Here is a 122,504-nt window from a genome sequence, read left to right on the forward strand (position 1 = left end):
CATCCTGGGCATTAACAATTGACAAGAGCTGACGCCTCGTCTATTTTTGGCTCCACCGAAGCTACCTGATTACACAACTAGGTCTCCCGGCATAGTTTGTGTCTTCTAAAAACAGCTCTCTCGTTTTTGCAGATGGCTGGAGAACGAGGAGGGGTATTAAAGGGACATTTAAACCATTTTCAACTTCATTTTCATCATCTCCAGCACCACCCCAACATCAACATAATGTGAAAATGTTGTGTTTCTAGGTTTTGTGGTAAAAGAAAGATAGAGGAAGATGAGTGTTTCCAATGACATCATCGGTGTGCATTTTGTGATTTTAAGCCAATTATGAGTAGGCATTGCCTCCTAATGTCATGTTTTGTCATTTATTATCATGTCTTGTCCCTGTGCTTCCCATTCTATTCGTTTCCCTCTGCTGGTCTTATTAGGTTCTTTCCCTCTTTCTATCCCTCTCTCTCCCCCTCCCTCTCTCACTCTCTCGCTCTCTCTTCTCTCTATCGTTCCGTTCCTGCTCCCAGCTGTTCCTATTCCCCTAATCATCATTTAGTCTTCCCACACCTGTTCCCGATCCTTTTCCCTGATTAGAGTCCCTATTTCTCTCCTTGTTTCCCGTACCTGCCCTGTCGGATCCTCATATATAATTCACCGTGCTGTGTCTATGTTTTGCCCTGTCGTGTCGTGTTTCCCTCAGATGCTGCGTGGTGAGCAGGTGTCTGAGTCTGCTAGGTTCAAGTGCCTTCCCGAGGCAACCTGCAGTTCTCGATCAAGTCTCCAGTCTGTTCTCGTCTTTACGTGTAGTATTATGCTTTTTGTTTTGTAAAGTTTATTCTGGATTAAATACTCTGTTTTCGCCAAGTCGCTTTTGGGTCCTCATTCACCTGCATGACACCTAATTGTCTGCTAATTGGTTGATGATGTAATTGGAAACACTTTTTTTTACTACAAAACATAGAAATGCACCATTTTCACTTGTGTTGATGTTGGGGTGGTGCTAGAGGATGAATATGAAGTTTTTTTTAAATAGAAATTTCCCTTTCTGTGCTAAAAGGCTTTGGAAGAAGTCCCTCTGTGCCATGGCGAGGCTTTACTCTGGGTCCAGGGATCCTTTCAAATTAGCATGCCGACCAACAGGGGAACCGCTAGGGATTTATGTTTATGTTAGAACTCCTTATGGATAAAGTGAAGACCTTGATTGTAATGTACTGCAGTGTATTTGAGGCGCACCCCCCGACCGAGAAACAAACCCAAGTCCAGTGATTGGTCAATCCAGCACCTTAGCTGTTACGCCAAAAGTATTAAACCTCTTGATAATGTTGCTATACGTGATGGATTAAGGTTGCTATAGTATGTGGTTTTGATCCCCAAACTTGCCCCCAAGATACAAGGAGTCCCCATGAAGGTTCCTGTCTTTGTTTCTTTTGTTCTCTATCACGACCTCGGGTCCTATACTCTGCTAGACGTGCTACTTAGGTCTGGTGGGTTAGGACAGATCTAGGATACTCTTCGACCTCCCACAAACCTGTGCGAGTGTCGCCAAGTTAGTTGTGTTTTGGGGGATGGTTAATACGCGCTGACATCCAATAAATGTCATTTCATCCAGCAGAGAATATGTCATGCAAGCAGCATGTAAACCAACAGGGCGTCAAACATTTTATTCTTAGCTTCAGCCTCTGGTGCTCTCGCTCTCGCTCTCTGACACAGACAGAGACACACACCGTAACTAGCACACAAGCATGCACACGCACACACGCGCACATTCTATCTATCTGTAGAACACATACAGTGAACACAAACACATGCATGCACACGCGAACAACACACACACACACACACACACACACACACACACACACGCTATCTTGCTATCTCTCCTCCCTTGTTCTCTCTGCCTCCATCTATTTAAATAACATGGAAAACATACAGTAGGTTATCTGCTTGATTGCCCTGATACGAATTCATGCGATGCCTCTCATGCATTGTACAAATATGTTCGGTCTGTCACCTCCACAGAAAGCACTGGGATGAGAAATGCATTGGAATCTGTCAGATAAACAAGTCCTACTATGTGTGGTTGTCAAATCTCTATTTCTCATGGATCTCAGCAATGTGCATTGTATTTATATATGTGTGTTTCTCTCTCTCTCTCTGTCTCTCTCTCTCTCTCTCTCTCTCTCTCTCTCTCTCTCTCTCTCTCTCTCTCTCTCTCTCTCTCGCTCTCTCGCTCTCTCTCTGTCTCTCCTAATAACACTACAAGATTGAATCCACAGGGCCAGTCACAGGGATTTTCCATGTGTGGATCCATACAGTGCACTATACAGCTGAGCTACACGAGCAGTAGTCGCCCATCAATGGTAAATCGCCTGCCTCAAGGAGAAACTGCCGCTCGTCTCGCCCGTAGTCTTGTTATGTGTATGTCATGACGCTAGCCCTCTAGCAGAGATGTGACCCCCCCCCCCCTCTCGCTCTTTAACAACCAACTGACATTTCAGTCTGAGGTACTGACCTGTTCCGCCCTCTACAACCACTGTGGTTATTATCTGACCCTGCTGGTCATCTATTAACATTTGAACATCTTGAAGAACTTTCTGGCCTTTAATGGCCATGTACTCTTAAAATCTCCACCCGGCACTGCCAGAAGAGGACTGGAACTCCTCAGAGCCTGGTTCCTCTCTAGGTTTCTTCCTAGGTTCCAGCCTTTCTAGGGAGTTTTCCCTTGCCACCGTGCTTTTAAATCGGCATTGCTTGCTGTTTGGGGTTTTAGGCTGGGTTTCTGTACAAACACTTTGTGACATCTGCTGATGTAAAAAGGGATTTATAAACAGGTCCTTCTATATGCTTAATTTTGAGTTATTTATGAAACTTTAGTTGTGATACAAATGTTAGGCTATATGTCTCTCAGGTATATCAACCCTTATTACATGGAACACAAACCGGCTGCGCGTGTGCTCCATCGTGCATAAATTTATTTTGTCCCCGTACACCAAACGCGATCACAACACGCAGGTTCAAATATCAAAACAAACTCTGAACCAATTACATTAATTTGGAGACAGATTGAAAAGCATTAAACATTTATGGCAATTTAGCTAGTTAGCTTTGTAACGGTTCTCTTGTGGTGAAGGAGAGTCGGACCAAAATGCAGCGTGTAGATTGCTATCCATGTTTAATAAACAAACGTAAAACACGAATCAATACAAACACTACAAAACAAAGAACGTAATGAACGTAACGAAAACCGAAACAGCCTATACTTGTGTAAACTAACACAGAGACAGGAACAAGGACACTAAGGACAATCACCCACGAAACACTCAAAGAATATGGCTGCCTAAATATGGTTCCCAATCAGAGACAACGATAAACACCTGCCTCTGATTGAGAACCACTCCAGACAGCCATAGACTTTGCTAGATACCTCCACTAAGCCACACACCCAATAACTTTTAAAAAACCAAGACAAAACACACCACATTAAACCCATGTCACACCCCGGCCTAACCAAATAAATAAAGACAAACACAAAATACTTCGACCAGGGCGTGACAAGCTTGCACTTCCTAGCTAATTTGCCCTATTTAGCTAGCTTGATGTTGCTAGATAATTTTTCCTGGGATATAAACATTGAGTTGTTATTTTACCTGAAATGCACAAGGTCCTCTACTCCAACAATTAATCCACACATAAAACGGTCAACCGAATTGTTTCTAGTCATCTCTCCTCCTTCCAGGCTTTTTCAGCTTTGAACTTATATGGTGATTGGCCTCTAAACTTTCATACTATTACCACGACGACCGGCAAAACAGTTTGTCTTTCACTCACCCATGTGGGTATAACCAATGAGGAGATGGCACATGGGTACCTGCTTCTATAAACCAATGAGGAGATGGGAAAGGCAGGGCTTGCAGCGCGATCTGCTTCAGAAATAGAAAGGACTTCAATTTAGCCCTTGGCCACGCAGACACTCGTTGACGGGCGCGAGCAGTGTGGGTGCAATAATTGAATAACGTGCCTGCAACGCTCATGGATGTGACGAGAGCGGTGTAGTCAGGGTATTAGCCAATGCCCTTCACGTGATCGGGTCCTTTTCACAGGCATCGTGGGTCCTTCTCACAGGCTACAAGTGAAGACAGACACATCGGGGACGCAACTGTGTGCAAACTTATCGAATTCTGAGGCGCATATTGAAGATGTCAGAAGAACTGTCCACATTTACTTTTCGTTAGCCAAGAAGATGAGTAGGCCTAGCGAACAGCAAAACTACTAGCTTAGGTCAATCTACTATCCCCCATAGTACAAACGTTGACCTATTCTGTGCAAGAAATCAGTATTCCAGAACATAGTCTGGGACAGTTGTGGGATGCGATAGATTCCAAATGAATACAACCACTAGCATAAAACAATTTTTTTACACAATGTGGCTGATGCAACAGATCAGAACATTTAGCTTAAAATGTTGATAGACTATTAAGCTATTTCTTCACATTATAAGCACAGCATTGTGCACACAGCAGTAGGATATATGCGCGACTGTTCCAAAATGCAATTAATTAGCGGGAAAACACCATTCTCAAAAGCAACCACAAATGTGATTATGCATGTGATGCTTATGGTGGAAATTACAAGCTTATGTTATAATACTTTTATTGCATCAAATGGTTGTTTAATGCAACAGAATATAGGGTTCTTATAACGCTCTATTGTGTCTGTGTGAAGTGAAAGTTGACCTCTGGGAGATAACACTGACAGGAGATTTACGATGTCTTTGGGGATACCACATTCCAGAGCATGGGTTAATGTTTCTGGTCTATCTGATACTAGGGAGACATGGCTCTAGTATGGAGATGAGGGGGCCAGACATTGGTCTCTACACAATGAAAACTGTTGTTACAGTAGATACTGTCTGCTGTGAGTTATAAGTATCTTTCATACAAATCATAACCGTGTGACCCATTCCATACATCTGTTGTGTTATATAGACTGAATGAGGATGGACTTTGCTATAAAATGCTGTGGCTCAAACCAAGCTCGCCGAGTTCGCCATGATAACCCCCAGGGGTGGTTACCGACTAGCTCCATTACTGCAGTAATGAAAGAATAAAGTTTGATTGTTTGGAAGACATCTCAAGGTCTCTCCTGTCGATTGCAATCATTTAACCACATGCTTTATTATGATGGTACATTTCTATGGTGAAAATGATCTTCCCCAAACTTGAAACTCACGCGCCGCCTATGTGTGTTCCAGTTAGATTCCACACCGGTTGTAAAGCAGATTAATGTGCTTCATTTGAAGACGTTATTTGGCCACTTTAGTTGTGCTACAAACCTTATCAGAACATAGGCCTATGGGCTATGCTACACGAGGTGTGCGACTATGACTTGAAACAGTAGAGAGAGAGAGAGAGAAAAAAGGCATGCGCTATTTCTTGCCTTATTGCACATGAGTGTTGCATCGTTCACAAGTGATAACATTGACATTTCATAGGCTAATATTGGCACCCGTCAGACTATTCTTGTTTTAATCTTGCCTTTACATATATAAAATAATATGTGTGTGATTTTTGTTTAGATTTAGAATGGACCATTATCATGCACTCGTCTCGAAACAGAGGCAGGGGGAAACAAATACATGTCATCTATGTACTTAAATAGTGAATGGAGGATGCCTTTCCCACGGCTCATTTTCATGCCAGCCAAGTAGGTTATACTCTCGTTGTAAAGAGACACAATGTGCTTAATATTAGGAAAGTTGAGAAATAAATATAGTAGGCCTAGCCTTTAGAAAGCTGATGGGATCCTCCTCTTTTTAATAGAGGCCATTGAAAAACTTTTCTTACATATTTGCATAGCCTATAGAAATGTTGTGCAACATGAGCTCATGGATTCTTATGAAGTGTATGATTAGATTTTCGATCGCATTGATGCCAGAGTGATTTGAGGGACAATAGAGTGCTGAGTACCAGGCAGTTAGCAAGTTTGGTAGGCTACTAATGACCATCAGCAGCATCAGAGCTTGGAGAAGCCTAGCTACCATGACAAATAGGTCGCGTGGCATTTGACTGTAGTCATGACTCGTGATCGCTGGCGTGGCGGTAATACGGTCACCATAACTGACCCACATACCCACACACACACAAACATACACACACACAGGCTACTGTAGCTATGGTCTGATCTGGTCGCCTGCAGCGGTTACACTGCCTTCTGACCTCTGTGTCTGTCTGTATCTGTAATGACAGCCCCAGGGACATATATGCCCACTGCTGTTAAGGGGACACAACTTTACATAATCGATGCTTGTCTTCTATGACATGGGCCGGAGCAGAGGCTGGGGGTGTGTGTGTGTGCACCAATAAAATAATGTTTGTGTGCAGAGGTACAGTACAATTCTGTATGTAGTAACACATACACCCCCCCCCACACACACACACACACACGCATACACACTAGAGGTCGACCGATTATGATTTTTCATCGCCGATACGATTATTGGAGGACAAAATAAGCCGATACCGATTTAATCGGACGATTTTTAAAATGTATTTGTAATAATGACAATTACAACAATACTGAATGAACACTTATTTTAACTTAATATAATACATCAATAAAATCAATTTAGCCTCAAATAAATAATGAAACATGTTCAATTTGGTTTAAATAATGCAAAAACAACGTTTTGGTGAAGAAAGTAAAAGTGCAATATATGCCATGTAAGAAAGCTAACGTTTCAGTTCCTTGCTCAGAACATGAGATCATATGAAAGCTGGTTGTTCCTTTTAACATGAGTCTTCAATATTCCCAGGTAAGAAGTTTTAGGTTGTAGTTATTATAGGAATTATAGGACTATTTCTCTCTATACCATTTGCATTTCATATACCTTTGACTATTGGATGTTCTTATAGGCACTTTAGTATTGCCAGTGTAACAGTATAGCTTCTGTACCTCTCCTCGCTCCTACCTGGGCTCAAACCAGGAACACAACGACAACAGCCACCCTCGAAGCTGCGTTACCCATGCAGAGCAAGGGGAACAACCACTCCAAGTCTCAGAGTCTCAGAGCGAGTGACGTGCACGAAAGTGCTGTTTGAATGAATGCTTATGAGCCTGCTGGTGCCTACCATCGCTCAGTCAGACTGCTCTATCAAATCATATACTTAATTATAACATAATAACACACAGAAATGCGAGCCTTAGGTCATTAATATGGTCGAATCCGGAAACTATTATTGTCATGTTTTGTCATTGATTGTCATGTCTTGTCCCTGTGCTTCCCCTTCTATTCGTTTCCCTCTGCTGATCTTATTAGGTTCTTTCCCTCTTTCTATCCCTCTCTCTCCCCCTCCCTCTCTCCCTCTCTCGCTCTCTCTCTGTATCGTTCAGTTCCTGCTCCCAGCTGTTCCTCATTCTCCTAACTACCTCATTTACTCTTTCACACCTGTTCCCTATTTTGCCCTCTGATTAGAGTCCCTATTTCTCCCTCTGTTTCCGCTTCTGTCCTTGTCGGATCCTTGTTTGATGTTTGCTGTTCTGTGTCCTTGTTCCGCCCTGTCGTGTTTTTGCCTTCTTCAGATGCTGCGTGTGAGCAGGTATCTATATCAGCTACGGCCTGCGCCTTCCCGAAGCGACCTGCAGTCTGTGGTCGCGTCTCCAGTTGTTCCCCTCTACTGCCTAGAGGATTTCAGTTTTCCTGTTTTGACTTTACCTGAGATTATATCCAGGATTATCGTTTTTGTTATAGACTGGAATAAAGACTCTGTTTCTGTTAAGTCGCTTTTGGGTCCTCATTCACCAGCATAAAAATTATCTCAAAACAAAACGTTTATTCTTTCAGTGAAATACGGAACCGTTCCATATTTTATCTAACGGGTGGCATCCATCAGTCTAAATATTCATGTTACATTGCACAACCTTCTATGTTATGTCATAATTACGTAAAATTCTGGCAAACTGTTGCATATACCCTGCATATTTTGCAAGATTGAATCCCTGAGCTGACAAGGTAAAAATCTGTCATTCTGCCCCTGAACAAGGCAGTTAACCCAACGTTCCTAGGCCGTCATTGAAAATAAGAATGTGTTCTTAACTGACTTGCCTAGTTAAATAAAGACTAAATAAAAAATAACAAAATATATTAAAAAATCGGTAAAAAAGGCGTCCAAAATTACCAATTTCCGATTGTTATGAAAAGTTTAAATCGGCCCTACTTAATCGGACATTCCGATTAATCGGTCGACCTCTAACACACACACACACACACACACACACACACACACACACACACACACACACACACACACACACACACACACACACACACACACACACACACACACACACACACACACACACACACACACACACACACACACACACACACACACACACACACAAAGAAGAGACTGTCTCTCCTCTTCATTATGTCTAATGAAAGGACCAGCCTATTGGCACACACACTGACAACTTAAATTTATCATTGTTCCTAATACGTCGCAATGGCCAGTGATGAATAGGAAATAGACATTTGAAGCACCTTGAGTTCTGAGGCGCCTATATCCATGGCTCCAACCACCATCTGTCATATGAAAGAGAAAATGAGCTCCTCTATCCCTCCTCTATCCCTCCCTAAGCCTTCCGATCCCTTACCCCGATTTTGGCATTAATCCCAAAGGAATATTGGACTTTTAGCGGAATCAGGGAATGGGAAAATATACACATGGCTTAAGTCTTCAAATCATTGTCTGCCCACCAGCAAAGTCTAGAGGTGTCAAAGGATTGTTGTCAGAAGAGAAGAGAGTTTACATTCAGGGATTCAATTTAATTGCAATTCTTTTGAAGGATTGGGGGATTTTGTGGGAATGAGTCTTGAAATTCTCGTAAGTGTTGTTATTCGTATTGCTTTTTTACAGGGTCAGAAATTCACAAGGAGGCGTTATGGGAAATATTGACGTAATTAAAGGGTTTGTTGCTTTTGATTTCAAATATCTTTATCTTTTGAGGCATATTTTATCCCTGTAAAATCAGTTTCTTTCCATGCCTTATATAGCCTACTTTGCTGCATAGAGGAAGAAACTCCAGTACGACAATACTCTTCTATTCTCCATAATCTATTGAACAGACCTTCCACAAACCATTTCAGTCCATAGACCTTCAACGTGATATTAGGACATAGCTTTGAGAGCTTGTTGCAGCGAGTGTGTGTGTGTGTGTGTGTGTGTGTGTGTGTGTGTGTGTGTGTGTGTGTGTGTGTGTGTGTGTGTGTGTGTGTGTGTGTGTGTGTGTGTGTGTGTGTGTGTGTGTGTGTGTGTGTGTGTGTGTGTGTGTGTGTGTGTGTGTGTGTGTGTGTGTGTGTGTGTGTGTGTGTGTGTGACAGACCACACTGTCATCTAAGCACTCTGTCTATAACATTATTACTGCCTACCCAGTGAGCCACATGCTCCTCCAGCCTTGTTAGGGTAAAAGAAAAACACACGCACACATACATACGAAAAACTCAGAGGCCGGAATGGCCACCTAGGACCTTACTCCGGCTAGGGGCATCCCTCTGGCTCCCTCCATCGTTCCTTGTGTGTTTCCACCCATCATTTTCATTTCGTCCCGGCCTTGTGGTGCAGTCTGCTTTTTATGGCAGTCATTAAATGTAGAAAGCTCACAAAGAGGACGCCACTGCACACGCTAATTCCGCATTCAGATGACATCATCCGTGATGTCGCCGGAATAGATTATTGGGCAGTCTGAATATGCCACTTTATAATGAAAAGCTCTAATAAATAAACCGGCACTAGCAGCCTCATCTCTTAATAGAGTGCTTTAGCCATTTTGGAAACCCTGCCTGTGTCCTAAATGGCGCCCTATTCCCTAGTGCACTACTTTTGAACCAAGGGCTGTAGGGCTCTGGTCAAAAGTAATGGACAAAGTAGGGAATAGGGTGCTATCTGGGACTCGAACACCTTTAGTGGGGTCTTTGGTCTGTTACGCTTTGAGAGGTCAATGCGAAGTCCACGGCTACTTAGCGAAAGGTTCGCCACAGACGACTAGATATGCGTCTCAATGACACTTTTGAAGGGAAAAATAAGTTATGTTGGGTTTGCTTTGGGAGGGAGACATTGAGTCCATATTGAAGAGGTGGTGGTGCGACAGTTATGTGACATTTGTGTTAATTAACTAGTACCCTTTTCAAACTAGTGAGCTGAACTGAATTGCAAATGAAAACTATGAAAAACAAAACAAAAAAATGTTTTACAGTCTAGTCGGTCATTGGAAATGACCAAGAAGAATTAGCCGCCTTTATTCTTCACATTTCTCACTGATCTGTCACATATTTCACTGCTTGCTCACTTAGCAGTCAGTCACGTTTTGGGCGGATTACAGCTTTTCTGTTCATTAAAATCACATCTACAAATCTGCCAGTAAAACGTGAGGTATCAAAATGCAATGTGTGGGAATAAGTGTCGGCCAAATTCAGTTGGATGCAAAACATGCGCACACACACACACACTCACACACACACCCACGCACGTGCACACGCCCACTCTCATGCATTGATGCACACACGCTCGCGCATATGCACACATGCTCTCACACACACATGCACGCACACACATACGCATGGACAAACACACACACACCGTGCAGCTCCAATGCAGGCTTGACATTGGTCGTGACCTAATTAACCGCTCGTGTGCAAGCACACTCTTTCTTATCTCCTGACAGAGGTTCTAAAAAATATCCCCACGTGCTCAATGAAATATGACTGCACTTCAGTCTAAACAATGTAAAGGACTGGTTAAAGGTAGATGCCTAGAAGATTGTACACAGCCCTGGCCAACACCTCATGTCCACCAGATGCATGAAACTCTTCGCTTTCCGGCGGACGTCGTGCATTGTCACTGGAACAGTCCGCAACGCTGCGTTGAGGGTGCCGCACGAGGCTGCAGTGCGTTCCGCGTGCTGCATGCTTTCGATATGTTCAACTTGTCCGTTGCTTTACGATGCTTTCTAATTACTTCCATGTGTGAGGGTATTTCCCCGTTCAAAACCATATGTTTCTTGAAGCTCGAAGGGCACATATGGTTCTCAGAATGGTATGTGCTAGCTGGAAAAGCATCGGGGCACAAATGATTGAGTACTAATCTACCAAGGTAGTGATGAAGGGTAAGGACCACTTCTCACAATATTCAAGTGGATGAAAAGTGCATAAACAATACAACTGGTTATATAGTGGGGAGAACAAGTATTTGAAACGCTGGTGATTTTTCAGGTTTTCCTACTTACAAAGCATGTCGAGGTCTGTCGGAATCTAAAACAAAAATCCAGAAAATCACATTGTATGATTTTTAAGTAATTTTGTTGAAGTAAAAAGGTCTGTAATTAAAAATTACAGACCTCTACATGCTTTGTAAGTAGGAAAACCTGCAAAATCGGCAGTGTATCAAATACTTGTTCTACCCACTGTAGTTATTTCAGACCCACTTGCTTTTTTCCTCCTTACTGCTGAAACTGCAAGATTACCGTTGTATGTAGTATGGCCAGTAGTGGTATAGGGAAACTGGACTAGTGGGAACAAAGATTCCAAAATGAAATAAAAAAATGATTTAATGGTGGGTGAGTTCCTAGAGAGATTTTCCCCCCGGAATTAGGGAAGCTAGAAAAGTATGCGTGGAATGAAACTTGTAACAAACTTGGATGAAACACGAACTTGCAAGAAGTTGGGGAACTTGGTGAGTGCAATAATAGTTTATTGATAGGAAAAACCATAGGGATTCAACATAAGTCACACAACTAATTATTTAATAATAAAACTAATAAAACGTTAGTCTTACCAGAACCCCAGGTTGAGTCCTGAAGGGAACTCAAAGTTCAAATCCAAGGAAATAAACCCCCAAAAAAGACATAGGTAATACCAATGATCCAACATCAATCCAAAACGTCCAATGGAAACCGATGACTTTGAACCATTCAGTGTCTATTTTCAACCAAAGCAGTGTGCATGAATTCATGTTAGTTGACAACTCAACCAAAGGTGATGTCTGTGCCCAGTGGAAAGCTTCATTGGAATGTGTGTTGCAACGGTAGCTCAGAAGGTAGGTTGGAAAATATGACACACTCGGAGACGAGTGAAAGAGTAAGGTTGAAAAAGAGTAAAGAGTAAGGTTGAATCCAGGCAAAGCCACACTTTTTTTGTATTGTTTTGAAACAACACATCTGCGCATTGTTGTTCTAATAATTTGTATCATTTAGTAGGCTATACTATAAGCTTTTGCTGCATACTAAATCATGGTTTAGAAAAATAGTGAACTTGGAGGCAAAGATGAGAACTAACCTAGGATGTGAGCTGCAACCTTGTATTCTACCCGAGGGGTTAAAAACCCATGACTAACCTCTGCGCCACAGAGATTTTACAAATGATGGGAAGAAGTGTATATGAACAGCAAATGCTGTTGTTTGTCACTGACCTGCAGATGTCACTAATATGCATTGTGTTAATAGTAATTAACTGGTTTTTTTGGCACAATTTGGTGAAAGCCCCAAAGGCTTTAGAAAGCCTCGTTTTCCCATAACTACTAATTCAAGATGGCACTTTTGGGTTGGTCACACCTCCAACCACACCCATACCTGCAACCTTAAAGGCCTACTGCTTAATAGGCATGTATCAGTGTGTTAGTGACAAGACAGTCCACAGGGAGGAGGTGAGGGCCCTGGGAGAGTGGAAAATAACCTCTCACTCAACGTCAACAAAACAAAGGACCTGATCGTGGACTTCTGGAAACAGCAGAGGGAGCACCCCCCTATCCACAGCGACGGGACAGCAGTGGACAGAAGGCTGAAGAATTTGGCTTGGCCCCAAAAACCCTCACTAACTTTTACAGATGTAAAATTGAGAGCATCCTGTCGGCTGTATCACCGCCTGGTACGGCAACTGCACCACTGGTACCCACAGGGCTCTCCAGAGGTCTGTGTGGTCTGCTCAACGCATCACTGGGGGCAAAACACCTGCCCTCCAGGACACCTACAACAACCAATGTCACAGGACGGCCAACAAGATCATCAAGGACCACCCAAGCCACAGCCTGTTCACCCCGCTATCATCCAGAAGATGAGGTCATTACTGGTGTATCAAAACTGGGACAGAGAGACTGAAAAACATCACCTATCTTAAGACCATCAGACTGTTAAACAGACATCACTAGCTGGCTACCACCCGATTAAACAACCCTCCACCTTAGAAGCTTATGCACTTTATACATAGACTTAGAATCACTGGCCACTTTAACAATGCAACAGTAGTCACTTTAATAATGTTTAAATAATGTTCACATCCTACTTTACTCATCTCAAATGTACAGTTGAAGTCGGAAGTTTACATACACTTAGGTTGGAGTCATTAAAACTAGTTTTTCAACCACTCCACAAATGTATTGTTAACAAACTATAGTTTTGGCAAGTCAGTTAGGACATCTACTTTGTGCATGACACAAGTCTTTTTTTCCAACAATTGTTTACAGACAGATTATTTCACTTATAATTCAATGTTTCACAATTCCAGTGGGTCAGAAGTTTACATACACTAAGTTGACTGTGCCTTTAAAAGGCTTGGAAAATTCCAGATAATTATGGCTTTAGAAACTTCTGATAGGCTAATTGACATCATTTGAGTCAATTGTAGGTGTACCTGTAGATGTATTTCAAGGCCCACCTTCAAACTCAGTTCCTCTTTGCTTGACCTCATGGGAAAATCAAAAGAAATCAGCCAAGATTTCATCCTTGGGAGCAATTTCCAAACACCTGAAGGTACCACATTCATTTGTACAAACAATAGTACGCAAGTATAAACACCATGGGACCACGCAGCCGTCATACCGCTCAGGAAGAAGATGTGTTCTGTCTCCTAGAGATGAATGTACTTTGGTGCTTTGGTGCTAAAAGTGCAAATTATCCCAGAACAACAGCAAAGGACCTTGTGAAGATGCTTGAGGAAACAGTTACTAAGTCGCTCTGGATAAGAGCGTCTGCTAAATGACTTAAATGTAAATGTAATGTATCTATATCCACAGTAAAACATCGACATAACATGAAAGGCCACTCAGCAAGGAAGAAGCACCTGCTCCAAAACCGCCATAAAAAAGCCAGATTATGGGTTGCAACTGCACATGGGGACAGTTATTGTGCTGACATTGCTTCCAGAGGCAATCTGGAACTCAGTAGTGAGTGTTGCAACCAAGGAATTTTATGCACTACGCGCTTCAGCACTCGGCTGCCCCATTCTGTGAGCTTGTGCGGCCTACCACTTCGCGGCTGAGCCATTGTTGCTCCTAGACGTTTCCAGTTCACAAGAACATCACTTACAGTTGACGGCGGCAGCTCTAGCAGGGCAACAAAAATGGACAAACTGACTTGTTGGAAAGTCACTGAGCTCTTCAGTAAGGCCATTCGACTGCCAATGTTTGTCTATGGAGATTGCATGGCTGTGTGCTCGATTTTACACACCTTTCAGCAACGGGTGTGGCTGAAACGGCCAAATCCACAGATGTTAAGGGGTGTCCACATACTTTTGTATATTAACTGTATATTTACACATTATTTTCCTAATTTCCTTTTTTAAGGACTAGATATTCACGTTATGCGTTCACGGTAGTGTGTGTTACAAACTCTATGGATCTCCAGAGGATGAAGTTCGTCACCAGTGGCAGACACGTCACTTCACTCTCTTCCCATATCTGGAGTGTTTCCAGATGATCCGTCCTCACTCGTGATTTATGTCAAGTGATTCATGAAGTCTATGTTCTCCTGATACATGTCTGAGTGGTTGATAGCGACATCTCCTCCTCTCCTCTTTTTTTTTTAATGGTCGGCTAAGGAGTGACCCATTCGGCCCAGACGGAGTGGTGAGAAATGCTTCCAGAGTCAAATTCCCCAGGTCTCAAATCACCTTATTCCTTCCTCCCTTCTCCTTTCACATCACTTATGCCTCTATCATCCTAGGTGAATACATAAAACATTAAAATATTTTTTTCTATAAACCAGCTTAGATAAGGAGCCACTGCTTAACGATGGTAGGAATACTAATAATAATTTCTTATCTACAGCGGTGTGGATGAAAAGGGGTGGGGGACATTTGATCCTAAGCTCTCGAAGGTAATGATGGTGGGTGAATAGCGATAGCAGGAGCCCCTTATTACGCTGGTGTGTTTTTGTGCTTCATGTTCCTTCAACTCCTGCTATGATGAAGGTCAAAATGGCCGCCAGATTGGCATTCACGGCGGGATGAAAAATGACTCATCATTCATTTGATGTAACTCAAAAGCTCATTGCCATTCCGTGCCACTTCTTGCAGCACTTTTTAAAGAAGATACCTGTTTAATTAAACATTATGTTTAATCACTTGAGTTGGTGTAACTAGTTAATTATCATACCGGCTGTATTAGTTATGAAAGATTGGGTGGTAATTGTTTTTGAACTCGTTTTGATCCACAGTCAGGATTCATTATTCTGCCTCTATGTGTAAAGAAAGTTCCAAAACTTTAACGGTGGTTGGTAGACATACATTTTCCAAAGATCTAAGTCGGCCATGACATAGTAGTGTCACACCCTGATTTGTTTCACCTTTCTTGGTGGTTGTCTCCACCCCCCTACGGGTGTCGCCCATCTTCCCCATTATCCCCTGTGTATTTGTACCGGTGTTCTCTGTTTGTCTGTTGCCAGTTCGTCTTGTTTGTTCAAGTCAACCAGCGTTTTTGTGTCTAAGCTCCTGCCTTTTCCAGTCTCTCTTTTTCTCGCCCTTCTGGTTTTGACCCTTGCCTGTCCTGACTCTGAGCCCGCCTGTTTGACCACTCTGCCTGCTCCTGACTCTGAGCCCTCCTGCCTGACCACCTGCCTGCCCCTGACCAGCCCTCCTGCCTGCCTGCCCTGACTCTGAGCCCGCCTGCCTGACCACTCTGCCTGCCCCTGACTCTGAGCCCGCCTGCCTGACCACTCTGCCTGCTCCTGACTCTGAGCCCGCCTGCCTGACCACTCTGCCTGCCCCTGACTCTGAGCCCTCCTGCCTGACCACTCTGCCTGCTCCTGACTCTGAGCCCGCCTGCCTGACCACTCTGCCTGCCCCTGACTCTGAGCCCGCCTGCCTGACCACTCTGCCTGCCCCTGACTCTGAGCTTGCCTGCCGACCTGTGCCTTTGCCCCACCTATGAATTATTGACCTCTGCCTACCCTGACCCTGAGCCTGCCTGCCGTCCGGTACCGTTGCCCCACCTCTGGTTTACTGACCCCTGCCTGCCTTGACCTGTCTATTGCCTGCCCCTGTTGGATAATTAAACCATTGTTAATTCGACATTGTCTGCATCTGGGTCTTACCTTCATACCTGACAGTAGTCTTTACTTGTGGAATTTTTTATTTTATTTTTTATTTCACCTTTATTTAATCCAGGTAGGCTAGTTGAGAACAAGTTCTCATTTGCAACTGTGACCTGGCCAAAATAAAGCATAGCAGTGTGAACAGACAACACAGAGTTACACATGGAGTAAACAATTAACAAGTCAATAACATGGTCAGGTGTGTGTCAGACATGGCCAAAGCCTGGGCTGTGTTCATTGGGCACTAGGCGAAAGAAAAAGTTCTGAAACATGCAGGGACCACCTGTACTTGTCCAATAGCAAACATTCACTTTCATTAAAAAATGTTGTCAAATGTTACCCATTGTGTGCATTAATGAACATAACCCAGGCACTGTCATGGAAATTGTAGTCAAGGACAAGGCAGACAAATCGCTTTTCAAACCCCATTCACAGCCACTTGCATGGCTCTTTTAGGCCCTCATCCCTCTCTGTCACTGTCGCACAGATATCGTCAGGAGGGGGGAAGATGTCTATGAAAAACGTATCCGGTATCATTGATATTGGTATGAATGACGAATTGTGTCAGTTGATTCCTTCCCCCTACTGGGATGCTATTATGAAAACAAGAAAGGAGGGCTGGAGAGATGGGAGAGCAGAGAGTGGGGGAGGAGGTGGCTGTGAGAGGCTTTTGAATGCAAACACCTTTATTAATACACATATATTGATTTGGCTCATCTCGAAAATCACATTACTGTTCCGGGGCTTGTGACGCACAAGTCTGCCCGACGAAAATAGCCAAAGCTGGAAAGCTGCAAAAAAATATTACCAGAATGGATAATGCAAAAGAGGCTGATTTAGACTGCAGGTTTAGGCCTTTACACAGACAATGGATTCAAGCACTCAGCTCTGCATGCACTGACCAAAGCTTATAGATCCACTTTCCTACTCATTCATTACTGCTGCACTGCTTGTTGTAGCGTTGAGTGGAAATGGGAAGAATGCACATTTTATGGCTTATAAAAGTGTTGAATAAAAAGTTTTGACAGTGCTGAGTAAGAACTTAAATATGAACTCACTCGTTGCTGTATTTGTTGACAGTCTCTCTCATGGTTTTAAACGTTTTGAAATCTCACAGTATCACTTTTGCCATAGCTTTCTTTTACGCCTGCTATGTTACTGCAGACTCGGTCATCTGAGCAATCTGATTGGCCAGAGGTTGCACGGTGCACTTGATTTCCTCTCCAGGCCCACCGAGAAGGCAGAGTTTGTACCTTCAGACACATGAAATGGCAACAGTTTGCCTACCTGGTGCAGGGCAGCTGAATTGGACCTACCACCAACAGCCCGAAACGAATAAAAAAATAGGAACACAAGGCTGTATCGTTGTTGTTTTTACATAAATGCTTGGGATCGACTAGAAATGCCTTGTAGATCGACAAGTCGATAGTCAAGTCACTGTACTAAGAAATATGGAATTGTTTTAACACGGTCATAACAAGGATCATTTTGCTATTTGATATAGAATTCTAAGACCCCTTGAAGTACCAAAAAAAATATACTACAAAATGATTTGATCAAACATTTCATTCAGCCTTACTGCTCTGGGAGACGGGAAGCAAGTTCAGGGAGTGAAGAACTTAATAAATGAACGAAACATAATACAAAACAAGAACAGCGAACAATGCACAGACATGAAACTGAAACAGAAACCGTAAGCGACCGGTCACCTCTGCTGAGGCGCTGGAACCTGTCGATCCGGCTGAGGCGCGGGAGAATGGCGACCTAGAGAGCATATGTGACAAACAGATTCACTACATGGAACAATAGATAGCCCCCCCAAAAAAAGAAATCTAAAGGAAGTTTTTCTGAAGTGTAGTCCTATATCTGAGAGCTATAAGAAAGATCAGGAAGTATATATATAAAAATATATAAGTATTGAACCCATTATTTTTGGCACTAAACTAGTCTCCATACTATACTGTTGTCGTGTCTTTGTCTATGCCTGATTAAGTGATATGACATGCTATTCTATAAAATCCTTTCTCTGTAATTAATATCACCTGATTGAGCTAATCATGTAAATGTAAATAACTAGAAAGTCAGGGCACCACGAAATAATATTTATAGAGCTTTTATTTTCCGAATAAACTCTTAAAGACCTAGTAATATTTTAAATCAATAGCAGTCACTAATAATTCAGTCTCATCTGAAAGTTGTAAATTCTTGGTTATCTTCACGAACCCTGGCTAACAAGTTGAATCAGCAATACAGAATTGGGTTTAATTATTTATTTACTAAATACCTAACTAATTACACAGAATTACATATACACAGAATGAATCATTCATTGATTACAAATTACATCATAAAGGAAAACGTCCCTAGCAGGCGGAACAGATATGACAGCTGGTTACACAGAGAAAAGGGGGATTGGTTTGAGTGGAAGAGCGGGAAGACTGAAGAACAAAGGGTGAAACGATGTCTCTATCGTAAATGCAGTATCTTATGCATTGGAAAAGGAAAATGCAATCAATATTTACTCTGAGCTGCGCTTCGGTAGGTTGGTGGTAGATGGAAGGCCCTGTTGCCCACCTGAGTCCTTTGTCCTTTGAAGAATGTCTCTGGTGGTAAATTGAATACGTTGTAGTAACGTTGTTGTGTGGTAGACGGGATACTCTGTCTGTTCTTTCCTAGCCCACGTTTGCAGCTGCTGTTGCTAACTCAACAGCTTGGAGGTATCACTTATCTTATGAATAAGAGTTCAAAGTTCATACCATTCGCAACCAAAGCTCACGCTGAGGTTGGCTTAGTTCTGTAGTTGACATGTTAGTTATTTTAACGCAGAGGCCTCAGAACTCACATACTTGGAACAGGAGGTTACATTTTCGTCAAAGCTTTATATATTGTGGAGCGAGAAGGATGTGTTTGAAACGTTTTATAACCCATGTCCCTTCACAGGGGCGGGCCACTGATTGAGCAGAGCCCTAACCGTATGAAAACCCAAATCTCTCATTTGCAAGCTAAAATTACATTTAATCTCTTCACCAATTGTTTTATATTCAAACATGTAATTTGAACAACAATTCCATGTGAATCCAATAACTATAATGTGCATACTTTCCACTGTAGAATTTATGTCATCCTATCATTGATGAGAATGTCTCGGATGACAACCGAACTGACATCATATTCACCGCATATGTTCAATTGGTCGGATTACCAGTATATAGTTAATTTCCCCCTACCTTCTGATGTTCCCAGAATATAATGTTAACCTGGGGATTTTCAAATGTCACATCAGTAGGGTAGAGAGAGGAAAAGGGGGAGAAGAGGTATTTATGACTGTCATAAACCTACCCCCAGGCCAACGTCATGACACTGCACTTCCATAGTTTCTTTTCAACTGGTACCGGGTGACCTTCAGACGAGTCTTGTGAGGCCTGTGGCCGTACTAGAGCAAAACAACTGACATGTAGGTGTCCGTGAGAATCTCACCATTCCACAGAGGGGTTATCAGTGTGTAGCCCAAACTGTTCGGACACTACAGACAGAAGTTGGCAGATCAGCTGTACCGAATTCAGACAAGTCCCACGAGGCTTGCAGGGGTCGTAGAGCAAAACTGAGAACACCATCGTCTTCGCGAGAGTCTCATCGTTCCATAGAGGGGCCAAACCATTCAGACGCTACAGACCATTTTGTGAGAAGACCGACTTTCTGTATGTCTTATGGTCTGACAAACACCACTCTAGCGCTGTGGCCATTCACCACAGATGGTGCTGTGTGGCTCAGCTGGTAGAACATGGTAGAACATTAGTCGAGCATGGCGTTGCAACGCCAGGGTTGTGGGTTTGATTCCCAAAGGGTACCAGTGTGAAAATGTATGCACTCACTACTTACTGTATGTCGCTCTGGAAAAGAGTGCCTGCTAAAATGTGGAAGTGTGACGTTCGGTGGAATGAGACGCATCCAATGCACCAGATATCTCAAGCTTAAACTAAGAGATGTTTCATTAACCTAATAAGATTTTTGTGGGGGCGCGGACAACGACTCTATAGGTTAATTTGTCCATTTATGAATGTTTTCTCTGGATATGTTGTTGTTTTGTCACAGCATTATAATTGCCATGACACTGGGAATAACTATTTGGCCATTAACGGTTCCAACTTACCTCGCTGTACAATACCATAAAGGAGAGCCTTGGAGTGACATTGGTTGAAGTGACTAGGTTTTCCAACCAGTCCCAAGAAGCGAGTCAAAATTATAGGCAGTTGTATTGGAACATAACGCCTACCTTTACAGTTTTTTTTTTACAATCGCTAGGACCCATTTCTCAAAACTTAGGTCACTTTTTCAAAACTCTTCACACAGTGAGCACAACAGCAGTCTATGCAGGCGAAACTGTGGATCATTTTGTATTGCTTTAGCACAAAATGCATTCAATTACTACAATTTTCTAATTTTATCAATTATTTTCTCACTCAGACACTACCACCAAAACCCTATGTACCTACAGTCCAATTTGCACGTTTACATACTCGTTTCAAAACTTTTAAACTTAAGTTCAAAACCTAACATAACACTAAATTGAATAAGACAGCAAACTGCTACATTTCTACAGTAATACAGCATATTACAAATCTAAAAAATGAAATACTATCAAAACAATTAGACCAACCGCAGCTGATTCCCATTGTAGCTGAACACCTACCCAGGTGTTAGTCTTTCAATTGCATTACCATCTATATTACAGTTTTTCTCAGTCGCTTTGGTGCATTTCTTAGATCAAAAGTGCAATTGTTGATACTACTTCTACAAATTCCAAATCATCTAGTCACTTGTGCACATCATTAAAGCAAGTTCTTATTCCTTTGAACAAATTGCAATTGATAATTTACAAGTGTCAGCTTTTTTCCACATTATCAATTGCTCATGTCATGTTGAACAAAATATAGTCGATGGTTCTTTGTTGAATAGTCTTACCCCTCAAAACATCTAGGCATTAGTTCCTTGCATAAGCCATTACATGCACAATTGTTGAACTATTTGTCATAAACTGTCAGACATAATTTTACACATTTCTATTAGACCTTTTGTACAAAAACGTGAATTGATGAATCGTGCAGGTGAAATTGACCCTCACTCATGAAGGAATGTAAAGTGTTAGTTCAACCAACAATCAACCAGTTGTCTAAATTGCTCAAAGGTGCATCTCATGAAGAATCAATTGGCAAGCATATATAGACAGACAACAACACAGAGTTGCAATTTTCCAATAATGGATGGACCAGGAAACGAACAGGGTCAACCGCCAAGAGGAGGAAGAAGAGGAGCAAGGATGCGTGGTGGAAGGCAAAACAGAGGAAGAGGCAGAAGAGGACATAGGTGCATATCTGATGACAAAAGGGCCACTATTGTAGACCATGTTGTCAATCATGGCCTTACAATGGCTGAGGCGGGTTGAAGGGTGCAGCCGAATATTGGGAGATCAACCGTGTCCTCAATAGTTCAAACGTTTTGAAGAGAGAACAGGTATGTCCACCAATGTACAGTGCACTGTTACTGTATATAAGCAGTATACTGTATACTTCCTACAAATGCTTCATATTACAGTAGTCATTTTATAGTGATACATAGTACAGTAAGCATAAACTGCACACATTTCCATTGCTGTGGAAGGAACATGCAATATATGTACATTTTATGTCACTCTTCCTTACCAAAACAAATTCAACTGTGTGTTCTGGGATATAGCGTATAATGGAGTTGGAATCAAGTGAACCCTCTCAAAACGTTGTATACGTGGATGAGGCTGGCTTCAACCTGACCAAATGTAGAAGGCGGGGTCGGAATATCATCGGTCACAGAGCTACTGTGGATTTGCCAGGCCAAAGGGGAGGAAATATCACCATGTGTGCTGCTATTTCGGAGCATGGTGTCCTAACCCATATCCCCCTTATAGGGCCATACAACACCCAGCATCTACTCAACTTTTTAGATACTCTCTACAGGGCTCTCATCCCTAATGATGAGAGGGGTCTGTTTAGAGAGGATTTGCCAAAGTATGTGGTCATTTGTGATAATGTGAGTTTCCATCGATCAAACATCACAAGGCAATGGTTTGTGACCCACCCGAGGATGCTCATAGAATTCCTCCCACCTTATTCACCATTCCTTAACCCAATTGAGGAGTTCTTTTCAGCATGGATGTGGAAGGTGTACGATCGTCAGCCACACACACAGATGATGGATGAGACACACAATGGATGCAGCATGTGAGGACATCACAGTAGACGCCTGCAGAGGATGGATAAGGGATTCCAAAAGATTCTTTCCACGTTGGAAGGGAAAATATCCTGTGTAATGTGGATGAGAATATGTGGGCCGACAGACAGGAACGTCTGGAACAGTGCTACAGGCACTGTGCCCTGGGGGTGGTTTCCTGTGTTTCTTTCTAATTTTGTTTTTTTTCCTTTGTGCCCCTTGGGTTGTCCAGTCTCTTTCAATCAATAACCCACATACAGTAATATGTAAATAATACTGTTGAAATTGATATATGCCATAGAAGTGCAGCCTTCTGCATTTTCCATACAGTAACTGTCATCCAAACTGTAGCCTAAGTTTACATCAGGTAATACTGTCAAAGTACACAGTTACATTGACAACATGCCTAAACATTTTGACGACCTTGTTCGTGAACAATGACTCAATGACTTATCATTCTGATGACACTGACATGATCATTGGCATGAATATTTACTTTTGAGAGATGTACTAAGGATTTTTAGTGACTGACCAGCTTTAGAAACATACATATTGTATATTGCAGTTTGTACAAATTGTTCTGAGAAATGCACTTGTAATTTTGCACATGTTAGGGATGATGTGAAAAATGCACCAAAGCGACTGAGAAAAACTGTAAAGGGGACATCTTCGGAATAATGCTGTACTGTGAAGTGAACATGGACCCAGACAGAGATGGAGAAGCTGACAGATAGAATGATAGAAGAGTGACTGGGAGAGGAAGAGGAGTACGTACGCCTGGTGGAAGAAGACAGAGGAAGATCAAGGGCTGTAGTCTCAGATGAATTTAGGGCCACTATAATTGATCGCGTAATAAATCATGGGCTATCAATGAGAGAGGCTGGTCTGAGTACAGCCAAATCTGCCACGCTCATCGACAGTATCATCTACTGTTTCACATTTCCGGCAAAACAACAGGAAAGATGTGCATTCTGCAAGGGCATCTGACTGAAAGCAATTTAGGAACCAATATGTCCAGTTAAGATGACTATAACATACAGAACTGGTTCTGAACAAAACCAAACAGGGCCGAGGGCACACAATGGCATGTTTTTAGGTACAATGTAAACGACCGTAATAGCCTAACTCGTATGTTGCCTTAGAGAGTCATGGAGATTGAAGCCAGTCAAACACCCGATATATTCATCTATGTGGATGAGGTTAGTTTCATCTTGGCCAAAACACGGCGGCGGAGGAAGAAATGTGACTGGGAAAAGAGCCACAGTGGATGTCCCGGGCCAGAGGGGTGCCAACATCACAATGTGTGCGGCAATATCCTCTAATGGATTGCTGTTACACAAACGGCTAATTGGGCCACACAAGACAAGCGTCTCATTTCATTCCTGGGTGACCTCTATGGAAGGTGTTTGCCAGGTGAGGGAAGGGTTGCAAGTGAAGCGAAATCGACCAACGTTTGTAATTGTTTGGGACAATGCATTTCACCACTCCCGTGCAGCCACAGAGTGATTTTCAGCCCATCCCAGGATGGTGCCACTTTTCCTCCCACCTTACTCTCCATTCCTCAACCCCATAGAGGAATTATTTTCCTCGTGGAGGTGGAAGGCTTATGACCCCCCCTCCACATGATCAAATGTCCCTCCTGGACGCAATGAAGGCTGGATGCCTGGACATATCTGCAGATGAAATTTCTCGTTAACAAACTATAGTTTTGGCAAGTCGGTTAGGACATCTACTTTGTGCATGACACAAGTAATTTGTCCAACAATTGTTTACAGACAGATTATTTCACTTATAATTCACTGTATCACAAATCTAGTGGGTCAGAAGTTTACATACACTAAGTTGACTGTGCCTTTAAACCGCTTGGAAAATTCCAGAAAATAATGTCATGGCTTTAGAAGCTTCTGATAGGCTACATTACATTTTTTTGCGTCAATTGGAGGTGTACCTGTGGATGTATTTCAAGGCTCACCTTCAAACGCACTGCCTCTTTGCTGGACATCATGAGAAAATCAAAAGAAATCAGCCAAGACCTCAGGAAAAAATTGTAGACCACAAGTCTGGTTCATCCTTGGGAGCAATTTCCAAATGCCTGAATGTACCACGTTCATCTGTACAAACAATAGTACACAAGTATAAACACCATGGGACCACGCAGCCGTCATACCACTCAGGAAGGAGAAGCGTTCTGTCTCCAAGAGATGAACATACTTTGGTGGGAAAAGTGCAAATCAATCCCAGAACAACAGCAAAGGACATTGTGAAGATGCTGGAGGAAACCGGTACAAAAGTAACTATATCCACATTAAAATGAGTCCTATATTGACTTAACCTGAAAGGCCACACAGCAAGGAAGAAGCCACTACTCCAAAACTGCCGTAAAAAGCCAGACTACAGTTCGCAACTGCACATGTGGTCAAATATCCTACTTTATGGAGAAATGTCCTCTGGTCTGATTAAACAAAATGTAACTGTTTGGCCATAATTGTCATGCAGGTGAAAGAGGACCCAAAAGCGACTTGGCGAAAACAGAGTCTTTAATCCAGTAAAGTAAATACAAACAAAAAACACAACTTTCACTCGAAATGACGAGGACAAACTGGAGACTCGATCTTGAACAGCAGGTGAACAGCAGGTTGCCTCGGGAAGGCACTTGAACCAGACAGACTCAGACACCTGCTCACCACGCAGCATCTGAGGAAAACACGACACGACAGGGCGATACACAAACACAGCACGGTGAATTCTAGACAAGGAACCGACAGGACAGGAACGGAACACAAAGGAAGAAATAGGGACTCTAATCAGGGGAAAGGATCGGGAACAGGTGTGGGAAGACTAAATGATTGATTAGGGGAATAGGAACAGCTGGGAGCAGGAACGGAACGATAGAGAGAAGAGAGAGCGAGAGAGTGAGAGAGGGAGGGGGAGAGAGAGGGATAGAAAGAGGGAAAGAACCTAATAAGACCAGCAGAGGGAAACGAATAGAATGGGAAGCACAGGGACAAGACAAGATAATAAATGACAAAACATGACAGTACCCCCCACTCACCGAGCGCCTCCTGGCGCACTCGAGGAGGAATCCTGGCGGCAACGGAGGAAATCATCAATGAGTGAACGGTCCAGCACGTCCCGAGACGGAACCCAACTCCTCTCCTCAGGACCGTAACCCTCCCAATCCACTAAGTATTGGTGACCCCGTCCCGAGAACGCATGTCCATGATCCTATGTACCTTGTAAATAGGTGCGCTCTCGACAAGGACGGGAGGGGGAGGGAAGACGAACGGGGGTGCGAAGAAAGGGCTTAACACAGGAGACATGGAAGACAGGATGGACGCGACGAAGATGTCGCGGAAGAAGCAGTCGCACAGCGACAGGATTGACGACCTGGGAGACACGGAACGGACCAATGAACCGCGGAGTCAACTTACGAGAAGCTGTCGTAAGAGGAAGGTTGCGAGTGGAAAGCCACACTCTCTGGCCGCAACAATACCTTGGACTCTTAATCCTGCGTTTATTGGCGGCTCTCACAGTCTGTGCCCTGTAACGGCAAAGTGCAGACCTCACCCTCCTCCAGGTGCGCTCACAACGTTGGACAAACGCTTGAGCGGAGGGAACGCTGGACTCGGCAAGCTGGGATGAGAACAGAGGAGGCTGGTAACCCAGACTACTCTGAAACGGAGATAACCCGGTAGCAGACGAAGGAAGCGAATTGTGAGCGTATTCTGCCCAGGGGAGCTGTTCTGCCCAAGACGCAGGGTTTCTGAAAGAAAGGCTGCGTAGTATGCGACCAATCGTCTGATTGGCCCTCTCTGCTTGACCGTTAGACTGGGGATGAAACCCGGAAGAGAGACTGACGGACGCACCAATCAAACGACAGAACTCCCTCCAAAACTGTGACGTGAATTGCGGGCCTCTGTCTGAAACGGCGTCTAACGGGAGGCCATGAATTCTGAATACATTCTCGATAATGATTTGTGCCGTCTCCTTGGCGGAAGGAAGTTTAGCGAGGGGAATGAAATGTGCCGCCTTAGAGAACCTATCGACAACCGTAAGAATCACAGTCTTCCCCGCAGACAAAGGCAGACCGGTAATGAAGTCTAGGGCGATGTGAGACCATGGTCGAGAAGGAATGGGGAGCGGTCTGAGACGACCGGCAGGAGGAGAGTTACCAGGACAAGCGCGCGGCGACGCAGTGTGCGTGAGTGCTTGCTTAACCTGTCTTTCAATTCCCCAGACTGTTAACCCGACAACACGCCCATAAGGAAGAATCCCCTCGGGATCAGTAGAAGCCACAGAAGAACTAAACAGACGGGATAAGGCATCAGGCTTGGTGTTCTTGCTACCCGGACGGTAAGAAATCACAAACTCGAAACGAGCGAAAAACAACGCCCAACGAGCTTGACGGGCATTAAGTCGTTTGGCAGAACGGATGTACTCAAGGTTCTTATGGTCTGTCCAAACGACAAAAGGAACGGTCGCCCCCTCCAACCACTGTCGCCATTCGCCTAGGGCTAAGCGGATGGCGAGCAGTTCACGGTTACCCACATCATAGTTGCGCTCAGATGGCGACAGGCGATGAGAAAAATAAGCGCAAGGATGAACCTTATCGTCAGACTGGAAGCGCTGGGATAGAATGGCTCCCACGCCTACCTCTGAAGCGTCAACCTCGACAATGAATTGTCTAGTGACGTCAGGAGTAACGAGGATAGGAGCGGACGTAAAACGTTCTTTTAGAAGATCAAAAGCTCCCTGGGCGGAACCGGACCACTTAAAACACGTCTTGACAGAAGTAAGAGCTGTGAGAGGGGCAGCAACTTGACCGAAATTACGAATGAAACGCCGATAGAAATTAGCGAAACCTAAAAAGCGCTGCAACTCGACACGTGACCTTGGAACGGGCCAATCACTGACAGCTTGGACCTTAGCGGAATCCATCTGAATGCCTTCAGCGGAAATAACGGAACCGAGAAAAGTAACGGAGGAGACATGAAAAGAGCACTTCTCAGACTTTACGTAGAGACAATTCTCTAAAAGGCGCTGTAGAACACGTCGAACGTGCTGAACATGAATCTCGAGTGACGGAGAAAAAATCAGGATATCGTCAAGATAGACAAAAACAAAGATGTTCAGCATGTCTCTCAGAACATCATTAACTAATGCCTGAAAAACAGCTGGCGCATTGGCGAGACCAAACGGCAGAACCCGGTACTCAAAATGCCCTAACGGAGTGTTAAACGCCGTTTTCCACTCGTCCCCCTCTCTGATGCGCACGAGATGGTAAGCGTTACGAAGGTCCAACTTAGTAAAGCACCTGGCTCCCTGCAGAATCTCGAAGGCTGATGACATAAGGGGAAGCGGATAACGATTCTTAACCGTTATGTCATTCAGCCCTCGATAATCCACGCAGGGGCGCAGAGTACCGTCCTTCTTCTTAACAAAAAAGAACCCCGCCCCGGCCGGAGAGGAAGAAGGCACTATGGTACCGGCGTCAAGAGACACAGACAAATAATCCTCGAGAGCCTTACGTTCGGGAGCTGACAGAGAGTATAGTCTACCCCGAGGAGGAGTGGTCCCCGGAAGGAGATCAATACTACAATCATACGACCGGTGAGGAGGAAGGGAGTTGGCTCGGGACCGACTGAAGACCGTGCGCAGATCATGATATTCCTCCGGCACTCCTGTCAAATCGCCAGGTTCCTCCTGAGAAGTAGGGACAGAAGAAACGGGAGGGATGGCAGACATTAAACACTTCACATGACAAGAAACGTTCCAGGATAGGATAGAATTACTAGACCAATTAATAGAAGGATTATGACATACTAGCCAGGGATGACCCAAAACAACAGGTGTAAACGGTGAACGAAAAATCAAAAAAGAAATAGTCTCACTGTGGTTACCAGATACTGTGAGGGTTAAAGGTAGTGTCTCAAATCTGATACTGGGAAGATGACTACCATCTAAGGCGAACATGGGCGTAGGCTTCTCTAACTCTCTGAAAGGAATGTCATGTTTCCGAACCCATGCTTCGTCCATGAAACAACCCTCAGCCCCAGAGTCTATCAAGGCACTACATGTAGCACCCGAACCGGTCCAGCGTAGATGGACCGACAAAGTAGTACAGGATTTTGATGGAGAGACTTGAGTAGTTGCGCTCACCTGTAGCCCTCCGCTTACAGATGAGCTCTGGCTTTTACTGGACATGAATTAACAAAATGTCCAGCAACTCCGCAATAGAGGCACAGGCGGTTGGTGATCCTCCGTTCCCTCTCCTTAGTCGAGATGCGAATCCCTCCCAGCTGCATGGGCTCAGACTCTGAGCCAGAGGAGGGAGATGGTTGCGATGCGGAGCAGGGAAACACCGTTGATGCGAGCTCTCTTCCACGAGCCCGGTGACGAAGATCTACCCGTCGTTCTATACGGATGGCGAGAGCAATCAAAGAGTCCACATCTGAAGGAACCTCCCGGGAGAGAATCTCATCCTTAACCACTGCGTGGAGTCCCTCCAGAAAACGAGCGAGCAGCGCCGGCTCGTTCCACTCACTAGAGGCAGCAAGAGTGCGAAACTCAATAGAATAATCCGTTATGGACCGTTCACCTTGGCATAAGGAAGCCAGGGCCCTAGAAGCCTCCCTACCAAAAACTGAACGGTCAAAAACCCGAATCATCTCCTCTTTAAAGTTCTGGAACTTGTTAGAGCAATCAGCCCTTGCCTCCCAGATAGCTGTGCCCCATTCTCGAGCCCGGCCAGTAAGGAGTGAAATGACGTAAGCAACCCGAGCTCTCTCTCTAGAGTATGTGTTGGGTTGGAGAGAGAACACAATCTCACACTGCGTGAGAAAGGAGCGGCACTCAGTGGGCTGCCCGGAGTAGCAAGGTGGGTTATTAACCCTAGGTTCTGGAGGCTCGGCAGGCCAGGAAGTAACAGGTGGCACGAGACGTAGACTCTGGAACTGTCCAGAGAGGTCGGAAACCTGAGCGGCCAGGTTCTCCACGGCATGGCGAGCAGCAGACAATTCCTGCTCGTGTCTGCCGAGCATGGCTCCTTGGATCTCGACGGCAGTGTAACGAGCGTCTGAAGTCGCTGGGTCCATTCCTTGGTCGGTTCCTTCTGTCATGCAGGTGAAAGAGGACCCAAAAGCGACTTGGCGAAAACAGAGTCTTTAATCCAGTAAAGTAAATACAAACAAAAAACACAACTTTCACTCGAAATGACGAGGACAAACTGGAGACTCGATCTTGAACAGCAGGTGAACAGCAGGTTGCCTCGGGAAGGCACTTGAACCAGACAGACTCAGACACCTGCTCACCACGCAGCATCTGAGGAAAACACGACACGACAGGGCGATACACAAACACAGCACGGTGAATTCTAGACAAGGAACCGACAGGACAGGAACGGAACACAAAGGAAGAAATAGGGACTCTAATCAGGGGAAAGGATCGGGAACAGGTGTGGGAAGACTAAATGATTGATTAGGGGAATAGGAACAGCTGGGAGCAGGAACGGAACGATAGAGAGAAGAGAGAGCGAGAGAGTGAGAGAGGGAGGGGAGAGAGAGGGATAGAAAGAGGGAAAGAACCTAATAAGACCAGCAGAGGGAAACGAATAGAATGGGAAGCACAGGGACAAGACAAGATAATAAATGACAAAACATGACAATAATGACCATCGTTATGTGTGGAGGAAAAAGGGAGAGTCTTGCAAGCCGAAGAACAACATCCCAACCGTGAAGCACCAGGGTGGCAGCATCATGTTGTGGGGGTGCTTTGTTGCAGGAGGGACTGGTGCACTTCACAAAATAGATGGCATCATGAGGTAGGAAAATTATGTGGATATATTGAAGCAACATCTCAAGACATCAGTCATGAAGTTAAAGCTTGGTCACAAATGGGTCTTCCAAATGGACAATGACCCCAAGCGTACTTCCAAAGTTGTGGCAAAATGGCTTATGGACAACAAAGTCAAGGTATTGGAGTGACCATCACAATGCCCTGACCTCAATCCTATAGAAAATGTGTGGGCAGAACTGAAAAAGCGTGTGCGAGAAAGACGGCCTACAAACCTGACTCAGTTATAACAATTCTGTCAGGAGGAATGGGCCAAAATTCACTCAACTTACTGTGAGAAGCAGGTGGAAGGCTACCCGAAGTTAAACAATTTAAAGGTAATGCTACCAAATACTAATTGAGTGTATGTGAACTTCTGACCCACTGGGAATATGATGAAAGAAATCAAATCAGAAATAAATCATTCTCTGTACTATTATTCTGACATTTCACATTCTTAAAATAAAGTGCTGATCTTAACTGACCTAAGACAGGACATTTTTACTTGGATTAAATGTCAGGAATTGTGAAAAACTGTGTTTAAATGTATTTGGCTAAGGTGTATGTAGACCTCCGACTTCAACTGTATGTAGCCTTAGAAATAAGGTTTGTGAAATCAATAACTTGCTAACATCAGATACCATTCATATATTAGCCATTTCTGAGACTCACTTAGAGCATTCATTTGATGATACATCAGTAGCAATACAAGGATATAACATACAAATATAGAAGAGACAGGAAAGGTTATGGGAGAGTTGTTGATCTATATATTCAGAGCCATATCCCCGTAAGGCTTAGAGAATATCTTATGTCAAGTGTTATTGAAATGTTGTGGTTGCAGGTTCACCTGGAACTTGGTGTTGCTATAGGCCACCAAGTGCTAACAGTCAGTAACTAAGTAATATGTGTGAAATGCTTGATAGTGTATGTGATGTGAACAGAGAGGTCTACTTTCATGGGAAAACGGAATATGAACAGATTTTCCATCAAGCTGTCCCCTCAGGAGGAAGCTTCTCGCTGTAACCAAGTGCCTGTAATCTGATTCAGGTTATCAATCAACCTACCAGGGGGTTTCCAAACTCTACAGGAACAAGATCATCCACATGTATTGATCACACCTGAACTAATACTGTAGAACGTTGTTCTCAGGCTGTATCTGTACCCATTGGATGCAGTGATCACAGTGGTTCTTCCTAGAAGTGTTGAGCTCATGCCGCGACCGTTGTTGGTAGATTGCGGCATTCTGTTATTGCACCACACTATCACAAGGGGGGGGGGGGTTAGAACTCTGATCTTTCGGTAGTCTAAACTGTGGCACAAATTGACTATCTTTTCTTGAGTTAAGGGAGGTGTTTTCAGTCTGAGAGTCTCTCTTCTCTGGCACGAGAGTCCTGCGTCAGGCAACAACGACGAAAGACTGTCGGTGGTGTTGGAGTTAAGAGAGAACTTGGGTAAATACAATGGGGGAAGTACACTTGACATGTGGACTGACGATGTTCGAAAAATAGGCACGGTGGGCTTTTGGTTCCTCTCACTCTTAAAACAGAAATAAATCATTCTTAGTAAGAAATTGGTTTTATTTACCACAGTGTGAAAAAGCCCCTCTATATAAAGTGAGTTTCTGAAACCCAGAGTCCTTCTTTAATGACGTGAAGAAGAAACGTAATGAAATAGTCCAGCGAGGATTTGTCTGCATAAAGATGAGTGACTCTCTCATTCAATTTGCTTTCGATCAAAATAAATAAGTAGCAACCTTCTTTCTGATCCTCTTTAATAAGAAATGTTTTGACTGTTTTGTCCAAGTTAATTAGCTCACGTTGTGTTCAATTATTTGTGACATTGCGGTTACAATGAAGAATGTAAAGAAAATAAATCAAACAAATCCTATTCATGATAAATAATCAGATGCGTGATACAAGCTTGATTTATTTGTTCTTACTATATCACAAAATCCCCAAAAATATAACTTTTACATTACTGTGTAGTTTACCAATAAAATGGACTGACAGGGATGTGGACATACTCGGTATATATATTCCGAAAGGAAGAAATGAAATCACTCCAATACATTTTAATAGAAAGTTAGCAAAAATATTTAAGATCTTGCTACTATGGAAAGGAAAATAGCTGTCTGTTTATGGACAAAAAAACTAATTAAATCTTTAGTAATTTCACAGTTTACCAATCTGCTTATGGTTTTGCCTACACCTACCGATCTTGTGCAGGTTGTTCATTTATATTTTTTTTAAACCTGTTAAAATTGAATATTTTTTGATCATATAATTTAATGTGGAATTGCAAGCCAGACAAACTTAAAAGGGCCTATTTATATAATGAATATGAATTTGGAGGGCAGAAATGAGAAATTACTTGATCAATTGGAACCTTTATCAAGTGGAAGGGAGAAAAAGTAAGGAACTTGTCTGTCGGCCATGCATTAAAGACCAAAATTGGTTAAAGAAAATTGTGATAAATAAAAAGAAACTCAGCATAAAAAGAAACTTCCCTTTTTCAGGACCCTGTCTTTCAAAGATAATTCGTAAAAATCCAAATAACTTCACAGATCTTCGTTGTAAAGGGTTTAAACACTGTCTCCCATGCTTAAACAATTAACAATTACTGAACATGCACCTGTGGAACGGTGGTTAAGACACTAACAGCTTACAGACGGTAGGCAATTAAGGTCACAGTTCTGAAAAAGTAGGACACTAAAGAGGCCTTTCTACTGACTCTGAAAAACACCAACAGAAAAATGGCCAGGGTCCCTGCTCATCTGAATGAACGTACCTTAGGAAAGCTGCAAAGAGGCATGAGGACTGCAGATGTGGCCAGGGCAATAAATTACAATGTCCGTACTGTGAGACGCCTAAGACAGCGCTACAGGGAGACAGGACAGACAGCTGATCAGCCTCGCAGTGGCAGACCACATGTAACAGCACCTGCACACGATCGGTACATCCAAACATCACACCTGCGGGACAGGTACATGATGGCAACAACAACTGCCCGAGTTACCAGGAATGCCAGGAATGCACAATCCCTCCATCAGTGCTCAGACTGTCCACAATAGGCTGAGAGAGGCTAGACTGAGGGCATGTAGGCCTGTTGTAAGTGCTCTTCACTGACAGTCACGTTTTTGTCTCACCGGGGTGATGGTCGGATTCGCGTTTATCATCGAAGGAATCGGCATTACACCGAGGCCTGTACTCTGGAGCAGGATCGATTTGGAGGTGGAGGATCTTTCATGGTCTGAGGCGGTGTGTCACAGCATCATCGGACTGAGCTTGTCATTGTAGGCAATCTCAACGCTGTGTGTTACCGGCAAGACATCCTCCTCCCTCATGTGGTACCCTTCCTGCAGGCTCATCCTGACATGACCCTCCAGCATGACAATGCCACCAGCCACACTGCTCGTTCTGTGCATGATTTCCTGCAAGACAGGAATTTCAGTGTACTGCCATGACCAAACGAAGAGCCCGGATCTCAATCCCATTGAGCACGTCTGGGACCTGTTGGATCGGAGGGTGAGGGCTAGGGCCATTCCCCCCAGAAATGTGAGGGAACTTGCAGGTGCCGTGGAGGAAGAGTGGGGTAACATCTCACAGCAAGAACTGGCAAATCTGGTGCTGTCCATGAGGAGAAGATGCACTGCAGTACTTAATGCAGCTGGTGGCCACACCAGATACTGACTGTTACTTTTGATTTTGATACCCCCTTTGTTCAGGGACACATTATTTAATTTATGTTAGTCACATGTCTGTGGAACTTGTTCAGTTTATGTCTCCGTTGTTGAATCTTGTTATGTTCACACAAATATTTACACATGTTAAGTTTGCTGAAAATAAGCACAGATGACAGTGAGAGGATGTTTCTTTTTTTGCTGACTTTATATACCAGTTTCATTAAGGAACCAAAAAAATTGACAGCTGTGCCATATAGATTGCAAAATAGTTGCGAAGAGATTTTCGATGTACCGATTCCATAGCACATGGTTTATGAATTGACACACAATTTTCCGCTCCTCCTGAAAGCCCTAATCTGCTCACTTAAATTAATAGAGATCCTGGTCATGGTGCTACAGTATGTTGTTACAGCATAATCAAAGTGGGGACAATTGGCGATCAAATCAAAATCAAATCAAATTGTATTCGTCACATACACACGGTTAGCAGATGTTAATGCGAGCGTAGCGAAATGCTTGTGCTTCTAGTTCCGACAATGCAGTAATATCCAACGAGTAATCTAACCTAACAATTTCACAACAATTACCTTTTTACCCAATTCCTTTACACTTGTATGTATAAGAATATGTACATAAAAACACATATGTGATGGTATAGAACGGCATAGGCAAGATGCAGTGGATGGTATAGAGTACAGTATATACATATGAGATGAGTAATGTAGGGTATGTAAACATTATATGAAGTGGCATTGTTTAAAGTGGCTAGTGATACATGAATTACATCAATTTTCCATTATTAAAGTGGCTGGAGTCGAGTCAGTATGTTGGCAGCAGCCACTCAATGTTAGTGATGGCTGTTTAACAGTCTGATGGCCTTGAGATAGAAGCTGTTTTTCAGTCTCTCGGTCCCTGCTTTGATGCACCTGTACTGACCTCGCCCTATGGATGATAACGCGGTGAACAGGCAGTGGCTCGGGTGGTTGTTGTCCTTGATGATCTTTTTGGCCTTCCTGTGACATCGGGTGGTGTAGGTGTCCTAGGGGTCAGGTAGTTTGCACCCGGTGATGCGTTGTGCAGACCTCACTACCCTCTGGAGAGCCTTACGGTTGTGGGCGGAGCAGTTGCTGTACCATGCAGCCCAACAGGATGCTCTCGATTGTGCATCTGTAAAAGTTTGAGTGTTTTGGTGACAAGCCAAATTTCTTCAGCCTCCTGAGGTTGAAGAGGTGCTGCTGCGCTGTCTGTGTGGTTGGACCATTTCAGTTTGTCAGTGATGTGTGCGTGGTGAACTATTTCAGCACCGTTTCACACTGCTCTGAGACAAGCATGGGGACTAGTCTTGATAAATCAATGAGATTTTTATTTTCACTGAATCTCCGTTTGGGTATTGGTTAGCCTACAATTAGGGAAATGTTAGGAATATTTTGCTCTTCACTCACAGTCACTTAGCAGCCTACTCCCGACCAGTCACTTTATACAGCGTCACTTTGTACAGCGTCAACCCCTGAGGGTTTCGTTTTTCGTACATTTTTGGAATAGAAACACCATAGTATTAATCAAATGAATTAAGCTACATTTCTTAGCTTTTCTTAAAATTGACAAAAAAAGGCTTTAAATTCTCTAGTACGGCCAATATTAAAAACAGTCAAATGCTTATCAAAGACGCCCTCTGGTGGTCAAACTAGCACTAACTAGCATTAGTGGCAACATTGGCTGACAATTAAATAACGTACCATAGAATTCTGAGGCAGCCCGCAAGCTGTGCTGCAGTACGACGCAACTTTTAAAGGAAGAACCACTGGCTATAGCCAGGAAAGCCAAAAGCTGGCCCTGAAATAGTGTATAAGAGATAATACAAATTACATAGCAAAATACAAAATACAACATACAAGAGACATTACTGTGCAGCCGCATTCATTGACCTGGCCAAGGCTTTCGACTCTGTCAACACCACATTCTTATTGACAGACTCGACAGCCTTTTTTTTCTCAAATGATTGCCTCGCCTGGTTTACCAACTACTTCTCTGATAGAGTTCAGTGTGTCAAATCGGAGGACCTGTTGTCCAGACCTCTGGAAGTCTCTATGGGAATGTCACAGGGTTCAATTCTCGGCCGACTCTCTTCTCTGTGTACATCAATGATGTTCCTCTTGATGCTGGTGATTCTCTGATCCACCTCTACGCAGACGACACCATTCTGTATACTTCTGGCCACTCGTTGGACACTGTGTCAACAAACTTCCAGATGAGCTTCAGTGCCATACAACTCTCCTTCCGTGGCCTCCAACTGCTCTTAAATGCAAGTAAAACTAAGTGCTATTGCTATTCAATGCTAAAAGCTATTCAATCGATCACTGCCCGCACTCGCCCGCCTGTCCAGCATCACTACTCTGGACGGCTCTGACTTAGAATACGTGGAAACTACAAATACCTAGGTGTCTGGTTAGACTGTAAACTCTCCTTCCAGATTCACATTAGGCATCTCCAATCCTAAATTAAATATAAAATTAGCTTCCTATATCGCAACAAGGAATCCTTCACTCATGCTGCCAAACATACCCTCGTAAAACGGACTATCCTACCGATCATTGACTTCGACGATGTCATCTATAAAATAGCCTCCAACACTCTACTCAACAAATTGGATCCAGTCTATCACAATGACAACCGTTTTGTCACCAAAGCCCCATACACTACCCACCACTGCGACCTGTACACTCTCGTTGGTTGGCCCTCGCTTCATACTCGTCTCCAAACCCACTGGCAACAGGTTATCTACAAGTCTCTGCTAGGTAAAGCCCCGCCTTATCTCAGCTCACTGGTCACCATAGCAGCACCCACTCGTAGCACGTGCTCCAGCAGGTATATCTCACTGGTCACCCCCAAAGCCAATTCCTCCTTTGGTCGCCTTTCCTTTCAGTTCTCTGCTGCCAATAACTGGAACGAACTGCAAAAATCACTGAAGCTGGAGACTCATATCTCCCTCACTAGCTTTAAGCACCAGTTGTCAGAGCAGCTAACAGATCACTGCACCTGTACATAGCCCATCGGTAAATAGCATTTACATTTACATTTAAGTCATTTAGCAGACGCTCTTATCCAGAGCGACTTACAAATTGGTGCATTCACCTTATGACATCCAGTGGAACAGCCACTTTACAATAGTGCATCTAAATATTTTAAGGGGGGGGGGTGAGAAGGATTACTTTATCCTATCCTAGGTATTCCTTAAAGAGGTGGGGTTTCAGGTGTCTCCGGAAGGTGGTGATTGACTCCGCTGTCCTGGCGTCGTGAGAGAGTTTGTTCCACCATTGGGGAGCCAGAGCAGCGAACAGTTTTGACTGGGCTGAGCGGGAACTGTACTTCCTCAGTGGTAGGGAGGCGAGCAGGCCAGAGGTGGATGAACGCAGTGCCCTTATTTGGGTGTAGGGCCTGATCAGAGCCTGGAGATAATGAGGTGCCGTTCCCCTCACAGCTCCGTAGGCAAGCACCATGGTCTTGTAGCGGATGCGAGCTTCAACTGGAAGCCAGTGGAGAGAGCGGAGGAGCGGGGTGACTTGAGAGAACTTGGGAAGGTTGAACACTAGACGGGCTGCGGCGTTCTGGATGAGTTGTAGGGGTTTAATGGCACGGGCAGGGAGCCCAGCCAACAGCGAGTTGCAGTAATCCAGACGGGAGATGACAAGTGCCTGGATTAGGACCTGCGCCGCTTCCTGTGTGAGGCAGGGTCGTACTCTGCGGATGTTGTAGAGCATGAACCTACAGGAACGGGCCACCGCCTTGATGTTAGTTGAGAACGACAGGGTGTTGTCCAGGATCACGCCAAGATTCTTAGCGCTCTGGGAGGAGGACACAATGGAGTTGTCAACCGTGATGGCGAGATCATGGAACGGGCAGTCCTTCCCCGGGAGGAAGAGCAGCTCCGTCTTGCGAAGTTCAGCTTGAGGTGGTGATCCGTCATCCACACTGATATGTCTGCCAGACATGCAGAGATGCGATTCGCCACCTGGTCATCAGAAGGGGGAAAGGAGAAGATTAATTGTGTGTCGTCTGCATAGCAATGATAGGAGAGACCATGTGAGGTTATGACAGAGCCAAGTGACTTGGTGTATAGCGAGAATAGGAGAGGGCCTAGAACAGAGCCCTGGGGACACCAGTGGTGAGAGCGCGTGGTGAGGAGACAGATTCTCGCCACGCCACCTGGTAGGAGCGACCTGTCAGGTAGGACGCAATCCAAGCGTGGGCCGCGCCGGAGATGCCCAACTCGGAGAGGGTGGAGAGGAGGATCTGATGGTTCACAGTATCGAAGGCAGCCGATAGGTCTAGAAGGATGAGAGCAGAGGAGAGAGAGTTAGCTTTAGCGGTGCGGAGCGCCTCCGTGATACAGAGAAGAGCAGTCTCAGTTGAATGACTAGTCTTGAAACCTGACTGATTTGGATCAAGAAGGTCATTCTGAGAGAGATAGCGGGAGAGCTGACCAAGGACGGCACGTTCAAGAGTTTTGGAGAGAAAAGAAAGGGATACTGGTCTGTAGTTGTTGACATCGGAGGGATCGAGTGTAGATTTTTTCAGAAGGGGTGCAACTATCGCTCTCTTGAAGACGGAAGGGACGTAGCCAGCAGTCAGGGATAAGTTGATGAGCGAGGTGAGGTAAGGGAGAAGGTCTCCGGAAATGGTCTGGAGAAGAGAGGAGGGGATAGGGTCGAGCGGGCAGGTTGTTGGGCGGTCGGCCGTCACAAGACGCGAGATTTCATCTGGAGAGAGAGGGGAGAAAGAGGTCAGAGCACAGGGTAGGGCAGTGTGAGCAGAACCAGCGGTGTCGTTTGACTTAGCAAACGAGGATCGGATGTCGTCGACCTTTTCAAAATGGTTGACGAAGTCATCTGCAGAGAGGGAGGAGGGGGGAGGGGGAGGAGGATTCAGGAGGGAGGAGAAGGTGGCAAAGAGCTTCCTAGGGTTAGAGGCAGATGCTTGGAATTTAGAGTGGTAGAAAGTGGCTTTAGCAGCAGAGACAGAGGAGGAAAATGTAGAGAGGGAGTGAAAGGATGCCAGGTCCGCAGGGAGGAGAGTTTCTCCATTCCCGCTCGGCTGCCCGGAGCCCTGTTCTGTGAGCTCGCAATGAGTCGTCGAGCCACGGAGTGGGAGGGGAGGACCGAGCCGGCCTGGAAGATAGGGGACATAGAGAGTCAAAGGATGCAGAAAGGGAGGAGGAGGGTTGAGGAGGCAGAATCAGGAGATAGGTTGGAGAAGGTTTGAGCAGAGGGAAGAGATGATAGGATGGAAGAGGAGAGAGTAGTGGGAGAGAGAGCGAAGGTTGGGACGGCGCGATACCATCCGAGTAGGGGCAGTGTGGGAAGTGTTGGATGAGAGCGAGAGGGAAAAGGATACAAGGTAGTGGTCGGAGACTTGGAGGGGAGTTGCAATGAGGTTAGTGGAAGAACAGCATCTAGTAAAGATGAGGTCGAGCGTATTGCCTGCCTTGTGAGTAGGGGAGGAAGGTGAGAGGGTGAGGTCAAAAGAGGAGAGGAGTGGAAAGAAGGAGGCAGAGAGGAATGAGTCAAAGGTAGACGTGGAGAGGTTAAAGTCGCCCAGAACTGTGAGAGGTGAGCCGTCCTCAGGAAAGGAGCTTATCAAGGCATCAAGCTCATTGATGAACTCTCCGAGGGGACCTGGAGGGCGATAAATGACAAGGATGTTAAGCTTGAAAGGGCTGGTAACTGTGACAGCATGAAATTCAAAGGAGGCGATAGACAGATGGGTAAGGGGAGAAAGAGAGAATGACCACTTGGGAGAGATAAGGATCCCGATGCCGCCACCACCCCGCTGACCAGAAGCTCTCGGGGTGTGCGAGAACACGTGGGCGGACGAAGAGAGAGCAGTAGGAGTAGCAGTGTTATCTGTGGTGATCCATGTTTCTGTCAGTGCCAAGAAGTCGAGGCCATCCAACTACCTCATCTCCATACTGTATTTATTTCCCTGACAACCAAAAGTACTCGATACATTTTGAATGCTTAGAAGGACAGGAAAATTGTCAAATTCATGCACTTTCAAGAGAACACATTGTCATCCCTACTGCGTCTGGCCTGGCAGACTCACTAAACACAAATGCATCTTTTGTTAATAATGTGTTGGAGTGTGACCAGCTCACAGATCACTGCACATAGCCCATCTGGAAACAGCCCATCTATCTACCTCATCCCCATACTGTATTTATATATTTATCTTGCTCCTTTGCACCCCTGTATCTCTACTTGCACATTCATCTCCTGCATATCTACCATTCCAGTGTTTAATTGTTAAATTGTAATTACTTTGCCACCATGGCCAATTTATTGCCTTAACTCCCTTATCTTACCTCATTGCACTCACTGTATATAGACTTCTTGTTTTCTTTTTTTCTACTGTATTATTGACTGTATGTTTTGTTTATTCCATGTGTAACTGTGTTACTGTGTTATTAAATCAGATAGCTTATTCATCACCAAACCATTTGAATGATTATGTCATTAGCAAAGTGAGCAAACTTAGGAAGGAAATTCCTACAATGAAAAGTGTGCCATCATACTCATGCATTTAAAATAAATGAAAGAAAGAAAAGCATTGTAAGTTTGAATTTTGTAAAGTTAGAGTGGGTGATGTGGAAAAATTATTGTTATTGATCAATAATGACAAACCTCCTGAAAGCTACTGAGGATGGTAGCTGACTCTATGTCCACTCCCATCTGTCATGTCTTTAATCTGAGTCTAGAGGAAATTCTTTGTCCTCAGGCCTGGAGGGAAGCCATAGTCATTCTGTTACCCAAGAGTGGTAAAGCGGCCTTTACTGGTTTTAACAGCAGATCTATCAGTCTGCTGCTGGCTCTTAGCAAACTGTTGGAAAAAATGGTGTTTGACCAAATACAATGCTTTTTCTCTCTTATAGAGAAGGGCACTCAGCATGTGCTGCACTGACATAAATGACTGATGATTGGTTAAAAGAAATTGATAATAAGATTGTGGGCTTTTTACTGTTATATTTCAGTGCAGCCTTTGATATTATTGACCAAAACCTGTTTTTGAGAAAACGTACGTGTTATGGCTTGTCAACTTCTTCTATATTCTGGATCCAGAGCTATCTATCTAATATAACTCAGAGGGGTTTCTTTAATGGACGCTTCTCTAATGTCAAACATATAACGTGTGGTGTACTGCAAGCCAGCTCTCTAGGCCCTCTGCTCTTTTCTATTTTTACCAATGACCTGCCACTGGCATTAAACAAAGCATGTGTGTCCATGTATGCTGATGATTCAACCATATACGCATCAGCAACCACAGCTAATGAAGTCACTGAAAGTCTTTATTAACAAAGAGTTGCAGTCTGTTTTGGAATAGGTGGCCAGTAATTTACAAATATATATTTTTTATTTTACCTTTATTTAACTAGGCAAGTCAGTTAAGAAAAAAAACTCTTTTTTCGAAGAACAACAGATTTTGTATTTATATTTTACCTTGGGGATTTGATCTTGCAATCTTTCAGTTACTAGTCCAATGCTCCAACCACAAGGCTACCTGCCACACTAGTCCTGAACTAAGAGCATTGTAAACTCTCATGGTCAAAACATATACTGTAGATTCAATGGATGTGAAGATAGGGAGAGGTCTGTCTGTAATAAAAAATATATCCTCTACTTTTTTTGACACCACACTCCACAAAGCAAGTCCTACAGGCTCTAGTTTTATATTATCTTGATCATATGGTCAAGTGTTGCAAAGAAAGACCTAGTTAAGCTGCATCTGACCCAGAACAGAGCCGCATGTCTTGCTCTTCATTGTAATCAGAGGGCTAATATTCGTACTATGTATGCCAGTCTTGGCTAAGAAAGACTGTGTCACTTCTGACACACACACTTACCCCACCAGACATGCACCAGGGGTCTTTTTCACATTCCCCAGGTTCAGAACATAATCAAAGAAACATATACTGTAGTATTAAACAGAGCCATGAGTGCATGGAACTTGCTTCAATCTTATATAGTGCAAGTGAACAGCAAACCTGGTTTCAAAAAACAAATAAAGCAACCCCTCATGGCACAACACCTCTCACCCATGTGACCTACTTCTTGTGTGTATACAGTGCCTTGCAAAAGTACTCAACCCCCTTGGGGTTTTTCCTATTTTGTTGCATTAAAACCTGTCATTTTTTAGATTTTTAGGATTTCATGTAATGGACATACACAAAATAGTCCAAATTGGTGAAGTGAAATTAAAAAACAACTACATTTTATTTAAAAAAAGAAAAAAACAGAAAAGGGGTGTGTGCATATGTATTCACCCCCTTTGCTATGAAGCCCCTAAATAATATCTGGTGCAACCAGTTACCTTCAGAAGTCACATAATTAGTTAAATAAAGTCCACCTGTGTGCAATCTAAGTGTCACATGATCTGTCACATGATCTCAGTATATAATACAACTGTTCTGAAAGCCCCCAGAGTCTGCAACACCACTAAGCAAGGGGCCAAAGGACCAAAGAGCTCTCCAAACATGTCAGGGACAAATTTGTGGAGAAGTACAGATCAGGGTTGGGTTACAAAAAAATGTCCTAAACCCTGAACATCCCACGGAGCACCATTAAATCCATTATCAAAAGATTAAAGAATATGGCATCACAACAAACCTGCCAAGAGAGGGCCGCCCACCAAAACTCACAGACCTTGCAAGGAGGGCATTCATCAGAGAGGCAACAAAGAGACCAAAGTTAACCCTAAAGGAGCTGCTAAGCTCCACCGTGGAGATTGGAGTATCTGTCCATAGGACCACTTTAAGCCGTACACTCCCCAGAGCTGGGCTTTATGGAAGAGTGGCCAGAAAAAATGCCATTGCATAAGCAAACACATTTGGTGTTCGCAAAAAGGCATATGGGAGACTCACCAAACATATGAAAAAAGGTACTCTGGTCAGATGAGACTAAAATTGAGCTTTTTGGCCATCAAGGAAAATGCTATGTCTGGAGCAAACCTAACACCTCTCATCACCCCGAGAACAACATCCCCACAGTGAAGCATGGTGGTGGCAGCATCATGCTGTGGGGATGTTTTTCAACGACAGGGAAACTGATCAGAATTGAAGGAATGGTGGATGGTGCTAAATACAGGGACATTTTTGAGGGAAACCTGTTTCAGTCTTCCAGAGATTTGAGGCCGGGACGTAGGTTTACCTTCAAACTGGACAATTACCCTCAGCATACTGATAAAGCAACACTTGAGTGGTTTAAGGGGAAGCATTTAAATGTCTTGGAATGGCCTAGTCAAAGCCCAGACCTCAATCCAATTGAGAATCTGTGGTATGACTTAAAGATTGCTGTACACCAGAGGAACCCATCCCAATTGAAGGAGCTGGAGCAGTTTTGCCTTGACGAATGGGCAAAAATCCCAGCGGCTAGATGTACAAAGCTTATAGAGACATACCCTAAGAGACTTGCAGTTGTAATTTTCTGTTTTCTGTTTTTTTTTGTCTTATTTCTTGTTTGTTTCACAATAAAAAATATTTCGCATCTTCAAAGTGGTAAGCATGTTGTGTAAATCAAATGAAACAAACCCCCCAAAAAATATATTTTAAGGTTGTAATACATTTACATTTACATTACTTTCACAAGCCACTGTACATTGACATGCATGAGTGACAGATAGATGCGCACACACACACACAAACACACACAACATGTTAACGTTTTTAAATGTATGTAAATTGTAAAGTATTTTGTCTATAATGTTTTTTCCATTATTTGTCGAACCCCAGTAAGACTAGCTGTCTGGCGTCTGCGAATGGGGATCCTATTAAATCAAATAAAAAAAGGAATTAAACGGGCCGAGTCACACACAGTCGAGGAGCCTATGACATTTGTCCTTCAACAAAGGCAATACTCATCACTGTAAAACAAAGTAGCCTATAGCCGGCCCATGCAAAAAGGATTTGACATGCAAAAAAAGATTGATCAAAGTGGAATGATGACGGGATCGTCATCGAATGGCAATTGAAAGTGGGTATTCATTTCATGAATCCGCTTTGTTCAAGTTTAATTATCTGTAAATCTGTGTGTGACAGCAGGCTGTTCGAGGATGTGCAGACTGAAAATGCACCAGCCTGAATGCGCACGATGCGTTGTTCCAAGTTGTCAATGAGGTCATGAAAAGTCATGGAAATTAGTGTAATAATTTTTGCTAATGTAATTCATGAATGCACACCTTCAAATATTATCAATCCCAACAAATGAACATATCCATTATCGTAATGACCCTTTAGTTTGTGTCTGTGCCCAGCTAGCGCAGTGGATCAGGGCCGATTCCAGCTGAGAGTCAGGGCACTCGGCTGAGAGTCAGACTCAGACGACATCATGTGTTCCGATTCTGGGCCGCCTTCGGCAGTATTACTTATGGCTAGGATGTGGGGATGTGGTACACCTTAGCCAAATACATTTAAACTCATTATTTCACAATTCCTGACATTTAATCCTAATAACAATTCCTTTTCTTAGGTTAGTTAGGATCACCACTTTATTTTAAGAATGTTAAATGTCAGAATAGTAGTAGAGAGAATTATTTATTTCAGCTTTTTTTTATTTCATCACATTCCCAGTTGGTCAGAAGTTTACATTCACTCAATTAGTATTTGGTAGCATTGCCTTTAAATTGTTAAACTTGGGTCAAATGTTTCAGGTAGCCTACCACAAACTTCCCACAATAAGTTGGGTGAATTTTGTCCAATTCCTCCTGACAGAGCTGGTGTAACTGAGTCAGGTTTGTAGGCCTCCGCACATGCTTTTTCAGTTCTGGTCACACATTTTCTATGGTGTTCTTCGGCTTGCAAGCCTTCTCCTTTTTCCTCCAACATACGATGGTCAAGAAGTTCTATTTCTGTTTCATCAGACCAGAGGACATTTCTCCAAAAAGTTTGATCTTTGTCCCCGTATGCAGTTGCAAACTTGGAACCTTTAGGTTACTAGCTCAGTGCGCTAGTCACTATGCTACCCTGCCCCTCATTCCTGAGCTGTATAACGGCTGCATGCTCCCATGGTGTTTATACTTGTGCACTGTTGTTTGTACAGATGAACGTGGTACTGTCAGACATTTGTAAATTGCTCCCAAGGATGAACCAGACTTGTGAACCAACTTGGGTATGTAAACTTCTGACCCACTGGAATTGTGGTACAGTGAATTGTGGTCCTTCTATAGCTCAGTTGGTAGAGCATGGCGCTTGTAACGCCAAGTGGGTTGATCCCGGGACCACCCATGTAGAATGTATGCACACATGACTGTAAGTCGCTTTGGATAAAAGCGTCTGCTAAATGGCATATATTATATTATTATTATTATTATTAATTATAATTGAAATAATCTGTCTGTAAACAATTGTTGGAAAAATGACTTGTCTCATGCCCAAAGTAAATGTCCTAACCAACTTGACAAAACTATAGTTTGTTAACAAGCAATTTGTTGACTGGTTGAAAAACAAGTTTTAATGACTCCAACCTAAGTGTATGTAAACTTCTGACTTTATTTCATTATTTATTTTTTCCATATTTTCTAATTATTTCTTTGATCGAAAAATACAATTAACATTTAAATGAAATTGTTTAAGAGTCCTGTGTAGTAGTTGAGTATTTTGATAGTTTGTGCAAGGCAATTGATGAGCATTACAAACTTTGAGGATGGAGTCTCCCGAGTGGTGGAGAGGTCTAAGACACTGTATCGCAGTACAAACTGCGTTGCTACAGATGCTGGTTCGAGACACATGAGCCGACGCACAATTGGCCCAGCGTCGTCAGGGGAGGGTTTGGCTGGTCAGGATGTCCTTGTCCCATCATGCTGTAGTGACTCCTGTGGTGGGCCAGGTGTATGGTGTTTCCTCCGACACTATTTTTCTTTTGTGGATGGGTATAATGTGTATGTATAAAATTAATATTCTTAATATTTAAAATTACTAAATCGGGTAATTTTGTATACATTTATTTGAATTTGCATCGGCCCGCTTCTGGGTGGATTCTCGTACGATGCCGGTAGATGGAAACGGATTCTGGGCAGTCATTCATTTTGATTCCGGGCTGAGTCTGGCACACAATTCCGGGCCGATTCAATCAGTTCTGGCCCCCCAGAAGAGGGCCGCTTCTGGGCCGATTCCTCATTGCTAGCTGGGTGTGTGTTAGTGCGAATGGGCCGTTCCCCCAATAGAGAGAGTGCAACATTTTAGCAGCAGGTAACAGACTAACTAGATAACTACTACAAGTCATGTTTTGAATTGGCTATCTCTCTAGTTAACAATAGCTAACTAAGCATTAATGTCACTGTCGCCTTTCCATCAGCACTGTAGATAGCCTAAATAAATTGGCAACCGTTGGCTGGGATGACCCTCTATTAAACAGTAGCCATGTAATTGTGACAATGTAAAAAACGTATTCTAAGAATAGCCTAAATGACAAATAACTTGCTTTGCATAGATCTCCCCTCAAACACAAATATTTGAGACTGATATGAAAACATGTCTAGTTGGATACCTTGCTTAGAAGTAGCCTACCTTATCCATTTGATCTCTGATTCATTGAATGAGGGAATCGTTTTATAAAAGACAAAAGTATTTGATTGTAATGCTGCAATATTTTATATCAAGGGTGGCAACTATCCTCCAGGATAGTTACTGGGGGTGCAGGCTTTCCCTCAAGCCCAGGTCTAACCAAATTGTAGCCTAAACATCAGCTGCTCAACAGGACCTTGATAAGCAGCCTTGGGTGTTTCAGGGATGGATCAGAAGCCAAGCCTGCACACCCAGGAGCTCTCCAGATGGAGGGTTGACCACATGTTGACATCAAGGTTAAGTGCTTTGATCAAGGGCACAACGGCAGAAGACGGTAGACCTGCATGGGATCAGTAACAGCAGCTTCCCAGTGTCAATAATGCTTTAGTTTCTAATGTAGACTGTAATAGTAGTCATGGAAATGTGGTTAAAGGTAATGGAGATGTCATGAAAAAATGTGTATGAACCCTTAAAAGTGAATAGTCAAAGGTCTTTATAGCTTTATAGCATTTGTGAGTTGGTGAACTAGTCTAATGGACCGAATTGGAAAAGACAACTCTTTTATCCCAAGTCAAACACTATTTCCAGCTAGTTGTTACAGAGTCCTGGGCCCAGGAAGTGTATTCAAATGTTTGAAGGAAAAATCTTGTTTGTTAGAAATAGAATATCTGAAAGCTATCAAATTATATCATTAACAGTGGTAAACAAATGTACTTTTGCAATGAGAGATAGTGGTTTCAAATCGCCTGGAATCCAAACTGATATAGTCCATTTTATCATTAAAAAATGTGAATTCCAGCCAGGATAGATATCGAGTTGGTTTACAGCTAATGTTAGTGATTGAGCCTTTGCATGGGCCAGGTCGAATCACATATTACCTGAGCAGATTTGTAGCTTTGTAGCACTGTCGATCTCTGGTTCTGGGCACAAAAAAATAGGGTTGTGGAGCCAGGACATCAGCCAAGTCGGGGGACATCAATTAACGTTGCGCATCGATACAGCCCCAGCCTGAGAGAGATTGGTGTGTTTTCGAAGGCAATGAAAGTGTATTCAGTGGGTTTGAAAGTGTATTTATCTTAGTGAGCGTCGTCTGACAAAGGCTTTCATCAAATATGTCATAAGGAAACGGCTGAGAGGTGAAAATGTACTGGCTGATGGCAAGGTCGTCCATTTTACCCAACTGTCTTTACTAAGTATATTTCCTTATGTAACAATATAACAAAATAACTTTCCAAGAAAATATCTAAATAAAAAGATTACATTGGATTTGAACAAACTGAACTGCAATATGTGTGTGCGCTCGTGTTCTGTTGTGCTGTACTGAAATAGGAGCCCCCATGTCTACATCTGATCCTTTATTTTTCATATGAACGATTCCTCAGATCCATGCATACAAAGAGCTCACAGAGATATAGAGAGAAAAAGACAGAAAGGGATTGAGAAGTGAGTCAGAAAGAAATCCCATGCTTACAAAACATATTTATTCCACCGAACGATGGAAACAGTTCCGCAGGGCATTGTGAAACAAGCAGCAATCCAAACATGTTGCTTCCCCTTCCAAAAGGAAGGAGTGTAACAGTGTCACACCCCAACAAAAATGATCATTAACGTCGGTAAAATCTGTAAAACACTTTTGGTTATGTCTGTGACCAGACATTGCAGAAATGTTCTGGCTTTCATGGCATGATATATTTGTCATTTGTAGGTTTGCAAAATTCAGGGAACTCCACTAATGTTCCCAGTTTTCCATAAATCTTGGTTGGAAGGTTCCTGTTTATTCCCTCCTGATTCTGGGAATATTCCAACTGGAATTTCTGAAAAACCCAGGAACTTTTGAGTAATTACAGGAATTTTGCAACCTTAGTCATTTTCTTTCATCGGATTATCGATGTTGGTGAAATGAACCTGATATATATTCTTGTATATCTATATAACATATACTTCATACAAAATAAAAACATATATGTCTTACATAGAATCACTGTTATCATCACTGTAAACATGAAAACAAAGTACATTATATATTTTTTAGGTATCGAAAAAAACTAACAAAAGTGATTTTTGCAAAAGACAGATACATTTACCCCATTTCGCTCTGATTGTATAGAGGTGAAGATAGCACAGATCACGGACGGTCCGGAAAGTGGAAGGTTTTTTGTATTTGGTCATTTTTCTCCGTTCACTTATATTTTTTAAACTAATTTAACTCATTTATGTCACATTGGTTCCCTTAATCCCCCCTTCCCCTTTGTCCATGTGTGTTTCTATGTGTTAGTATCACCCAGTCCCAAATCGCTCCCTACCCCTTCCCCTGGGCTCCTTTACCCCTCCGATGTTTATAGATCTGCAGTGTACTTGATAGGTACAAGGAGCAAAGTGGTGAAGCTTGAGCTTACGCCATATTGCTGGTTTCCACTTTACAGATGTATAGACATCGATGGGTTCGCACCATGGGGGAGGGGTAGGGAGGGCACTGGGACCAGCTGGTCCTCTCACACCGACTCCACCTTGACTTGGTTGTTGTTGGTGATGAGCGGCGACGGCTTGCTCTTGAGCCGCTCGGCCGCGTCATTGGAGCTGCCGTGGAAGAAGATTCGCGCCGTGCACACCGACACCACGATGCGCTTGTACTCGCGCCGGAAGTTCTGGTTGAGCACCCCGTACACGATGGCATTAAGGCAGCTGTTGAAGTAGGCCATGAAGTAGCTCGCCACGAAGAGCCACTCGGGGATGAGAGGCACCACCACCTCTGGGTTGATGGCCACCGCCAGCCCGATGAAGTTGAGCGGTGCCCAGCACACGGCGAACAGCACAAACACCACAAACATAGTCACGAAGTTCCTCACGTCGTTTGGCGTCAGTTTTGGTCTATTGTCCGGTTTGACCCGTCGCCTAACTTGAATGACCAGGATCCAGATCCTCAGGTAGCAGTAGGTGACGATCATGATCGGTAGGATGAAGTGGAAGAAGACCACGGCGATAGTGTATGCCGAACTCGCCGACTGCTCGAACGTACACGAATACACCCTGGGGTCATACTGCAACGAACCCACGAAGAGATTCGGCACGATGGCCACAATGGTCAATGCCCAGATGAGTAGGACGTAACACACTGAGTTCTTGTCACTGTACAGCTTGTCGTACTTAAGGCTGTGACATATATAACAGTAGCGGTTGATGGCAATGCCGGTGATGTTGAAGATGGAGCCAATGACGCTGACGCCCATGAGAAAACCGCTGATCTGGCAGTGGACATAGCCCAGGTTCCAGCCTTTGTGGAAGATGGAGGTGAGGACCAGAGGGTAGGGGTAGATGGCCACCACCAGGTCGGCCACAGCCAGGCTTACCACAAAGATGTTGCCTGGAGACACACAGAGAGAGAGCGAGAGCATGGAGAGAGAGAGCATAGAGAGAGAGAGCATAGAAAGAGAGGATAGAGAGAGGGAGGGAGAGAGCATAGAGAAAGAGCATAGAGAGAGGGAGAGAGCATAGAGAGAGCATAGAGAGAGAACAGAGAGAGAGAGAGCATAGAGAGAGAGAAAGAACATATAGATAAGGAGAGAGAAAACAAAGACCATGGTTATTAGTAAATATTCTATCCTTTCACAATGAGCACAATCAAAGTCATCAAGACAAACACAATGTTAATGTCACTAAATAAGTGGCTGAATGGACGGACAGGTAATTGTGTTTCGGTTCTTTCAGCCAGCGATGGTTACATTTACCATTTTGCATACCTCACTACACAGCAATCTGCTTCAAGGCAACTACTTTGACAACTAGGTGCTTATGATGAGAGAAAAACAATGCCTTTGAATCTGCATATGCTTGTGTAAATGTGTATGTCAGTGTGTGAGTGTCATTGTGTTTGTGTGTGTGTTTGTTTGTTTCTTAGCTAGGGACTGTCAATAAATTACACAATGTCAATGAGACAATATTTTCATGTTGCACACCTTTAAATTATTTCAATATTTGTATAAGAATTTCTACAATTTATAGTTGTTTTTAGGTTTTTTAGTCATTGTAATTTAGAGCTACTGGAATTTTACCATATTCCTCAAGTATAATGTGTAATTTACTGATGGTCCCTGACTAGCCCCATAAGGATATCCAAAGTCAACCCAAATTTCCACAGACATTACGATTCGATCGCTTGCAGCAAAGATGGTGGATAAATTAAGATAGTTCACCCAGGCCGTTAGCTATTGAAAAAATAAATTACTTTCCTACTTAATTGGGTGTGTCTCCCATAGACACCAATGAAATAGCAGCTGGGTCTGGACGACTTAGTTAATTGACTTTCCTTGAACCAACATTTGACAAAATATACAGCAAGTGTGGTGTCTCACTTCATCTTAACAGGCAGTTAACAGCTTTACAGTACCTACAGTACTGTATGTGTGTCATAAACCTGGTCCTGTTAGTGACGAGTTCCTTGTGTGTCAGACGTGAGCTAAACATAAAGACAGCATAGTACCACGCTTCTACAACATCGCTACAACGACTCAGCAACATTGCAGTAGCGTTGAAGTATTGTCTTTCCACACACATCACTCCTTGACTTCCAGCCGAAGACCTTACCTGCAATAAATGAAGCTTCGTCCTCTTGGATCTGTCATCCAGGAGACCTCTGTAAGAGGATTATGTGCACCTGCTATTGTCACGATTAGGCTTCACAAAAGGTCTGGCGGCTAAAACAAAGAGATGTTTCTCAAGCTGTGTGGAGAGAACTTACGGGCGGAGACAGTAAGGGTCGAGGAGTTCGTCTTTAAAACCTATAAGACCAGGATTGCATTACCCCTCCTCAACGTGAGACTCGCTAAAGCAAAGCTGGGACCAGGGTTTAGACTATTTGAGCTGCTTGGAGTGTTCATACAGAGCCTGGACCTTGACAAGGTTGTGAGACAGAGCCCTTACAGGCTGCTCGGCTGGCTTTCAAGTGCCCTGAGGCCTGGCTTCTATCAGCTCTTGTCACCGTGGAGGCTAGACCCGGTGATTGACACACCCCTCAAAGTATTAATTTAGCTTAAGGGGAAATACAGCCCAGCTCTTCCAAGTTTTCATTTTCATTCACTTGCCACCAACTTTGATAAGGATTTATGCATGAGGGAATCTCCCCTGGTCTTTTTCTTTGGCAGGCAGTGGAGATACATTTTTTGCAATGGAGCAGCATGGAGAAGATACCTTCAATACCTCGAGCGGCGTGCCCTTTTTTAAGGACAGCAGGTAGAGCGAGTCGGAGTGAGTCCAAGCCCGTCAGCGGCGGCCAACTGTAGCCTCACGGTTACGCTCCGCTAATGAGGTGGGAATGTTAACACCTAGAGTCAAAGTGTAAACTACGCAACTTGCGGGTCAGCGAGGCACCAAGGTCGAAGTGTCAGTAAGCGGAGAAGGTTACAAGGGCCCTAACACTATTGCCCCTGGCACTGTGTTATGCATAGGCTAGCTAGCTGTTAAAAAGCCATCTATGATAATGTATGGCAGCAGTGTCAAGTGTGCCCCCTCTCCAGCCTCTAGGTCACCAGGATGCTCGTTATGGCCCACACCTGTCACCATCGGTACGCTCACTTGCACATCATTAGACTCACCTGGACTCCATCACCTCCCTGATTACCTTCCCTATATATGTCACTCCCTTTGGTTCCTTCCCTAGGCGTTATTGTTTCTGTTCCTGGGTCATGCCAGTGTGTTGTTTGTGTTATGTGTTGGTTTCATTTCATTATTAAAACACTCACTCCCTGAACTTGCTTCCCGACTCTCAGCACACATTGTTACAAGCGGTTCCCAAACTAGGCGAGATGAACAAATGAAAAAGGAACTCAGTTGGACTTTCAAATTACAGTGCACTTGAAAGTTGTAACGGTAAAATGCACAAGGTGCAATTTCAAAATTGGCTAGTGCATCAGCAGTTTTCCTCTTGTCATGTCAGTCATTGTAGAGAGAGCTATTTATAACTTGTCGGAAATACCCAGTTGATCAACTAGCCCATGTCATCTGTTGTTTTGCTTTTGTTGTGAACTTTGAGTCACTCCGATATCACATGAACATACATAAGACATAAATGTGTAAAATATTGCAGGGAATTAGCTTAAAAACAGCAAAACAAGAGGGGTGTGAACAGTGTCATGAACAGTGTCATGAACAGTGTCATGAACAGTGTCATGAACAGTGTCATGAACAGTGTCATGAGCAGATAAAACATAGATGTTGGTGAATGCATATCTGACATTCATGTAATTGTAACTTCACATTGAACGTTCACCTTCTGTACTTGGGCCATCGATAAAATGGTTAATAGTTCAAGTGTTTCTTTCACAAAAGTAACGTGGCGTATTAAGTCAATAAAATCGATATGTGTCACAGATGGGCATGGCGGGTATTTAGTAGGGACTAGTTGGAATTAACCCCAAATATCCCACCGCTGCCACCAGCACAACAAAGATAGAATATGATGGCTCCAAACAAACAAACAAAAAACGTTTGTAACATTATTGGATTTGCAGATATTGTGTTTATGAATGAGGGCTGGTGACAGGCATGAATGATGAGGCCCGCCTCTCCAGAGTTAATCTGTTCTCTCCTCGCTACTAAGGCTATTTCAAGAGCGGAGACCATAACACGAACGGCTTAGAAATGAAAATGGCCAGGCCTCAGAAAGCACGGTGAAACAATCTGTTAATGCAAGCAGTGTAGAGTATCAGCGGGATCACACCAGATATTACTTCAATATTCTGTCCAGGCCCCCAGGACGTCAGGAGGCGCCTTCGATACCATCCACTAGAGGCAACGTGAACGCGCATCAAGTAGGCACGTGGCTCCGAGGATCACAGGTTTAATCCTAGTGCTGTGCTCTGTTTTTTTCTTCTTCTGTTTTCACCTTAAACCAAACCTTAACCCTTGCCTTAACCAGTCGGAATAGTTTGGTAGATTTGGGCTTGCCTGCCTGGTTTGTTCTCTCGCTCTCTCGCTCTCTCGCTCTCTCTGGGCATAGGCAGATTCTGCAATTGCAATCAATACATAAAGCACCACAACCTTGTGGAACATATAAAACGCAGTAGGTTATCCTATATGCAATATGTAAACATTTGGCATTCCACCAATTCACACCAGCAGACATAACAAAGGAAAAGATGAAAGAATACAAAGCAACAACGGAATACACAAGACGACCACAAAAGACGAGACAGACAAAACAAATCCCACGATTCGAGACAGTATAAATGAAAGCTGATTCTGCGGTAAGCTACCGCACGTGAACTGTCATTGCCACCAGTTAATAAATCACAGGAGTCGAGAGCTGTCACACGGGGCGGACGAGTGCCAGAAGAGAGAAGAGAGAACCTGACTGCAGCCCCAAGAGATTCACATTACCACAGATATTTCAAGGCCCTTACCTAGCTCTTGACATTTCGGAGAGTGCTTTTGACTTGACTTGACTTTCCATCTGGGATTCTGTCTCTTCTTCTCTCAGACAAGGGTGCAGCTTTTGGCATAAGATGTCTTGCAGACAGACTGTCAGGGTCTTCCCTCTGTCTGTATTCAGAGACTCTTCAGACAAGAGTGAGTTTTTAATTCTGTGCAAATGTACATTTTGTTAAGTGAAACAAAGTACTTTTATGGGCGCTTGAAGACCTTTCAGGAAATGACTTTCACTGTTATATTCGTGGAAATCAGAAAGCAATCGTCAAGTTCTTCCAATTCCCTATTTATTTATCTTAGTGTTCGGCACAGCAGGACGAATCCGAGGGTGTGATAGCGCTGTGGTTTAACAATACTCAGATAAACTTGAGTCAACTGAATCCCACATTGCACCTACTCACAGAACATGCCACAAAAAAATTCCACCAAAGTTGCTCATCCTCCCTAGTTCCCGATCTCATTCTCAATTTGCCGGGCTGCTAGTCAATTTTTACGGACCGCTAGACCACAGCGTGTCAAGGCTTTGAGGATCATACGCTGTGCATGTACCTGTCCGGCGCACTCACTGTCTCTCCTCGGGAAGCTGAGGAAGCCGTGATGACAAAACACCATGGGTGGTGTCACACTGGATGTCAACATGGCCCACACAGCTGGTGGCAATGAAGCGAGATGACAGGACCAGCCATGTTGGTCGTGGAGCAAGACAGAACCCCCCGCCCCCCAACCCCTGGGCGGAGTTGTTCACTGTCATGTTGTCACTCCGATTACACCATCCTTCATTTGTGACATTTTGGCGTCTCCAATGTTAATTGCAACCTCTCCTCCGAAAACATAGACGGCAAACATCAAACCGGTGAACGGGCGCTACTTAAGGTATCGTATTTGCTCATACCTGAACGGCGTGACCAAGGCTGTTTGTGTCACCGTTCCAGATGTAGCACTGGCCTGCAGGTGTAACAACCCCAGGCAACATCTTCAGTGTGTCATTATGACAGAGAAATTACGGTTCAGTCCAACACGAGGATCTGAAAAGGTGCGTTTTAGGCTAGCTAGCTGTTAGGATGTACTGACTGCTACACAATAACATAGCTGCGTAATTGTCCCAAACACTCATCTTGCTTCAAGTTCTGAACGATTAGTGCTTTTTGAGGTCAGTTCAGTTTCTGTTCAATTATTATTTTCTATAATATTTTGATTATATGATTATATGGGTTGAAAACTGTAACAGGTCTTCAAAGTAAATAAGGCATATTTTTATGACTGCTGAATATCAGCTATCAATCTCGAACAAAATGGAAATCATTGAACAGGTGACGGTCAATTAGTTGTAAAAAAAAGAAAATCAACGACATTTCGGTTAATCGCTCAGCACTACTTGCTTCACATGGGGCCCTGACCTTTTGTGTAAGGGCTACTGTACTTGATGCCCTGAGGGGGGTGTGGGTTGGGTGAGCCATGTGGGTCACAGCTTGTCGTAGCCCAGGGCACCACTGCACCTTACCTCAGCTGCTCACAAAATCAAATCGTATTTGTCACATGCCCCGAATAAAACCTTACAGTGAAATGCTTACTTACAAGCCCTTAACCAACAATGCTTAAAGAAGTTTTAAGATGAAAAAAAGTGTTAAGTGAAAAAAAGATTAAACAGCAGCAGTAAAATAACAATAGCGAGACTATATAAGGGGAACCGGTACAGAGTCAATGTCTGGGGGCACCGGTTAGTCAAGGTAATTGAGGTAATATGTACATGTAGGTAGAGTTAAAGTGACTATGCATAAATAATAAACAGAGAGTAGCAGCAGCGTAAAAGACGGGTCTGGGTAGCCCTTTGATTAGCTGGTCAGGAGTCTTACGGCTTGCGGGTAGAAGCTGTTTAGAAGCCTCTTGTACCTAGACTTAGCGCTCCGATACCGCTTGCCGTGCGGAAGCAGAGAGAACATTCTATGACAAGGGTGGCTGGAGTCTTTGACTAACTTTAGGGCCTTCCTCTGACACTGCCTGGTATATAGGTCCTGGATGGCAGGAATCTTGGCCCCAGTGATGTACTGGGCCGTACACACTACACTCTGTCGTGCCTTGCAGTCGGAGGCCGAGCAGTTGCCATACCAGGCAGTGATACAACCAGTCAGGATTTTCTCGATTGTGCAGCTGTAGAACCTTTTGAGGAACTGAGGACCGAAGCCAAATCTTTCAGTCTCCTGGGGGGGAATAGGCTTTGTCGTGCCCTCTTCACGACTGTCTTAGTGTTTTTGGACCATGATTGTTTGATGATAGTTTGTTGGTGATGTGAACACCAAGGAACTTGAAGCTCTCAACCTGCTCCACTGCAGCCCCGTTGATGAGAATAGGGGAGTGCTCTGTTCTCCTTTTCCTGTATTCCCCAATCATCTCCTTTGTCTTGATCATGTTGAGGGAGAGGTTGTTGTCCTGGTACTACATGGCCAGGTCTCAGACCTCCTCCCTACAGGCTTTCTCATCGTTATTGATTATCAGGCCTACCACTGTTGTGTCATCTGCAATCTTGATGATGGTGTTGGAGTCATGCCTGGCCATGCAGTCATGAGTGAACAGGGAGTACAGGAGGGGACTGAGCGAGCACCCCTGAGGGCCCCTGTGTTGAGGATCAGCATGGCGGATGTGTTACTTACCCTCACCACTTGGGGGCAGCCTGTCAGGAAGTCCAAAGGGAGGTGTTTCGTCCCAGGGTCCTTAGCTTAGTGATGAGCTTTGCGGGTCCTATGGTGTTGATCGCTGAGCTGTAGTCAATGAATAGCATTCTCAAATAGTTCCTTTTGTCCAGGTGTGAAAGGGCAGAGTTGAGTGCAATAGAAATTGCATCATCTGTGGATCTGTTGGGGAGGTAGACAAATTGGAGTGGGTCTAGGGTTTCTGGGATAATGGTGTTGATGTGAGCCATGACAAGCCTTTCAAAGCACTTCATGGCTACAGACGTGAGTGCTACGGGTTGATAGTCATTTAGGCAGGTTACCTTAGTGTTCTTGGGCACAGAGACTACCGTGGTCTGCTTGAAACATGTTGGTATTACAGACTCAGTCAAGGACAGGTTGAAAATGTCAGTGAAGACACTTGCCAGTTGGTAAGCGCATGCTCGGAGTACACGTCCGGCTTATCCGTCTGGCCCTGCGGCCTTGTGAATGTTGACCTGTTTAAAGATCTTACTCACATTGGCTATGGAGAGCGTGATCACACAATCATCCGGAACAGCTGATGGCCTCATGTATGCTTCAGGGTTACTTGCCTCGAAGCAAGCATAGAAGTAATTTAGCTCATCTGGTAGGCTCGCGTGTACTGGGCAGCTCGCGGCTGTGCTTCCCTTTGTAGACTGTAATAGTTTACAAGCCCTGCAACATCCGACGAGTGTCGGAGCCGGTGTAGTATGATTCAATCTTAGTCCTGTATTGACGCTTTGCCTGTTTGATGGTTCGTCGGAGGGCATAGCAGGATTTCTTATAAGCTTCCGGGTTAGAGTCCAGCTCCTTGATGGAGGGCGAGGGAGAGCTTTGTACGTGTCTCTGTGTGTGGAGTAAAGGTGGTCTGGAGTTTTTTTCCCTCTGGTTGCACATTTAACATGCTAATAGAAATTAGGTAAAAACGGATTTGAGTTTCCCTTTATTAAAGTCCCTGGCCACTAGGAGTGCCACCTCTGGTTTGTTTGCTTATGACCGTATACAGGTCATTGAGTGCCGTCTTAGTGCCGGCATCGGTTTGTGGTGGTATAAAGACAGCGTTGAAAAATACAGATGGAAACTCTCTGGGGTAAATAGTCGAGCAAAACCTTGTATACCAGCTGTTGTTTACAAATATACATAGACCGCCACCCCTTGTCTTACCAGAGGCCGCTATCCTATTCTATCCTGACGAAAAAGCTTAAAACCTGCCAGCTGTATTTTATTCATGTCGTTGTTAAGCCTCTACTCGTGAAACATAAGATATTACAATTGTATATGTCCCGTTGGTAGGATATACGTGATCGTAGTTCATCTATTTTATTATCGATTGATTGAACGCTGGCTAATAGAACCAATGGTATAGCTAGATTACCCTCTCGTCGACGGATCCTTACAAGGCACCTGGACCTTCGTCCCCGATACCTCTGTCTCTTTCTCCTGCGAATGACCGGGATGAGGGCCTTGTCGGGCATCTGAAGTAAATCCTTCCCATTTGACTCGTTGAAGGAAAAGTATTCCTCCAGTACGGGGTGAGTAATCGCAGTCCTGATATCTAGAAGCTCTCGGCAGAAACATTATGTACAAAATAAGTTACAAATCACGTGAAAAAAACATACACAACAGCACAATTGGTTACAGGATTGTAAAATGGCAGCCATCCCCTTCGGCATCAATCTGTATTTTTTCAGAGATCCACCATCAGATACAGTCGTAAGAGAAAAATATATTCACAGAACCACGCCCCCAGTGCACCACAGCTGCAGTCCCTGATCTACTTCCTGGGCACTGTGAATGCAAAACTAGGACCCTACACTGGCACTGTGCTGGACTGTGCGCTAGAGAAGAGGATGTCAAATAGCAAGGCTGCCCGTTTCTGGATCCATACTGAGTGGGTTCACAAACACAACCCCATTCGGTCCTAAGTTCCAATCCCATCAACCCTTTTTCTGCCGTTAAATATCAGAGGATCAAAGTGATTTCCGTGTCCCATCAGAGGTCCACTGTAATGATGGTCACCAGATCAGGAATATCACAAGAGAGCTGGCACCTGCCCGGGTGCTTTGGGCAAGCCCCAGCGGCCAACTCCATTATTTTCAAAAGGGGCCCTTTGATTTTCAACTTTGTGGCATAAGGATACAGGCCAGGGATGGCCAAGCAGCAGGAATCAAAGTGTTGTCCATAGCCAACACAGTGCGATTATCACCTTCCCTCCACCTCCCATTAGACACCCAGGTGAATTTGTTTTGAGTGGGTGTGTGAGTTTTGATTTGGAGAGGCAAGCCTGGGCATGGCACAGTAGGGGACTGATGAGGTGACTCAGATAGTGGGGAAACAAACTGACACAAGGATTACAGGACATGAGCGTGGTAGAGGTCTTAGTTGTAAGTGATTCTGGGGCTATTCTCAATGTTTTTTTTCTCAAGGAACGCTAGGTGGCTAACAGGCTAACAAACCATATATTGCAGTCAAATCCCATTAGGTGGTGGAACGCGAACACTAATTAAGAAGAATGGACAGAAAACCCATAGCATCGTGATATACAGAGAAGAGGTTTTCCACTCCTTTTTTCTTCCTTCCCATATAAACTGGTTGAATCAACGTTGTTTCCATGTCATTTCAACAACAAAAATTCAACGATGACGTTGAATCAACGTGGAGAACTGATAGGATTTTTGAAAAAGGCATCAATGTAAGGGAATTTCATTTTTTTTCACCCAACTTTTGACCTAAATCCAATACAATGGTGAAATGTTTTGTTGAATTCACATTAGTTGACAACTCAAACAAATGTAAATCAAAACGTTGAACTTACATCTGTGCCCAATGGGTTTCCTGCATATAGGAAACCAATTATGCAGGGTTTGGGCTCCATTTTGCAACTACTAGCAAGGGTTGGAACCGGTTCAGGAAACAGAACCGAAAACCTCAAAATTATATTTTTTGAGAAACAGAACCAGAGCCGGGAATGAAAGTGATCTATAATGTGCCGGAATAGAACCGTTATTTTAAAGAGCACGGTAACCAGTTAATAAAGTTATTTTGCGCTCCAGGCATTTTTTTCCAGTCCCACTAAAAACGCACAAAGCACGTATGCAAAGCCCTCGCTCTGTCACTCAGAAACATATTCCGGTGTCTGCCTGCCAGCTGAAAATCTATTCCAGTGTGTGTGCCGTGCTTATGTAGGCTACCTACTCCTGCTCCACCCCAGCCCGGTCGGTCGATGGGAATGGGGGCGTGCTCAGTCCTCCTTTTTCTGTAGTCCACAATCATCTCCTTGATCACGTGTCTTGATCACGTGATCTTGATCATGTTGAGTGAGAGGTTGTTGTCCTGGCACCACACAGCCAGGTCTCTGACCTCCTCTAACCTCCAGGTCTCTGACCTCCTCTAACCTCCAGGTCTCTGACCTCCTCTAACTTCCAAGTCTCTGACCATGTTTATGCAACATGTTCACCATAGACGTGCCAATACCTTATCCGGAATTCTGAGCATTTAGTCACATTTATTAATCCCTATATTAAAAAACGATCCACTATCTTCAATTCAACATGAAAATGAATCCTATTTTCCACAACAGTGAGTAGATCCCATCCGTTCGCCTGCCTCCCACCACTCTCTCCCTCCATCCCAGACAGCTCAGATACTCCTGTAATTACTTCTCTGACAGCTCGGCGAGAGGCCCCAAAAATACATAAACTGTGTCTCTCTCTCTTTCTCTCTCTCTCACACACACGCACACATAAACACACCCTAAAACAGATTAAATCATAGCAACACACACAGATAGTAATACATCTACACACACACACTAGGGATGTGCATCTCTCCTTTGATGAACGATTCAATATGCATCTAGATGCATGGGCTCCGATATAATACAGAAACTATATGTTTTAGTTTCAAACGATTCGGTATGATTAGGGGAACGAATTGATGCGATACTGTTCGATGCAACTTTTTGTTGTTGTTGCATGAACACATACATTTTCCATTTTAAATTCATATCTGATTCTGATGGGAGCTCAGGAGCTGGGCCTGTCTGAGGTGACTTCTCTTCACTAATTGGACCTCTGGTGTGTGTGTCAGTTAAGAACAAATTCTTATTTACAATGATAGCCCAGCCAAACCCTAACCCGCTCAACTCTAGGACATTGTGCACCGCCCTAAGGGACAATCGCAGCCAGTTGTGATGCAGACTGGAATCAAACCTGGGTCTGTAGTGACACCTCTTGCACTGAGACGCAGTGCCTTAGACCACAGCGCCACTCAGGAGCTTGCAAAACAAACAAATGTGACTCTAGGTGAACATCAGGACTGTTTCTCTTAAGAGATTAAATTCGCTTCATGTTTTGTTTCCTTGCCACGATACTTACGAGTATCGCGACAACCCTAATAAGACACCCCTCCCACCCTGAAGAGCTGCCTCGCAGGAGACAGAGAAATACCGGGTCCAGGCCTAAATGTGGGGTTAGGCTTTCAGAAAGCCCCACTCATCACTATTCCATTGAATCCGGGCTCCCGGTATCAGGACAGTATTCATTTTTAAACACATTTGCCCGATTTGGTGGCACACCGTGTGTGGCACTTTTGATGCCACTTTTAGTTTCTATACTGCATCATGTGATCTCGCCTACTGTGGGATTGGGGGGAGCAAACACAGAGTTTTTTAAAAATGTCACCTTTATTTAAATAGGCATTAGTAGCGAAGTAATTACAATTTAGCAAATTTACACGGGAGTGATCGATGTGCAGATGATGATGTGCAAGTAGAAATGCTGGTGTGCAAAAGAGCAGAAAGGTAAATAAAAACAATATGGGAATGAGGTAGTTGGATGGGCTATTTATAGATGGGCTATGTACAGCTGCAGCGATCGGTTAGCTGCTCAGATAGCTGATGTTTAAAGTGAGGGAAATATAAGTGTCCAGCTGCAGTGATTTTTGTCATTTGTTCCAGTCATTGGCAGCAGAGAACTGGAAGGAAAGGCATCCAAAGGAGGTGTGGGCTTTGGGGATGACCAGTGAAATATACCTGATGGAACACGTGCTACGGGTGGGTGTTGTTATTGTGACCAGTGAGCTGAGATAAGGTGGAGATTTACCTAGCATAGACTTGTAGATGACCTGGAGCCAGTGGGTCTGGCGACGAATTGGTAGCGAGGGCCAGCCGACTAGAGCATAGAGTGGTGGGTGGTATATGGGGCTTTGGTGACAAAACGGATGGCACATGTGATAGACTGCATCCAGTTTGCTGAGTAGAGTGTTGGAGGCTATTTTATAAATGACATCGCCGAAGTCGAGGATCGGTAGGATAGTCAGTTTTACGAGGGTATGTTTGGTGGCGTGAGTAAAGGAGCCTTTGTAGCAAGAGCGACATCGTTGATATATACAGAGAAAAGAGTCGGCCCGAGAATTGAACCCTGTGGTACCCCTATAGAGACTGCCAGAGGTCCGGACAACAGGCCCTCCGATTTGACACACTGAACTCTGTCTGAGAAGTAGTTGGTGAACCAGGTGAGGCAGTCATTTGAGAAACCAAATGGCGGTGGATAATTTTAGAAAGAGAGGGTCCAGGTTGTCTAGCCCAGCTGATTTGTACGGGTACAGGTTTTGTAGCTCTTTCAGAACATCTGCTATCTGGATTTGGGTGAAGGAGAAGCTGGGGAGGCTTGGGCAAGTAGCTGCGTTGGGTGCAGAGCTGTTGGCCGGGGTTGGGGTAGCCAGGAGGAAAGCTTCTCCAGCCATGGTGAAATGCTTATTGAAATTCTCGATTATCGTGGATTTATCAGTGGTGACAGTGTTAACTAGCCTCAGTGCAGTGGGCAGCTGGGATGAGGTGCTCTTGTTCTCCATGGACTTTACAGTGTCCCAAAACCTTTTGGGAGCTTTTTGAAAAAGCATTGGTACCTGATTTCCCTGAAAAGTTGCATATCGCGGGGACTATTCAATGCTAGTGCAGTCCGCCGCAAGATGTTTTTGTGCTGGTCGAGGGCAGTCAGGTCTGGAGTGAACCAAGGGCTATATCTGTTCTTAGTTCGACATTTTTTGAAAGGGGAATGCTTATTTAAGATGGTGAGGAAATTACTTTTAAAGAACGACCAGGCATCCTCGACTGGCGGAATGAGGTGTCATGCAGGTGAAAGAGGACCCAAAAGCGACTTGGCGAAAACAGAGTCTTTAATCCAGTAAAGTAAATACAAACAAAAAACACAACTTTCACTCGAAATGACGAGGACAAACTGGAGACTCGATCTTGAACAGCAGGTGAACAGCAGGTTGCCTCGGGAAGGCACTTGAACCAGACAGACTCAGACACCTGCTCACCACGCAGCATCTGAGGAAAACACGACACGACAGGGCGATACACAAACACAGCACGGTGAATTCTAGACAAGGAACCGACAGGACAGGAACGGAACACAAAGGAAGAAATAGGGACTCTAATCAGGGGAAAGGATCGGGAACAGGTGTGGGAAGACTAAATGATTGATTAGGGGAATAGGAACAGCTGGGAGCAGGAACGGAACGATAGAGAGAAGAGAGAGCGAGAGAGACTTGACAGAAGTAAATGAGAGGGGCAGCAACTGAGAGAGGGAGGGGGAGAGAGAGGGATAGAAAGAGGGAAAGAACCTAATAAGACCAGCAGAGGGAAACGAATAGAATGGGAAGCACAGGGACAAGACAAGATAATAAATGACAAAACATGACATGAGGTCAATTTCCTTCCAGGATACCCAGGCCAGGTCGATTAGAAAGGCCTGCTGGCAGAAGTGTTTTAGGGAGTGTTTGACAGTGATGAGGGGTGGTCGTTTGACCGCGGACCCATAGCGGATGCAGGCAATGAGGCAATGATCGCTGAAATCATGATTGAAAACAGCAAAAGTGTATTTGGAGGGCAAGTTGGTCAGGATAATATCTATGAGGGTGCCCATGTTTATGGATTTAGGTTTGTACCTGGTGGGTTTGTTGATAATTTGTGTGAGATTGAGGGCATCTAGCTTCGATTGTAGGACTTTAGGTCACCTAATAGAACGAACTCTGAAGATAGATGGGGGGCAATCAATTCACATATGGTGTCCAGGGCACAGCTGGGAGCTGAGGGGGGTCTATAACAGGCAGCAACATTGAGAGACTTATTTCTGGAGAGATTCATTTTTAAAATTAGAAGCTCGAACTGTTTCGCCATAGACCTGGGAAGTATGACAGAACTTTGAAGGCTATCTCTGCAGTAGATTGCAACTCCCCTCCCTTCGACAGTTCTATCTTGACGGAAAATGTTGTAGAATTTTTGGTGGCCTTCCTAAGCCAGGATTCAGACACGGCAAGGACATCAGGGTTGGTAGAGTGTGCTAAAGCAGTGAGTAAGGGAGTAGGCTTCTGATGTTAACATACAAGAAACCAAGGCTTTTTCGGTTACGGAATAAAACAAATGAGAGTGCCTGGGGATACACAGGGCCTGGGTTAACCTCTACATCACCCGAGGAACAGAGGAGTAGGATGAGGGTACGGCTAAAGGCTATCAAAACTGGTCGTCTAATTCATTGGGGACAGAGAATAAAAGGAGCAGATTTCTGGGCGTGGTAGAATAGATTCAGAGCATAATGTACAGACAGAGGTATGGTGGGGTGCGGGTAAAGTGGAGGTAAACCCAGGCATTGATGTGATGATAAGAGAGGTTGCATCTCTGGAAGCGCTAGTAATGCTGGGTGATGTCACCGCACGTGTGGGAGATGGGACAAAGGAGGTATCTCAGGCATGTTGAATGGAACTAGGGGCTCCGCAGTAAAGTAAAACAATGATAACTCTCCTAAAAAACAGGATACAAGGCATGTTGACATTTGAGAGAGACATAAAGCGAGGCATAAAGGAATCACAGGTGTTGATTGAGAGAGCTAGCTAAGACAATAACGGGTAAGACAACAACAGCTAAGACAACAGGTAAAATGGTGATGAATGGGCAGAGATAGACAGTTAACTAAACACAGGGCCTGAGTTCGAGGCTGGGGCCCACAGATAAAAAATATTTAAAAAATATTTTTAAATAAATAAACAAAATGGAGTACCGTGATCAATGAACAGTCCAGCAGGCATCAGCTATATAGCCAAGTGATCATAGGGTCCAGTGAACAGCAGTAGATGAAACAAGGAAGCCGGGGTAGTTGTTACTACGCTAGCAACCAGGAGACACAGCGTTTAAAGTTAGCAGTCCGGGGCTAGTAAAAGTGCCTGCTCCGAATTCCGGTTGAGGACACAGTGGATGGAGTTACGTCGGCAGACCAGACGTGGTGGTTTGGCGGGGCGCCGTGTCGACAAAGGGTCCAGGCCAGTTGGCGAAAGAGGTATTGTAGTTCTAGTAATTTAGTTTGCTAGCCGGGAGATGCGCCTGGCTCGCGGCTAACAGGTGCTAGCTTCGGGACAGGGACATTAGCCGCTATAGCCACTCGGTAGCAGCTAGCTAGCAGTGATGATCCGTTGCAAAGGTCCAGAGCTTAAGGCAAGGATCCGGTGGAATAGTGGATTCTATCCATGTTGGGGTAGAGTCTGGGAGGCATCAGCTGTGTAACCGAGTGATCACTGAGCAGGCCGGGAGGTGGGCCTGGCTCAGAGCTAGATTCGGGGCTGGGACACTCAGTGGCAGAAGGTAATGGTCCAGGGCTTACGGCAGGAATCTGGTGTTGTAGTGGAGAAAACAGTCCGATACTGGCAGGCTGGCAAGTATTATCCAGGCTAAAAGCGGCTAGTGTCTGTGCAGAAGGTAAAGGCCGCTAGCAGTGGCTGACAATGACTAAATAGCTAGTTATCTATTAGCTGATTAGCTTCTGATGGCTAGCTCCTGATGGAGGTTCTGGCTATAAGGTCTAAAAATAGCGGATCCGTATCACATTGGGCGAGGCGGGTTACCGGAAGGTATATTTAATGTAAAAATAAAAAAGATTTTGAAAATACATTTTAAATATATACAAAAAAAAGATGAAAAATACAAAAATGTACAGAACATCAAACCATGTCTGCACTGCTACGCTATCTTGGAACTTTTGTGAACAATTTGAAACATTGAAGAGTGCTTAGACAAACACGGGAGAGAGCACACAAATACACACACACTGGAGAAAGAGATATACACACACACAGACGCACACTGGAGACAGAGATACACACACACAGTGGAGATACAGAGATACTCACACTGGAGAGATCCTGCATGCCACAACAGTGTTTTAGCCTGCTGAGCTATTACCTAAGAGACCTACAGCACAAGTCTTCAGGTCTTAGAGAGTTCAACGTTTTGAAAACACGGGCAACTCTTGGGTGGTGATTAGAAACATACCAGCAGGCAGAAACTTAGCAAACAGAATTGGGCAGAATGTTCCAGGGAAACCGCAGCCTCACACACACACACACACACACACACACACACACACACACACACACACACACACACACACACACACACACACACACACACACACACACACACACACACACACACACACACACACACACACACACACACACACACACACACACACACCACCAGGAGAGACTTGGGAGACAGAGCTGAGCGTTGCAGCTTGGGAGTGTGCAGAGAGAGCTAAACCAGATAAATGATGAATTAGTCATTCTCAGTCTGTAGATACAGCTCAACTGAGTCTGGGCTGAATACACACACATTCTATACTAGTGGAGCTCCACCCCCTTTGAATCGTCACATGACATGGTGTGAAGTCAAAAGGTGCCTCTAGATTCTAGATGAGCAGGGATTTTCAATCAAGGTCCTGGGGGGGAACCACAAGGTATGCGTTCTAGAACAGGACAGTACAAATACACCTGATGCAAGTAATTAACTACATACTCCGGTATAGAGGTCCAGGGCCTAGACAGGTCCAGGGCCTAGATTCACAAAACCTTCTTAAGACATTTCCTCTTAACTGCCATTTATTCCTTAACTATAGACTTTAGAATAAAGTTAAGCAAAGTTGCTATTCCTTAAAAAGTTTATTGGAAATTATCTTGTGCTATTTCTTATGTTTTTCCTTAAGCAAAAAGTTAAGAATACATTTGATTCTTGAAAATGAAGTTATTGGAAATGTTCTTAATTCCAAGATACCCTTTGTCTTAAACTCAGGGTAGTGAGAGAAAAAGCTCCAGAAAGCAATTGAACATGTTTAATTCACTCACAAACGTCATCTGAAATTTTCCGTATTGATTATTTTAAACCCAAGAACATGTTTTATAACAGTAATCTTAGTAAGAAATATGCTAACAAGATGGCTAGCTAGCTGTCATTGCTAGCTAGATAGCTAGCTAGCTAAAATGGTTGCCAAGAAAAAAACATCGTTGAGAAGTTCCTGAGAAAATCATTCAATTTTATGATATTGTTGGGGAATTGCACTTACGAACTAACTTATGAACTACTTATTTCTTAAGTTTTTGCGTAAGAAATGTTTTGTGAATCTGAGCCCAGGACTGAAATAAAGAGTATCATGTAGAACCGGTCAGCTACTAGGGAGTGAGGAAATTAAGTTAATTAAGAGCACATTCTCATTTACAAATACGACAGGAATAGAGAGGTTGAATGAGCCCATTGGAAACTGAGGGCCAGGTTTGGAATTTAGCCAGGACATTGAGATTAACATTCCAACTCATGCCACACGTGTGCAATGGGAACTTAAGAGCTCAGAACACTGAGACCCAGAACATGGATTGTACGTCAAAACAAATCTACGTTTATTGGACGTACACACCTTTTATATTAAGATAAGTAGGATAAGCCATGGCTAGAATACAGTATATACATCTAAAATGGGTAAAACAGTATGTAAACCTTATTAAACATTATTAAAGTACATAGGGCTGCAGTCTCTAAAGTGCAGGGTAGAGGTACCGGGTGGTAGATGGCTATTAACAGTGAATAAGGTTCAGGGCACTGTACTGGGCAAAGGCTGACTCGTGGTGACTGTTTAACAGTCTGATGGCCTGGAGATAGAAGCTGTTTATCAGTCTCTCGGTCCCAGGTTGATGCACCTGTACTGTTTCTGCCCTTTAGATGGTGGTGTGGTGAAGAGGCCGTGGCTCGGGTGGCCGAGGTCCTCGATGATCTTCTTGGCCTTCCTGTGACACCGGGTGTTGTAGATATCCTGGAGGGCAGTCAGTGTGCCCCCGATGATGTGTTGGGCTCTCGCCAGTAGGCTGTCTCATGTTGTTGGTAATCAGGCTTACCACTGTTGTGACGTCAGCAAACTGAATGATTGAGCTGGAGACGTGAGTGGCCGCACAGTCATGGTTGAACAGGGGCTACAGGAGGGGACTGAGCATTCACCCCTGAGGGGCCCCCGTGTTGAGGATCAGCGTGGCGGAGGCGTTGTTGCCTACCTTCACCATTTGGGGTCGGCCCGCCAGGAAGTCCAAGACCCAGTTGCACAGGGAGCGGTTCAGACTCAGGGCCTAGTATGCCAAATAGTGTTCCCCTGCCATAAAGTGTCCCTCCCCTCCCTGCATCACAATGGGATTCGATCAATTCTGGCTTCCATTGCAAGGGTTGTTGCTAGAACAAAATTTTGACCAGATTACGAGATGAATCAAAGCGTCCGTTGCTATGCTATGCTTGGATGCTTGGCTCTATTTTACCTCGTAGGGCTCACGAAGGAAGGAGGGTGGTGGAAGTTCTAGTAGAACACTCTTTCTTTACCATTTATTTGTCTTCATATAAGAGCGTCTGCTAAATGACTTAAATGTAATGTTAAATGTAAAATATTGTTAAATAGGAAGAAATCATTTAAGATGTTTTTAGATTGACATTGCTAGCAATTTATTTACCTCAGCCTGCCTTGTCAGGTAGCCAGCTAGCTAGCCAAACAGTTGTATTTAGCTAATGTTAGTTAGCTAGCTACTGTAACTGTTATTGTAGCTTTCTGTTTGAATGTAGCTTGGGTTTCAATGGCATCCCTCGAGGAGATTTTCTTTTATCTTTACAACTAGGCGAAGTACTATGAAGGCACCACTGATCTCGACAAGAGGCGCAACATTCAGACATTAAGCAGTTCACTTCTATTAGGTAACTGGACGGATTTAGCTATGTACAACCATTTTTTCAACAACCGTTTTCCATCTAGCTAATTGGTCATCTACATGTTGCTAGCTAAACATATAGTTCAGTGGAGGCTGCTGAGGGGAGGATGGCTCATAATAATGTCTGGAATGTAAATGGAATGGTATCAAACGTGACGAGGTTGATACCATTCCATTGATTCCAATTATATGTCTGTCATATTGAGGTGTCTAGCTACAAGTTAAACTTGATCAAGCAATTATGGTAATTCCAAACTAGGTGTCTTTGCTAGACAGACACAGAGAGAGGGGGAAGAGGAAGAAAGTGAGAAAGAAAGGATAAAAGTGAGAGAGGGTAGAGAGAAGTGGGAAGAGAGTGGAAGACAGAGCGAGGGAGAGAGATGAAGAAGAGAGAAAGAGAGAACGAAAGGCAGAAGTATAAATGTACTTAGACTATTTCTCTTCCAACTTGTTAGGCAATCACATGTACCTATGAGGGAAGGATGGCCAGCCATACAGGAGGGCGATTTTTAGTAAGGAGAAAGAGGCCGTACTGACCGAGATGCATTCTGGCCATTTCGGAGTGAAGAGCATGATTTCCAAAATCAACCTACGCTTCTTCTAATGGGGAATTGTCAAGGAGGTGGACAGCTGGGCAAGTGAAATAAGCTTTTGTTTATCAATCACATTCTATTATATCTGAAATGATTAGGATTTCAATAAATGTCATATCAGAGAGCCCACAATGTTTCAATTTGACACTTATTGCTTAAAGGTCAGTACCCTGTCTAGCCTGCCAGAAGTTTGAGAAGGCGAAGAATGTGGTGTCGGAGTTGAAGCTTATTTCACCTTGGCACATGATCAGTAGGTGTCCCAATTCAAATTCTGCACTGATCAGTTGTTTTGTAATGGTTGCTTTATTTGACCACAGCAGAGTTCAATATTATAGAATGTGTGTGTGAGTGTCAGTATCCTTACAAATATGAAAATCTGCACTAAATCTTAGGAGTGGACCTCATCGAACACATCACGAAATCCAGGAATGGCAACAGCTGGTGTCTGACGGCTACCGATCACTTTACCAAGTGGGTGGAGGCGATACCCATTAAGGTTAGTAAAGGAAGAGTACGTGATTAACTCTAAATTCCCTTCTGTAACCCATTTAAAAGGGTGCTTGGAACCAAAAATGTATTTCATTTTGTATGATACCCAACAAGGACGAGACTGGCGAGGCCATCTCCAAGGCAATGGTGGACATCTTCAACACCCACGGCTCTCCTGAGGTCATCTTGAGTGACCGAGGTCATGAATGCTGGAACAAGGTACGGAAGTTATATTCTGTCACCAATGGTTTGTATTATTTATTTTTTACAATTTGTTTTAGTTTTTCCATGGTACATAATCAGACGTATTTCAATATCTTACATTGTCAATAGATATCACTTTCCTACCCCCTCCTCCAGGTTTGGTGAATGGACCAACCAGACTTTCAAGACTGCCATGGGAAAATCTCTTGATTGGTACCAGGAAGGGTGGGAGAACAACCTGAAGGTAATTATCTTTGCACACAACAACAGTATCCAGGCCTCCACCGAGTACAGACGGGAGCCGCATCTGTTGCCTGAGGTAAACAATGCAATTTTATATACAATTATTGTATATACTGTAGTCTTTCAAATTTGTGATTGACTTAGTGTTGTTGTTTGTCTATTGCTATGTTTGTATAACGTACTTTCAGATCACTGAGACCCACCTGATGTGGTGGAAGTTGTCGAACCAGACCAGAATGCCTTCGAGGTCCACCTTCAGGCACTACCTTCAGGGACGGACTGAGAAGGATGTGGATGTTTTTAACCAGGTAAAAATGATTGTCTGCTGTTCATTTATTTTCTGGCCCTCCGAGAGATATGTAAGACATGTATTTGTAATATGAAATCAATTTTTTTAAATTCCTGTTATCAATCAAGGTAAACTGAACCTCGACAGGGTGCAGGAGAAATAAAAGGAGAGCTATCGGAGCAGAATCAAGAAGGAGCCCAAGTGCTATGACATCTGGGAGAATTACTTGGTTTGGAAGAACGACGAAATGAAGGCGAGAACTGGATAACCTCGCTGCTCTTTTGCTCCTAGCTGGGGTCACCATCTTTTAAGGTGAATATAAAAAATCTCAGATAATAACTATTTGCATTTGCACACAAAATAACCTGAAGATTTTAGCTTCCTTAAAACCTCTTGGGGATAGGGCAGAATACTGCCCCCTTTGGAGGAAGTGCGTGCCCATAGTAAACAGAAAAAAAATATGTCCAAAATTGCTAATATATGCATATAATAATAATTATTGAATAGAAAACACTCTAAAGCTTCTAAAACCATTCAAATTATGTCTGTATGTAAAGCAGAACTCTCAGGGCAGCCATTCTCCCAAACTCTCTCTTGTCATCAGAAAAGTTGGGCCAACTTTGACGTCATCGCCCCCACCCTTCCCAACCAGCTACGGATCTGGGAACAGTTTCTATCTCTTCAGCGCGATGTCTCCTTTCAATGGGGCGTTTCCTTGTGAGAATCGCATGCTCCCTCGCCCTTTGGCGGGCTAAAATCTTCGGGTCACGCGAAAATACATGTACTCTCTTGCGCGCATCTGGTCTGGAGCTCTCTTTTTTCCAGGTTTCACCAAACGATGTCGGTTTGTCTGTTCGAGCTGATAATTGTTATGCACGTTTATAACATCCTAAAGCTTGATTCTGCACTTAGTTTGACCAGTTTAGTCGACATATAATATGTAATTTTGAAGTTTTGATGCGCATCCACTAGAATTTTGGCTGCATTTCAACCGGTATTTGTCACGTTTGATAACCCAAAGACACAGACTTGAAAACCAAACGCAGTTTTTGGTAAGTATGACTCCTTCCACGTCTTCTGATCGAAGAACATCAAAGGTAAGGGAATATTTATGTGGTAATTTTGGGTTTCTGTGGACTCCAAACATAGAGGAGACATAATGCTCATTTCTGAGCGCCGTCTCATATTATAGCCTAGTGAACGAATTCTGTAACGTTAAAAATAAATGTAACACAGCGGCTGCATTAAGAAGTGTATCTTTCTATCTATATGTAGATCATGTATATTTAGTCAAAGTTTATGATGTGTATTGCTTGTTATCTGACGTTATCTGCCGGAGCTATCATCATTTCTCCGGACATTTGAGTAGCATTTTTTGAACATGGCGTCATTGTAAACAGAGATTTATGGATATAAATAGCATATTATTGAAAAAAAAACATAAATGTACTGTGTAACATGTCCTATTACTGTCATCTGATGAAGATTTTCAAAAGGTTAGTGAATTATTTTTCTTTTAATCCTGCGTTTGCTTATTGCATATTTTGTTCAACTTGGCTATTCAAATTAGCTGTGTCTTTGGTGGTGGTTTGACATAAATATGTGCTATGTTTTCGCCGTAAAACATTTTAGAAATCTCACTTGCTGGGTAGATGAACAAGGTGTTTATCTTTCATTTGAGCTATTGGACTTGTTAATGTGTGGAGGTTAAATATTTCTAAGAATATTTTTGCATTTTTGCGTTATGGTAATGAGCTTGAGGCTGTAGTCACGATACCGGATCCGGGATGGCTCGACGCAAGAAGTTAACACTGATGTTTTTCTCTTCCTAGGTTTATCTCGGTGGAAGCCAATAATCTTCTCCAGTTGGAGCAGTTTGATGGTCGACCATTAAAAGCACTGACGCCCTACACTTCGGTGAAGCCCAATAGACAAAGTATATTAAGCTTCGGTTGACATTTGAGGAAGCAAGAAACAGTAGTTATGCTGAGTTTATAAAAATATACCTCTTCAATTTACCTCTCCAAATGACTTTAAGACCATCGACTCCCCGAGCCCCCCCCCAGGGGGTATCCCATTCACCAGAAACAGTAAGTTCGGATCAGTCTGATTCCCTGTGCTTTGAGTCGGAGGGGGACCAGCTTGAGGTAGGCTATACCTTCCAAAAGTGTTGATATCTCCCATTTATAACACTGCACTAATCCATCATATTTTCTCACAGTAAAGTGTAACCTGTGTGTTTGCTTGTTTACGTCTCTGTCTCCTACCCTGTTCCCTTTAACTTTGCTCCTGTTCTCCAGGACCTAGTGGTTCTGCCATCCAACACCCAGTCATGGATCCACCAGATGTCCTCCATTACCAACCACCCTCCAACTTTCATTACATCATCTACAGCTACTGTTATTGTCATGTTGTCATTATCTGCTAAGAAAGTTTTCTTGCTCTCTGCACAAAATATGTGAGATACACAGATGAACTAAAAACACAACAACGAGAGCAGCAGTGCCTGGACTTTGCAGTCTCCCTCTTCAAATCCTCCTTCCCGAGACTGTCTGCCTGTGGAGAACAAGTGACAGCCAGAACCTCACACCCACACAGCAACCACCTACTCAATATTCCACAAACCAGAATTACGTATTTTAGTCTTTGATTGCCATGTGAGTGACCCAATTGTACAAAAAAAATACATATAAATGTTTGTATTAAAATCCAAAATATTGCCAGGTTAGTCTTGACCTCTGTTTCACAAGGTGTTCCTTATTGTAAGTTGTAAGGTATCCTTTGATGGTATTTATTTGTTCCACATGATTCATTGTTGTATACCAGGACCCGACAATAGATACATATATATTCAACCACAGGGGGGTGCTAATGAGCTATGTGAGATAGAACAACATGAATCACAATAGAGGACTACTGAAATTATCTAATTTCAGTGTCGATAAGGAAAAGGCAGGCTAAAATAAAAAACATGACAGCCAGACAAGCCAGTATATGAATCAAATGGATATGAATGGAGTGTAAATTAGCTGCCGTCGTGATCTGTAAGGTAAACAACTTGAATGTGTCAAGCAGATGACACGTTTCCTTTGCCATTTCCGAAACGTAGCAAAGTGTAAGACATGGATTTCATGTTGCAATGTTAACGAGGTACCCAAAAGCAGCTCAAAGTCACGTTGTCATTTGATTAGCTCGACTAAACTCTAAACAGCGAAATTATCACGGGAATCAGCCTTGTTGAAAGGAACGTCATTTACGCTGTCGTGATCTCCAAAATTCTTATCATTAGGTCATCACACCGTTGATATAGCAGAGGACGCTAAAAGTTTATCGAATACCATTGTGACGCAGAGGGTGACACTTTTTGGCAGGGGGACATGTTTTTGGCATGACAGGCTCTGAGCTTAGTGATGAGCTTGGAGGGCTCTATGGTGTTGAAGGTTGAGCTGCAGTCAGGTGGGATAGGGCAGTGTGCAGTGCAGTGGCAATTGTGGATCTGTTTTGGAGGTATCCCAATTTTAGTGGCTCTAGGATGTCGGGTACGGTGAAGGTGATATGATCCTTAACTAGACTCTCAAAGCACTACATGATGACAGAAGTGAGTGCTACGGGGAGTTAGTCATTTAGTTAAATTACGTTCGCTTCCTTAATTACAGGAAAAATGGTGGGCACCTTGAAGCAATTGGGGACAACAAACTGGTATATTGAGAGATTGAATATGTCCGTAAACACTCCAGCCATCTGGTCTGCAAATGCTCTGAGGACGTGGCTTGGGATGCCATCTGGGACTTCTCTTCCAAAGGAAGGCATCCCTTTGTAGGAAAGTGCTCCAAGGTGAAGTTTCCCAGGTACAGATCTAGAATCAGCTTCCCATCCCCCAATCCTAACCTTAACCATTAGTGGGTAAAATGTTAAACTAACCAAAGATCAGTGTCTCTGTGGCAAGAGAGACAAGGAAGATTTAGGGTATGGATAACCAGGGGTAGAAGTCTAAACTTACTTTGAGAACTAAACTATGTAAAATGACCGGGATTCTTTGTAAAAGAAAGAAGTAAAAATTATTTCAGTCTATTCTCACGCCTTCTGCCCCGACAATACTGGATAATTAATATTGTTATGACAGTTTGGACAGGGAATTAGAAACTGTTGACAGCATATGACAATGTAATGCTTAAATATATTATAAAGTAGGCTGGGAATTGCCAGGGACCTCACCGTACGATATTATCACGATAATTAGGTGCCGATATGAGATGAGTTATAAGACGACGCCGAGGAGGATGGCTGACGTTTTACATGTTCCTAACCAACTGTGCTATTTTGTTCGTTTTTGCGTTGTTTGTAACCTATTTTTTTAAACTTATTTTAGAAATAATGTTGCTGCTACCGTCGCTTATGTGATTAAGTGATTATTTTTCCTTTAACAAGTCTGACGAGAAGGATATACTGTTTTCCCGGGAACTTGCCCAAATCCCCATCATTTGCATGAAGAAAAGACAGAGGAAAAGAGGGCGCAGGTCGGGCTGCCTTCTGAGAATCCGTAGGCGAGCAAGAAAACTTCTACAGCCATCTGTTCTACTTGCTGACATGCAATCATTGGAAAATGAAAATTGATTACCTACGATGACGATTAATCTACCAATGCACCGGCAGAACAGAGAAGGAGCCACATCTGGTAAGATGAGGGGAGGGGTTATGTGTCTTTTTGTAAATAACAGCTTGTGCGCAATGTATAATATTAAAGAAGTCTAGAGGTATTGCTCGCCTGAAGAAGAGTACCTTATGATGAGCTGTAGACCACACTATCTACCAAGAGAGTTCTCATCTAAACTCAGCAAAAAAAGAAACGTCCCTGTCTTTCAAAGATAATTAGTAATAATCCAAATAACTTCACAGATCTTCATTGTAAAGGGTTTAAACATGTTTCCCATGCTTGTTCAATGAACCATAAACAATTAATGAACATGCACCTGTGGAATGGTCGTTAAGACACTAACAGCTTACAGATGGTAGGCAATTAAGGTCACAGTTATGAAAACTTAGGAAACTAAAGAGGTCTTTTTACTGACTCTGAAAAAAAAAGATGCCCAGGGTCCCTGCTCATCTGTGTGAACGTGCCTTAGGCATGCTGCAAGGAGGCATGAGGACTGCAGATGTGGCCAGGGCAATAAATTGCGATGTTCGTATTGTGAGACGCCTAAGACAGCGCTACAGAGAGACAGGATGGACAGCTGATCGTCCTCGCAGTGGCAGACCACGTGTAACAACACCTGCACAGGATCGATACATCTTAACATCACACCTGCGGGACAGGTACAGGATGGCAACAACAACTGCCCGAGTTACACCAGGAACACACAATCCCTCCATCAGTTCTGAGACTGTCCTCAATAGGCTGAGAGAGGCTGGACTGTGGGATTGTAGGCCTGTTGTAAAGCAGGTCCTGATCAGACATCGCCAGGCACAACATTGGCTATGAGCACAAACCCACCCTCGCTGTACCAGACAGGACTGGCAAAAAGTGCTCTTCACTGACAAGTCACGGTTTTGTCTCACTAGAGGTGATGGTCGGATTCGCGTTTATCCACGAAGGAATGAGCGTTACACCGAGGCCTGTCTCTGGAGCTGAATCGATTTGGAGGTGGAGGGTCCGTCATGGTCTGGGGCGGTGTGTCACAGCATCATCGGACTGAGCTTGTTGTCATTGCAGGCAACCTCAACGCTGTGCGTTACAGAGAAGGCATTCTCCTCCTTCAAGTGGTACCCTTCCTGCAGGCTCATCCTGACATGACCCTCCAGCATGACAATGCCACCAGCCATACTGCTCGTTCTGTGCGTGATTTCCTGCAACACAGGAATGTCAGTGTTCTGCCATGGCCAGCGAAGAGCCCGGATCTCAATCCCATTGAGCATGTCTGGGACCTGTTGGATCGAAGGCTGAGGGCTAGGGCCATTCCCCCCAGAAATGTGAGGGAACATGCAGGTGCCTTAGTGGAAGAGTGGGGTAACATCTCACAGCAAGAACTGGCAAATCTGGTGCAGTTCATGAGATTCAGGAGATGCACTGCAGTACTTAATGCAGCTGGTGGATACAGCAGATACGGACTGTTACTTTTAAATTTGATCCCCCCCTTTGTTCAGGGACACATTATTCCATTTATGTGAGTCACCTATCTGTGGAACTTGTTCAGTTTACGTCTCAATTCTTGAATCTTGTTATGTTCATACAAATATTTACATATGTCAAGTTTGCTGAAAATAAACGCATTTGACAGTGAGAGGACGTTTCTTTTTTGCTGAGTTTATATTATTCGTAGCCATCTATTTACCACCACAGACCTATGCTGGCACTAAGACCGCACTCAACCAACTGTATAAGGCCATAAGCTAACAAGAATATTATCATCCAGAAGCGGTGCTCCTGGTGGCCGGGGACTTTAATGTAATTTAATTAAATTTAATTGTAGCTTTGCTTGTTTGATGGTTCGTCTGAGGGCATAGCGGCATTTCTTATAAGCATCTGGATTAGTCTCCCGCTCCTTGAAAGCGGCAGCTCTAACATTTAACTTGATGCTGTTGTTGCCTGTAATCCATGGCTTCTGGTTGGGATAGGTACGTACGGTCACTTTGGGGACAATGTCGTCGATGCACTTATTGATGAAGCCGATGACTGAATGCATCCGCATCATCTGACCACTTCCGTATTGAGCGAGTCACAATTACTTCCGGCTGTCGTTTTTGCTTGTATGCAGGAATCAGGAGGATAGAATTATGGTCAGATTTGCCAAATGGAGGGTGGGGGAGAGCTTTGTGTATGGAGTAAAGGTGGTCTAGAGTTTTTTCCCCTCTGGTTGCACATGTGACATGCTGGTAGAAATAAGGTAAAATTAATTTAAGTTTGCCTGCGAACTTGTTAGGGAAGTGCTCCCGCTGTGGGAACATCAATCAGTGGAAATCAGTGGAAATTTCAAGTGCGCCACGTATAGTTTTTGATAAAACTCAAACTTTCATTAAAATTGACATACAATATACTGAATTAAAGCTACACTCGTTGTGAATCTATCCACCAAGTCAGATTTGTAAAATGCTTTTCGGCGAAAGCATGAGAAGCTATTATCTGATACCATGCACCCTCAAAATACTGCAACGTCACCTAACACGACAGATTTTGCGTTAGCCGTCGCAAACCAAAACGCTGAAATAAAATATAAAACATTCATTACCTTTGACGTGCTTCTTTCTTGACACTCCTAGATGTCCCATAAACATCATTTAGGGTCTTTTTTCGATTAAATCGGTCCATATATAGCCTAGATATCGATCTAAGAATACTGTGTGATAAACGGAAAAAAATAGCGTTTCATAACGTAACGTCATTTTTTTTAATTCAAAAAGTCGACGATAAACTTTCACAAAACACTTCGAAATACTGTTCTAATGCAACTTTAGGTATTAGTACACGTTAATAAGCGATAAAATTCATCAGGAGGCGATGTAATTTCTTTTGCTGTCCGTGTATAAAACTTGTCCGGAGAGAGCTCGATCAAAACATCCGGTCGGAGACCGGAGGGAAGGAGTTCCCTTGAACCGGTTAGACCAAAAATAAATTGCGAATCAAATGACAAGACTCTAGACAACGTGTGGAAGCTGTAGGCAGTGTAACCTCGGCCCTATTTAATTCGGTTCACTTTGAACAATTCCTTGAAGTCGCGGAAGGATATATTTTTCCATTTTCAGTAAACAGATTTCCCTGCACTTTTCGATGAAACGCACGTTCTGTTAAAGCCACAGCCGTGATTTAAACAGTTTTAGAAACGACTGAGTGTTTTCTATCCACACATACTAATCATATGCATATACTATATTCCTGGCATGAATAGCAGGGCGCTGAAATGTTGCGCGATTTTTAACAAAAAGCTGCGAAAAGCTGCCCGAATTCTCTACTTCCTTAACAGGATTATTAACTCTTCTTGAACTGCACTGTTGGTTAAGGGCTTATAAATAAGCATTTCATGGTAAGGTCTACAGTTGTTGTACTCGTCGCATGTGACAACTGAAGTTTGATTTGATATGTATTGCGAGTCTCACAATTATCACAATTCTATATGTGTTGCAATTCGATACTGTTATTTTATTGCAATTCAATGTTTCAAACATATTGCTCACAAGACAAGAGAGCTTATGAGAATTTTTTTTTTGCTCTGTCATGGAAATAGAAGTGCTGAAAACAAAATGGAGGTCCAGCCAACAAGGACAAAAACATAATATTGTTCAAACGATGAAATAAAACATATCATCAAAAATAATATCCTGACATGTGACTGTACAGATTTTTCCCCCGTCACTACAATAAACCCTGTTGCAACAAATTTTAAAAAGTTGAGATAAGATAAAGTTGCAATATAGTGGAACACGGACATTCTCTCTCTCTCTCTCTCTCTCTCTCTCTCTCTCTCTCTCTCTCTCTCTCTCTCTCTCTCTCTCACTCTCTCTGACCAGGTGGCGAATCGCATCTCTGCATGTCTGGCAGACATATCAGTGTGGATGACGGATCACCACCTCAAGCTGAACCTCGGCAAGACGGAGCTGCTCTTCCTCCCGGGGAAGGACTGCCCGTTCCATGATCTCGCCATCACGGTTGACAACTCCATTGTGTCCTCCTCCCAGAGCGCCAAGAACCTTGGCGTGATCCTGGACAACACCCTGTCGTTCTCAACCAACATCAAGGCGGTGGCCCGTTCCTGTAGGTTCATGCTCTACAACATCCGCAGAGTACGACCCTGCCTCACACAGGAAGCGGCGCAGGTCCTAATCCAGGCACTTGTCATCTCCCGTCTGGATTACTGCAACTCGCTGTTGGCTGGGCTCCCTGCCTGTGCCATTAAACCCTTCAACTCATCCAGAACGCCGCAGCCCGTCTGGTGTTCAACCTTCCCAAGTTCTCTCACGTCACCCCGCTCCTCCGTTCTCTCCACTGGCTTCCAGTTGAAGCTCGCATCCGCTACAAGACCATGGTGCTTGCCTACGGAGCTGTGAGGGGAATGGCACCTCAGTACCTCCAGGCTCTGATCAGGCCCTACACTCAAACAAGGGCACTGCGTTCATCCACCTCTGGCCTGCTCGCCTCCCTACCACTGAGGAAGTACAGCTCCCGCTCAGCCCAGTCAAAACTGTTCGCTGCCCTGGCCCCCCCAATGGTGGAACAAACTCCCTCACGACGCCAGGACAGCGGAGTCAATCACCACCTTCCGGAGACACCTGAAACCCCACCTCTTTAAGGAATACCTAGGATAGGATAAGTAATCCCTCTCACCCCCCCCCCCCTTAAGATTTATATGCACTATTGTAAAGTGACTGTTCCACTGGATGTCATAAGGTGAATGCACTAATTTGTAAGTCACTCTGGATAAGAGCGTCTGCTAAATGACTTAAATGTAAATGTAAATGTAAGACTTTCAATTCTTTAAGGAGAGAAATTACCATGCAGCAATGTTGAAATGGGATGTCTGGGCTAGAAACCGAGTCAACTGTGCACCACAAGACTGTTTTATCCCGCTGAGCTAAAGCCTAGGCATTAGCTCTGAGCGCTTATGCAAGTCTTCAAGTCTCAGGCAAGGTTACTTGTCACGTGAACATGGTTCACAGAACCAGCCCTTTAACACCTTCAGTGTTATAGGTGAATACTAGGATTCCAGGGTAAATTTATCCACAGACAGAAGGGTTGGAACCGGTTCAGGAAACAAAACAGAAAACCGGAAAATAACTACATTTTTCTAGGACCAGAATCTGAACCAAGAAAGAAAGTGAATCTATACCGTTCCGGAACAGAACCGTTATTTTAAAAGCATAGGAACCAGTTAATAACGTTCTGATGAACATATTCTCAGAAGCTTATTCTGGTGTCTGCCTGCTAGCTGAAAATCTTTACCAGTGTTCGTGCGTGTGTAGGCTACCTGCCCCTCTCCCTTCCGAAGCATAGGCTACTGCAGCCTACTGATGTTACAAGTGTGATTCAGAAATACGGGAGAAAGATTTTTATTAGAGAAGAATGGATTAACCTTTTCAATGCTAATTAAGGACACTATAGTCATCACGTTTCAAATTGGATTTATTAACTACAAAAAGGTAAGATGTGTTTTATTTTAATTATGGTGCCGATCTGCACCAGTGGTGAAAAGTACTTAAGTAAAAAATACTTTTACTTTTACTTCACTACATTCTTAAAGAAAATGGTGTACTTTTACTGCATACATTTTACCTGACACCCAAAAGTACTCGTTACATTTTCAAACGCTTAGCAGGACAGAAAAATTCACACACTTATCAAGAGAACATTCCTGGTCATCCCTACTGGCTATCCATAAATAAATTTTAAAAAACAAGAAAATGGTGGTTTGCTTAATATAAGGAATGTGAAATGATTTATACTTATACTTTTGATACTTAAGTATATTTAAAACCAAATACTTTTAGACTTTTAATCAAGTAGTATTTTACTGGGTGACTTTCACTTTTACTTGAGTCATTTTCTATTAAGGTATAGTAGCTGTGTAAGCTAGCTAGCTAGCTCTGGTCCAACATCAAACCAACCTTGGGAAGTTCAAAGACATTCAAAGATCCTTCATGGAAGCCACTCCTCCATAGGTATAATTCTGTGGGCCTAATTCAGATCATGCATGTCATAACAAGGTGCCCAGCGCTTCAAGCCAAGCCTCCTCCTCCACAGTCTCATGCTCTCTCCCCACCCACAAAATGTCAACCGCATCACACGCCCTATATTTGTCTGTCCAATGCATGTAAACAATAGCGTGCCTGCTCTATAGCAAGCTGCTCTATCTTCACTGATTGGTGAAGTAATTTAATGCCGAGCTAAACGTACAAAATTGATTTCAGAGGTTTAAATAAGAGGCTGTCTCCAATTTAAGACGTTTAAAAGGAACAGAAAGGAACAATATTAACCTTTTACTTTTTGGGGGTTCGAACCGGATCAGAACTTTATTTAGCTGGACGTAAGAGAGGAACGGAACCAAAATTATTATGGTTATTTTCAGAATGGAAAATAATTTTAGTTCCAAACCCTGCTGAAAATCCAGATACCGTAATTGATCCAAGCACAAGGAGAAAAAAACAATAGGTTAATTGTTTTAATCACATGGAAGGAGTCAACGCATCTCGCCTTGGGGTGGAACTGGCTTTCTTTCTATCCTGCTGAGCACAAATACCCATTTGATAAAAGTTTGTCTCTGTAATTACACTTTGAGCATCGTGATACTTTATAATTTCCAACAAATCTGTTGCCCAAAATAAAAAGAGGCACATCAGATACGATTTTTTCTTTAGGTTTTTTCTTCATATTTTGGCTTGTATTCCTCTCTTGCTCTTTTCCTCACAAAGACAACAGTGATGTTTCATCACCTCGTGTCAGTCATCCTTTGCTGGTTTCTGCATATATGTAATGCTGTTTTCCTTCCTTCCATCCCTCTCTCACTCTGTTTCTCTCCCCTTCTTTCTCTCTCTTTTTCTACCTCGCTGCTCTTCTTCATCCTCTCCCTCTCTCTCTACCTTTCCTTCTCTCTCTACCTCACTCTCTCCATCTTTCTACCTCTCTCCACCTCTCTCTCTCTTACTTATGTGAGTTCTGATTGTAATAAATGTAACTGCCAATCTAATAATAACAAGGAAACACCGAGGCAGCGTTCTGATAAAGCTTGAAGGGGACCAAGTGTTCACAGTGGATATTAAAGAAGAACATTAAAGTGCATATGTGTCTATCATCCACTATGGGTTTGTCCCAAAATGGCACCCTATTGTCTATAAAGTCCCTATGGGCGCTGGTCAAAAGAAGTTCACTAGAGAATAGTGTGCCATTTGGGATGTACATAGTGAATCAGTTAATCACTCTGAAGACGGGGGTGAGTGGAGAGTACCTTGTTCACGTTCATCTATGACACAGTTAAAGTCGGAAGTTTACATACACTTAGGTTGGAGTCATTAAAACGTGTTTTTCAACCACTCGTTTTTCAACCACACACAGTTTTGGCAAGTCGGTTAGGACATTTACTTTTCGCATGACACAAGTACATTTTCCAACAATTGTTTACAGACAGATTATTTCAATTATAATTCACTGTACCACAATTCCAGTGGGTCAGAAGTTTACATACACTAAGTTGACTGTGCCTTTAAACACTGGAAAATTTCTGAAAATTATGTCATGCTTTAGAAGCTTCTGATAGGCTAATTGACATAACTTGAGTCAATTGGAGGTGTACCTGTGGATGTATTGCAAGGCCTACCTTCAAACTCAGTGCCTCTTTGCTTGCCATCATTGGAAAATAAAATAAAATCAGCCAAGACATTAGAAAAAAAATTGTAGACCTCCACAAGTCTGGTTCATCCTTGGGAGCAATTTCCAAATGCCTGAAGGTACCACGTTCATCTGTACAAACAATAGTACGCAAGTATAAACACCATGGGACCACGCAGCCGTCATACCGCTCAGGAAGGAGACGCGTTCTGTCTCCTAGAGATGAATGTACTTTGGTGTGAAAAGTGCAAATCAATCCCAGAACAACAGCAAAGGACCTTGTGAAGATACTGGATGAAACAGGTACAAAAGTATCTATATCCACAGTAAAACGAGTTCTATATTGACATAACCAGAAAGGCTGCTCAGCAAGGAAGAAGCTACTGCTCTAAAACCACCATAAAAAAACCAGACTACGGTTTGCAACTGCACATGGGGACAAAGATCATACTTTTTGGAGAAATGTCCTCTGGGCTGATGAAACAAAAACATAACTGTTTGGCAATAATGACCATCGTTATGTTTGGAGTGAAGCACGGGGATGGCAGAATCATGTTGTGGGGCGGGGGTGCTTTGCTGCAGGAGGGACTGGTGCACTTCACAAAATAGATGGCCTCATGAGGCAGGAAATATATGTGTATATATTGAAGCAACATCTCAAGACATCAGTCAGGATGTTAAACCTTGGTCACAAATGGGTCTTCCAAATGGACAATGACTGCAAGGATCTGGGTGTAGCTGGTGCAGAGGAGTCAGGCACAGGACAGCAAAGATGAGTAACACAAGGAACTTTACTAAAACCATTAAAATTCATGAAGTAACACCAGGCCCACTAACATCGGCCTGAACTTACAATAAACAAACACGCACAAAAACCATGTGGGAAACAGAGGGTAAAAAACCAGGTGTGTAAAACAAAGACGAAAAATATGGAAAATGAAAAGTGGATCGGCGATGGATAGAAGGCCGGTAACGTCGACCACCGAATTCCGCCCGAACAAGGAGAGGGACCGACTTCGGCGGAAGTCGTGACAATGACCCCAAGCATACTTCCAAACTTGTGGCAAAATGGCTTAAGGACAACAAAGTCAAGGTTTTGGAGTGGCCATCACAAAGCCCTGACCTCAATCCCATGGAAAATTTGTGGGCAGAACTGAAAAAGCGTGTGCGAGCAAGGAGGCCTACAAACCTGACTCAGTTACACCAGCTCTGTCAGGAGGAATGGGACAAAACTTATTGTGGGAAGCTTGTGGAAAGCTACCCAAAACGTGTGACCCAAGTTAAACAATTTAAAGGCAATGCAACCAAATACTAATTGAGTGTATGTAAACCTCTGACCCAATGGGAATGTGATGAAAGAAATAAAAGCTGAAATAAATCATTACTACTATCATCACTACTATTATTCGGACATTTCACATTCTTAAAATAAAGTGCTGATCCTAACTGACCTAAGACAGGGAATTTTTACTTGGATTAAATGTCAGGAATTGTGAAAAACTGAGTTTAAATGTATTTGGCTAAGGTGTATGTAAACTTCTGACTTCAACTGTACAACTGTTCACTAGTTCCAAAGTTAATGTAGTAATGACTCCTGAGTTTAACCAGAAGGCCAAATGTGTTATGCGATGTATGACATTTTCTGGTTGTAAATTGGTTTTCTGGTCGTAGATTTCACAGATCCATTTTTCTGGTCTCTAGACAGATGTCGAAAGAACGTCCTTTCACAATCCGCATATAAAACCTGACCACGATGTCACAAACATAAGTGGGTCATGCCCAAGCTCTTTTGGGGAAACAGACAGGCGCACCGGAGGGGAGAGCTTCCCAGTAAACGCCTTGATCACACATACAGTGTCATTGCATTTTGACACACCAGAAGCACATTCATTTCCAATGGAACCCTGTGTTTGCCTCGCAGCTGCAGTGTGTGTCAGAGGCAGCTGCAGTGTGTTCAGTGTGGCGCATGCCGTTGCATTTATCAAACGTATGTATCAAATCGTATGTGTAGGTGGCTTGACATAAATGGTAGCAGAACACACTCATTCAAATGCACACATGTGCACATACACAGACACACACACAGGTAAATAGTGCCATACATGCACTCAAACTTATTCAGTTGACCTTGCTGTTGTGATTGTTGTTGTCCTTGGTGTCCTTGTTGGTTTTTGCATAGTTTATTTCTGGTTTTCCTTTGTCTTTCTCTTTTTTCTCTTTTGTTAATTTTGTTGGTTGTTGGTGCATTGGGTGGGGGGGAGGTCTTGGGAGTGGGGGAATGGATTTTTTTGGTCATTATTATGATTATTTATTTACATTTTCTCGGGGGGGGCTGTGGGGAGTGTCTCGGATGGTTGAGAGGCAGCTCTTGGGGAACTGTGGGTGGGATCTTGGAAGGGGTGGCAGTTGGAAGCTTGGGCTGGTGGCTGATGGATCGCTGGTTCAGGTCCCCGTTTTTTGACCCTGTGGGAGATCTGTTGACCCCGGTTACTTCTGTGTGTCGCTCTGGATGGGAGTCTATTAGACGACTAATGTTATGTAGTTGTTGAGCGGCTTCACTGCAAGTATATTGTATGTTTTCAATACAAAAAATATATTTTTTTTTAAAGAACCTGAATGTTGAATTTTCATGATGATGCTGCATACCATTTTGTCACCCTACACCAAACGCGATCACGATGCGCAGGTTAAAATATCAAAACAAACTCTGAACCAATTACATTAATTTGGGGACAGGTCGAAAAGCTTTATACATGTATGGCAATTTAGCTAGTTACTTTGCACTTGCTAGCTAATTTGTCCTATTTAGCTAGTTTGCGGTTGCTAGCTAATTTGTCCTAGGATATAAACACTGAGCTGTTATTTTACCTGAAATGCCCAAGGTCCTCTACTCCAACAATGAATCCACACATAAAACGGTCAACTGAAACGTTTCTAGTCATCTGTCTTCCTTCCAGGCTTTTACTTCTCTTGACTTTATATTGCGATTGGCAACTTTCATAAATTAGGTGCATTAACGCCACTGACCTCGTTCGTCTTCAATCACCCACATGGGTATAACCAATAAGGAGATGGCACGTGGGTACCTGCTTCTACAAACCAATGAGGAGATGGGAGAGGCAAGACTTGCAGCGCGATCTGCGTCAGAAATAAAAGTGATTTCTATTTTAGCCCCTGGCAATGCAGATGCCCGTTGGCGCGCGCAATGTGGGTGCAACGCGAGCAGTGTGGTCAGCCTTTAAGTGTGTGTGCGTGGGTGTGTGTGTGCATGTTCACAACATCTCTTATACTCTAACCCTGTATGCATATGTTGTGCACGGTTCCCCACGGACGAGCATTAGGTTATACTTGATTGAGCAAGCCAATTTGCGTCATCCCCAGTGCACATCAAGCAGAAAGAGGTTTGTACTGTATAGTATTGTAAACTATTAAATGCAGCCTTGAAATGAGGGAGAAAAAGCAGGATAAGGAAAATTAAGGAATGAAGAGTTGGGGGATAAAGAAGAGGAAGGAAGAGGTGGGGGATAAAGAAGAGGAAGGAAGAGGTGGGAGAAAAAGAAGGGGAAGGAAGAGGTGGGGGATAAAGAAGAGGAAGGAAGAGTTGGGGATAAAGAAGAGGAAGGAATAGGTGGGGGAAAGAAGAGGAAGGAAGGAAGGGGAAGGAAGAGGTGGGGATAAAGAAGAGGAAGGAAGAGGTGGGGGAAAATAAGAGGAAGGAAGGAAGAAGGAAGGAAGGAAGGAAGGAAGGAAGGAAGGAAGGAAGGAAGGAAGGAAGGAAGGAAGGAAGGAAGGAAGGAAGGAAGGAAGGAAGGAAGGAAGGAAGGAAGGAAGGAAGGAAGGAAGGAAGGAAGGAAGGGGTGGGGATAAAGAAGAGGAATGAAGAGGTGGGGATAAAGAAGAGGAAGGAAGAGGTGGGGGATAAAGAAGAGGAAGGAAGAGGTGGGGATAAAGAAGAGGAAGGAAGGAAGGAAGGAAGGAAGGAAGGAAGGAAGGAAGGAAGGAAGGAAGGAAGGAAGGAAGGAAGAAGGAAGGAAGGAAGGAAGGAAGGAAGGAAGGAAGGGGTGGGGATAAAGAAGAGGAAGTAAGGAAGGAAGGAAGGAAGGAAGGAAGAGGTGGGCTAAAGAAGAGGAAGGAAGAGGTGGGGATAAAGAAGAGGAAGGAAGGAAGGAAGGAAGGAAGGAAGGAAGGAAGGAAGGAAGGAAGGAAGGAAGGAAGGAAGGAAGGAAGGAAGGAAGGAAGGAAGGAAGGAAGGAAGGAAGGAGATAAAAAGAGGAAGGAAGTGGTGGGGGATAAAAAAGTGGAAGGAAGGAAGAGGTGGGGGATAAAGAAGAGGAAGGAAGGAAGAGGTGGGGGATAAAGAAGAGGAAGGAAGGAGGGGGATAAAGAAGGGGAAGGAGGGGGATAAAGAAGGGGAAGGAGGGGGATAAAGAAGGGGAAGGAAGGAGGGGGATAAAGAAGGGGAAGGAAGGAAGAGGTGGGGGATAAAGAAGAGGAAGGAAGGAGGAGGATAAAGAAGGGGAAGGAGAGGGATAAAGAAGGGGAAGGAAGGAGGGGGATAAAGAAGGGGAAGGAAGGAAGAGGTGAGGGATAAAGTGAGGAAGGAAGTGGTGGGGGATAAAGATGAGGATGGAAGTTGTGGAGGATAAAGATGAGGAAGGAAGAGGTGAGGGATAAAGATGAGGAAGGAAGAGGTGGGGATTAAGATGAGGGAGGAAGAGGTGGGGATTAAGTTGAGGAAGGAAGAGGTGGGGCATAAAGATGAGGAAGGAAGAGGTGGGGGATAAAGATGAGGAAGGAAGAGGTGGGGGATAAAGATGATGAAGAAAGAGGTGGAGGATAAAGATGAGGAAGGAATAGGTGGGGATTAAGTTGAGGAAGGAAGATGTGGGGGATGGGCACAGGGGCTTTTAAGGTACTTGTGAAAGTATTGAAGAGAGAGAGAAAGAGAGACATGGCAACCCATTGGGCACACACTGCTTGAATCAACATTGTTTCCACGCCATTTCAGTTCAAATATGCTGAACAAACAAGAAATAGACGTTGAATTGACATCTGTGCCTTGGGAATGGAATAGGCAAAAAAAGAGGGACCCAGAAAATTGCTATATTTTCATCTTCAATGAACAAATTCAACAGATGAAATGTCTCTGTATCCCTCCCTCTCTACTAGTCTCTCTCTACCTCTCTTTCCCCCCACTCTGTCCATCCCCATGGGAGTTAGCACAATAGAGGATAACAGCAGACATATAACCAAACCACACAATCCAAACCTTTCATTAGGTTTGCTCACTGCTCCAGGGTGGCTTGACAGACACATGCACCTGGCGGCACTCCAATAGAATTTATATTGGCCAATTTACAGAACACCAGAAAAGACCACAGTGTCACAGAGAATAGTACTGTTGGCGTAACTCATGAAAGGTACAACACACACACAGCTGTTCTTGTCTATTAATGTTCTGTATTATGTCATGTTTCATGTTTTGTGTGGACCCCAGGAAGTGTAGCTGCTGCTTTTGCGACAGCTAATGGGGATCCTAATAAAATACAAAATACACACACACACACACGCACACACACACACGCAAGCCTACTTGAAGGGGTATTGACGACTTCCACTTTTTTTGTTATTGCCCTAGTTGACTGGTGGTGATGTCAAGACTGATTTTACGGCCGATGTTAAGTGGGTTATGATGAGAACTAAGGAGAACGTTTCTTAGCCAGGCCTTGCTCTCTAATCCATTTCTTCCCAACACATTATTCATTTTTGCAGCTTGAACACACACACACACACACACAGCGAGGCCACCAACACACACACACAGCGAGGCCACCAACACCCCCCCACACACACACACACACACTCAGGGAAGCCACCAACACACATACACACAGTGAAGGCACCCCAAGGTCATGCAAACCCGCGGCCACTCTCACCTGAGTCACCTGAGTTTACCCACCATCCTGATAACGGTCCTGATAACGTGCCCTATCCCTCCGCCACTGCTTGACTCATAGTGTGGTCAGCAGGAGCATGACGTGAACAGGAGCATGCAGCTTTTTTGGCCAATGTTCACATGTAAGAGTTGACAAAGATGTTGATCGCAATGTGACTTCCTGGATATCGTTTTGATGCCTTGAGGTGTTGTTTTAAACATGTTCTTATACTGAAAGAATGGTACCAATTCCCTTGATAGGAAAGTTGTGCTTTGTGTAGTGTAGCGAGGCAAACTCTTTGGTAAAAGACTGGTTCTCGGCTGATGGTTTTGTAGAAACTCTGACAGACATGATGAAAAGTTTGAGCATATCAACCAAGGCTAGACATTTCCAACTGAGACAGTTATGCAACTAAAGAAGACAGGAACTGTGTCTACAGAGAGATTGCGGAAGCAGATTACTGGTATTCACCTTGCAAGATTGAGTGATGTCTCATGTATACAATACAGTCTATACGACCAACGTGTCTACGATGTCTCTGTAGAAATGTGAACAGGGGTTTCAAGGACATAGTTAATGATAGCTTCTCCCCTGGAGCCAGAGGACACAGTGTTTGAGTAACAATATGTCAGATGTAGCAGCGTTCACAGTGGTGGGGCATTTCAAACATATCAGCCAGCAGCTGTTCAATTTCATATAGAGTAGCAGTGGACACCTGGCGCGTGACACTCCACCCCACAGTCAAATCACCTATAGCTGCACTGATCCAACAGAAAAAGCCAACAGAAAAAGCGAAGTCAAAATGGGGTCCCGGCAAATCTTACAGAAGAAAGAGAGGAACTGTTGCTGCTTTGTTTGTGCGCTTTTGGGATTCATATTAGAGGTCGACCGATTCATTGCCGATTAATTAGGGCCGATTTCGAAGTTTTCATAACAATCGGTAATCAGCATTTTTGGACGCCGATTATGGCCAATTACATTGCACTCCAGACTGCGTGTGTCACGCCCTGACCGTAGAGATCCTTTTGTTCTCTATGTTTGTTTGGTCAGGGTGTGACTCAGGTGGGAAATTCTATGTTTTGTATTTCTTTGGGTTTGGCCGAGTGTTGTTCCCAATCAGAGGCTATTGTTGTCTCTGATTGGGAATTATACTTAGGTAGCCTTTTTTCCCAACTATGTTGTGGGTTTATGTCCTTGTATTGTTGCTGTTGAGCCCTACAAGGCTGTATTCTCTCTTTCTTGTTTTTCAGGTTATCATTAAAGAATATGATTAACCCATCTTGGTCCACTTCTTCAGACGAGCATTACAGCGTGGCAGGCTGACCACCTGTTACACGAGTGCAGCAAGGAGCCAAGGTAAGTTGCTAGCTAGCATTAAACTTATCTTATAAAAAACAATCAATCTTAACATAATCACTTGTTAACTACACATGGTTAATGATATTACTAGTTTAACTAGCTTGTCCTGAGTTGCAAATAATCAATGCAGTGATTTATCATCGAATCACAGCCTACTTCGCCAAATGGGTGCTGATTTAACAAGCGCATTCACGAAAAAAAGCACTGTTGTTGCAACAATGTACCTAACCATAAACATCTATGCCTTTCTTTATTATTATTTTATTAAAATCAATACACAAGTATATTTTTTTAAACCTACATATTCAGTTAAAAGAAATTCTTGGTAACAGGCCATATTAACTAAGGAAATTGTGTCACTTCCCTTGCATTCTGTCAGGGTATGTGCAAGCAGTTTGGGCCACCTGGCTCATTGCGAACTGTGTGAAGACCATTTATTCCTAACAAAGACCGTAATTCATTTGCCAGAATTGTACATAATTATGACATAACAATGACGGTTGTGCTATGTAAAAGCAATTTTTGTTTTTTTTACACAATTTATTGTCCAAGCCGGCAGGCTACACAGCAAGGGCCTTTAATGGGTATTGAGTGCTATGGTCGGGCAGTATCCAGATTTTCATAACTCATACCGTTCCTGTACCATACCGGGTTAATCCTATTCTTTTTGGGGGGGGGGGGGGGGGTGCAAAAAAGCTCATTTAGGCAGCAGAGATGTTGATCCAGGAGGAGATTGATTGTCTCTGCTGTAACCAAGAAACGGGATCTTGCAAGCTAGCCACTTATCTAGCAACCAAATGCATAGCTGAAGCCCTGAGCTGGAGATTTATTTATTTATTTATTTCTCCCTTTTTTTTACACTGTTGAAAATCATACCGTTGGTATTTCAAAATACCGTGGTATAGGGTATATACGGTATAGGGTATATACGGTATAGTGTCCAAGCCTATTTGAGGGTGTCTCTCGAAAACAGGTGGTGTTGACGTCTTTATGGAACAGCATGACAGCTCACTTTGATATTGTTTCGATTACGCAATAGAAGTTGACTAATGCAACTGGATTTAACAAATCGACCCGGTGTCAAAATGTACTCATTCCAAACCTTGTGAAGTAAATACAACACACTACATTCTAGTAATACTTTGCAAATGAACATGAACAGCAAAATGAACATTGCACTTCAAAAGACAGGTTCAAAATGGGACTCTCCTTCTGTCTGGTACACTCCAATGATAGACATTGAGCAGCAGACTGTCAGAGAGGTGGACAAAAAGCTTTGTTCAGAACACCCATGTATTTTCCTGTCACTCAAACATGCTAGGCTGTCCATTGACCATCCAGATGATTAGTACATACCAAACCTGTGTCAAATAGGAATAAATTCATGAATTTGTATGTCTGATGTTGTGACTATATTAGGTTTCTCTTTTTGTTGTGGAATCTCTTTGAACGCAGTGCAATTTCTGTATATAATAGACACTTCTGTGAAGACACACAATAAAATACTATCTAAACTAATCAAAATATACTTATACTTTAGAGTTGCTGTTGGTTAGGTCTGACTTGTACAATGGAATAGTCCCAAAAGTACAAACCTCAATCTTGTTTGATCTTGATTTAATTGGGATATAAAATGGTTTCCCTCTAGATGAAAATCAAACAGAACCCTGGGGGGAATCACTGCAATTAAAATATATCAATTTCCCTCCAAAATGAGGATTTGTCTTTTGTTTTTCACTGAGCTCTCTAATTTGACGCCACTACGCTGTGTGCCAATTTTACGTTAAAGAGGTTTAACAACAAAGCCAGTGGGATATTTAGGGGCCATAAACGCTTGTCGTAAGTGGAGACATACGCAAAGCACTTAATGCCCTATTATATGCTTAGAAATCATGTACTACGCTTGGAGCTACAGCAACACACTCTGGAGGGGCGGTGGGGTTTGGATTCTATGATGATCCAAAATAACATTAATGAAATGAAAACAAACTTTGGGGACATCCGGTAGCAAATCTAATCATGCTTTGAGCTAAAGAACTTCATTGGGACTTGAAGATTGAATCTGAAGTTTACCGTAACACCATTGAAACTTGCAATGTGCATACATGAAAAGACATGAATTTGATAGTGCACAAATGGCTTGTAGACCTTATATAGCTTTTACACCAGACTCTATAATCGGACTCTGTGATATAGACATACAGTGCATTTGGAAAGCATTCAGACCCTTTGACTTTTTCCACATTTGGTTACGTTGCAGCCGTATTCTAAAATGGAGGAAATGTTTTTTTTCTTCCTCGTCAATCTACACATACAGTACCAGTCAAAAGTTTGGACAAATCAAATCGAAGTTTATTGGTCACGTGCACCGAATACAACAGCTTACTTACAGGCTCTAACCAAGAGTGCAAAAAAGGTATTAGGTGAACAATAGGTAAGTAAAGAAATAAAAACAACAGTAAAAAAGACAGTGAAGAATAACAGTAGCGAGGCTATATACAGTAACGAGGCTATAACAGTAGCGAGGCTATATACAGTAACGAGGCTATAACAGTAGCGAGGCTATATACAGTAACGAGGCTATAACAGTAGCGAGGCTATATACAGTAACGAGGCTATAACAGTAGTGAGGCTATATACAGTAACGAGGCTATAACAGTAGTGAGGCTATATACAGTAACGAGGCTATAACAGTAGCGAGGCTATATACAGTAACGAGGCTATAACAGTAGCGAGGCTATATACAGTAACGAGGCTATAACAGTAGTGAGGCTATATACAGTAACGAGGCTATAACAGTAGTGAGGCTATATACAGTAACGAGGCTATAACAGTAGTGAGGCTATATACAGTAACGAGGCTATAACAGTAGTGAGGCTATATACAGTAACGAGGCTATAACAGTAGTGAGGCTATATACAGTAACGAGGCTATAACAGTAGTGAGGCTGCATAGTCGGGCTGGATTGAGGTAGTAGCTACATGTAGGTATGGTTAAAGTGACTATGCATATATGATAAATAGAGAGTAGCATAAAAGAGGGGTTGGCAGGTGGTGGGTGGCGGAACACAATGCAGGGAGCCCGTTTTAGCCAATGTGCTGGGGCACTGGTTGGTCGGGCCAATTGAGGTAGTATGTACATGAATGTATAGTTAAAGTGACTATGCATATGTGATAAACAGAGAGTAGCAGCAGTGTAAAAGAAGGGTTGGGGGGTAGCCATTTCAACTGGGTAGCCAGCCCAAGTCCAGGTAGCCATTTGACTACCTGTCCAGGAGTCTTATGGCTTGGAGTTAAACACTTTTGAGAAGTATTTTTGTCCTAGACTTGGCACTCCAGTACCGCTTGCCATGTGGTAGTAGAGAGAACAGTCTATGACTGGGGTGGCTGGGGTCTTTGACAATTTTTAGGGCAATCCTCTGACATTGCCTGGTGTAGAGGTCCTGAATGGCAGGCAGCTTAGCCCCAGTGATGTACTGGGCCGTATGCACTACCCTTTGTAGTGCCTTGCGGTCGGAGAACGAGCGATTGCCATACCAGGCAGTGATGCTCTCGATGTTGCAGCTGTAGAACCTTTTGAGGATCTGAGGACCCATGCCAAATAATTTTAGTTTCCTGAGGGGGAATAGGCATTGTCGTGCCCTCTTCACAACTGTCTTGGTGTGTTTGGACCATTGTAGTTCGGTGATGTGGACACAGAGGAACTTAAAGCTCTCAACCTGCTCCACTACAGCCCAGTCGATGAGAATGGGGGCGTGCTCGGTCCTCCTTTTCCTGTTGTCCACAATCATCTCCTTAGTCTTGGCTACGTTGAAGGATAGGTTGTTATTCTGGCACCACCCAGCCAGGTCTCTGACCTCCCGATAGGCTGTCTTGTTGTTGTCGGTGATCAGGCCTACCACTGTTGTGTCATCAGCAAACTTAATGATGGTGTTGGAGTCGTGCCTGGCCATGCAGTCGTGGGTGAACAGGGAGTACAGGAGGGGACTGAGTACGCACCCCTGAGGGGCCCCGTGTTGAGGATCAGCGTGGCAAATGTGTTGCTACCTACCCTCACCACCTGGGGGTGGCCCGTCAGGAAGTTCAGGATCCAGTTGTAGAGGGAGGTGTTTAGTCCCAGAATCCTTAGCTTAATGATAAGCTTTGAGGGTACTATGGTGTTGAATGCTGAGCTGTAGTCAATGAATAGCATTCTCAGGTAGGTGTTCCTTTTGTCGAGGTGGGAAAGGGCAGTGTGGTGTGCAATAGAGATTGCATCATCTGTGGATCTGTTTGGGCGGTATGCAAATTGGAAAGCAATTTCATGGCTACGGACATGAGTCCTACGGGTCTGTAGTCATTTAGGCAGGTTGCCTTCGTGTTCTTGGGCACAGCGACTATGGTGGTCTGCTTGAAACATGTTGCTATTACAGGCTCAATCAGGGACATGTTGAAAATGTCAGTGCCAGTTGGTCCACACACGCTAGGAGCACATGTCCCGGTAATCCGTCTGGCCCCACAGCCTTGTGTATGTTGACCTGTTTAAAGGTCTTACTCATGTCGGCTACGGAGAGCGTGATCACACAGTCATCCGGAACAGCTGATGCTCTCATTCATGCCTCAGTGTTGCTTGCTTCGGAGCGAGTATAGAAGTGATTTAGCTCGTCTGGTAGACTCGTGTCACTGGACAGCTCGCGGCTGTAGTCTGTCTCGCCTTTGTAGTCTGTAATAGTTTGCAAGCCCTGCCACATATGACGAGCGTCGGAGCCGATGTAGTACGATTCAATCTTATCCCTGTATTGACGCTTTGCCTGTGTGATGGTTCATCGTAGTGCATTGCTGGTTTTCTTTTAAGCTTCCGGGTTAGAGTCCCACACCTTGAAAGCGGCAGCTCTACCCTTTAGCTCAGTGTGAATGTTGCCTGTAAATGGCTACCCGGTTGAAAGAATGCCAAGGGTGTGCAAAGCTGGCCTCTCGGGTGGCGCAGTGGTCTAAGGCACTGCATCACAGTGCTAGCTGTGCCACCAAAGATTCTTGGTTCGGGCCCAGGCTCTGTCGCAGCCGGCCGCAACCGTGAGGCCCATGGGGCGGCGCACAATTGGCCCAGCACCGTCCGGGTTAGGGAGGGTTTGGCTGGCAAGGATATCCTTGTCTCATCGTAAACTAGCGACTCGTGTGTCGGGCCGGGCGCAGTGCACGCTGACCAGGTCACCAGGTGTACAGTGTTTCCTCCAACACATTGGTGTGGCTGACTTCCGGGTTGGATGTGCATTGTGTCAAGAAGCAGTGCAGCTAGGTTGTGTTTCGGAGGACGCATGGCTCTCGACCTACGCCTCTCCCGAGTCCGTGTGGGAGTTGCAGCGATGAGACAAGACTGTAACTACTACCAATTGGAATTGGGGAGGAAAAAGGGGTTAAAAAGTGTGCAAAGCTGTCATTAAAGGCAAAGGGTGGATACTTTGAAGAAGCTCAATAAAATACATTTTGATTTGTTTAACACTTTTTGGGTTACTACATGATTCCATATGTGTTATTCCATAGTTTTGATGTCTTCACTATTATTCTACAATGTAGAAAATAGTAAAAATAAATTTAAAAAATTGGAATGAGTAGGTGTGCCCAAACTTTTGACTGGTACTGTAATACCCCATCATGACAAAGCAAAATTGTTTTTTAGAAATATTACCAAATTTCTTGAAACAAAATGGAAATATCACATTTACATAAGTAATCAGACCATTTACTCAGTACTTTTTTGAAGCACCTTTGGCTGAGATTTCAGCCTTGAGTCTTCTTGGGTATGATGCTACAAGCTTGGCACACCTGTATTTGGGGAGTTTCTCTCATTCTTCTCTGCAGATCCTCTCAAGCTCTGGCAGGTCATAGTGAAGGAAGTGTTCTCATGAGGGTAAACACAGAAAATTTTCCATTCCACATCAGAGACAGAAAAACACAATCAGAGGATATTATACTATTTTTTTTGCATGCACAAATCATTTCAAAGTAACTTTATATGCAGTTATGTGGTTATGATTGTTGCACTTGTGAGGTAACTAAGGCATCTGGGAGTGAGGTCTAATGTATTTACAGCCAGGAAAGCCATGATGCATACCCCATAAGACATGCCACCAGAGGTCTCTTCACAATCCCCAAGTCCAGAACAGGTGCACAGTACTACATAGAGACATGACTACATTGAACTCTATTCCACATCAGGTAACTGATGCAAGCAGTAAAATCAGATTTTGAAAAACAGGTAAAAATACCAGTGGTGTAAATTACTTAAGTTAAAAGACTTTAAAGTACTACTTACGTCGTTTTTGGGGGTATCTGTCTTTTACTATTTATATTTTTGACAACTTTTACTTCACTATAATGTACTCTTTACTCCATACATTTTCCGTGACACCCAAGAGTACTCGTTACATTTTGAATGCTAAGGAGGAAAAGGGTCCAATTCGCACATTATCAAGAGAACATCCCTGGTCATCTCTACTGCCTCTAATCTGGCGGACTCACTAAACACAAAAGTGTTCATTGTAAATTACATTTGAGTTTTGGAGTGTGCCCCTTGCTTATTGTAAATTTTTTCAAAAGCAAAAAAATGGTACCATCTGGTTTGCATAATATAAGGAATTTGAAGTGAAGTTTACTTTTGATGCTTATAGTATAATTAAAACCAAATACTTTTACTCAAGTAGCATTTTACTGGGCGACTTTCACTTTTACTTGAGTCATTTTCTATTAACATATATTTACTTTAAAAAATGTTTAAATGGGGAGCGGCACTTCACATTTATTTTCAGATCTCTCCAGAGATGTTGTATTGGGTACAAGTATGAGCTCTAACTGGGCCACTCAAGGATTTTCAGAGACTTCTCCCGAAGCCACTCCTGCGTTGTCTTGGCTGCGTGCTCAGTGTCGTTGTCCTGTTGGAAGGTGAACATTCACACCAGTCTGAGGTCCTGAGTGCTCTGGAGCAGGTTTTCCATCAAGGATCTCCCTGTACTTTGCTCCGTTCATCTTTCCCTTGATCCTGACTAGTTTCCCAGTCCCTGCCACTGAAAAACATCCCCAAAGCATGATGCTGCCACTACCATGCTTCACCGTAGGGATGGTGCCAAGTTTCCTCCAGCTTGGCATTCAGGCTAAAGAGTTCAATCTTGGTTTCATCAGACCAGAGAATCTTGTTTCTCATGGTCTGAGTCTCTTTAAGGGCCTTTTGGCAAACTCCGATCTGGCTGTCATGTGCCTTTTACTGAGGACTGGCTTCCGTCTGGCCACTCTACCATAAAGGCCTGTTTGGTGGAGTGCTGCAGAGATGGTTATCCTTCTGGAAGGTCCCCCCATCTCCACAGAGAAGGTCTGGAGCTCTGTCAGAGTGACCATCGGGTTCTTGGTCACCTACCTGACCAAGAACCTTCTCCCCCGATTGCTCAGTTTGGCCGGGTGGCAAGCTCTAGGAAGAGTCTTGGTGGTTCCAAACCTTCCATTTAAGAATGGGGACCTGCAAAAATGTTTTGGTACCCTTCCCCAGATATTGTGCCTCAACACAATCCTGTCTCGGAGCTCTACGGACAATTCCTTCAAACTCCTGACTTGGATTTTGCTCTGACATGCAAGGTCAAATGTGACCTTTATATAGACAGGTGTGTGCCTTTCCAAACCATGTCCAATCAATTGAATTTACCACAGGTGTACTCCAATCAAGTTGTAAACACATTTTAAGGAAGATCAACCACAACAGGATGTATCTACCTGAGCTCAATTTCGAGTTTAATAGTAAAGTATCTGAATACTTATCTAAATAAGGTTTTTCTGTTTTGTATTTATTAAAACATTTGCAAAAAAATTATAAAAACCTATTTTCACTTTGTCATTATGGGTAATTGTGTGTAGATTAATGAGGACATGTTTGTTTTCATCCATGTTAGAATTAGGCTGTAATGTAACAAAATGTTGAAAAAGTCAAGGGATCTGAAAATATTCCTGAATGCACTTTACATGTATGTCTTCAAGTTCTCTGTTGCCAAGATGTACTGTCTGTTACAACCTGAATGATGAATTGAATTGAATGACTTGCCCTCAACCACACACAACATGACAAGTAAACACTGTTGTTGTGCCTGGTGTACTACAAACATACACACAAGTGTGTGCGTGCATGTAGCGTCTATGCATAACTTTGGCACACAAACAACATTCTGCTTCTGAAAGGATGGAAAACAATGCAACATCGCTGGGTTGAGAGAGAGAGTGCTTCAGATCATAGTTCAATGTGCAGTCACACACACACACACACTCTCCTGCGGCACAGCCATTCTGTTCGCTGGCAGAGGGGCAGGCCACATGGGCAGATAGACCTAGAAAGTACAAAAGAAAAGTTTCTGTGTCAATCAATATGGCCGCCATGAGGTATACGATTTGCCAATGCAGGGTTTCTCCTTTTCTTTGGCTAGAATAGAAGGACAGGCACCATCTTTGGGAACTGGGCTGAGAAATTGCAAACGCTCCTGAAAGGCATGAACCTAAGGATACAGGGAAACCGGGTGGCTGGCCTGCTTAAGGGATGTTAGTACTCGCCAAATGCTGTTGTGGAAACAGTGTTAAGAGAGATACATCATTTTTTTCACGTGACTCACGTGAAAAAAGCCTGTGACATACGTCCATTATTGATGACATCATACAAAGCCAATTATTGTTACATTTACATTTACATTTAAGTCATTTAGCAGACGCTCTTATCCAGAGCGACTTACAAATTGTCCATTATTGATGACATCATACAAAGCCAATTATTGTTGTGTAGAAAGTTGACAAAAGACTGAATGGATATTAATGTCAATGTACTGTAAATGGTTTCATAGAGAGCAAATATTCTAACTATGGTTGGGCGGTATTTCATACCTACATACCGTTCCTGTACCATACCGGGGTATACAGTATTGCCAGCAGTGCAGACAAGGGCCGCTATTTCTTTCCAAGCATAAAAATTTAATTAAATGAATATAAAAGCAAGGCAGCGGGGATCTTAATCGAGGACAGGATTAATTGTCTCGGCTGTAACCAAGACGCTTGATCTAGCAAGTTAGCCACTTAGCCAGCAAGTTAGCAAACTAAATGCCTAGCTGGAGACCTAAACTGGAGATAATTGATTTGGCACATCTTAGATACTTAACATATTGTTAGTTTTAAGCAGTGCTACTTCAGCTACTCTGAACTGAGGAAAAAACGGCTTCATATCAATAGCCTAAAGTTGCTTCCTCGACTTGTCCCCTTTCCTTCATCTGCACTGATGTGAATGGGCAGGGCTGGACTGGACAGGTGAAGCAGTTTAATATTAGGACTTTCAAACCAGTGCAAATGAAGGACATGAGACAAGGAGTTGGCGTCACTTTAGACTGTTGAGATGCAGCCATTATTGATTCAGACGAAGGAGAAGGAACCGCGTCAGACTGTTGAGATGAACAGAGAGACTGCACTTGATAAATCAATTGAACTCTGTGCACTTACATTTAAATGAATCGGACCTCCCCTCCTCAAAGATCAATGATGTGCTCCCTCAATAAGTATCTGTTTTTGTCACAGACTGGGCAGCATAAAATGTCATCAAACTTGTAATATCACATTCAAAAAATATATATATATATATATTTTCTCTGCACCTGAAGGTATCTTTGATTCTATTTACTGTATAAACTATTAAAAGCTCATATCCAGGACACAGCGATTGTGCAATTTGGTGTATGTTTGTCAACTGGAAGTGATTACAAGGATAAATAAAGATAGAGAGGGGAGTGGGACGAGGAATTACAGGAAGTCTTTATAATAACCATATTCATCACATTAGGGGGAGGGCCTTAATTTGACTGGCACAAATCCATTTGGCTTAATTCACAAAACAAATCCTCTGCGTTTGACATTATTTCTAGGCTATGACAAACAAACGCAACTAATAACATGAAACATCAAAGAAAATACAACTAATTTGGGGGGTACAAAAATAGTGATTTAGCTAGATACGCATTCCAGTAAACGATAAAGCACTCAAATCTATCTACAATGTGGGCTCGTCTAGAATTCCAATCTGTCATTGAATGGCCAGAGCGGCACCGGAGCGCAAAGCATGTCCACTTGGTATTTGGAGAACACACCAGTCTATAATAATGTAGGACAAAATGTATATTTTCTCAACAGCCTAACTTCTATCTGGCGCACATTTTATCTGTATCTTATCAAATCACGATGTACTTCGTTTTTATGGTGTTTATATTATTGCGTTTTCTCACACAATAATGCCATAGGTTCTTATCACAGGGTTACAGCAGTACAGTACTTCGGAATATAATCACTGGAATATAATCACCCAAACAAAACGTTTAATAATCACGCCACAGTACAACACCATAACGAATTTAAGATATCCACACTACACAACATACAACATTATCCCATAAACAACATTATGCTACATTATATAATATCTGGTGTTAATGGGCTGGTCGAGACACAGCAGCCCCACTCCGATCCCAATTCATAAAACCGACGTGCGTACGTGACGCATGTTCCGTCGCCTAATCCAAATGTTCCATTGAAAAAATAAAACGGATAGTACAAGACTTTCTCATTCAACTTCCAAGTTTAGTTACATGCTATTGATAGGATGTGAAACGCAATCCCCAGCTAAACATGCCGAGGCTGTGGCGCAAATGTTTCCTAAAATACACTGCTGTCCATCCTGTAGTCTCTCTTGAGTGGCTTCGGGCAGCGCGTGTCAATCAATCCCCGCGAGTCTATTTTTCATTCTTGAAAGAGCCTCATTCGTTGACACTCTCTATTTATTATTTCATTTTTGCGAGCTCGGAGATTAAACAGAGAAGTGTTTAGTTAGACATGGTTATTCGGTCTGGTCAGAGCAACTTGCGCGTCCATAGACGGTTATAATACGAGGGCGATAATCTAACTTTCCTGACATGCCGATTTAGCCTATATAAAACCTACCGGTATATAACATACATTGTTTGGGGTATAGCATCATAAGGTATAAAATCAGGCTACCAACGTTGACATGGAATCCTCTATAACGCTCGGGTAGCTACCTCCAAATGGCACCGGGTCATTACTTTCACCGTAGCTTTAAACCCAAGCTAAATTAATTGGGTTAGACCAATGCGCTTTATTGATTTTCATCGATGTATGTAGTACGCCTATCACAATTTCTGAATCCCAAATTAGCCTACTTTTCTTGTTCATTTCGACAATTGCGCGCGAAGTGTACACAGCTTTACCCAAACGCAGGTATATTGTTGTCATATTTCGGACTCAAATGTATCAAAACAACAATGTTATGTCAATTACAACACTTTGAAACTTGTTTATAAACACAATACAATACTTTGGCTCCTCCGACCTCATGCACAATATTACTCACCTGCATTCCTTAGCTTCTTATTCCGGTAGACAGAGAATATCACCAAAAGGTTGCCCAAAATATCAACCACTATAGTGAATATGAGAAAGCACCCCAAAGTTGTAGTAACCCACGGAGGGCGATTCAGCACTTCCTCGTACGGGTCCAGCGACGACCTGTTCAGATAAGACCCATTGATAATCATTGTATATTTTGTAACTTTTCCAATTAGCGAAGTAAACGTGCCGCCCGTCCCATAAAATGTAGTCTACATTTTGGATACAGGGATGCCGTGGTATTCTCCCGTGGCTTTCCTCCTCTCCATATTGCCGGTTTATAGCTCCCGTAGACAAACTTCTATTTATCCTTCTAGCCACAATGCTCGCGTGTCAGAGTCTACACGTACATGGCTGTATGTGTACGCATCACATTGTTGGTATGTGACATTCAGAGGCAACTCCAAACCTTCCCATGTTAACGTTGTGTTATTACAGTGAGCCTGTCGTGGGTGGTGACGGGTAAATGGTAGCCTAATGCTGCCTCTCAGCGCCCGAAAGAGGGAAAAACAGTGGACGGCACGCGGCGGCACTCCTTTATTTTCCCGGGTGTTCTTTGAAGCCTGGCTGCGAGCTCTCCTTGCAATTATTGCTTCGCTTCTAGCGACTCGTTCATTTATTCATGCGTTCGTTGATCATTATTTCTGAGGAATGGTTCATATTTGATCCATTCCCACATCGATGTATTCACACTGAAAGAAGCAGATAGCATGCACCTTTTATAACATGTCGATATAGGGATGTTGACTAGCCTATGGCATTATTAAAATGATCCTGATGATTATGCCTAATATCAATTATTGGAATTGATTCCAATTACTATGATAGAGAAAGTACTATTTATTCAAATAACATATTTACAATTGTTATGGAGAGACAGAAAGATTTAGACAGATGTCGGATATGTTAGATCACAATATATAGGTCAGGATGAGAGAATATAATGGCATGTGCATCTCTCTCTCTCTCTCCCGCTCTCTCTCTCTGTGTGTATGTGTTGCAAAGCAGAATCCACATGATTACTACCACAGAATATCAAGATAAACTACAAACTCTGACATAGAAATATGAATTGCATCTCAAATGGCACCCCATGCACTAGTTCTGCTCAAGGCTCATTGAGATCTGGTCAAAAGTGGTGCACTATATGGGAATGTGCAGACTTAAAGAGACAGGTTGAGGAAATATAGTGGAACTGACTCGAAACGACAACACGCGGTTAGGTTACGTTTATTTTACCAAAGGAAACTGCGCCCCTGCGACCTATAAGTACATTTATGATGGCTTTATTCTGCACAAATGCCCACACACACGCACGTACAAGCACACACAAATGTCACCACATGGCAGGTACTTTACACTTCCACCTCCCCTTATACACACACACACACACACGCTGTTGAGGGGTTGTCACCCAAACCTCCTCTGCCATGCGAACGCAACTTTAATGTGGAGACATCCCACTAATATGTCTGCTGTGAGTATGGCAGTTCATTAAAAAGGTTGTGTGGGCTATATTCTCTCTCTCTCTCTCTCTCTAATTCTCTCTCCCCTTCTGTCTTTCATTCACTCTCTTTCCCTCCAGCTCTCCCTCTCCCCATTTTCCTTCTGTGTGTGTGTGTGCATGTGTGTGTGTGCGTGTGTGTGTGTCTCAGTGAGTGAGTCCAGATGCCGTGAGCCAGACCACCGACTCAAAATAGTCTGTCTCACAGTAGAAGGTAGGTCCATCTGTTCAAATTACCTTTATAATCAACCCAGAACATTAGCAGTTTGTGTGTTGGATTAACAATGTTAAGGGCTAATTCCAAACCCTAGGCTCTAGGCTTGGTTATTGTCAGCATATTTATCCTTTAATACAAGTAAATTAGGCTCCTAATTATCAGACTGATTACCGCTGCACTATCATTCTGGAAGAGATACAATTGAAGCCGTTTTGCCCGAGTGGTGTTGCAGAAAAACCCATTTTAAAAGTAATTTGATCATATTCAACCAGTCAGAAAACAGATGCCACAGCGCCGCATTTTGCAGAAGTAAAACCAGCACTTGTCGTCTTTGCAGAGAAAGGCACATCGAGTACCAAGACATAAACCAACTAGGTCTCACAGTCTCACGTCAGAATTAGACGTTCGTCCAACTTTCTCAAACATCAACTTTCGAAGTATATTATTGTAGTGTTTAAGGTTAAGTTTAGGCATTAGCTTAGAGTTTTTAAGGTTAGGGTTTAAGTTGAGGCGTTATCCCCAAAATCTTAAAGTTAGGCATTAACTCAGCATGGTTAAGGTAAGGGTTGAGGTTTGGGGTAGGCTTGAAAACAAATCTCAAAAACGACTTTCTATCGCTGGATTCGAACTTGCAACCTTTGGAATCAGAGGCAGATGCTTAGCAAAACGCCCTAGCAAAACCAGAACCTCATTTAAGTTAACTACGCTCACGGTTGCCCCTATTGGCCGGTTTCCACATCATCTCCCGACGTCCTTGGACATGGATGGACGTTGAATACTGACTTGCATCCTGATGACCTGGCTGCAAAAGCATTATAGCTAACACAGCTATCTACTTACTGCCTTGGCTTCAGCCAAGAAATGCCAACTGAACTGAAGCCCAATGGTGCCTGTCAACAGTGGCGCTTCGCGTTTCGCCATCAACTAAACCACCCCCATAGTTCATCAAAGGACGCTGATTGGTCCGACAAAACGGTGAGCGCACCAAGCCCACATCTTCCACCCATAGCCAGATGTAATCCGTGTTGCAAAACAGAATGTAAACCCGTAAGACTTCTGGGTGGTTATAGGAGGTTACAGGCTAGTCTCATCTCATTAAGATCAAATCTATTTAGCAAAAGCCACTTGTTCACGGTAGTAGCAGCTTCATTTAGACATCTTGTTCATAGGGCTATATAGAAACAATTTGATTAACTGATTGATTGAGCACTACTCAAGTAATTCAGTTTGGACGGGACAGGGCTTTGTCCCAAATGGCACCCTATACCCGATATAGTGCACTACTTTTGACCAGAGCCCTGAAGTGCACAAAAGGGAACAGGGCGCTGTTTGCGATGCAAACACTGTGTCTGACCCAGCACGGCTACTATATGAGGCTACTTTGTATGTCCACCATGCTTTTTTAGCTTGTCAAAAAATGTTAACATATTGCCCTGAAAGCCAATATGAAGTTAGACCCATTACCACCTGTCATAAGGTTGTAATGTGTCCATGTGTGGTAGTACAAAATATTATCCAGACTAAATTGTTAGTGAACCAGGAATAGACTTGAGTTAAGTTGAAGAGAGGGCAAAGGTCACTCCAAAAAAACATGGCCCCTGCATGATACACACACACACATAGTCAGACACGGGTTCACGTTCGCACACGCACACGTCCAGACACAGTTGTCCCAGCGTCGTCAGGGTTTGGCCGGGGTAGGACAGTCATTGGAAGTAACAATTTGTCCTTAACTGACCTGCCTCGTTAAATAAAGGTTACATTACAAATAATAAATGACCCCAGAACGCTGTGTGGTCAGAAACGTGCTTTCCCCATCCTAATGAGCATTTCCACAGGTTTCCCTCCTGCTGAACTTATCCTTCTGTGGACTGAATCCCTGTTTGTCTGATGTTTAATTGTGCGTGCATCCAAACCACCACATAGTTCATGTCAGTTCTCATTGGACATGATCCTCAGTTATCTGAACCATGAGAGGTCAGATGTGTGTGTGATGTGTGTGTGTGTGTGTGAATGTGGACATCTTCTTCCGTTCGACATCCACCTCATCCTTGTTTTGATCGGACATTCTGTAGTGGTTGCTACCGGCCTTAAGCCAGCACCCAAGGTGTCTTATTACATTCATGGTACTCTTCGACCCTCTTACAACCCTAACCCTATGTTTTACTGCTTAATCTCACGATGCACTACAGACAGAGAGAAGAAGAGAGGGGGGGAGAGATATTTACTGTTTGTTTATTTCACTTTTGTTCATCCATTCCACTTGCTTTGGCAATGTGAACATATATCTCCCATTCCAATAAAGCCCCTTGAATTGAACTGATTTGAGAGAGGGAGGCAGAGAGGGAGGAGAGCTAGAATGAGAGAGGGGAGAGAGAGAGATTCTGAGTTTTGAGACCCTTTGACAGTTTTGTGATCTGTTGAGTTTTCTATCATCCTCTCGGGTCTGATACTGGCCAACCAAACCCAAACACCCCCCCCCCCCCCCCAAACTATTTCAGACAATAGAGAATGAGTGGGGAAACCAATGCATCCAGACTTTTTAGTCCAAACAAGAATCCTAGTCACAGTGGAAGTGAATCTCACAAAGCAACCCTAAAAAAAAACAGAATCATACACATTGTCACACTCTGACCATAGTTTGCGTTGTTTGTTTCTATGTTTTGGTTTGGTCAGGGTGTGATATGAGTGGGCATTCTATGTTGTATGTCTAGTTTGTCTGTTTCTATGTGTTTGGCCTGATATGGTTCTCAATCAGAGGCAAGTGTTAGTCGTTGTCTCTGATTGGGAACCATATTTAGGTAGCCTGTTTTGTACTGTGGGGTGTGGATGATGGTTCCTGTTTCCAGTGTTCCTGTGTTGGTATTTACGTTACGGGACTGTTTCGTCTTTGTTGTCGGTTCCTTGTTTTTGTTCGTTATTTAAGTATCCCATTAAAAATGGATAATCATCACGCTGCATTATGGTCCTCCTCTCTTTCTCCCAAAGACGACGATCGTTACACACATGGTTCTGCTGCGTTACCAATCACTAATAAATCTATGGTTTGAATAAAATACAAAGGCACTGAAGTGAGCAGAGACATAAGGGAAACACACTACACACACCTCTGAATGAATGAGAGCAAGAGAGAAGGGGGGGCGAGACAGACTGTGTGTGTGTGACACAGAACAAAGACACATTTAGACCCAAGCAAATCATGAGAAAACAAAAATGTTATTACTTGACACATTGGAAAGAATTTATTAAAAAACTAGAGAACTAGAATCCTATTTGGCCCTAAACAGGGAGTACACAGTGACAGAATACCTGACCACTGAGACTGACCCAAACTTAAGGTAATATTTGAATATGTACAGAAGGCAGACCTGGCTCTCAAGATAAGACAGGCTATGTGCACAATGCCCAGAAATTAAGGTGGAAACTGAGCTGCACTTCCTAACCTCCTGCCAAATGAATGACCATATTAAAGACACATATTTCCCTCAGATTACACAGACCCACAAAGAATTTGAAAAACAAATCAAATTTTGATCAACTCGCATATCTACTGGGTGAAATACCAGAGTGTGCCATCACAGCAGCAAGATGTGTGATCTGTTGCCACAAGAAAAGGGCAACCAGTGAAGAACAAACAACATTGTAAATGTAACCTATATTTATGTTTATTTTCCCTTTTGCACTTGAACTATTTGCACATAATTTCAAACACTGCTTATAGACATAATTTGACATTTTAAATCTTATGTGAGTGTAATTGTCACTGTTAATTTCATATAGTATTTTTCACTTTTGTTCATGATATATTTCACTTGCTTTGGCAATGTTAACATGTGTTTCCAATGCCAATAAAGCCCTTAAATATAACTGAATTTAATTGAATTGGGAGAGAGAGACAGAGAGTGAGAGAGTGAGAGAGAGAGAGAGAGAGAGAGAGAGAGAGAGAGAGAGAGAGAGAGAGAGAGAGAGAGAGAGAGAGAGAGAAGGGAGAGGCTGCCTATTTCGTCAGGTCTACTCAGATTACTGCATGACTTCACTGACTTCCTAGAACAGAGAACAGATATAGGCATGACGCCACTGCCTCTGGGCCCTCTTTTATTTCCAGGGCCTCTAAATGGAAGGGACTGCTGATCTAAGATCAGGTCCCCCCTCTCCATCTAATCTCATTATCTTCCAAAAGGTAAAACTGATCCTACTCTTACTCTGGTGTAACAGTACTCTTCTGGCGTTGTGTACATCAGTCATCGACACGGAACTCCAATATGTAGCACCAATCATGTAGCTTTATTCTGATAAGAACGACACAAAATTGCACGTCATGCAATGCCCGTCTCACCATCCAACTCTGCACTCACGCACGCTGGTTTGGTGCTTGTTCACTGGGACAGTTACCAAAATAATACAATTACAATATACAATATAATATCTTTAACAATGTACCTGATAAGAACGACACAAAATTGCACATCATGCAATGCCCGTCTCACCATCCAACTCTGCACTCACGCACTGTACAAAATATGAAACCCCCCCACCAGACACAGTAAGTTGCTAGCTAATACTGGCGGGAATTCTCTACAACAAAATGCACAACAAATATTCTCCAAAAACCGCTGCATCTTATGTGTGATGTTTGAATAACATTTACGAACTATTTAATATAAATTGTGCATTTAAATCATCACTTGAGAGCATAAAATCACTTTTGACGTACGGTGCTTTGCAACCAACAACTTACCGCTGGTTTGGTGCTTGTTCACTGGGACGATTCTAACTGGAACATCCCCCCTCGTAAGCAAGCTACGCAAACCAGCCAATAAGATGCCATGTTGAGTAGGTGAAGGCAAGACAAACTCAAACCAAAAACCCATTGGCTTAACAATAAAGTGGCAAGGGGAATCACCAATATAACCCTGTTACACTCGCCCCTACTGAATTCCACTTGCCAAGAAAAATAACAAAATACAAAACGGCACTGTGCAAACATACCAGATACAGAGACACTCAACATATGTACAGAATAATCCAGAGGGAAAAAAAATGTACTACCTAATAGAGAAAACTAAAAGGTAACGCTGTGTATATCGAGGATGCAGACCCTGCTTTAAATCAGTCACTAAATATTCCAGTCCTTAGACTATTCTCCTTGAGAATTAGAGTGAAAAGCGGTTGATCAATCCCCTTAGCCCTCATAGACATGCCCTGTCACATGTTAAGTACACTCGGTGACTTTAAAACATCCAAGTAATAAAATAAACCACCATAAGAGACTTTATCATATGTCACATTACCATCCTGCAACTTCTAATTATGGTCACAATGATGTAAAAGCAAAACAAATAAAAGATGTCAATACCATTGACCCTCTATTCACATATTTTACCTTCAAGAGCTAACTTTCTGCTGATTCATAATCTCAATCAGTCTTGACACTGGTTTAAAAAGCCTTCCTGCCCTTGACCTAATATGACCCCGACTACCTTAAACTGCATAAGGGGTAACAGTGTTGTGTACTGTTGCAATAGTGTGTCCGTCAACACAGTCAGTACGTAACTGATCAGGTAAGGAATGGTCCGCGTTTGGTAGGTCAGTACGGATATCGTAAGCAGACTGGTCAATTAGCTCACTCACTACACTGTTATAGTCTCGGTCAGATTCTTGAAGACTCTCTGATCGAGGCAGACCTTCCAGTTGCAGTATATCATCCACGGAAACCAAAGGTGGAATATCCTGAGCATCCAAGGATCGCACATCACCCTCCAGGCTTGTGTCACCTGTTCCTTCAGAAGACAACTCTGACACCCACACTCTGGTTCTGTACTCAGCACCATCATCCACTGCAGTGTCCATGGCAGCTGAGACCACTAGGCTGTCATTCATGTCCTCAGACTCTGTTAATCCAGACATGTCTGTTCCCTCCTCAACAGCAGCATGGGGAAGAGGAAGAAAGTTGACTGGCATTATCAGGTTGCGATGTACCGTCTTCTCCCGTCCAGTGGAGCTGTTCTGAATCTTAAAGGTGTGACTGTCAGCATTCAATCCAGTGACAAGGTAGACAGTATCCTCCCAACGGTCAGCGAGCTTCCGCTTTCCCCGCTCCCCGTTGTTAGCCAGCAATACTCGATCCCCAATCTCCACTGGTGCTCCTCTGACTCTTCTGTCATGAAGGTCAGCATGCCTCTTCAACTGCTTTGCTGCAGATGCCTGTGCTGCATTCATGGCTTCTTTCAGATCTCTCCTCAAAGACTGAACAAACTGGTCATAGTCGACAACTTCTGGGTTCTCTATGACCGAGCCAAAGACTATGTCAACAGGCAGTCTTGGCGTCCTCCCAAACATTAGCAGTAAAGGGGCATAGCCTGTGGTCTAGTGGATTGTACAATTGTATGCAAACGTCAGGGACTTCAGCGCCTGAGGCCATCTGTGCTTTGCTCTCGTTGGCAGGGCCCGGATCATGTTTCCCAAAGTCCTATTCATCCTTTCGCAGGACCCGTTCCCCATCGGATGGTACGGCGTGGTGTGAGACTTCTGAACGCCTGCAACACTCAACAGTTTGGCTATTAAAGCGCTCTCAAAGTTGGCTCCCTGGTCTGAGTGTATACGGCGAGGCATCCCGTAGACACAGAAATAGTTGTTCCACAACTGATGAGCTACTGACTTAGCAGACTGGTTCGGACACAAGGCATGAGCTAATTTGGTAAAGTGGTCAGTAACAACGAGCACATCCAAGGATTTGTTTGAAGAATCTTCTGCAGACCAGAAGTCTATGCACACTAGTTCAAGAGGCTCAGTTGTTATTATGCTCTCAAGAGGAGCTCTTGCTTCCGGATCAGGAGTCTTGCTCACCACGCATCTCCTGCAGCACTTCACATAGGCTTTTACCTCCCTCTCCAGGCCATGCCAGAAGAACCTCTGTCTTGTCAGGTAGACTGTTCTCTGTTGGCCCTGGTGGCCAGCTTCATCATGGACACCCTTCAACACCATTGCTTTCATGGAGGCTGGAACCACATACAGATACATTTTCCTCTTTGTAACCACATTCTTCGAAACATTATACAGTACACCCATCTTCATGGTCAACTTGTCCCAACTTCTGAGAAGACCCAAAACCTCAACACTCTCATGGGCACGCTCTTTCCGGGATGGTCTTCTCCCCCTCTCAACAAAGAAGATGACTTTGCTGATCACATTGTCATCACGCTGCTTACTCATCAGTAGGTCGTGTGGCAGAACATCGACATCGGTCTGCTCTGATGGCATAACAGCCTGTGGGAGCTGTGGCAACAGCAGTGCATGTGAGCCCACTTCACCCACCCAGCACCTATGTGAATGAAGAACAGCTGCAACTTCATGTCTTGATAAAGCACCAGATGGGGGGTCAACAGTAGCCTGACAGCTAATGACCACTTCGTTGGAGTCAGAGGCTTTGTCAAAGGGGTGGCTGGACCAGCGAAACACATCTTGCACTCTGTCTGTGCGCACAGCGTCGGCTTCAGCTAGTAAGGTCTCGTACGGGACCCTTGTCAGGCGATGGAGTGCACTGGGTCGTACGAAGGGCTCTCTGCTCAAAGCATCTGCAACCACATTCATTTTTCCAGGGATGTATTTAATGTCAAACTCGTACGGTGCCAGCTTGGCGACCCATCTCTGTTCAGAAGCATCAAGCTTTGCTTTGGTCAGAATATATGTCAAGGGATTATTATCCGTTCATACCGTGAACTGCTGTCCCCGTAGCCAGTGGTGGAACTTGTCACAGATAGCCCATTTCATGGCAAAGAACTCAAGCCTGTGCGCAGGATACCTTGACTGTGCATAACTGAGGGACTTGCTCGCGAAGGCTATAGGTCTCGCTGTAGCTCCCGGTTCCTGCACCTGAGATAGCACAGCACCTAAGCCATTGCTGGATGCATCCACCGAGAGTAGAAAGGGTTTTTCGAAGTTGGGGTGGGCCAACAAAACCTGGTCCAGCAAGGCTTGCTTTAGCTGGAATAAGGCCTGTCTGCATTCTGTTGTCCAGTCGGCAGCCGTCAACTTCCTGACAGGTGAGCTTCGCTTCTTTTTCCAGCGTGGAGCCTTGTGTCCAGTAGTCAATCCAAAGAGAGGCTTTGCAATGGTCGAGCAACCTTCAATGAATTGTTGATAATACACCACCATCCCAAGGAATGACCTCAATTTCTTCTGAGATGGAATGTCAGTGCCATCTTTCATCAGATCAGCTTCTGTTACTCCTGTAATGGCCCTCACCTTCTCAGGGTCTGTAGCTACACCATCCGCACTAATGATATGCCCCAGAAACTTCACAGACCTCTGCAGAAAGTTACACTTTTTTGGCGCCAACTTCGGGTTGTGAGCCTTGAGACGCTCAAAAACCATTTCCAGGCGCTGTATAGCCAGATCTTCAGTGGGCGCATAGACCAAGACATCGTCAAGGTAACACAGCAGGCTAAGAAAGTTCTGATCCCCAAAGATGTTTAGCATCATCCTCATAAAGGTCGCCGGACTATTACATAACCCCTGTGGCATTCGATTCTATTCGTACAATCCAAATGGGGACGTAAAAGCTGTGAATCTCCGGTCATCCTCATGCACTTCCACATTATAGTAGCCAGAGGTAAGGTCCATTGTCGAGAAAAAGGCATTTCCACCTAACGCAGCCAGCGCGTCAGCCTGGTGAGGGAGTGGGTGGGCGTCTTTGATGGTGCGAGCATTGAACAAACGAAAAATCAGTACAGAGTCTCAGGTCTCCAGACTTCTTCCATACAAGGACAAGGGGAGAGGCGAACTCACTACTAGACTTCCTTATGATATCACGTTCTTCCATCACATTCAATGCTTGTTTGAGCTTCTCATAATTATTTGGTGAAAGGCGTCGGTAGGGCATCCGAAAGGGTTTCTCATCACTCAGTTGAATGCGGTGAAGACATCCGGAAGCTTTTCCACAATCCAACTTGTGCCTGGAAAAAATAGACTCAGCTATGAGCTGGATGAGTTTCTTCTTACCGGCAGGAGACGCTTGACAGGAGGAGACATCAATATCAGTCAAACCTAAGTCACGTAAGACCTCAGGATCACTTGAACTGTCAGGTCCGTCAGTGTCGTGAAGTTGGCTGGAACCGTCAGTCAGTGTCAAGTCATCTTGGCAGTCAGTGATTATATCAGCCGTTCTCTGCACTTGCTGCTGTAAAGCTGCTGATGAACCATCATTCACACCCGAACAGTAAAAGTCCTCTAGAGCCATGCAAGGAAAGACATCGGCTAGAGTGGCGTTTCGTCTCAATGTCACTTTCTTCTGAGAAGGGTTTATCACTCTAACAGGGAGCCACCCATCCCCCCGCAATAGAGCTACTGTCCTCCCTACTAGTATTGACCTTGGTGTTGACCTTGAACTGCTGGGCTCAATGACAACAGCACTGCCAGCTTATAGATTGTTTGATAGAGTGTTTCGTAGTCTGCCCCAGACTAAGTGCTCCTGCATAGGCTCTAGAGTCACAGCCCCTTTTAGTCTCACAGTTCCAACTTTGTCAGGTACTTCACTGTCTCTCCATCTCTCCACATTAGCCATCATCTCGATTAGCTTGCTCTCCTCACCCCCGTCACACACAGGAGTGTAAACCCTCTTCCAGAGACCTCCATCCGTCTTCAGGGGGCGAATCAAGTGCTTTAGGAGATTGCTGCCCAAGATGAGGTCATCACTCTGGCCTTCAACCACCAGTGTAGGCACAGCAACTCTACATCCGTACACCTCCATCTCCAGCTCACATACTCCCAAAGGCCTCGTCTTCAACCCACCACAACCAACCAAGACTACCTCTGTAGGACTCAATGATGGACTTTTCAACACTCCTGCATGCAGCAGTTCAGGTAAGACCCTAGAGCTCAAGGTACAAGCCATGGACCCACTGTCAAGCATAGCTCTCACTTCCACTTCTCCTCCTATTAACACATTGGCATAGAATAAATCATCATACGGGGAAAGTCTCTGTGTGTTCTGCATTATGATACTCTTCTCAGTCTCCATTTCGTCACAAACACTTTTATATACAGACTCCAAATCAACAGCTCTCACTGATGGGGATTCTACAGAAGGCCCAACACTCTCCCCTTCTACATGCAGGCCTACTAGTTTTCCGGAAGCTGAGCAGTGATTACTGTAGGGACTCCACTAGCTGTGCTCAGAGCTGCGGCCTTGGGGCACTGAGAGCGTGCGTGGCCAGCTACATGACAAAGAAAGCAGAGGTGATTGGTCTTGCAGTGAAAGTAAGTATCATGTCCAGCATCCCCGCACATGTTACATGGCCCATTAGACTTCACTTTGCTCCTATTCCCTTTTTGGAACTTATGGTCAGACTGTTGTGGCCTCTGCTCCAGCACACGCTCCAGCATGGCAAGGATACGTTCCATGGGCTCAGCTGAGCCCTGAATAGTCTGGTCTGGGTAAGGCAACGTATTGGGTACTTCCATGTGGGACCTCACAGCAGGCATGGTAATCGGCATGACAGCACCAACTTCCTGCTTCATTGTTGCGATGGCTGGGGTCACCTTAGATAAGTAAGAGTACCTCCGCTCCCTCCTGTATTCATCCAGCCTCTCATGAACATCTGCAGCGGTCCATTGCTGTAATGGCTTGCACTTAAAGATAAGGGACAGTTCAGCGTTAGGGCAATGTCTGATGAACATGACTGTGAGCTCACGAGATGGGTCTTCAACACTTTTTTTTCTGTCTCTTTAGACAATCTTCTGCAACCTCCATAGCCCTGTTCAGTCTGAGCCAATATTCAAATGGTTGTTCATCAGTCAGAGGTAATGTGGCATAAAAGTCAGCAAGGGGCATGCTTGAAGAAACAGTGTCACTAAAATGTTGTTTCAGTATGTCAAAGATGGGACTCGGGCCTTTAGATAAATCAATGGAGGGATCGCTGCGTATGCCAACTTTAACAACATCGCGGGCCCTTCCCATAAGCCTGCCCATAACCTCAACTGCTTGGTCCATCACAGACACGCCCCTCTTACGCATGTAAACCATTACCATATCCTCCCACTCATGCACTGTGCACTTTTCAGAGCCATCCCCCCGAAAATAAACCGGTTCCCTGATATCAGACTTCAATACCAGGTTCAGGCCTGACACATCCATACCCCTCGAGCTGCATACACTCCCCATAACATTGTCCCCAACATGTCCAACAATTGCCTTTGACTCCAAACAGGAGGCAATGTTCTCCCCAATGGAATGACCAATCTGCTTTACTATGTCTGCTATGAAATCCATGGAGACCTCCCCACTCCCTGTATTTGGCAAAACTCTTTCATACACATCCTGGTGCGTGTCCATGGATAAACTATCATCAAAACCCTCCAGTTTGGGCATAGGTGTAGAAGTAACTGGAATTTTGGCTGAAACCCTACCCACAGATGGTGACAGATTAAATGACAGGAAACCCCTACCTCTCCCAACACCTTCCATTTTAACAATGGGAAATCAACACCCTAATGAAAATGTAAACAGCAAAACATGTATATATATATATCACCTAAATCTCACCTATATCTAGTACACTGGTAAAACTCACCCTACTTATATCAGATATACATCAGAATTGCAAATAAACAAGTAACACAAAAGTTATCCTTTGTCTGTGAAGAGCCTCAGCCAGAGAAATCATCAATTGCAATAATAAAACGTTCTAGTGGCGCCATCTTGTGGCGAAATGCGATATCGCCAAACTGCACCAGCAACGTCTTATCTGATTCTTCAACAGCAACCACGGCGAATTTCTGGGATGGAAATCCAGCGAAGGATGATCCGATCCAGAAGAACAGTCACGGCACCACTGTAACAGTACTCTTCTGGCGTTGTGTACATCAGTCATCGACACGGAACTCCAATATGTAGCACCAATCATGTAGCTTTATTCTGATAAGAACGACACAAAATTGCACGTCATGCAATGCCCGTCTCACCATCCAACTCTGCACTCACGCACGCTGGTTTGGTGCTTGTTCACTGGGACAGTTACCAAAATAATACCATTACAATATACAATATAATATCTTTAACAATGTACCTGATAAGAACGACACAAAATTGCACGTCATGCAATGCCCGTCTCACCATCCAACTCTGCACTCACGCACTGTACAAAATATGAACCCCCCCCACCAGACACAGTAAGTTGCTAGCTAATACTGGCGGGAATTCTCTACAACAAAATGCACAACAAATATTCTCCAAAAACCGCTGCATCTTATGTGTAATGTTTGAATAACATTTACAAACTATTTGATATAAATTGTGCTTTTAAATCATCACTTGAGAGCATAAAATCACTTTTGACGTACGGTGCTTTGCAACCAACAACTTACCGCTGGTTTGGTGCTTGTTCACTGGGACGATTCTAACTGGAACATCCCCCCTCGTAAGCAAGCTACGCAAACCAGCCAATAAGATGCCATGGTGAGTAGGTGAAGGCAAGACAAACTCAAACCAAAAACCCATTGGCTTAACAATAAAGTGGCAAGGGGAATCAGAGAGAGAGGGGAGGGTGAAAGAGGTGGATAGAGAGAGAGAGAGAGAGAGAGAGAGAGAGAGAGAGAGAGAGAGAGAGAGAGAGAGAGAGAGAGAGAGAGAGAGAGAGAGAGAGAGAGAGAGAGAGAGAGAGAGAGAGAGAGAGAGACCGGAGAGAGAGAGAGACCGGAGAGAGAGAGAGAGAGATGAAGGGAGACATGAAAGAGAGATGTGCATATAGGGACGCAGAGAGAGAGGGGAGGCTGAAAGAGGTGGATAGAGAGAGAGACCGGAGAGAGAGAGAGACCGGAGAGAGAGAAACCGGAGAGAGAGAGAGAGCGAGAGACCGGAGAGAGAGAGAGAGACCGGAGAGAGAGAGACCGGGGAGAGAGAGAGACCGGAGAGAGAGAGAGAGAGAGAGAGACCGAGAGAGAGAGAGAGAGAGAGAGACCGAGAGAGAGAGAGAGAGAGAGAGAGAGAGAGAGAGAGAGAGAGAGAGAGAGAGAGAGAGAGAGAGAGAGAGAGAGAGAGAGAGAGAGAGAGAGAGAGAGAGAGAGAGAGCGAGAGACCGGAGAGAGAGAGAGAGAGACCGAGAGACCGAGAGAGAGAGAGAGAGAGAGAGAGAGAGAGAGAGAGAGAGAGAGAGAGAGAGAGAGAGAGAGAGAGAGAGAGAGAGAGACTGGAGAGAGAGAGAGAGAGAGAGAGAGACCGGAGAGAGAGAGAGACCGGAGAGAGAGAGACCGGAGAGAGAGAGAGAGAGAGAGAGAGAGAGAGAGAGAGAGAGAGAGAGAGAGAGAGAGAGAGAGAGAGAGAGAGAGAGAGACCGGAGAGAGAGAGTTCTTGGACAGGAAGGATATGGAAGCTAGACAGGCACAAGAGAGTCATAGCTCTGGGGTTAGGTGTCAGAGGGGGCAAACAGGTGTCGGGCCCCAAAAAGACTAACGAAAAAAGACATGTACATTTACCAACTTTAACAAATATTTATCATCTTATATATCTGAAAGGAAAAATTTAACATTCAATAAGCCGATTCAGTATCTGTCCAGTCACATGGTCCATCTGGTTTCAAAGATTTAAAAAAATATTTTCTTGAATGTAAATGTACTTTTTGCTTGGGAAATATGAGTTGGTAAAGAGTTCCATTCAGTGATAACTCTGAACAGTGCCTTCGGGAAATATTCGCACCCTTTGACTTTTTCCACATTTTGTTACGTTTCAGCCTTATTCTAAAATTGATTCAATACCCCATAATGACAAAGTGAAAATCGTTTTTTAGAATTCTTTGCAAATGTATTAAAAAAACAAAAACTGAAGTACCTTATTTACATAAGTATTCAGACACTTTGCTATGAGCCTTGAAATTGAGCTCAGGTGCATCCTGTTTTCATTGATCATCCTTGAGATGTTTCTACAACTTGATTGGAGTCCACATGTGGTAAATTCAATTTGATTGGACATGATTTGGAAAGGCACACACCTGTCTATATAATGTCCCACAGTTGACAGTGCATGTCAGAGCAAAAAAACAAGTCATGAGGTCAAAGGAATTGTCTGTAGATCTCTGAGACAGGATTGTGTCGAGGCACAGATCTGGGGAAGGGTCCCAAAAAACGTATGCAGAATCCTTCCTAAATGGAAAACGTTTGGAACCACCAAGACTCTTCCTAGAGCTTTTTCAGCAGCAGGGACTCGGAGACTAGTCAGAATCGAGGCAAAGATGAACAGAGCACAGAGAGATCCTTGATGAAAACCTGCTTCAGAGCGCTCGGGACCTCAGACTGGGGCGAAGGTTCCCCTTCCAACAGGACAACGACCCTAAGCCCATAGGCAAGACGATGCAGGAGTGGGCTTCAGGACACGTTTCTGAATGTCATTGAGAGGCCTAGTCAAAGCCCAGACTTGAACCCGATCTAACATCTCTGGAGAGCCTTGAAAATAGCTGTGTTGAAATGCTCGCCATCCAATCTGACAGAACTTGAGAGGATCTGTAGAGATGAACGGGAGAAACTTTTCCCAGTGCAGATGTGGCAGGCTTGTAGCGTCATAATCCAAGAACACTTTTGAGGTGTAATCGCTGCCAAAGGTGCTTCAACAAAGTACTGAGTAAAGGGTCTCAATACGTATGTAAATGTCATATTTCATATTTAAAAAATGTATGAGGGGGGGACAATTTAATCCATTTTAGAATAAGGAGTCTGAATACTTTCTGAAAGCAATGTGTATAACTGTTAATTTGAGAAGATGTGTCCTTGGTCCGTAGGAGCAATATAAAATGGGGTCACGGAGGGGGTGATGGAGGGTGTGATGGAGGGAATGATGAAGAGCGTAATGGAGGGGGTGATGAAGAGGGTGATGAGGGTAATGGTGGGGGGATGGAGGGGTGATGGAGGGGTGATGAAGGGGAGATGGAGGGGTGAGGAAGGGAGTGATAGAGGGGTGATAAAGAGGGAAATGGAGGTGTGATGAAGGGAGTAATGAAGGGGTGATGAAGGGAGTGATGAAGAGGGTAATGGAGGTGTGATGAAGGGAGTAATGAAGAGGTGATGAAGGGGGTGATGAAGAGGGTAATGGAGGGGTGAGGAAGGGAGTAATGAAGAGAATGACGAAGGGGTGATGAAGGGAGTGATGAAGAGGGTAATGGAGGGGTGAGGAAGGGAGTAATGAAGGGGTGATGGAGGGGTGTTGAAGGGAGTGATGGAGGGGTGATGAAGGGAGTGATGAAGAGGGTAATGGAGAGGTGATGAAAGTAGTAAGGAAGAGGGTAATGGAGAGGTGATGAAGGTAGTAATGAAGGGGTGATGAAGGGAGTAATGGAGGGGTGATGAAGGCAGTGATGAAGAGGGTAATGGAGGGGGTGATGAAGGGAGTAATGAAGGGGTGATGGAGGGGTGTTGAAGGGAGTGATGGAGGGGTGATGAAGGGAGTGATGGAGGGGTGATGAAGGGAGTGATGAAGAGGGTAATGGAGAGTGATGATAGTAAGGAAGAGGGTAATGGAGAGGTGATGAAGGGGTGATGAAGAGGGGTGATGGAGGGGTGATGATGGTGATGAAGGGAGGAAGAGGGTAATGGAGAGGTGATGAAGGTAGTAAGGAAGATGGAGGGGTGATGAAGAAGAGGGTGGGGAGTAATGGATGGAGGGAGTGATGAAGTTGGAGTGATGGAGGGGTGATGAAGGGAGTGATGAAGAGGGTAATGGAGAGGTGATGAAGGTAGTAAGGAAGAGGGTAATGGAGAGGTGATGAAGGTAGTAATGAAGAGGGTAATGGAGGGGTGAGGAGGGAGTGATGAAGGGGTGATGAAGGGAGTAATGGAAGGGGTGATGAAGGGAGTAATGGATGAAGATGGGTAATGGATGGGGGTGATGAAGGGGGAGTGATGAAGGGGTGATGGAGGGGGTGATGAAGGGAGTGATGAAGGGGTGATGGAAGGGATGATAAGGGAGGGTGATGGAGGGGTGATGAAGGGGTGATGAAGGGAGTAATGGAGAGGTGATGAAGGGAGATGGAGGGGTGATGAAGGAAGTGATGGAGGGGTGATGAAGGGAGTGATGAAGAGGGTAATGGAGAGGTGATGAAGGTAGTAAGGAAGAGGGTAATGGAGAGGTGATGAAGGTAGTAAGGAAGAGGGTAATGGAGGGGTGAGGAAGGGAGTAATGAAGGGGTGATGAAGGGAGTAATGGAGGGGTGATGAAGGGAGTAATGGAGGGGTGTTGAAGGAAGTGATGGAGGGGTGATGAAGGGAGTGATGAAGAGGGTAATGGAGAGGTGATGATGGTAGTAAGGAAGAGGATAATGGAGAGGTGATGAAGGGAGTGATAGAGGGGTGATGAAGGGAGTGATGGAGGGGTGATGAAGGGGTGAGGAAGGGAGTAATGAAGGGGTGATGAAGGGAGTAATGGAGGGGTGATGAAGGGAGTAATGGAGGGGTGATGAAGGGAGTAATGAAGGGGTGATGGAGGGGTGTTGAAGGGAGTGTTGGAGGGGTGATGAAGGGAGTGTTGGAGGGGTGATGAAGGGAGTGATGAAGAGGGTAATGGAGAGGTGATGAAGGTAGTAAGGAAGAGGGTAATGGAGAGGTGATGAAGGTAGTAAGGAAGAGGGTAATGGAGGGGTGAGGAAGGGAGTAATGAAGAGGGTGATGAAGGGAGTGATGAAGAAGGGTAATGGAGGGGTGATGAAGGGAGTAATGAAGGGTGATGGAGGGGTGATGAAGGGGTAATGGAGGGTGATGAAGGGGGAGTGATGAAGAGGGTAATGGAGGGGTGTTGAAGGAAGTGATGGAGGGGTGATGAAGGGTGTTGAAAGGATGAAGAGGGTAATGGAGAGGTGATGATGGTAGTAAGGAAGAGGGTAATGGAGAGGTGATGAAGGGAGTGATAGAGTGGTGATGAAGGGAGTGATGGAGGGGTGATGAAGGGAGTGATGAAGAGGGTAATGGAGAGGTGATGAAGGTAGTAAGGAAGAGGGTAATGGAGAGGTGATGAAGGTAGTAAGGAAGAGGGTAATGGAGGGGTGAGGAAGGGAGTAATGAAGAGGGTGATGAAGGGAGTGATGAAGAGGGTAATGGAGGGGTGAGGAAGGGAGGGTAATGAAGGGGTGATGAAGGGAGTAATGTAGGCAGTGATGAAGGGAGTAATGGAGGGGTGATGAAGGGGGGAGTAATGAAGGGGTGATGGAGGGGTGTTGAAGGGAGTGTTGGAGGTGATGATGAAGGGGAGTGGATGGAGGGGTGATGAAGGGAGTGAGGGAGTGATGAAGAGGGTAATGGAGAGGTGATGAAAGTAGTAAGGAAGAGGGTAATGAAGAGGTGATGAAGGTAGTAAGGAAGAGGGTAATGGAGGGGTGAGGAAGGGAGTAATGAAGAGGGTAATGGATGGGTGAGGAAGGGAGTAATGAAGGATGGATGAAGGGAGTAATGGAGGGGTGATGAAGGGGTGATGAAGAGGGTAATGGAGGGGGTGATGAAGGGAGTAATGAAGGGAATGATGAAGGGGTGATGAAGGGAGTGATGAAGAGGGTAATGGAGGGGTGAGGAAGGGAGTAATGAAGAGGGTGATGAAGGGAGTGATGAAGAGGGTAATGGAGGGGTGAGGAAGGGAGTAATGAAGGGGTGATGAAGGGAGTAATGGAGGGGTGATGAAGGGAGTAATGGAGGGGTGATGAAGGGAGTAATGAAGGGGTGATGGAGGGGTGTTGAAGAGAGTGTTGGAGGGGTGATGAAGGGAGTGATGGAGGGGTGATGAAGGGAGTGATGAAGAGGGTAATGGAGAGGTGATGAAGGTAGTAAGGAAGAGGGTAATGGAGAGGTGATGAAGGTAGTAAGGAAGAGGGTAATGGAGGGGTGAGGAAGGGAGTAATGAAGAGGGTGATGAAGGGAGTGATGAAGAGGGTAATGGAGGGGTGAGGAAGGGAGTAATGAAGGGGTGATGAAGGGAGTAATGGAGGGGTGATGAAGGGAGTAATGGAGGGGTGTTGAAGGAAGTGATGGAGGGGTGATGAAGGGAGTGATGAAGAGGGTAATGGAGAGGTGATGAATGTAGTAAGGAAGAGGGTAATGGAGAGGTGATGAAGGGAGTAAGGAAGAGGGTAATGGAGAGATGATGAAGAGGGTAATGGAGAGGTGATGAAGGTAGTAAGGAAGAGGGTAATGGAGATGTGATGAAGGGAGTAAGGAAGAAGGTAATGGAGAGGTGATGAAATGGGGGTGGTGGAGGGGTGATGGAGGGGGTGATGGAGGGAGTGGTGAAGGGGGTGATGGAGGGGTGTTGAAGGGAGTGCTGGAGGGGTGATGGAAGGAGTGATGAAGGGGTGATGGAGGGGTGATGAAGGGGTGATGAAGGGAGTGATAGAGGGGTGATGAAGGGAGTAATGAAGAGGGTAATGGAGAGGTGATGGAGTAATGAAGAGGGTAATGGAGAGGTGATGAAGGGAGTGACGGAGGGGTGATGAAGGGAGTGATGGAGAGGTGATGAATTTCTCAACCTCTCTCATTCTCCTCACTTACTCTCTCCCTCCTGCTCTTTCTTTCCCTATTCTCTCTCTCTCTCGCATCACTGTGCTCTGAAGCATGGTGCAGTGGTCCAGAGGCGAGCTTTACTATTTCCCTGGTGTTTTTGTAGTTGACTTGCCACTGTCTTGTTTTTGTAGGTTACCACAGTGACTGGAGAGCCCGGCGGTGCCAGAGCGAGAGAGAGAGGTGTATTCTGTGAGACAGAGGGATGAAGCGATCACTGGTGGTATGTGTGTGTGTGTGTGTGTGTGTGTGTGTGTGTGTGTGTGTGTGTGTGTGTGTGTGTGTGTGTGTGTGTGTGTGTGTGTGTGTGTGTGTGTGTGTGTGTGTGTGTGTGTGTGTGTGTGTGTGTGTGTGTGTGTGTGTGTGTGTGTGTGTGTGTGTGTGTGTGTGTGTGTGTGTGTGTGTGTGTGTGTGTGTGTGTGTGTGTGTGTGTGTGAGAGAGAGAGAGAGAGAGAGAGAGAGAGAGAGAGAGAGAGAGAGAGAGAGAGAGCATGTGGCTGAGAGCGAGGGTTATTTATAAGTCCGTCCCTGTGTATTTTGAGAGGTATGTCTCGGTGCGAACCAATGAGA

At 43.9% G+C, this 122,504-nt stretch overlaps 1 protein-coding gene across 1 annotated transcript; it reads right to left on the reverse strand.

Moving 5' to 3' along the window:
- Window positions 1-48,114: 48,114 nt before the first annotated feature.
- Window positions 48,115-102,149, reverse strand: LOC124001747 (melatonin receptor type 1A-A). Its single transcript, XM_046308779.1, has 2 exons — window positions 101,660-102,149; window positions 48,115-50,016 (listed from the first exon to the last, which is right to left on the reverse strand). The coding sequence occupies exons 1-2, from the start codon at window positions 101,841-101,843 to the stop codon at window positions 49,148-49,150; spliced, it is 1,053 nt and encodes a 350-aa protein (XP_046164735.1). The 5' UTR covers window positions 101,844-102,149; the 3' UTR covers window positions 48,115-49,147.
- Window positions 102,150-122,504: the final 20,355 nt, after the last annotated feature.

The sequence above is a fragment of the Oncorhynchus gorbuscha genome, linkage group LG17 (genome assembly GCF_021184085.1).
Source record: "Oncorhynchus gorbuscha isolate QuinsamMale2020 ecotype Even-year linkage group LG17, OgorEven_v1.0, whole genome shotgun sequence".
NCBI classification, from domain to species: Eukaryota; Metazoa; Chordata; class Actinopteri; order Salmoniformes; family Salmonidae; genus Oncorhynchus; species Oncorhynchus gorbuscha.

What these genes read in the sequence shown, in the direction of transcription:
- LOC124001747 (XM_046308779.1), bottom strand. Translation starts at nt 101,843, where the DNA reads ATGATTATCAATGGGTCTTATCTGAACAGGTCGTCGCTGGACCCGTAC. An exon ending in TAAGAAGCTAAGGAATGCAG is followed by an intron (nt 50,017 to 101,659) that starts GTGAGTAATATT and finishes GTGTGTCTCCAG; the next exon opens with GCAACATCTTTGTGGTAAGC.